Genomic DNA, 144179 nt, shown 5'->3' with positions numbered 1-144179 from the left:
GGAGGCTGGCGTTGAACGCCAGTTTTGGGCCTTCAATTCTGAAAAAAGTATGGATTATTATATATTTATGGAAATCCCTAGATGTTAGCTTTCCATAGCCGTTGAGAACTCTCCATTTTCATTTCTGTAGCTCCAGAAAAGCTCTTTTGAGTGCAAGGAGGACAGATCCAGACAACATTTGCAGTGTTTTGTCTGCCTCTGAATCAGACTTTTGCTCCAACTCCTCAATTTTAGCCAGAAAATACCTGAAATTGCATAAAAACACACAAATTCAAAGTAGAATAAAAAAATGTGAATTTTACACTAAAATCAATGAAAACTCAATAAAACTTAAACAAAATATAACAAAAACTATATGAAAATGATGGCAAAAAGCGTATAAAATATCCGCTCATCACAACACCAAACTTAAACTGTTGCTTGTCCCCATGCAACTAAAAACAAAGTAGGATAAAAAGAAGAGTAAGATACAATAAATCTTAGAGTTTTCAATGATGCTCAGTTTTCCATTAGATGAGCGGGACTTAGTAGCTTTTTGCTTCTAAATAGTTTTTGCATCTCACTATGCATTGAAGTTCAGAAATGTTGGCATCTTCAGGAACTTAGATACCACAGACACTTAACTGGGTGAACCCTTTCGGATTGTGATTCAGCTTTGCTAGAATCCCCAGATAGAGGTGTCCAAAGTTATTAAGCACACTCTTTATGCTTTGGATCACGACTTTAACTGCTCAGTCTCAAACTTTTCACTTGACACCTTCACACCACAAGCATATAGTTAGGGACAGCTTATTTGAGCCGCTTAGGCCAAGATTTTGTTTCTTGTAGGCCCTCCTAACCAGTGATGCTCAAAGCCTTGGATCCTTTTTCCCTTGCCTTTTGGTTTAAAGGGTTATTGGCTTTTTGCTCTTGCCTTTTGGTTTAAAGAGCTATTGGCTTTTTTTGCTTTTTATTTATTTATTTTTTTTCTCGCATGCATATATTTTTTTTCTTTTATTGCAACATGCTTTTTCTTTTTCTTTTTGCCGATTTTTCTTGCTTCAAGAATCAATTTTTGGATTTTTCAGATTACTAATAATACTTCTCCTTTTTCATCATTCTTTCAAGAGCCAACATTCAGAAATTTCAACTTCAAATATGCACTGTTTGTTCATGTATTCAGAAAACAAAAGCAACGCCACCACATCAAAATAGTTGAACTATTCTTATTATATAACTCAAAGTTTATGTATTGTTTTAAGTAAGGTGAGAGATATATGGAACATTTCATAACTTTAAGACATAGATAAAAATGATCATGCAATAAGAATAAGAGAACAGATAATAAAACATAACAAAAAATAGAAAAATAACATAAGAAAAGGGAATTAAGAGAACGAATCCACCTTAGTGATGGCGGCTACTACTCCTCCTTGAGGATCCAATGTAGTGCTTGATCTCTTCAATGTCACGCCCTTGTCTCTGTTGTTCTTCCCTCACAACTCTTTGATCTTCTCTATTTCATGGAGGATGGTGGAGTGCTCTTGATATTCCTACCTCAGTTGATCTTCTCTATTTCATTTGATCCCAAAAATGTTTTTTGGGGAGGAAAATACATTCCTTGAGGCATCTCAGGGATTTCTATTGAGGTGGCTCTACATGCTTTTGCTGTGGTCCATGTGCCGGCTCTCTAATATGCTTCATCCTTCTTTTAGTGATGGGCTAGTCCTCTTCTATGACAATTCCAGCTAAATTGCATAGGTGACAAATGAGGTGAGGGAAGTGGAGGCAAGCGCCTTTCACTTCCTCTTCCTTTAGGTTTCACCAGTCTTTCGTGCTATACTTAGGAGTGGTAGAAGCAAAGTTTTTGCAACACCAAACTTAAGAGTTTGCTCGTCCTCGAGCAAATATGAACAATGGAAAAGAATATAGTAAATGAGGGTGGGGTAGGTGGAGCTTCTGTGGGACCTACTGGTCTTGAGAGGCTAGGGCAATTGAATTCCCTACCCTCCTTACAGGCGTTGAACGCCCAAGAGGAAGAACGCCAGGTCTTCTGCCTTTTTAGGCATTAAATGCCCAGCCTGGCTCCCTGGCTGGCGTTCAACGCCAGCTTGTTGCTCCCCGGAGGGCGTTGAATACCCACTCTGGCTCCTTGTCTGACGTTCAACGCCAGCAAGGTTTCTGCTCCAGGGTGTTCTGTTTTCAGCTCTAACTGTTTCTGTTTCTGTTCTAACTACTGCACAGGATCACAAACATTAAAAAGCAAGGGAAAACTCTAAAAATAAACTAAAATAAACTTAAATGAAAATAAACAAAAGAAATAAAAATAGAAATACTCTACTCATGGTTGGGTTGCCTCCCAACAAGCGCTTTTTTAATGTCACTAGCTTGACGGACAGCTCTTTTCAAGGAGGAAGATAGTCATAGAGGAATAAATTCTTACTCCTTACTGGGAGTGTCCTTCCTGTGCTCTCATGGAATAGCGTAATACGCTCAAGAGGCAGGATCTTGTTCACTGCCTGAGGCAGGGTTGGGCTTGCAGCAATATGCTGGTGTCCCTTTTTGCCACTTCCCCCTTCCATGGTGAAAAGCCTTCAGTAGGGATATTTTTTTCAGCCCCTAGGCATCTTCCTTTTGGGGCCTTCCTCCTTTGTGGATAGTGTACATCTAACACCAAAATTACGTTTGGTCTTAGGAGAGATTGAATTGGTTTCATCCAAGGGAGGAGGCTTGGATACTGAATCCTTTATGCAAGTGCCTCCTTTGTCAGGGGGTAATAGAGGGTCAAGAACTTTGAACACCATCCAGTCCTTATGCAAGGTAATCCTTGTTTCTTGTGCCTCTTGGATTCATAGCTTCTTCATCAGAGGTGAAGGTATCAGATTTAAACTTAAGCTAAGATCATACAGGGCTTTGTCAAAAGTGAGCTTTCCAGTAGTCCATAAGATCTGAAAGCTCCCTGGATCTGGCATCTTCCTTGGCAGCTCATTCTGAATTAGTGTACTATACTTCTCAGTAAGTACCTCTATTTCATCTTTCATTAGGTCCTTCTTTTCAAATACCTCTATAAAAGAGATATTGACTTGCAGCTTCTTGAATGCTGATTGGAAATGAGCCAGTTGCTTATCTTCTGGTTCTGTTTACACACTTAGGAAAGGTAGCTCTTGAAGCTCTTTCACCTCTATAAGGGCGTGCTCTATGGGAGTCACAGGCTCTTCTTGCATGCCCAGAGAAGACTCAACTTGAGGTTCCTTCTCCTCAGTAGGGGCGTGTTCACTGGAATTCTCAGGATCCTCTTGGATCTTGATTGCCTTCAGTCCCTCAGTAGCAGGCTCCTGAGGTTCGGCCTCTTTGGTGAAGACGACTGTCTCACCTTCTTTTAAGGTCTCATTCCCAGAGAGCATCAGGATTTCTGTGAGGGCCCTATAGGGATGCACCTCCTCAAACAACTCAGTAAGAGGAATATTAACCTGCTCAAGTGTCCACCGGTCATGGGTGAAAGTGTCTCCTTGAGGGTAGTTACTACTCATATCACTAGGAGCATTATAAACCTTAGTAGGGGGTACAGCTACAGTCTCCATGTCTAGAACTTCTATCCTAACTGGAGTCTCCTCACAGGAGTATAAGTGCTGGTTATTGGCAGCTATCTCAATGAGCTCATCTACCTCTTCATGTGTCTCTATAAAGTACAGAGGGCCATTTGCAAAGTGATCTACTGTCTTCCTGGCTATCTCAGAGATTTCTTCATAGAAGATCATTGTCTTGCCCCATCCTGAGAACATATGGGGAGGGCAATTCCTGAACATCAGCTTGTACCTCTCCCAAGCATCATGGAGAGACTCGCTCTCCTTCTACCTGAAGGTTTGAACATCTGTCACCAGCTTGGTTAATCTCTGTGAGGGAGAGAACTTGTTCAGGAATTTGTTAATAACCTTATCCTAGGTATTCACAATTCCTCTAAGTTTCATATGCCACCATTAATTTGCTTGATCACTCAGAGCAAATGGAAATAGTTTTAGCCTGGGGACTTTAGGGTTCACTCCATTTGCCTCTACAATGTCACAGAACTGCAGGAAGTCAGAGATGAACTTACTAGGGTCTTCCTGTGGGTGTCCATGAATCTAGCATTTTTGCCGTAATAGCAGGGCCTGTTCTAGGTTGACCTTAAAGTCATCTGAGTCAATAAGAGTGTCAAATGTGTAGGAACCAAGAGGTCTCCCAATTTGTGCATTCCTCTTTGGATCCATAGTGACTCCGATGTCTCTGCATACATAAATAAAAGACAAAGAAAAATGAGAGTTTCTATGTCAGAGTATAGAGAACTCCCTGTGAGATATGAAGAAGAAAGAAGAATGAGGGTAGAGAAGAAGAATTCGAATAGAAGAGAGGAAGAATTCAAAAATTAGAAGCAAATTAGAAACTAGAATTGAAATATTTTTATTTTTATTTTATTTATTAATCAAATAAAGGTTAATGAACTAAAAAGATTTGAAAATTTATTGATGATTTTCGAAAAAGAAGAGGGAAAAATAAAGAAGATATTTTTGAAAATAGAAGAGAGAGGAGTTCGTTAGGAAGTTTTGAAAGAGAAGAAAGAGAAAACAACTAACTAATTAAGAAAGATTTGAAAATAAGATAAGATAGAAGATTAGAAAATATTTGATTTTGAAAATATTTGAAAAAGTCAACAAGATAAGATAATAATTGAAAAGATTTGAAAAGATTTTAAAATTAAAATTTAAAAGAAGATAAGATAGAAAAGGTTTTGAATTGAAAAGAAGATAAGTTAGGTAAGAAAGATAAGATAAGGAAGTTAAGAAAAGATAAGTTTTAAATAAAAAAGATTTGAAATCAAAATAAAAAAGTTAAAAATATTTGAAATTTAAATTTTAAAAGAAAGATAAGATAAGAAAGAATCAAATTTTAAAAGAAAAGATTTGAAAAGAGGTTGAAGAAGATAAGATTTGAAATTTGATTTTTGAAAAATATTTTATTTTGAAATTTTAAATTTTAAATTTTAAATTTTGAAATTGAATTTTAAAATTTGAATTTGAAATAAGATAAGATAAGATTTTAAAAATTGAATTTTAAATTTTTGAATTTTGAATTTGAAACAAGATAAGATAAAGATTTGAATTTTGAATTTTGAATTTTTAAATTTTGAAATTGAGATTTTTAAATTTTGAATTTGAAATAAGATAAGATAAGATTTTTTTGAATTTTAAAGAAAGATAAAAAGATAAGATAGTGATTTGAAAAAGATATGATTTTTGAAAAAATTTTAAATTAAGATAAGATAAGATAGTGATTTTGAAATTAAAATTTGAAAATATTTTTGTAATTTTCAAAAATATTTTTAAAATAAAGATAGAAAAGATATTTTTTTATTTTTTGAATTAATGAAGAAAGAGAAAAACAACCAAAAGACACCAAACTTAAAATTTTTAGATCAAAGAAGTACAAATTTTTGAAAATCAAGAGAACAAATACCAAAAGACACCAAACTTAAAACTTTTAAGATCAAAACAAGAAGAAAAACAAGAACACTTTGAAGATCAAGAAGAACACCAAAAACAAAACTCAAAGGATTCAAAGAAAACAAGAACATACAGAGGACACCAAACTTAAAAATTTTGAAAACCAAAGACACAATTTTCAAAATTTTTAAAAGAAAAGATTCAAGAAAACACCAAACTTAAGGATTGACACAAGACTCAAACAAAAGACACTTTTTTTGAAAATTTTTGGAAAAAGACACCAAGAAATTTGAAACTTTTACCAAGAACAAGAACTAAAGACTCAAACAAAAGATAAAGATTAATAAAGAAAAGAAAAGATTTTTGAAGAAATTTTGAAAAAGAAAAAAAGAAATAGGTAAGACTAAGAGTAAGAAAATCAGAAGAAAATACATAGCCAAAAACAGAAAAGGTTTTGAAAATTTTTTGAAAAGAAAACAAAAGACACAAACAAAAGAGAAAATAAAACATAAAGAATACCTAATCTAAGCAACAAGATAATCCGTTAGTTGTCCAAACTCGGGTCGCCAAAATTTGGTGCACGAATTCCCACACCACGTACAACTGAACCAGCAAGTGCACTGGGTCGTCCAAGTAATACCTGAGCGAGTCAGGGTCGATCCCACGAGGATTGTGGTTTGAAGCAAGCTATGGTTATCTTATAGATCTTAGTTAGGTGAATAAAAGAAGTAGGTTTTTTGTTTAAAACGTATAGAATTGGAATAAGATGGAACTACAATGTTTGATTATAACTAGTGATAAGAAGATGGTTAAGGCTTGGAGATGCTTTGTTCTTCTGGATAACTCTGGTTTTACTGTCTTCTTCAACTGTGAATGATTTCTTCTATGGCAAGCTGTATGTGCTCAACGCCGGTTGAGAGGTGGTAGCATGAATCCCCACACCTTCATACTATTGTACCAGCAAGTGCACTGGGGCGTCCAAGTAATACCTGAGCAAGTCAGGGTCGATCCCACGAGGATTGTGGCTTGAAGCAAGCTATGGCTGTCTTGCAGGTCTTAGTCAGGCAATCAAAAGGTTGATAGATGAATATTTAAGGGATTATTATAATAGGGTGCTAATACTTTAAGGATAGGGTTGATATGAAAGGGGTAAAACCAATTGGATTAAATCAGTGAGAGGAATAGAGTTGAAGAATTGGAGTTGCTTTGCCTTTCTGAAATAACTCTGGTATTAGTGTCTTCTTTGCTTGTGAATGATCTTCTTCTATGGCAGGCTGTATGTGATCAAAGCCATTGCCCGTGGTCATTGAACTCCTCTGCTACAGATCAAACTTGTGGTCATTCAATCTGACGGAGGGTGAAGCTCTAGCAGTTCATTCTCTTGGCGATCCTACTCAAAACTCCATAGACAAGGTCGAATCTTCCGGATGAGAGAATGCTGCTTCTATGGATTCTAGCATATACCATGGAGACCCTAATCTCCCCGGAAATCGGCTGAACTGGTGTCTCGAGAAGTCCCCAACGAAGTGGTGGATTAACCGTCTAAGAGATGTATAAACATAGATGTTGGCTCGTGCTTTCCGGCCACGTATTCACACGAACCCAAGTAGATGCGGGTGTTTGTCAGGCACTGATGAGCGGATAATTTATACGCTTTTTGACATTGTTTTTAGTATGTTTTTAGTAGGATCTAGTTACTTTTAGGGATGTTTTCATTAGTTTTTATGTTAAATTCACATTTCTGGACTTTACTATGAGTTTGTGTGTTTTTCTGTGATTTCAGGTATTTTCTGGCTGAAATTGAGGGACTTGAGCAAAAATCAGATTCAGAGGTTGAAGAAGGACTGCTGATGCTGTTGGATTCTGACCTCCCTGCACTCAAAGTGGATTTTCTGGAGCTACAGAACTCGAAATGGTGCGCTTCCAATTGCGTTGGAAAGTAGACATCCAGGGATTTCCAGAAATATATAATAGTCCATACTTTGGCCAAGAATAGACGACGTAAACTGGCATTCAACGCCAGCTTTCTGCCCAAATCTGGCGTCCAGCGCTAGAAAAGGAGCCAAAACCAGAGTTGAACGCCCAAACTGGCACAAAAGTTGGCGTTCAACTCCAAGAAGGACCTCTACACGTGAAACACTCAAGCCCAGCCCAAGCACATACCAAGTGGGCCCCGGAAGTGGATTCATGCATCAATTACTTACTCATGTAAACCCTAGTGACTAGTTTATTATAAATAGGACCTTTTACTATTGTATTAGACATCTTTGATCAGTTGTGTACAATCTTTGGACGCCTGGTTCTTAGATCAGAGGGGCTGGCCATCTCGGCCATGCCTGGACCTTTCACTTATGTAATTTTAACGGTAGAGTTTCTACACTCCATAGATTAAGGTGTGGAGCTCTGCTGTTCCTCAAAGATTAATGCAAAGTACTACTGTTTTCTATTCAATTCATCTTATTTCACTTCTAAGATATTCATTCGCACTTCAACCTGAATGTGATGAACGTGACAATCATCATCATCCCCTATGAACGCGTGCCTGACAACCACTTCCGTTCTACATTAGATTGAATGAGTATCTCTTAGATCTCCTAACCAGAATCTTCGTAGTGTAAGCTAGAATGATGGTGGCATTCAAGAGAATCCGGAAAGTCTAAACCTTGTCTGTGGTATTCCGAGTAGGATTCAATGATTGAATGACTGTGACGAGCTTCAAACTCGCGAGTGCTGGGCATTAGTGACAAACGCAAAAGGAGGGTGAATCCTATTCCAGCATGATCGAGAACCGACAGATGATTAGCCGTGCTGTGACAGAGCATGTGAGCATATTTTTCACTGAGAGGAGGGGATGTAGCCACTGACAACGGTGATGCCCTTGCATAAAGCCAGCCATGGAAAGGAGTAAGACTGATTGGGTGAAGATAGCAGGAAAACAGAGATTCAGAGGAACGAAAGCATCTCCATTCGCTTATCTGAAATTCTCACCAATGATTTACATAAGTACCTCTATCCCTATTCTATTATTCATTATTCGAAAACATCATTATCAATTTATATCTGCCTGACTGAGATTTGCAAGGTGACCATAGCTTGCTTCATACCGACAATCTCCGTGGGATTCGACCCTTACTCACGTAAGGTATTACTTGGACGACCCAGTGCACTTGCTGGTTAGTTGTATCGAAGTTGTGAACCATGGTATTGGCACCATGTTCTTGGCGCCATTGCCAGGAAAAGAAAGAGCCATGAATTTTACATAATTAAAGTGTAATCACGATTACGCGTACCAAGTTACTCACGTTGCCAGGGATTGTTCGAGCCTGGACATCACAATTTCGTGCACCAAGTTTTTGGCGCCGTTGCCGGGGATTGTTTGAGTTTGGACAACTGACGGTTCATCTTGTTGCTCAGATTAGGTAATTTTCTTTTTTTTTTCTCTTCAAAAAAAAATTTTTCAAAAATCTTTCAAAAAAAAAAATGTTTTCAAAAAAATATTTTTCTTCAGAATTTTTAAGAATGAATTCTAGTGTTTCATGAAGCATGTGAAGCCTGGCTGGCTGTAAAGCCATGTCTAATTCCTTTGGGAATGAGTATGTTGGGCGTGTCATGTCTGAATTACATGCTGAAGCTTGGCTGGCCATTGGCCATGTCTAGTGTTTTGGACCGGAGCTTTCATTGAAAGCTTGGCTGGCTAGTGAGCCATGTCTAATTCCTGGACTGAAGCTTTAGACTAAGAATGCAAGATTCTTGGAATTCATATTAAAAATTTTGGAATCGTTATTTTTTTCTTTTACATATAATTTTCGAAAAAATCCAAAAAAATTAGAAATAAAAATCAAAAATATTTTTCTGTTTCTTGTTTGAGTCTTGAGTCATGTTATAAGTTTGGTGTCAATTGCATGTGCATCTTGCATTTTTCGAAAATTTCATGCATTCATAGTGTTCTTCATGATCTTCAAGTTGTTCTTGGTAAGTCTTCTTGTTTGATCTTGATGATTTTTTTTGTTTTGTGTTGTATGGTGTTTTTCATATGCATTCTTGAATTCTTAGTGTCTAAGCATTAAAGAATTCTAAGTTTGGTGTCTTGCATGTTTTCTTTGCATTAAAAATTTTTCAAAAATGTGTTCTTGATATTCATCATGACATTCAAAGTGTTCTTGGTGTTCATCTTGACATTCATAGTATTCTTGCATACATCACATGTTTTGATCTAAAATTCTCATGCATTGCATCATTTTTCTTGTTTTTCTCTCTCTTCATTAAAAATTCAAAAATAAAAAAAATATCTTTCCCTTTTTCTCTCTCATCAAATTCGAAAATTTGAGTTGACTTTTTCAAAATTTTTTAAAAATCAAGTTGTTTCTTATGAGTCAAATCAAATTTTCAATTTGAAAATCTTATCTTTTTCAAAAATCTTTTTCTTGTTTTTATATCAAATTTTCGAAAATAACATAATCAATTAATGTTTTGATTCAAAAATTTGAAGTTTGTTACTTACTTGTTAAGAAAGATTCAAACTTTAAGTTCTAGAATCATATCTTGTGATTTCTTGTGAATCAAGTCATTAATTGTGATTTTAAAAATCAAATCTTTTTTAAAACTAATTCCTATCATATCTTTCTAAAATATCTTCTTATCTTTTTCAAAAATTTGATTTCAAAATATCTTCTCTAACTTCCTAACTTCTTATCTTTTCAAAATTGATTTTCAAATTTGTTTCAACTAACTAACTAACTTTTTGTTTGTTTCTTAACTTTTTCAAAACTACCTAACTAACTCTCTCTCTCTCATTTTCGAAAATATCTTCCCCCTTTTTCAAAATTTATTTTTAATTTATTAATTATTTTAATTTTTAAATCTTAATTTTCGAAAATTACTAACATTTTTCAAAAACTATTTTCAAAAATCACTAACTCTTTTTCAAAAAAATTATTTTCGAAAATTCCTTCTCTCTCATCTTATTCTATTTATTTATTCATCTACTAACATCTCATCTCACATCTCAACCCTCCTCACAGTTGTGTTTCTTCCATTATATTACATTCTTTGTCTCCCCCTCTTCTCCTACTCACAAAGGGATCCCTATACTGTGGTATAAAGGATCTCTATTATTATTATTTTTCTGTGCCTTCTTCTTTGTCATATGAGCAGGAGCAAGGACAAGAATATTCTTGTTGAAGCAGATCCAGAACCTGAAAGAACTCTGAAGAGAAAATTAAGAGAAGCTAAATTACAACAATCCAGAGATAACCTTTCAGAAATTTTCGAACAGGAAGAGGAGATGGCAGCCGAAAATAATAATAATGTAAGGAAGATGCTTGGTGACTTTACTGCACCTAATTCCAATTTACATGGAAGAAGCATCTCCATTCCTGCCATTGGAGCAAACAACTTTGAGCTGAAACCTCAATTAGTTTCTCTGATGCAGCAGAACTGCAAGTTTCATGGACTTCCATCTGAAGATCCTTTTCAGTTCTTAACTGAATTCTTGCAGATATGTGATACTGTTAAGACTAATGGAGTAGATCCTGAAGTCTACAGGCTCATGCTTTTCCCTTTTGCTGTAAGAGACAGAGCTAGATTATGGTTGGATTCTCAACCCAAAGACAGCCTGAACTCTTGGGATAAGCTGGTCACGGCTTTCTTAGCCAAGTACTTTCCTCCTCAAAAGCTGAGTAAGCTTAGAGCTGATGTTCAAACCTTCAGACAGAAAGAAGGTGAATCCCTCTATGAAGCTTGGGAAAGATACAAACAGTTGACCAAAAAGTGTCCTTCTGACATGCTTTCAGAATGGACCATCCTGGATATATTCTATGATGGTTTATCTGAGCTATCAAAGATGTCACTGGACACTTCTGCAGGTGGATCCATTCACCTAAAGAAAACGCCTGCAGAAGCTCAAGAACTCATTGACATGGTTGCTAATAACCAGTTCATGTACACTTCTGAAAGGAATCCTGTGAGTAATGGGACGCCTATGAAGAAGGGAGTTCTTGAAGTTGATACTCTGAATGCCATATTGGCTCAGAATAAAATATTGACTCAGCAAGTCAATATGATCTCTCAGAGTCTGCATGGAATGCAAGCTGCATCCAACAGTACTCAAGAGGCTTCTCCTGAAGAAGAAGCTTATGATCCTGAGAACCCTGCAATAGCAGAGGTAAATTACTTAGGTGAACCTTATGGAAACACCTATAACTCAACATGGAGAAATCATCCAAATTTCTCATGGAAGGATCAAAAGCCCCAACAAGGCTTTAATAATGGTGGAAGAAACAGGTTTAGCATTAGCAAGCCTTTTCCATCATCAACTCAGCAACAGACAGAGAACTCTGAATAAAATGCTTCTAATTTAGCAAATCTAGTCTCTGATCTATCTAAGGCCACTGTAAGTTTCATGAATGAAACAAGGTCTTCCATTAGAAATCTGGAAGCACAAGTGGGCCAGCTGAGTAAAAGGATCACTGAAATCCCTCCTAGTACTCTCCCAAGCAATACAGAAGAGAACCCAAAAGGAAAGTGCAAGGCCATTGACATAAGCGCCATGGCCGAACCTGTGAGGAGAGGAGAGGAAGTGAATCCCAAGGAGGAAGACCTCCTGGGACGTCCAGTGATCAATAAGGAGCTTCCCTCTGAGGAACCAAAGGACTCTGAGGCTCATCTAGAGACCATAGAGATTCCATTGAAACTTCTTATGCCCTTCATGAGCTCTGATGAGTATTCCTCTTCTGAAGAGAATGAGGATGTTACTGAAGAGCAAACTGCCAAGTTTCTTGGTGCAATCATGAAGCTGAATGCCAAATTATTTGGCATTGATACTTGGGAAGTTGAACCTCCCTTGTTCATCAATGAACTAAGTGATCTGGATCAACTGACATTGCCTCAGAAGAGACAGGATCCTGGAAAGTTCATAATACCTTGTACCATAGGCACCATGATCTTTAAGGCTCTGTGTGACCTTGGTTCAGGGATAAACCTCATGCCCCTCTCTGTAATAGAGAAACTGGGAATCTATGGGGTGCAAGCTGCTAAAATCTCATTAGAGATGGCAGACAATTCAAGAAAACAGGCATATGGACAAGTAGAGGACGTGTTAGTAAAGGTTGAAGGCCTTTACATCCCTGCTGATTTCATAGTCCTGGATACTGGAAAGGAAGAGGATGAATCCATCATCCTAGGAAGACCTTTCCTGGCCACAGCAAGAGCTGTGATTAATGTTGACAGAGGTGAAATAGTCCTTCAATGGAATGAGAAATCCCTTGTGTTTAAAACTCAAGGATCCCCCTCTGCAACCATGGAGAGGAAGCAGAAAAAGCTTCTCTCAAAGCAGAGTCAACCAGAGCCCCCACAATCAAACTCTAAGTTTGGTGTTGGAGAGTTGATGAGCGGATAATTTATACGCTTTTTGACATTGTTTTTAGTATGTTTTTAGTAGGATCTAGTTACTTTTAGGGATGTTTTTAATAGATTTTGTGTTAAATTCACATTTCTGGACTTTACTATGAGTTTGTGTGTTTTTCTGTGATTTCAGGTATTTTCTGGCTGAAATTGAGGGACTTGAGTAGAAATCAGATTCAGAGGTTGAAAAAGGACTGCTGATGCTGTTGGATTCTGACCTCCCTGCACTCAAAGTGGATTTTCTGGAGCTACAAAACTCGAAATGGCGCGCTTCCAATTGCGTTGGAAAGTAGACATCCAGGGATTTCCAGCAATATATAATAGTCCATACTTTGGCCAAGAATTGACGACTTAAACTTGCATTCAACGCCAGCTTTCTACCCAAATCTGGCGTCCAGCGCCAGAAAAGGATCCAAAACCAGAGTTGAACGCCTAAACTGGCACAAAAACTGGCGTTCAACTCCACAAATGGCCTCTGCACGTGCAACACTTAAGCTCAGCCCAAACACACACCAAGTGGGCCCCGGAAGTGGATTTATACATCAAATACTTACTCATGTAAACCCTAGTAGCTAGTTTATTATAAATAGGACCTCTTACTATTGTATTAGGCATCTTTGGATTACCTTATGATCCTTTGATCACGTTTTAGGGGGCTGGCCATCTCGGCCATGCCTGGACCTTCACTTATGTAATTTCATACGGTAGAGTTTCTACACTCCATAGATTAAGGTGTGGAGCTCTGCTGTTCCTCAAAGATTAATGCAAAGTACTTCTGTTTTCTATTCAATTCATCTTATTTCGCTTCTAAGATATCCATTCGCACCCAAGAACGTGATGAAGGTGATGATTATGTGTGACACTCATCATCCTTCTCCCTTATGAACGCGTGCCCGACAAACACTTCTGTTCTACATGAATTAAGCTAGAATGAATATCTCTTAGATCTCCTAACCAGAATCTTTGTGGCGTAAGCTAGAATGATGGCGGCATTCAAGAGAATCTGGAAAGTCTAAACCTTGTCTGTGGTATTCCGAGTAGGATTCAATGATTGAATGACTGTGACGAGCTTCAAACTCGCGATTGTTGGGCGTTAGTGACAGACGCAAAAGGAGGGTGAATCCTATTCCAGCATGATCGAGAACCGACAGATGAATAGCCGTGCCGTGACAGGGTGCGTGAGCATATTATTCACTGAGAGGAGGGGATGTAGCCACTGACAACGGTGATGCCCTTGCACAAAGCCAGCCATGGAAAGGAGTAAGACTGATTGGATGAAGATAGCAGGAAAGCAGAGGTTCAGAGGAATGAACGCATCTCCATACGCTTATCTGAAATTCCTACCAATGAATTACATAAGTATTTCTATCCCTATTTTATTATATTAAATTCGAAAACACCATTATCACTTTGTATCTGCCTGACTGAGATTTACAAGGTGACCATAGCTTGCTTCATACCAACAATCTCCGTGGGATTCGACCCTTACTCACGTAAGGTATTACTTGGACGACCCAGTGCACTTGCTGGTTAGTTGTATCGAAGTTGTGACAATTATGAATTAAGATCAAAGCACCAAGCTTTGGAGCCATTACAAGGATTTGTTCGAGCCTGGAGATCACAATTTCGTGCACCAAGTTTTTGGCGCCGTTGCCGGGGATTGTTCGAGTTTGGACAACTGACGGTTCATCTTGTTGCTCAGATTAGGTAATTTTCTTTTTGTTTTGTTTTCAAAAATTTTTCAAAAATCTTTCAAAATTTTTCTTTTGTTTTCGAAAAAAAAAAATTTTAAAATAAAAATGTTTTCAAAAATATATTTTCCTTCAGAATTTTTAAGAATGAATTCTAGTGTTTCATGAAGCATGTTAAAGCCTGGCTGGCTGTAAAGCCATGTCTCAATTCTTATACTCAAGAGAAGGGCTTCTTTATCTTTCTTAGCCAATTGGCTGTTGAATGTAAGGAATGTCAGGCGTGTCATGTCTGAGTTACATACTAAAGCTTGGCTGGCTATCAAGCCGTGCCTGACCCTTTGATTGGAGCTTTAGAGCATAAGATTCCTGGAATTCATATTAAAAATTTTGAATCCTTATTTTTCTTTTTCAAAATAATTTTTCGAAAAATATAAAATAAAAATTAAAAAAAAAATTTAGAAAATCACAAAAATAAAAAATATTTCATGTTTTCTTGTTTGAGTCTTGAGTCATGTTATAAGTTTGGTGTCAATTGCATGTGCATCTTGCATTTTTCGAAAATTTCATGCATTCATAGTGTTCTTCATGATCTTCAAGTTGTTCTTTGTCAGTCTTCTTGTTTGATCTTGATGTTTTTCTTGTTTTGTGTCTTTTCTTGTTTTACATGTACATTTTTTATTTATTAGAGTCTAAACATGAAAGATTTCTAAGTTTGGTGTCTTGCATGTTTTCTTTGCATATAAAATTTTTCAAAAATATGTTCTTGATGTTCATCATGATATTCACAGTGTTCTTGGTGTTCATCTTGACATTCATAGCATTCTTGCACACATTCATAATTTTGATCTAAAATTGCCATGCATTGCATCATTTTTCTTGTTTTTCTCTCTCATCATAAAAATTCAAAAATAAAAAAAAATATCTTTCCCTTTTTCTCTCATCAAATTCAAAAATTTGAGTTGACTTTTTCAAAAATTTTTAAAATCAAATTGTTTCTCATGAGTCAAATCAAATTTTCAATTTGAAAATCTTATCTTTTTCAAAATCTTTTTCAAAAATCAAATCTTTTTCAAAATTCTTGGTTATTTTTGAAAATTCCAAAAATAATTTTCAAAAATCTTTTTCTCATTTTTATATCAAATTTTCGAAAATACCATAATCAATTAATGTTTTGATTCAAAAATTTTAAGTTTGTTACTTGCTTGTTAAGAAAGATTCAAACTTTAAGTTCTAGAATCATATCTTGTGATTTCTTATGAATCAAGTCATTAATTGTGATTTTAAAAATCAAATCTTTTTCAAAAACTAATTTCTATCATATCTTTTCAAAAAAATATCTTCTTATCTTATCTTTTTCAAAATTTGATTTCAAAATATCTTCTCTAACTTCCCAACTTCTTATCTTTTCAAATTTGTTTCAACTAACTAACTAACTTTTTGTTTGTTTCTTAACTTTTTCAAAACTACCTAACTAACTCTCTCTCTCTAATTTTCGAAAATATCTTCCCTCTTTTTCAAAAATTTCTTTTTTATTAACTAATTATTTTTATATTTTATAAAAAAAATTTCGAAAAAAATACTAACCTTTTTCAAAAACTATTTTCAAAAATCACTAACTCTTTTTCAAAAATTGTTTTCGAAAATTCACTTCCCCCTCTCATCTTCTTCTATTTGTTTATTGATATACTAACATCTTTCCTTCAACTCTCCAAAAATCCGAACCCCCTCTCTCTCTGAGTTCAGATTTTCTTCCATTCTTTTCTTCTACTAACACAAGGATCCCTATACTGTGGTATAAAGGATCCATATTATTATTACTATTTTTTCTGTGCCATCTTCTTTGTTATATGAGCAGGAGCAAGGACAAGAACATTCTTGTTAAAGCAGATCCAGAACCTGAAAGGACTCTGAAGAAAAAAGTTAAGAGAAGCTAAAATACAACAATCCAGAGATAACCTTTCAAAAATTTTCGAACAGAAAAAGGAGATGGCAGCCGAAAATAATAATAATATAAGGAAGATGCTTGGTGACTTCACTGCACCTAATTCCAATTTACATGGAAGAAGCATCTCCATTCCTGCCATTGGAGCAAACAACTTTGAGCTGAAACCTCAATTAGTTTCTCTGATGCAGCAAAACTGCAAGTTTCATGGACTTCCATCTGAAGATCCCTTTCAGTTCTTAACTGAATTCTTGCAGATATGTGATACTGTTAAGACTAATGGAGTAGATCCTGAAGTCTACAGGCTCATGCTTTTCCCTTTTGCTGTAAGAGACAGAGCTAGATTATGGTTGGATTCTCAACCCAAAGACAGCCTGAACTCTTGGGATAAGCTGGTCACGGCTTTCTTAGCCAAGTACTTTCCTCCTCAAAAGCTGAGCAAGCTTAGAGCTGATGTTCAAACCTTCAGACAGAAAGAAGGTGAATCCCTCTATGAAGCTTGGGAAAGATACAAACAGTTGACCAAAAAGTGTCCTTTTGACATGCTTTCAGAATGGACCATCCTGGATATATTCTATGATGGTTTATCTGAGCTATCAAAGATGTCACTGGACACTTCTGCAGGTGGATCCATTCACCTAAAGAAAACGCCTGCAGAAGCTCAAGAACTCATTGACATGGTTGCTAATAACCAGTTCATGTACACTTCTGAAAGGAATCCTGTGAGTAATGGGACGCCTATGAAGAAGGGAGTTCTTGAAGTTGATACTCTGAATGCCATATTGGCTCAGAATAAAATATTGACTCAGCAAGTCAATATGATCTCTCAGAGTCTGCATGGAATGCAAGCTGCATCCAACAGTACTCAAGAGGCTTCTCCTGAAGAAGAAGCTTATGATCCTGAGAACCCTGCAATAGCAGAGGTAAATTACTTAGGTGAACCTTATGGAAACACCTATAACTCAACATGGAGAAATCATCCAAATTTCTCATGGAAGGATCAAAAGCCCCAACAAGGCTTTAATAATGGTGGAAGAAACAGGTTTAGCATTAGCAAGCCTTTTCCATCATCAACTCAGCAACAGACAGAGAACTCTGAATAAAATGCTTCTAATTTAGCAAATCTAGTCTCTGATCTATCTAAGGCCACTGTAAGTTTCATGAATGAAACAAGGTCTTCCATTAGAAATCTGGAAGCACAAGTGGGCCAGCTGAGTAAAAGGATCACTGAAATCCCTCCTAGTACTCTCCCAAGCAATACAGAAGAGAACCCAAAAGGAAAGTGCAAGGCCATTGACATAAGCGCCATGGCCGAACCTGTGAGGAGAGGAGAGGAAGTGAATCCCAAGGAGGAAGACCTCCTGGGACGTCCAGTGATCAATAAGGAGCTTCCCTCTGAGGAACCAAAGGACTCTGAGGCTCATCTAGAGACCATAGAGATTCCATTGAAACTTCTTATGCCCTTCATGAGCTCTGATGAGTATTCCTCTTCTGAAGAGAATGAGGATGTTACTGAAGAGCAAACTGCCAAGTTTCTTGGTGCAATCATGAAGCTGAATGCCAAATTATTTGGCATTGATACTTGGGAAGTTGAACCTCCCTTGTTCATCAATGAACTAAGTGATCTGGATCAACTGACATTGCCTCAGAAGAGACAGGATCCTGGAAAGTTCATAATACCTTGTACCATAGGCACCATGATCTTTAAGGCTCTGTGTGACCTTGGTTCAGGGATAAACCTCATGCCCCTCTCTGTAATAGAGAAACTGGGAATCTATGGGGTGCAAGCTGCTAAAATCTCATTAGAGATGGCAGACAATTCAAGAAAACAGGCATATGGACAAGTAGAGGACGTGTTAGTAAAGGTTGAAGGCCTTTACATCCCTGCTGATTTCATAGTCCTGGATACTGGAAAGGAAGAGGATGAATCCATCATCCTAGGAAGACCTTTCCTGGCCACAGCAAGAGCTGTGATTAATGTTGACAGAGGTGAAATAGTCCTTCAATGGAATGAGAAATCCCTTGTGTTTAAAACTCAAGGATCCCCCTCTGCAACCATGGAGAGGAAGCAGAAAAAGCTTCTCTCAAAGCAGAGTCAACCAGAGCCCCCACAATCAAACTCTAAGTTTGGTGTTGGAGAGTTGATGAGCGGATAATTTATACGCTTTTTGACATTGTTTTTAGTATGTTTTTAGTAGGATCTAGTTACTTTTAGGGATGTTTTTAATAGATTTTGTGTTAAATTCACATTTCTGGACTTTACTATGAGTTTGTGTGTTTTTCTGTGATTTCAGGTATTTTCTGGCTGAAATTGAGGGACTTGAGTAGAAATCAGATTCAGAGGTTGAAAAAGGACTGCTGATGCTGTTGGATTCTGACCTCCCTGCACTCAAAGTGGATTTTCTGGAGCTACAAAACTCGAAATGGCGCGCTTCCAATTGCGTTGGAAAGTAGACATCCAGGGATTTCCAGCAATATATAATAGTCCATACTTTGGCCAAGAATTGACGACTTAAACTTGCATTCAACGCCAGCTTTCTACCCAAATCTGGCGTCCAGCGCCAGAAAAGGATCCAAAACCAGAGTTGAACGCCTAAACTGGCACAAAAACTGGCGTTCAACTCCACAAATGGCCTCTGCACGTGCAACACTTAAGCTCAGCCCAAACACACACCAAGTGGGCCCCGGAAGTGGATTTATACATCAAATACTTACTCATGTAAACCCTAGTAGCTAGTTTATTATAAATAGGACCTCTTACTATTGTATTAGGCATCTTTGGATTACCTTATGATCCTTTGATCACGTTTTAGGGGGCTGGCCATCTCGGCCATGCCTGGACCTTCACTTATGTAATTTCATACGGTAGAGTTTCTACACTCCATAGATTAAGGTGTGGAGCTCTGCTGTTCCTCAAAGATTAATGCAAAGTACTTCTGTTTTCTATTCAATTCATCTTATTTCGCTTCTAAGATATCCATTCGCACCCAAGAACGTGATGAAGGTGATGATTATGTGTGACACTCATCATCCTTCTCCCTTATGAACGCGTGCCCGACAAACACTTCTGTTCTACATGAATTAAGCTAGAATGAATATCTCTTAGATCTCCTAACCAGAATCTTCGTGGCGTAAGCTAGAATGATGGCGGCATTCAAGAGAATCCGGAAAGTCTAAACCTTGTCTGTGGTATTCCGAGTAGGATTCAATGATTGAATGACTGTGACGAGCTTCAAACTCGCGATTGTTGGGCGTTAGTGACAGACGCAAAAGGAGGGTGAATCCTATTCCAGCATGATCGAGAACCGACAGATGAATAGCCGTGCCGTGACAGGGTGCGTGAGCATATTATTCACTGAGAGGAGGGGATGTAGCCACTGACAACGGTGATGCCCTTGCACAAAGCCAGCCATGGAAAGGAGTAAGACTGATTGGATGAAGATAGCAGGAAAGCAGAGGTTCAGAGGAATGAACGCATCTCCATACGCTTATCTGAAATTCCTACCAATGAATTACATAAGTATTTCTATCCCTATTTTATTATATTAAATTCGAAAACACCATTATCACTTTGTATCTGCCTGACTGAGATTTACAAGGTGACCATAGCTTGCTTCATACCAACAATCTCCGTGGGATTCGACCCTTACTCACGTAAGGTATTACTTGGACGACCCAGTGCACTTGCTGGTTAGTTGTATCGAAGTTGTGACAATTATGAATTAAGATCAAAGCACCAAGCTTTGGAGCCATTACAAGGATTTGTTCGAGCCTGGAGATCACAATTTCGTGCACCAAGAGTCTCAACAAAGCTCTGCACATCTGTGAGGCTCCTTGAGAGCCCACTGTCAAGCTATTGACATTAAAGAAGTGCTTGTTGGGAGGCAACCCAATTTTTATTTATCTAACTATATTTTTCTTAGTTATATGTCTTTATAGGTTCATGATCATGTGGAGTCACAAAATAAACAAAAAATTGAAAACGGAATCAAAAACAGTGGTCAATAAGGAGCTTCCCTCTGAGGAACCAAAGGAATCTGAGACTCATCTAGAGACCATAGAGATTCCATTGAACCTCCTTATGCCCTTCATGAGCTCTGATGAGTATTCCTCTTCTGAAGAGAATGAGGATGTTACTGAAGAGCAAACTGCCAAGTTTCTTGGTGCAATCATGAAGCTGAATGCCAAATTATTTGGCATTGATACTTGGGAAGTTGAACCTCCCTAGTTCATCAATGAACTAAGTGATCTGGATCAACTGACATTGCCTCAGAAGAGACAGGATCCTGGAAAGTTCATAATACCCTGTACCATAGGCACCATGATCTTTAAGGCTCTGTGTGACCTTGGTTCAGGAATAAACCTCATGCCCCTCTCTGTAATAGAGAAACTGGGAATCTATGGGGTGCAAGCTGCTAAAATCTCACTAGAGATGGCAGACAGCTCAAGAAAACAGGCTTATGGACAAGTAGAAGATGTATTAGTAAAGGTTGAGGGCCTTTACATACCTACTGATTTCATAGTCCTGGATACTGGAAAGGAAGAGGATGAATCCATCATCCTGGGAAGACCTTTCCTGGCCACAGCAAGAGCTGTGATTGATGTTGACAGAGGTGAAATATTCCTTCAATGGAATGAGAACTCCCTTGTGTTTAAAACTCAAGGATCTCCCTCTGCAACCATGGAGAGAAAGCAGAAAAAGCTTCTCTCCAAGCAGAGTCAACCTGAGCCCCCACAGTCAAACTCTAAGTTTGGTGTTGGGAGGCCACAACCAAACTCTAAGTTTGGTGTTGAACTCCCATATCCAAACTCTAAGTTTGGTGTTGGAGAGTCTCAACAAAGCTCTGCACATCTGTGAGGCTCCATGAGAGCCCACTGTCAAGCTATTGACATTAAAGAAGCGCTTGTTGGGAGGCAACCCAATGTTTATTTATCTAACTATATTTTTCTTAGTTATGTGTCTTTATAGGTTCATGATCATGAGGAGTCACAAAATAAATATAAAAATTGAAAACGGAATAAAAAACAGCAGAAGAAAAATCACACCCTGGAGGAGCATCTGTCTGGCGTTCAAACGCCAGAACAGAGCATAGTTCTGGCGCTGAACGCCCAGAATGGGAGCATCCTGGCGCTGAACGCCCAGAACAAGCATGGTTCTGGCGTTCAACGCCAGAAATGGCAGCAAAGGGGCGTTGAACGCCCAAAATGGGCACCAACCTGGCGCTAAACGCCCAGAGTTGTGTGCAAGGGCATTTTACATGCCTAAATTGGTGTAGGGATGTAAATGCCTTGACACCTTAGGATCTGTGGACCCCACAGGATCATCTCAGGATCTGTGGACCCCACAGGATCCCCACCTACCTCATCATCTCTCTTTCCATTCATGATCATCCCTTCTTTTTTTTTTTCCATTTACCACTCACATCCATACACCCACTACCTTCAAAAATTCAACATCTCTCTCCCACCCAATCCCACCCATATGGCCGAATACACACTCCCACCCATCTCCTCCATATCTTCTTCTTATTCTTCTATTCTTTCTTCTTTTGCTCGAGGGCGAGCAACATTCTAAGTTTGGTGTGGTAAAAGCATAGCTTTTTTGTTTTTTTCATAACCATTGATGGCACCTAAGGCCAGAGAAACCTCTAGAAAGAGGAAAGGGAAGACAAAAGCTTCCATCAAGGGTCTATAGCTCAGTGGTAGAACATTTGACTGCAAATCAAGAGATTCCTGAGATACCTCAAGGGATACATTTTCTTCCACACAATTATTGGAAGCAACTAAGGGTGGAACATCAAGAGCACTCCATCATCCTTCATGAAATCAGAGAAGATCTAAAAGCACTGAAGGAGGAGCAACAAAGGCAAGGAAGAGACATAGAAGAGCTCAAGGACATCATTGATTCATCAAGAAGGAAATGCCACCATCACTAAGGTGGATTCATTCCTTGTTCTTAATTCTTCTGCTTTTCGTTTTCTATGTTATGTGCTTATCTATGTTTGTGTCTTCATTACATGATCATTAGTAGTTAGTAACTTTGTCTTAAAGTTATAAATGTCCTATGAATCCATCACCTCTCTTAAATGAAAAATGTTTTAATTCAAAAGAACAAGAAGTACATGAGTTTCGAATTTATCCTTGAACTTAGTTTAATTATATTGATGTGGTGACAATGCTTCTTGTTTTCTGAATGTATGCTTGAACAGTGCATATGTCTTTTGAAGTTGTTGTTTAAGAATGTTAAATATGTTGGCTCTTGAAAGAATGATGACTAGGAGACATGTTATTTGATAATCTGAAAAATCATAAAAATGATTCTTGAAGCAAGAAAAACCAGCAAAGAACAAAGCTTGCAGAAAAAAAAATAGGCGAAAAAAAAATAGAAAGAAAAAGAAAAAGCAAGCAGAAAAAGCCAATAACCCTTAAAACCAAAAGGCAAGGGAAATTAAAAAGGATCCCAAGGCTTTGAGCATCAGTGGATAGGAGGGCCTAAAGGAATAAAATCCTGGTCTAAGCGGCTAAACCAAGCTGTCCCTAACCATGTGCTTGTGGCGTGTAGGTGTCAAGTGAAAACTTGAGACTGAGCGGTTAAAGTCAAGGTCCAAAGCAAAAAAAAAAAAAAAAAAGAGTGTGCTTAAGAACCCTGGACACCTCTAATTGGGGACTTTAGCAAAGCTGAGTCACAATCTGAAAAAGTTCACCCAATTATGCGTCTGTGGCATTTATGTATCCGGTGGTAATACTGGAAAACAAAATGCTTAGGGCCACGACCAAGACTCATAAAGAAGCTGTGTTCAAGAATCATCATACTGAACTAAGAGAGTCAATAACACTATTCGAAATCTGAAGTTCCTATAGATGCCAATCATTCTGAACCTCAATGGATAAAGTGAGATGCCAAAACTATTCAAGAGGCAAAAAGCTATAAGTCCCGCTCATATGATTGAAGCTCTGTTTCATTGATAGTTTGGAATTTATAGTATATTCTATTCTTTTTATCCTATTTTGATTTTCAGTTGCTTGGGGACAAGCAACAATTTAAGTTTGGTGTTGTGATGAGCGGATAATTTATACGCTTTTTGACATTGTTTTTAGTATGTTTTTAGTAGGATCTAGTTACTTTTAGGGATGTTTTTAATAGATTTTGTGTTAAATTCACATTTCTGGACTTTACTATGAGTTTGTGTATTTTTCTATGATTTCAGGTATTTTCTGGCTGAAATTGAGGGACTTGAGCAGAAATCAGATTCAGAGGTTGAAAAAGGACTGCTGATGCTGTTGGATTCTGACCTCCCTGCACTCAAAGTGGATTTTCTGGAGCTACAGAACTCGAAATGGCGCGCTTCCAATTGCGTTGAAAAGTAGACATCCAGGGATTTCCAGCAATATATAATAGTCCATACTTTGGCCAAGAATTGATGACGTAAACTTGCGTTCAACGCCAGCTTTCTACCCAAATCTGGCGTCCAGCGCCAGAAAAGGATCCAAAACCAGAGTTGAACGCCCAAACTGGCACAAAAACTGGCGTTCAACTCCACAAATGGCCTCTGCACGTGCAACACTTAAGCTCAGTCCAAACACACACCAAGTGGGCCCCGGAAGTGGATTTATACATCAAATACTTACTCATGTAAACCCTAGTAGCTAGTTTATTATAAATAGGACCTCTTACTATTGTATTAGGCATCTTTGGATTACCTTATGATCCTTTGATCACGTTTTAGGGGGCTGGCCATCTCGGCCATGCCTGGACCTTCACTTATGTAATTTCATACGGTAGAGTTTCTACACTCCATAGATTAAGGTGTGGAGCTCTGCTGTTCCTCAAAGATTAATGCAAAGTACTTCTGTTTTCTATTCAATTCATCTTATTTCGCTTCTAAGATATCCATTCGCACCCAAGAACATGATGAAGGTGATGATTATGTGTGACGCTCATCATCCTTCTCCCTTATGAACGCGTGCCCGACAAACACTTCTGTTCTACATGAATTAAGCTAGAATGAATATCTCTTAGATCTCCTAACCAGAATCTTCGTGGCGTAAGCTAGAATGATGGCGGCATTCAAGAGAATCCGGAAAGTCTAAACCTTGTCTGTGGTATTCCGAGTAGGATTCAATGATTGAATGACTGTGACGAGCTTCAAACTCGCGATTGTTGGGCGTTAGTGACAGACGCAAAAGGAGGGTGAATCCTATTCCAGCATGATCGAGAACCGACAGATGAATAGCCGTGCCGTGACAGGGTGCGTGAGCATATTATTCACTGAGAGGAGGGGATGTAGCCACTGACAACGGTGATGCCCTTGCACAAAGCCAGCCATGGAAAGGAGTAAGACTGATTGGATGAAGATAGCAGGAAAGCAGAGGTTCAGAGGAACGAACGCATCTCCATACGCTTATCTGAAATTCCTACCAATGAATTACATAAGTATTTCTATCCCTATTTTATTATATTAAATTTGAAAACACCATTATCACTTTATATCTGCCTGACTGAGATTTACAAGGTGACCATAGCTTGCTTCATACCAACAATCTCCGTGGGATTCGACCCTTACTCACGTAAGGTATTACTTGGACGACCCAGTGCACTTGCTGGTTAGTTGTATCGAAGTTGTGACAATTATGAATTAAGATCAAAGCACCAAGCTTTGGAGCCATTACCAGGATTTGTTCGAGCCTGGAGATCACAATTTCGTGCACCAAGAGTCTCAACAAAGCTCTGCACATCTGTGAGGCTCCTTGAGAGCCCACTGTCAAGCTATTGACATTAAAGAAGTGCTTGTTGGGAGGCAACCCAATTTTTATTTATCTAACTATATTTTTCTTAGTTATATGTCTTTATAGGTTCATGATCATGTGGAGTCACAAAATAAACAAAAAATTGAAAACGGAATCAAAAACAGCAGAAGAAAAATCACACCCTGGAGGAAGCACCTGCCTGGCGTTCAACGCCAGAACAGAGCATGGTTCTAGCGCTGAATGCCCAAAATGGGCAACATCCTGGCGCTGAACGCCCAGAACAAGCATGGTTCTGGCGTTCAACGCCAGAAATGGCAGCAAATGGGCGTTGAACGCCCAAAATGGCCACCAACCTGGCGCTGAACGCCCAGAGTTGTGTATAAAGGCATTTTTACATGCCTAATGGGTGCAGGGATGTAAATCCTTGAACACCTCAGGATCTGTGGACCCCACAGGATCCACTCAGGATCTGTGGACCCCACAGGATCCCCACCTACCTCCACTCATTTCTTCTCACCACTTTCTTTCACACAACCCCATAAACACTCTTCCCCAAAAACCCTTCACCAATCACCTCAAACTCTCTTCCCCATCACCTCTTCACCACTCACATCCATCCACTCTTCCCCATAAACCTACCTCATAAACTCCACCTACCTTCAAAAATTCAAAACCAATTTCCCACCCAAACCCACCCATATGGCCGAAACCTTTCCCCCCTCCCTTCCCTATATAAAGCCCTCCATTCTTCATCAAATTCACACAACACACCCCTCTACACTCCTCTTGGCCGAAACCACATCTCCCTCTCCCTCTCCATATTTCTTCTTCTTCTTCTTCTATTCTTTTGTTTATTGCTCGAGGACGAGCAATATTCTAAGTTTGGTGTGGTAAAAGCATAAGCTTTTTGTTTTTCCATTACCATTAATGGCACCTAAGACCGGAGAATCCTCTAGAAAGGGGAAAGGAAAGACAAGAGCTTCCACATCTGAGTCATAGGAGATGGAAAGGTTCATCTCCAAAGCCCATCAAGACCACTTCTATGATGTTGTGGCCAAGAAGAAGGTGATCCCTGAGGTCCCTTTCAAACTCAAAAGAAATAAGTATCCGGAGATCTGACATGAATTCAAAGAAGAGGTTGGGAAGTTCTAACAAATCCCATCCAACAAGTCGGCATCCTAATGGTTCAAGAGTTCTATGCTAATGCATGGATCACCAAGAACCATGATCAAAGTAAGAACCCGGATCCAAAGAACTATGTTACAATGGTTCGGGGGAAATACTTAGATTTTAGTCCGGAGAATGTGAGGTTGGCGTTCAACTTGCCAAACATGGAAGAGAACGCACGCCCCTACACAAGGAGAGTCAACTTTAATCAAAGGTTGGACCAAGTCCTTATGGACATATGTGTAAAAGGAGCTCAATGGAAGATTGACTCCAAAGGCAAGCCGGTTCAACTAAGAAGATTGGACCTCAAGCCTGTAGCTAGAGGATGGTTGGAGTTCATTCAATGCTCAATCATTCCCACTAGCAACCGGTCTGAAGTTACTATAGACCGGGCCATCATAATCCATAGCATCATGATTGGAGAAGAGGTGGAAGTTCATGAGATTATACCTCAAAAACTCTACAAGGTGGCTGACAAGTCCTCCACTATGGCAAGGTTAGCCTTTCCTCACCTCATTTGCCACCTATGCAATTTAGCTGGGATTGACATAGAAGGAGATATCCTCATTAAAGAGGACAAGCCCATCACTAAGAAAAAGATGGAGCAAGCAAGAGAGCCCAGTCATGGAGCTCAAGAGGCGCAAGAAACTCATTTCCATGAGATTCCGGAGATGCCTCAAATGCACTTTCCTCCACAAAACTATTGGGAGCAAATCAACACCTCCCTAGGAGATTTGAGTTCCAATATGGGACAACTAAGGGTGGAACATCAGGAGCACTCCATCATGCTTCATGAAATAAGAGAAGATCAAAAAGCAATGAGGGAGGAGCAACAAAGACAAGGAAGAGACATAGAAGAGCTCAAGGACATCATTGGTTCCTCAAGAAGGAAACGCCACCATCACTAAGGTGGATTCATTCCTTGTTCTTATTTCTTCTGTTTTTCGTTTTCTATGTTATGTGCTTATCTATGTTTGTGTCTTCATTACATGATCATTAGTAGTTAGTAACTTTGTCTTAAAGTTATGAATGTCCTATGAATCCATCACCTCTCTTAAAATAAAATTGTTTTAATTCAAAAGAACAAGAAGTACATGAGTTTCGAATTTATCCTTGAACTTAGCTTAATTATATTGATGTGGTGACAATGCTTCTTGTTTTCTGAATGTATGCTTGAACAGTGCATATGTCTTTTGAAGTTGTTGTTTAAGAATGTTAAATATGTTGGCTCTTGAAAGAATGATGACTAGGAGACATGTTATTTGATAATCTGAAAAATCATAAAAATGATTCTTGAAGCAAGAAAAAGCAGCAAAGAACAAAGCTTGCAGAAAAAAAAATAATAGAAAGAAAAAGAAAAAGCAAGCAGAAAAAGCCAATAGCCCTTAAAACCAAAAGGCAAGGGCAAATAAAAAGGATCCCAAGGCTTTGAGCATCAGTGGATAGGAGGATCTAAAGGAATAAAATCCTGGTCTAAGCGGCTAAACCAAGCTGTCCCTAACCATGTGCTTGTGGCGTGTAGGTGTCAAGTGAAAACTTGAGACTGAGCGGTTAAAGTCAAGGTCCAAAGCAAAAAAAAAAAGAGTGTGCTTAAGAACCATGGACACCTCTAATTGGGGACTTTAGCAAAGCTGAGTCACAATCTGAAATGGTTCACCCAATTATGTGTTTGTAGCATTTATGTATCCGGTGGTAATACTGGAAAACAAAGTGCTTAAGGCCATGGCCAAGACTCATAAAGAAGTTGTGTTCAAGAATCATCATACTGAACTAGGAGAATCAATAACACTATCTGAACTCTGAGTTCCTATAGATGCCAATCATTCTGAACCTCAATGGATGAAGTGAGATGCCAAAACTATTCAAGAGGCAAAAAGCTATATGTCCCGCTCATATGATTGCAGCTATGTTTCATTGATAGTTTGGAATTTATAGTATATTCTCTTCTTTTTATCCTATTTGATTTTCAGTTGCTTGGGGACAAGCAACAATTTAAGTTTGGTGTTGTGATGAGCGGATAATTTATACGCTTTTTGACATTGTTTTTAGTATGTTTTTAGTAGGATCTAGTTACTTTTAGGGATGTTTTCATTAGTTTTTATGTTAAATTCACATTTCTGGACTTTACTATGAGTTTGTGTATTTTTCTGTGATTTCAGGTATTTTCTGGCTGAAATTGAGGGACTTGAGCAAAAATCAGATTCAGAGGTTGAAGAAGGACTGCTGATGCTGTTGGATTCTGACCTCCCTGCACTCAAAGTGGATTTTCTGGAGCTACAGAACTCGAAATGGCGTGCTTCCAATTGCGTTGGAAAGTAGACATCCAGGGATTTCCAGCAATATATAATAGTCCATACTTTGGCCAAGAATAGATGACGTAAACTGGCATTCAACGCCAGCTTTCTGCCCAAATCTGGCGTCCAGCGCTAGAAAAGGAGCCAAAACCAGAGTTGAACACCCAAACTGGCACAAAAGCTGGCGTTCAACTCCAAGAATGACCTCTACACGTGAAACACTCAAGTCCAGCCCAAGCACACACCAAGTGGGCCCCGGAAGTGGATTTATGCATCAATTACTTACTCATGTAAACCCTAGTGACTAGTTTATTATAAATAGGACCTTTTACTATTGTATTAGACATCTTTGATCAGTTGTGTACAATCTTTGGACGCCTGGTTCTTAGATCAGAGGGGCTGGCCATCTCGGCCATGCCTGGACCTTTCACTTATGTAATTTTAACGGTAGAGTTTCTACACTCCATAGATTAAGGTGTGGAGCTCTGCTGTTCCTCAAAGATTAATGCAAAGTACTACTGTTTTCTATTCAATTCATCTTATTTCGCTTCTAAGATATTCATTCGCACTTCAACCTGAATGTGATGAACGTGACAATCATCATCATTCCCTATGAACGCGTGCCTAACAACCACTTCCGTTCTACATTAGATTGAATGAGTATCTCTTAGATCTCCTAACCAGAATCTTCGTGGCGTAAGCTAGAATGATGGCGGCATTCAAGAGAATCCGGAAAGTCTAAACCTTGTCTGTGGTATTCCGAGTAGGATTCAATGATTGAATGATTGTGACGAGCTTCAAACTCGCGAGTGCTGGGCGTTAGTGACAAACGCAAAAGGAGGGTGAATCCTATTCCAGCATGATCGAGAACCGATAGATGATTAGCCGTGCTGTGACAGAGCATGTGAGCATATTTTTCACTGAGAGGAGGGGATGTAGCCACTGACAACGGTGATTCCCTTGCATAAAGCCAGCCATGGAAAGGAGTAAGACTGATTGGGTGAAGATAGCAGGAAAACAGAGATTCAGAGGAACGAAAGCATCTCCATTCGCTTATCTGAAATTCTCACCAATGATTTACATAAGTACCTCTATCCCTATTCTATTATTCATTATTCGAAAACATCATTATCAATTTATATCTGCCTGACTGAGATTTGCAAGGTGACCATAGCTTGCTTCATACCGACAATCTCCGTGGGATTCGACCCTTACTCACGTAAGGTATTACTTGGACGACCCAGTGCACTTGCAGGTTAGTTGTATCGAAGTTGTGAACCATGGTATTGGTACCATGTTCTTGGCGCCATTGCCAGGAAAAGAAAGAGCCATGAATTTTACATAATTAAAGTGTAATCACGATTACGTGTACCAAGTTGCTCACGTTGCCAGGGATTGTTCGAGCCTGGACATCACAATTTCGTGCACCAGGCACATTCGTCTTAACGTGATGAATAGAGCTAATTTGTCAGATCATCATATTCACCACGATGAAGATCGGATATACATCTTAGAAACAAATCAAACACGGATCGGAGAAGAACAGTAATACTTTTATTAATTCATAGGACTCAGCAGGGCTCCTCCCCTCAACCTAGGAGGTTTAGAAACTCATACTGAAGTAAAATTCAATGTAAAACGTGTATATGGCTGAATATGATGATTAAAATCTAAATTACATAAATATAATCCCTTAAATACTAAATAGATGACTAGTAAGGGTAAAACAATCTATTTAGTGCTAAATTCTACTTCTGGGGCCCACTTGGTGAGTGTTTGGGCTGAGCTTTGATGAGATCCACATGATATGAGGTCTCTTGGGTGTGGAACGCCAGCTAGGGGGTCCTCTTTGGGTGTTTGTACATTGGTCTCTGCTCTTTGGGCGCTGGACGCCTGGAAGGGGACAGGAAACTGGCGTTAGACACCAGTTTTGGGTCTTCTAATCCGAAGCAAAGTATGAACTATTATGTATTTCTGTAAAGCTCTAGAAGTTATCTTTCCATAGCCGTTGAGATCGCTCCATTTGGACTTTTGTAACTCCAGAAAAGCTCTTCTGAGTGTAGGTAGGTTAGATTTGGACAGTATTTGCAGTGCTTTCTCTGTCTCTGAATCAGACTTCTACTCCAACTCCTCAATTTCAGACAAAAAATACCTAAAATTGTAAAAAAAAGCACAAAAACTCATAGTAGAATCCAAAAATGTGATTTTAACACTAAAACCTATAAAAACTTAATAAAAACTAAATAAAACTACTAAAAACTATATAAAAATGATGTCAAAAAGCGTATAAAATATCTGCTCATCACAACATCAAACTTAAACCATTGCTTGTCCCCAAGCAACTAAAAAAATAGTAGGATAGAAAAGAAAATTAAGATACAATAAATCTCTAAGTTTCAAATGAAGCTTAATTAAAATCAGATGAGCGGGACTTAGTAGCTTTTTGCTTCTGAATAGTTTTGGCATCTTACTATCCATTGAAACTTAGAATAGTTGGCATCTTTAGGAACTTAGAATCCAGATGATATTATTGACTCTCCTAGTTAAGCTTATTTTGATTCTTGAACACAACTTTCTGAGTCTTGGCCGTGACCCTAAGCACTCTGTTTTCCAGTATTACCACCGGATTCATTCATGCCACAGACACTTTAACTGGGTGAACCTTTTCAGATTGTGACTCAGCTTTGCTAGAGTCCCCAGATAGAGATATCCAGAGTTCTTAAGCACACTCTTTTTGCTTTGGACCACGACTTTAACCGCTCAGTGTCAAGCTTTTCACTTGACACCTTCACGCCACAAGCACATGGTTAGGGACAGCTTGGTTTAGCTGGTTAGGCTAGGATTTTATTCCTTTGGGCCCTCCTAACCACTGATGCTCAAAGCCTTGGGTCCTTTTACCCTTGCCTTTTGGTTTAAAGGGTTATTGGCTTTTTCAATCTGCCCTCCTTTTCCTGCATTTTTGGGCAATAATGGATTTTTCTGCTTTTTATTTTTTTTCGCCATTTTTTCTTTCTTGCATATATATATATATATATATATATATATATATATATATATATATATATATATATATTGCAACATGCTTTTCTTCTTCTTTTTGATGCTTTTTCTTGCTTCAATAATCTATTTTTAGATTTTTCAGATTATCAATAATATTTTTTCTTTTTCTTTATTCTTTCAAGAGCCAACATTCTAGAATTTCAACTTCAAATATGCACTGTTTATTTCATATATTTAGAAAACAAAAGCATATGACACCACATCAAACTAATTAAACTAATCTTATTTTAAACTTGAAATTCATGCATCTCTCAGTTCTTTTCAAATAAAATTTTTTTATTTAAGCAAGGTGAGAGATATATGGAACATTTTACAACTTAAAGACATCAATGCAAATGATCATGCAACTAGAACAAGAGAATAGACAGAAAATAGAAAAATAACAGAGAAGGAGATAAAGAGAACGAATCCACCTTGATGATGATGGATACTACTCCTCCTTGAGGATCCAATGTGATGCTTGATCTCTTCAATGTCACTCCTTTGTCTTTGTTGAGGCGGCTGCACAGGTTCATGTGCATGCTCTTTAGTTTGCTCCATCCTCTTCTTCTATACTTAAGAGTGGTAGAAGTCACAAAGCAAAGCTTTTGCAACACCAAACTTAAGAGTTTTGCTCGTCCTCGAGCAAATATTATCAATGGGGAAGAAGAAGGTGGGGGTAGGTGGAGCTTCCGTGGGACCTACTGGTTCTGAGAGGCTAGAGAATTTAAATTCCCTGCTTCTCTGCATTGGCATTTGAATGCCCAGGGGTTGCTCCCTGGCTGGCGTTCAACGCCAGCAATGCTCCCCTCTTGGGGCGTTGAACGCCCAGCAGGGATACTCTGGCTGGCGTTCAACTTTGACACTCTTTTCGGAGTGTTCTATTTTCACTGCTGTGAATTCTGTCTCTTGACTGATGCACATGATCATGACTCTAAGAACTGAAAGAAAAAAATAAAATAAATATAGTTGAGTAAAGTTGGGTTGCCTCCCAACAAGCGCTCTTTTATCGTTACTAGCTTGACGTCACTGCACTTAACTTAGTAGCAGTGTTGAGCCTCCTGGCTCTATATCTCCTTCAAGGTAATACTTAACCCTTTGTCTATTGACAGTGAACCTGGTTTCTTTAACTTGAAGTTCTATGTGTTCGTAAGGTGATACCTTGGTAATCACAAACGGTCCCATCCAACAGAATTTAAGTTTCCTAGGAAATAGTTTGAGTCCTGAATTGAAGAGCAGGACTTTTTGTCCTGGTTCAAAGACTCTGGAAGCTAACTTTCTGTCATGCCACCTCTTTGCATTTTCCTTATAGAGTTTTGCATTTTCAAATGCTTCTAAACGGAATTTATCCAACTCATTTAGTTGGAGCAGCCGTTTCTCCCCTACTGCTTTAGCATAAAGGTTGAGGAATCTAGTAGCCCAATAGGCTTTGTGTTCTAGTTCCACTGGAAAATGACAGGACTTTCCATATATTAACTGATATGGTGAAGTTTCAATGGGGGTTTTGAAAGCTGTTCTGTATGCCCATAGAGCATCATCAAGCTTTCTAGCCCAATCCTTTCTTGATGCACTTACTGTCCTCTCAAGGATTCATTTTAGTTCTCTATTTGAGACTTTAGCTTGCCCATTCATTTGGGGATGATACGGTGTTGCTACTTTATGGTGAATTCCGTATCAGCTTAAGACTGAATCCAGCTGTCTGTTGCGGAAATGAGTTCCTCCATCACAAATTAGTGTCCTAGGGACACCAAATCTGCTGAAGATGTTCTTCTGGAGGAACTTCATTACTACTCTTGTGTCATTAGTGGGTGTTGCTATTGCTTCAACCTATTTAGACACATAATCTACTGCCACAAGGATGTAGGTGTTTGAGTATGAAGGCGGGAATGGTTCCATGAAATCTATGCCCCACACGTCAAACAACTCAATCTCTAATATTCTTTGTTGAGACATGCTGTGACCATGAGGGAGATTGCCAGCCCTCTGGCAACTATCACAGTTACGGACGAACTCTCTAGAATCCTTAAAGAGAGTAGGCCAGTAAAAGCCACTTTGGAGTACCTTAGCGGCTGTCCGCTCACCTCCAAAGTGTCCTCCATAGTCTAAACCATGGCAATGCCATAGAATTCTCTGTGCCTCTTCTTCAGACATACAACGTCAAATTATTCCATTCGAATATCTCTTAAAGAGATATGGTTCATCCCATAGGTAGTATTTTACATCATGCATGAGTTTCCGGGCTTGCTGCCTAGTAAACTTCTTAGGAATGAACCATATAGCCTTGTAGTTTGCAATGTCTGCAAACCAGGGTACTGTTCGGATTGCATAGAGTTGCTCATTTGGAAAGGATTCAGATATGTCAGTAGAGGGAGAAGAAATCCCTGCTACTGGCTCAATCCGGGATAAGTGGTCAGCCACCTAATTTTCTATCCCTTTTCTATCCCTAATTTCTATATCAAACTCTTGCAGGAGTAATACCCATATTATAAGTCTAGGTTTAAAATCCTGCTTAGTGAGTAGATACTTTAGAGCAGCATGGTCAGTATAAATAATGACCTTAGATCCTCCTAAGTAGGATCTAAACTTGTCAATGGCATAGACCACTGTAAGTAGCTCCTTTTCTGTAGTAGTGTAGTTTTTTTGCGCATCATTTAATACACGACTAGCATAATAAATAACATGCAGAAGCTTGTCATATCTTTGACCTAGGACTGCGCCAATTGCATGATCATTTGCATCACACATTAGCTCAAATAGCAAGTCCCAATTGGGTGCAGTGATGATAGGAGTAGTGACAAGCTTGGCTTTCATATTTTCAAAGGCATGTAGGCATTCTTGGTCAAAGACGAATGGAACATCAGTGGCCAAGAGATTACACAGGAGCTTGGTGATTTTGGAGAAATCTTTTATGAACCGCCTGTAGAATCCTGCATGTCTTAGGAAGCTTCTGATTGCCTTTACACTAGTAGGTGGAGGCAAGTGTTTGATCACTTCCACTTTAGCTTGATCCACTTCTATCCCCTTATTTGAGATCCGATGCCCAAGAATAATGCCTTCAGTTACCATGAAGTGGCATTTCTCCCAGTTTAGAACTAGGTTTGTTTCTTGGCATCTTTTCAGGACCAACATCAGATGATCAAGACAGGAGTCAAATGAGTCTCCATAAATAGAGAAGTTATCCATGAATACTTTAACGAACTTCTCTACCATGTCAGAGAAGATGGATAACATGCATTTCTGAAAAGTGGCAGGTGCATTGCACAGGCCAAATGGCATTCGTCTATAAGCGAACATGCACGATGGACATGTGAATGCCGTCTTCTCTTGATCCTGTGGATCTACTGCTATTTGATTGTACCCAGAATAACCATCCAGGAAACAATAAAATGCATGACCTGCCAGTCTTTCTAGCATTTGGTCAATGAAGGGTAAAGGAAAGTGATCTTTCCTGGTGGCGCCATTGAGTCTTCTGTAGTCAATGCACATACGCCACCCTGTGACTGTCCTTTTTGGGATCAGCTCATTCTTTTTATTGTGAACCACTGTCATTCCTCCCTTCTTAGAAACAACCTGGACAGGGCTCACCCATGGGCTGTCAGAAATGGGATAAATAATCACAGCTTCATAGAGCTTAGTGACTTCCTTCTACACTACTTCCTTCATAGCCGGATTCAATTACCTCTGTGGTTGTACCACTGGTTTAGCATTATCCTTCAGCAGGATGTTATGCATGCATCGAGCTGGGCTAATGCCCTTAAGGTCACTTATAGTCTACCCAAGGGTGGTCCTATGTGTTTTGAGCACTTGGATTAGTGCTTCTTCTTCCCGTGGCTCTAGTGTAGAGCTTATGATCACAGGATAGGTATCTCTCTCCCAGAAATCCATATTTCAGGGAGGAAGGTAATGGCTTAAGCTCAAGCTTAGGAGTCTTCTCTTTTTCCTCAAAGGTTTCCATAAGTTCCTCTGAATCAGGCTGAGTATCATCAAAGATACCATCTAGCCCTTCCTTGAAGCTTTCGGCCATGTTGACCTCTTTCACCAGGGAATCAATGAGGTCAATGCTCATGCATTTCTCAGGAATGTCTGGATGCTGCATAGCTTTGACAGCATTCAGTATGAACTTTTTCTCATTGACTCTTAGGGTTACTTCCCCTTTTTTAACATCAATGAGGATCCGTCTTGTAACTAGGAAAGGTCTTCCTAGGATAAGGGATGCACTCTTGTGCCCTTCCATGTCCAATACCACAAAGTCAGTGGGAAAAGAAAAGGGTGTACTGACAATTATGTCTTCAACTACTCCTGATGGTATCTTGATAGAACCATCAGCAAGTTGAAGGCACATGTGGGTTGGTTTGACTTCATCAGTCAAACTAAGCTTCTTTATTAGTGAAGCAGGTATTAGGTTGATGCTTGCTCCAAGGTAACATAGAGCTGTCCTTGTACAAGCATCACCTAGAGTGCATGGTATCATAAAGCTTCCAGGGTCTTTAAGCTTCTCTGGTAAGCTATTTCGAATGATTGCACTGCATTCCTCAGTGAAGAGGACTGTTTGTATCTCTCTCCAATCCTTCTTATGACTTAGAATGTCCTGCATGAACTTTGCACAAGAAGGTATCTGTTCAAGAGCTTCTGCAAAAGGGATCTTTATCTCTAATGTTTTGAGATACTCCGCAAAGCGGGCAAACTATTTATCCCTTTCCTCTTGATAGAGTTTCTGAGGAAATGACATCTTAGCCTTGTACTCATCAACCTTGGTCGATGAAGGCCGAACGCCATGTGGTTTGGAAGGGGGGTTACTAGCTTGCTTAGGAGGATTGTTATCAATGAATGACTGACCTTCCTTGCATGGGCGTTCAGCGCCTATGTCGTTGCCCCCTTGGGCGTTTGAACGCCCAGTCTCTGCCCTTTCCTGGCGTTCAACGCCAAGAGGGATACCTTTCTGGGCGTTTGAACGCTCAGTCTTTGTCCTTTCCTAGCGTTGAACGCCCAGTCTCTGCCCTTTTCTGGTGTTCAACGCCAAGAGGGATGTCTCTCTGGGCGTTTAAACGGCCAGTGTCATTTTGTGCAGAGACCTGGGTATCATCAATGGGCTTTTCGCTTTTATTGTATTGAGGTTGGGTGCTTAAGGTTTTTCCACTCCTCAGTTGGATAGCCTGACATTCATCTGTTATCTGCTTAGATAACTGCTGCCTTGTTTGACTCAACTGGGCTTCTACATTTCTGTTAGAAGCTTGAGTTTCTCGCAGAGCCTCTTGCAGTTCTAGCATTTGTTGGGCAAGGGCTTGCAGTTGTTGAGTCAATGGGCCATCATGCTCTGGAGGGTTAGGTTCAGCAACTACTACCTTAGCCTCTCCTTTTATAGAGGTCTCAGAAGATGAGTACAGATGCTGATTAGTGGCAACTGTCTCAATAAGCTCTCGAACCTCTCCAATGGTCTTTCTCATGTGCATGGAAACACCAGCAGAGTGATCCAAGGATATTCTAGCCATGTCTGAAAGCCCATAGTAGAAGACGTCTAACTGTACCCATTCTAAAAATATTTCAATGGGACATTTTCTAAAAATCCTCCTATACCTCTCCCAGGCATCCTAAAGAGATTCACCATCTCCTTGTTTGAAGCCTTGGATGTCCAGTCTCAGCTGGTTCATCTTTTCTGGGGGAAAGTATTGGTTTAAAAATCTGTCCACTAACTGTTTCCAAGTTTTTAAACTAGCTTTAGGCTGGTTATCCAACCACTTTTTTGCTTGGTCCTTTACTGCAAAAGAAAAAAGCAATAATCTGTAGATATCTTGGTCTACTCCCTCACTGTATACTATGTCAGCAATCTTTAAGAAATTTGCCAGAAATTCTGTAGGACCTTCCTGAGGAAGCGCAGAATTCTAGCAGTTTTGCTGCACTAGAGTAATAAGCTGAGGGTTGAGTTCAAAGCTACTAGCTCTGATGTGAGGTATGTTGATACTTCTTTCATAGAAGTCAGCAGTGGGATTTGTATAAGATTCCAGAGTTCTCCTGAACTCCTCATTCCCACTTGGATTCATGATTAAGAAAGGTAGAAGATGAAGAAGGAAGAAGATAGAAGGGGTAGAAGAAGAGATAGAAGTAGAGAAAATAAACAATAATTAAAATATATTTTTGTTTTTATTTTATTTATTTACTTAAAACCGAAATTAAAAATTAATTAATTAGAAAGAATTAAATTCGAAAAAGAAAAGAGACGAGTTAGTTATGAAGTTTTGAAAGAGGAGAGAGAGAAAATAAGTAACTAATTAAAAAGATATTTGAATTTAAGATTTGAAATTTGAAAATTAAAATTAAAATTTTGAAATTTGAAATTAAAAATTTGAGTTTTGCAATTTGAAATTTTGAATTTAAATTTTTTGAATCTTGAAACTTGAAATTTTAAATTTTAAATTTTAAATAAGATAAGATAAGATTTGAAAAATATTTAAAAAAGATAAGATTTTGAAATTTGATTTTGAAAAAGATTTAATTTTAAAAAAGATAAGATAAAAATTTTTAATTTTGAAAAAGATATGATAAGATTTTTTTGAAAAAGATATGATTTTTTTTTTTGAAAATTTTAATTTTTGAAAACTTGATAACTAAGATATGATAAGATAAAATTTTGAAATTGAAATCTGAATTTTTATTGTTATTTTCGAAAATTATGGTTAAGATTAGTTTGGAAAGATATTTTTTATTTTTGAATTTTATGACGAAAGAGAAAAACACAAAAAAGACACAAAACTTAAAATTTTTAGATCTAGCACCCCTTTGTTTTCGAAAATTTTTTGAGGGAAACACCAAGGGACACCAAACTTAAAAAATTTAAGATCAAACACAAGGAAGACTCAAGAAAACTTTGAAGACTCACAAGAACACGAAGAACAAGACTCAAAGACTCAAATAACACAAGAACATATAAAAGAATACCAAACTTAAAATTTTTAGAAAACCAAAACAAAATTTTCGAAAAAATATAAAGAAAAATAAAAAAGAAAACACCAAACTTAAAAATTGAAACAAGATTTAACCAAAGAAAAATATTTTTGAAAATTTTTAGGAAGAATGACTCAAAGAAACAATAATTACCAAGAACATAAGCACAACGCTCTAACCAATTGAACACAACAAATAAAAATATTTTTGAAAAACCTTTTTAAAGCTTTCAAAAAAAATAGAGAAGGAATAAAAAATAAAAGACTCAATAATAACACAAACAAAGACTTTAACTAATAACACAGATTAAATAAAGAGAATAAAAATATTTTTTAAAGGAGTTTTAAATGTTTTTAAAAAAATTTTTGAAAAATAAGAGAAAAAGAAAATAAAAATAAAGGACTCAAATAAAAAAAGAAAGTTATACTCTTGCAAAAATCAGAGACTCAAAGAACACAAGACTCAAACACCAAACTCAAAGATTAAAACAAGCTTCAAACAAAAAGAGATACTAATTTTGAAACGTTTTTGGAAAAAGGACTCAAAAACTTAGAAAATTACCTGTGACACAAGCAGCAGAACTCAGATTAGTAACAAAAATTGAACAAAGAAAGTAAAAATAAATTTTTTTGAAAGAAAAGGTTCTAGATTTTTCGAAAACAAAGAAGAGAAAAATAAAAATAAAAGACTCAATTAAAAATGATCAAGAAATAAAGTACTTGATCTAGGAAAAGACAATCCTTCAGTTTGTCCAAACTCAAACAATCTCCGGTAACGGCGCCAAAAACTTGGTAGCACAAATCCCCACACCTTCGTACTGTTGTACCATCAAGTGCACTGGGTCGTCCAAGTAATACCTGAGCGAGCGAGTCAGGGCCGATCCCACGAGGATTGTGGCTTGAAGCAAGCTATGGTTATCTTGCAGGTCTTAGTCAGGCAGATCAGAAGGTTGATAGATAAATATTTATGGGATTATTATAATAGGGTGCTAATACTTTAAGGATAGGGTTGATATGAAAGGGGTAAAACCAATTGGATTAAATCAGTGAGAGGAATAGAGTTAAGAATTGGAGTTGCTTTGCCTTTCTGAAATAACTCTGGTATTACTGTCTTCTTTGCTTGTGAATGATCTTCTTCTATGGCAGGCTGTATATAATCAAAGCCATTGCCCGTGGTCATTGATCTTCTCTGCTACAGAACCAACGCATTGCCCGTGGTCATTCAATCTGACGGAGGGTGAAGCTCTAGCAGTTCATTCTCTTGGCGATCCTACTCAAAATGCCACAGACAAGGTCGAATCTTCCGGATCAGAGAATGCTGCTTCTATTGATTCTAGCCTATACCATGGAGACCCTAATCTCTCTAAAAATCGACTGAACTGGTGTCTCGAGAAGTCCCAACAAAGTCGTGGATTAACCATCTGAGAGATGTATAAACATAGCTGTTGGCTCGTACTTTTCGGCCACGTATTCACACGAACCCAAGTAGACGCGGGTGTTCGTCAGGCACATTCATCTTAATGTGATGAACAGAACTAATTTGTTAGATCATCCTATTTACCACGATGAAGATCAGATATACATCTTAGAAACAGATCAAACACGGATCGGAGAAGAAACAATAATACTTTTATTAATTCATAAGACTCAGCAGGGCTCTTCCCCTCAACCTAGGAGGTTTAGAAACTCATACTGAAGTAAAACTCAATGTAAAATGTGTATATGGCTGAATATGATGATTAAAACCTGAATTACATAAATATAATCCCTTAAATACTAAATAGATGACTAGTAAGGGTAAAACAGTCTATGTAGTGCTAAAATCCACTTCTGGGGTCCACTTGGTGAGTGTTTGGGCTGAGCTTTGATGAGATCCATGTGCTATGAGGTTTCTTAGGCATGGAACGCCAGCTAGGGGTTCCTCTTTGGGCATCTGTACATTGGTCTCTGCTCTTTGGGCGCTGGACGCCTGGAAGGGGGCAAAAAGCTGGTGTTGGACGCCAGTTCTGGGCCTTTTAATCCGAAGCAAAGTATGGACTATTATATATTGTTGGAAAGCTATAGAAGCCTTCTTTCTATATTCATTGAGAACGCTCCATTTGGACTTCTATAGCTCCAGAAAAGCTCTTCCGAGTGCAGGTAGGTCAGATTTGGACAGCATCTGCAGTGCTTTCTATCTCTGAATCAGACTTCTGCTCCAACTCCTCAATTTCAGCTAGAAAATACCTGAAATTATTCAAAAAATACAAAAACTCATAGTAGAATCCAAAAATGTGATTTTAACACTAAAACCTATAAAAACTTAATAAAAACTAAATAAAACTACTAAAAACTATATGAAAATGATGTCAAAAAGCGTATAAAATATTCGCTCATCAAGAGGTCGCCAATGCTCCTCCAAATCTGAACCCCAGGGTTAATGTGGATCCATTCTTATTGAGGGTGAAGCTCCTGTAGTCCATTCTCCTTAATGATCCTACTCAAAATGCCACAGACAATGTTGAATCTTCCGGATCAGAGAATGTTGCGCCTTTGGGTTCTAGTCTCTACCACAAAGACTCTAATCTCCCCATGCCTCGGCTGAACTGATGTTTTGAGAAGTCCCCAACAAAGTCGTGGATTAGCCGTCTAAGAGATGTATAACCAAGCTAGTGGTTCATCATTGTCCGATGTAAGACACACTCTAAACCCATGTAGAATGAGATAACCTCGTTCCAGTTCAACGCATTCATAATGATGAAGAACGAAGATACATCTTAGAATCGAGAATCAAACACGGATTGAAAAGAAACAGTAATCCTTTTATTGATCCATAAAACTCAGTGGAGCTCCTCTCCTCAACCTAGGAGGTTTAGAAGCTCATACTGATAGAAAATACAATGTAAAATTCGAAATATGCTGGAAGAGATCGAGAGCTATGTGATCTTCTCCCTTAAATATTAAACTAATGACTAAGGATTACATAAAAAGTATAAAACAGTCTTTTAGTACTAAAATCCAGTTTTGGGGCCCACTTGGTGAGTATTTGGGCTGAGCTTGATTGAGATCCACGTGCTAGGAGGCCTCTAGGGCATTGAACGCTGGCTAGGGGGTCCTTCTTGGGCGTTGGAATGCTGGCTACTCCCTTGTGGGCGTTGGACGCCTGAACAAGGCAGGAGGCTAGCATTGAACGCCAGTTTTGGGCGTTCAATTCTGAAGCAAAGTATAGACTATTATATATTTCTGGAAATCCCTAGATGTTAGCTTTCTATAGCTGTTGAGAACGCTTCATTTGGACTTTTGTAACTCCAGAAAAGCTCTTTCGAGTGCAAGGAGGTCAGATTTGGACAGCATCTGCATTGCTTTCTCTGCCTCTGAATCAGACTTTTGCTCCAATTCCTCAATTTAAGCCAGAAAATATCTAAAATTGCATATAAATATACAAACTCAAAGTAGAATCCAAAAATATAAATTTTATACTAAAATCTATGAAAACTCAATAAAACTTAAACAAAATATAACAAAAACTATATGAAAATGATGCCAAAAAGCGTATAAAATATCCGCTCATCACAACACCAAACTTAAACTATTGCTTGTCCCCAAGCAACTAAAAACAAAGTAGGATAAAAAGAAGAGTAAGATACAACAAATCTCAGAGTTTTCAATGAAGCTCAGTTTCAATTAGATGAGCGGGACTTAGTAGCTTTTTGTTTCTGAATAGTTTTGGCATCTCTCTATCTATTAAAGTTCAGAAATTTTGGCATCTTCAGGAACTTAGAATCTAGATGATATTATTGACTCTCCTAGTTTTGTTCTTTTTTATTCTTGAACATAGCTTTTTAGAGTCTTGGTTGTGACCATAAGTACTTTGTTTCCTAGTATTACCACCGGATACATAAAATCGGTAGGCGGTACACCACCACGATCCTCGCAAGATTTTCAATAGAAAAACACATACATGTGGGCTGTAAATAACCACGATCCCCACAAACATTTTTATTTAAAAACTCGTGGGCGGTAAATAACCACGCTCCCTAGGCACATCACAACACTGGACAAGCGGTACACCACCACGATCCTTGCCAGGTCAAAGCTCACATTCAAATCCACAATCTTTTAAAAATCTTGACCCGAAGCAAGTGGGACTAAGCCACAATCCCTTGCATACTGCCCACGTAATTCAAATCTCAAATATTTTTTTTATTTAAAACCAAAACCACCTCTTTGTAACATTCTCCAAAACCTTCAAAACAATTTCATTTAAAACTAATTCTTCTTTCAAAAGACAAAAGAAAATTATTTATTAGTTAAACTCCTCGACAAGACCTCTAGACTTTAAAGGAGCGACAACAAATCTCATTTTCTTAAGTTCATTAAAAATCTTTAAAATCATAGCTTCTCAATTTGAATCAATCAAAATAAAATTTAAACTAAAACTAAATCATTTAAACTAAAACCAAAATATTTAAACCAAAACCAAATTATGTAAATCAAAAGTTCTAAACCAATTTCAAAACCAAATCATTTAAACCAAAACCAATTTCATTTTCATTAAGAATGTAAAACATTCCCTAGGGATCGAAGATCATCCAGTTTTGCTAAATCAAGACTCGAATTCTTCAACTTTTTCAAAACGTCGCAAAACGGAATTATTCATTTAAAAACCAATTACTTTCAAAATTCACTAAAATTCCTCCAAATGTAATTCCTTAATTAAACTCAAAATATAAGTCTTTTCTCAATAATTTAAACTCAAACATAATTCATTCTTTTCTTAAATAAATCAACATCAAATAAAACAATTTTTCAATCCAAATTAACTAAAATAAAACTTTCCAAAATTCTCATAAAAATTTTGACAGCACCTTTCCCTAAAACTCGGACTTTGCCACCCTTTTCGGGTTCTTCTCTGACTTCAGTAAGTCACTCTTATCCCGGAACCCTTTTCGACAGCACCCCCTCTCTCACTCGCAAGCTCTCTCTCCTCTTCGCGACATCGCCGGCGACGTTGGTTGCGTGTAGATCGGCGACGACTCCTCCCTCCAGCAGTGGCGACAGGACATGAATGGCTTCCCTCTCGACGGCACAGTGGCGGCAACACTGGCGAGGCGGGCTAGACGGCGGCAGCAGCGTGGCTCCTCAAGCACGGCAGTTCGACGGCATCTCCACGGGACAGCGGCAGCTTCACGGCTGGGCAACGGCAGCAGCGCGGTCCCCTCCCTTCTCTTCTTCCTCCTTCCCCTCTACTTTCTCCGTTCTCTCTTCTCTCTTTCTTTTTTTTTTTTCGTTTTTGTGTGTATGTTTGCAAGGGAAGAGTGACGGTTGTGAGGGTTTGTGAGGGGTGGAGAGTGTATGTTAGGGTTAGTGTTAGGTTAGGGTAAAATGAGAGTTAGGGTTGTTAAATAATTTTAATAAAATTAGGATTAATAGAGTAATTGAAAACCAAATTTAATCAAACAATAACTATACATAAAAATATCATTTATTTGTCAACTTGTAATTTATTTTCAAATAGTATTCTATTTTAATAATTAGAGATAATCAAATTAATTTTTTTAAATTATAAAAAAAATTAAAAATCTAATTATTTAAATTAAAGCATATAAATTTCTCATTATTTTTAAATCACTAAAGCTTTAAATCAATAATAAAAAATACTCAATTAATATAAAAATCTTTAAAAATATATTCTCGAATAAATAAAATAAATAATAAATAATCTATTATTTAGTTTCTAAAAATTTAGGATCTTACATAATATAAGTTAATTAAATTAATAAAGAATAATTAGGATTTAAGTTTTATCAAGTTTGATATAGGTTAATATATTAATTTTATTAAATTAGATTAATTTTGGATAGGACTTACAGTTTAAATTAGTTTAAAGTAATTAGGTTTAACTATGGTTGATTTAAAATTTATTGTGGAAATAATTTTGTAATTTTTTATTTTAATGAGACATCTTCAGTTTTTATTAATTTTTAATTTAAATGTTAATTATCATAATTTGGATGCTAATAAAGCAGCTTTTAATTATGATAATTATACTAGTAAAAAATATTAATAAATAGTTAAATATTTTATTAAATAATATTACCTTTGAATTTTGTACGAGATAAATATGATGGTAATATATATATATATATATTAAGAATATTTTTTAAATAACATTGCTGTCAGAATTTTCGTAAAAAAAAAATTTAACAATAATTTAGGTGCCAAAAAAAAAAACGCTAACATTACTGTCAAATTTTTTTCGATAATAAACTCAAAACGAAATGCTCATTGCATAAGATATTATTGGCAAAAATTTTCGACGGTCATTAGCGTCAGATTATAGATAATTGATTGTAAAAAATTACTAGAGACGTTTATAGCGTTAAATATTTTTGTAGAATAAATCGGTAAATCCAATGCTTTTAAATGAACTTTTTGAAGTGTAAAAACAGAAAAAAATAAAGAAGCGGCGAGCTATGTCTGCAGACAGAGGCAAGCTAAGGCATACGCAAACCAGAGGCAAATGGTGGTGGCAACAACGAACTTGAGGTGAGTGGAGACAGACGTGAACAAGGCGAACCATCAACATAAACTCGAGGAGGAGGAAGCGACGGTTATGGTGATGGTGATGGTGACAAAGACAAAGAAAAGAAGAGGAGACATCGATGATGATAAGAGGAAAAGGAAAAAGTGTCGCGACAGAGGAAGAGCAAGACGGCGTAGAAAGGGTGCGAGGATGGAGGAAAAAGAGAGGTAACACTACAAATCTGGTGACACGACAACTAGATCTAGAGGGAGGAGCAAAGTTATAGGTTCAGGCAAAGAGAAAAAAAAAAGATGTAGAGACAGAGAAGAAAGAGAAAAGAGGAAAAAGAAGGAGGAATAGTGGAAGAAGATGAATATCAGATGAAAAAGTCCTAGTTTAAAAAAAAGGGTAGAATAAGAATTTAAAAAATTGAATGAGGGTATTTTTAGAAGGCAATGTTATAAAAATTTCAGTTCTCGTTTCTAAAAATTTTAATTTTGTGTCACCACTTCCTAAAAATACTAAAAAACACTAAAATTTTATGTCTCAAAATTAAAATTTTAATTCTAATTTCTTACCATTAAATACAATACTCAGTCTCATTTATCCAGTCTCTAAAAACAAATGCATCCTTGAAGCTAGCCATAGAATAGTTATTCGGTTAAGGATTTGGTAACCTTTTGAAAAGAAGTATTTTTGATAATCTTACTAAAACTAACGAGTCTAACTAGAAAATCAACTTTTTATATGTAATGTACATCAATCAATTTTTTAATTTGAATTCTAATTCTTAAATTTTAAAATTTAAATTTTAATCTTAAATTCTTCAAAAATAAAAATGGAACAAATAATTTTACAACAAAAAATTTAGCTAATATTAACTATTCAAAAATTGTTCTATATACTTTTTCAAAAATAATTATAATTTGGGCTAAAAAAGTTTTATATGCAATTACAAATATTTTCTATATAAGAAATCAATTTTTATTAGCTAACATTAGCTAAATTTTTTATTATAAAATTATGATTTAAATTTTAAAATTTAGAATTTAAATTTAAAATTTAAAATTTATAATTGAAAAATTGTTTATATTGATAAAAAATTAATTCACTAGTTGAACTGTCTCTTAAATTATGATTATTTTTTGTTCAATTACGTAGTTAACTTCCATTTTGCCTTTGCTTACTGACTTCAAGACTTGATGTTACTTTCTTTTCTTTCTCTCTTTTAGTCCAGATGGCTGGCAGTTTGACTATCCTTGTGAGGCTGAATGCTGCTATGATCTGGGATGCCGAGAGCGAAGGTGGAGGAGCTTTGCCGTCAACGCTTCAGTCCCAGCCTTAGTCGGATTCCCAGACTGTTTTCCAGGAGATGGTTTTGATTGGAGTAGCCGATGTTGTTTCTACTGGGGTAGCCGGTGTTAAGGTTGAGAAGGAGGTTGTGGTGGTCCCAGCTCTTGATGCTAGTAAGAAGCGGAAGAGGGTGATGGAGGGGAGTAACGGGGAAAACGCGGAAGAGGAGGGGCTGATGGCATTCGTGATTGACCAAAGTTTTGATGCTCCGGCATTCATCGACCAGCATCTTTTCCTGGGCACGGAGGAAGTATTCCACCACTGTGATGTTGCTGGTCAGGCAAAGTCCGTGTATCGGGCCCTTTTTTATTTTGCTGTTATTGTCCGTAAGGCAGAGCCGGTGCTAGCTCAGGTCGGGCTCCTGGATGGCATGCTCCGCCAGTCTCAGGCGGAAGCTAGGAAGCTAAAGGAGAAGTTGGAGGCGGCTGAGACGACTCATTTGAAATCCGTGAAGGATGTGAAGGATGCTGGCGCCAAGATTTTCCACCTTTCCAAGTTAGAGACTTCGCATCCCTCCCAGATTTCTGGTGAATGCAAGCAGTCATCTGACGCCGAGTCTAAGGCTGCTTCTCTGCTGGTCGAGGCAAAGACTTTGAGGGCTGAAGTTGCCAAGCTAAAGAAAGAGAAGGAAGGGTTGCTGAATGATGCCAAGGACGCTATCTCGGCTACTGAGGAGACCATGAAGGCCTAGGTCCCTATGTTGGCTCCTGAGGTGGATATGTGAGTTATGGGGGCCTTCTGAACTATTAAGGATGGTAAGATAGTGGATTTGGATTGATCTTTTTTATAAGTTTGTAAGCTGGTTTGGCATAGCATTTTTCTTTTGGTTTGTAAGCTGGTTCGGCAAGTATATTTTGTGAAAATTTTTCTTTTTGAAACTGGCCGTGTTCTCGGCTTTTTTAATGTTTTTATGGTCTCTTGGTGGGCCGTTTTTGTGTATGAATAGTAGGACTCTTGGTGGGTCATCATAAATACTTGTTTAATTTTATGGATATCCGTTTATCTTGGCCTTGGGGGTGATGGGCCTCGGAGGTTGCCGTGTTTTATTCTATTGGTGCCGTTAGTTTGGTAAGCACGCGAGAAAAATATTTTTGAAAGGAACATGTAGAAATAAGTTTTATTAAAGGCTGGGCCTTTTTAAAACCTCCCATTGTGTGTAAGAAAGTGTGCCCGAGGAAACGACAAGGTAAACAATAAATTACAAAAATAAAATAAAAAACAAAGAAAAACTACCAAAAGTACCCATGAAGTTTATGAACGCTGACAAAAGTACCCATAAATTAAAGAAATTAACATTGTACCCATGAAAGATGGGTTCCGTATGACAAAAGTATCCAAATCTTAATTTTTTGTTGATTTTTTAATAAAATTTCTAAACTACCCTACACTCAACCTCAACTCACTTTTTTCAATCTTTCATAACTCAATTTGCACCAACTCTTGCCATGGAATCCAAAACTACTCCTACAACAAACCAGACCAAAATTAATGGTAGTGGTGGTGGTGGTAGAAGATCGGATCTCAACCGATTCACTCATAAGTTTATAATCCATACCCAAACCAAATTAATCAAACACCAAAAAATACTCAAAACATAAAATTTTTTAAATCTATTCATCCGATTTCAATTCACTTTAGCAAAACTAGAAATAGAAAAAGCCATCAACCATAAAAAATCAACGAATACATTCATCCAATTTGAAATTTATTTCAGCAAAAATCAGAAGTAGAAGTAGCCATCAACTGAATCTTCTGTAAATCAATCTCAGCCTTCATAAAAAATAGAAGCAGATTTAAAAAAAAATAGAACAGTATCATTTTAGTAGTAACTAAATCAATTTCTGAAAAGAAGAAAAATAAAATAAAAAAGTTTTAAAAAAAAGAAATACCTTTTTCTTCGCCGGCCAACTGTAACATCGTCAATAGCAGAACCTCCATCTACAATGCCGCCTCCCTTTCTTCTCTGATTTCTCTTTACCGAACCCGCTTTCTGCATGCAAGAGTACCACGACCCCTCTCTCTTCTTAGGTGTGCGACGACGGTGTTCTCCTCGGTTGGTTCAGACGCGCCACGACGACGTTCTCCTCGGCTGCAACAGGCACGCCACGACAGCATTCTCCTCAGGTTGGATCACAGGTGTGCGATGAAGGTGTTGTAGTCACCTTAATAGTGAGAGGGAGAAGTAGTGAGAGGGGAAGAGATTGGCGGTAATGGAGTAGGTGGGTGGCGGACGGCAATGAGGAAGTAGGAGGAGAGCTTCTGTGACTCTGTGAGGGTTTTTGAGGGATAAGTGAGGAGAGAGGAAGAAGAGAAGAGAAGGAGTGACGGTAGAATAGGGTTAGGGTGGGGTAGTTTAGGAATTTTATTAAAAAATCAACAAAAAATTAGGATTTGGATACTTTTGTCATACGGAACGCATCTTTCATGGGTACAATATTAATTTCCTTAGTTTATAGGTACTTTTGTCAGCGTTCGTAAACTTCATGGGTACTTTTGGTAGTTTTTCCTTTAAAGGAAAATAACAAAGCAGAAAAAATGACCTCAATCTTGCTTTAAAGGTACAGATCGGTGGGACGTTCTTATGTGTACTAGCGCCGCAAGTTTGTGGTGTCTCACGATCTCGGTAATTTGGTTCCGTTAAATCATTCAAGCTTATATTCTCCTTTTTCGATTACAGACTTGATCCGGTAGGGACCCTCCTAGTTAGGTGTGAGCTTTCCTTCTCTGCGGATTGGGGACCAATGTCATTGCAACGTAAGACGAGGTCTCTAGGTTTGAACTCTCGTTTCACCATACTGCGGTTGTACCTTAGGCTTATCCTTTATTTTAGGGCTAGCTCCCATAGGTGTGCTATGCTCCTGAGTTCATCCACGAGATCCCGCTCTGCATCCTCGTCGTTTCCTCCCACAATTTTCTGTGGGCCAAGATCCCCTACCTCCACCAAAATGACGGCCTCTAGGCTATATGTCAACTGAAAGGGGGTCTCTCCGGTTGAGGTTTGAGAGAATTTTTGATACAACCAGAGGACGAATCTAAGCTCATCGACCCATAAGCCCTTGGCTTCATCTAGTCATTTCTTGAGGCCTTTCACGATTATTTTGTTATCCACTTCTACTTGTCCATTCGTTTGTGGATGTTCCACCAAGCTGAACAGTTGGGAGATGCTGAGTCCTTCTAGAAATTCTTTAAACCGTTTGACCGCGAATTAATTCCCATTATCTGAGATTACGATCTCGGAGATTCCAAATCGAGTTATAACTTGCCTCCAGAAGAATTTTTATCATTGAGTTCCCGTGATGGTGGCCAGTTCCTCGACTTCAATTCGCTTGGTGTAATTGTTTATGGTGACTATAAGGTATCGAAGTTGCCCAGGAGCTGTGGGGAAGGGTCCTACGAGGTCAATTCCCTAGGTTCCAAAAGGTCAATCTGTCATTGTTATGTTGAGCTGGTGGGGGACGGCTTGTTGAAGGTCGGCATGGATTTGGGATTTTTTGTAGCTTTTGACCAACTTGAAGGAATCTCTGATGATGGAGGGCTAGAAGTACCCAGCTCGAATGACTTTCTGGGCTAGGATTTTGCCTCCGATGTGGTGGCCACAGCAACCTTTGTGAATCTCACGAAGTATGTAATCCGTGTCGATGGGTTTTATACATTTGAGGAGGAGCTGGGATAATCCTCGTTTGTATAGTGTCCCTACTATTGTTGTGTATTTTACGACTTCAGGCTTTATATGCTTTGCCTCCTTTCGGTCCTCAAGTAGGCTTTCGTCGGTAAGGTACCAAAGGATTGGGAAGGTCCAAGAGTGCTGATTCGATATGGCGAGGTTTTCCATGGCGTCTTGATGACTTCCTGGATTACTGATCGGTTCGTTAGGACCGACTTGTTCCTTGCGAGTTTAGAGAGTAGGTATGCCCTCGCATTCTATTCTCTGGGAATATGCTGGATGGTTACTTCGTCAAACTCAGACATCAACTCCTTGACTTTGGATAAATATTATTGTAATAGGGGGTCCTGTGTTTTTTAGTTCCCGTTTATTTGGGAGCTAATTACTTGAGATTCGCTGCAGACTTCGAGTGTTTTTGCGCCAACTTGTTTAGCTAGCATCAATCCGACTTTGTGGGCTTCGTACTCAGCTTGATTGTTGGAGATCGGAAACTTGTATCAAATGGATTGTTCGTTGGCGATCCCTTTCTCGTTTTCCAATATTATTCTTGCTCCTCCTAAGTTGGTGTTTGACGAACCGTCGACGTACAGTTTCCATAATTATATGGGTTCACTTCCCAGGGTCATTTCGGCTATGAAGTGTATCATAGCTGGGACTTTATTGTATTTCGGGGCTCAAATCTGATCTCATATTGTAATAGCTCGACCAACCAAGAGAGCATCTGTCCTGCAAAATTCGGCTTATGTAGCACTTGCCTAACAACCTGGTCCATCCGGACCGTAACGGGATGGCCCTAGAAGTACTGCCGAAGGCGTCGGGATGTCGTGGGCAATCCAAATGAAAATTTCTCAAGTCTAGAGTAGTGCATCTCGATGTTTTGGACGACTTTACTTATGAAGTATACAGGGCTTTGTATTTTTTGCTCGTCTTCTCAGATGAGCGTTGCTACTAGTGCTTCCTCTATTATGGATAGGTAGAGGTAAAGTGTCTCCCTCGTTCTTGATTTTGAGAGTACAGGGGGATTCGCTAGCACCTTTTTGAAGTGTTGGCAGGATTCTTCACATTCGGGTTCTCATTTAAAGCATATACCCTTTTTCATGAGTTTGAAGAAAGGGATGGCTTTTTGGGCCGATACTCCGAGGAACTGTGAGAGGAAGGTGAGTCGCCCAATCAGTCTTTAGACGTCTTTGAGATTTGCAGGGTTGCTCATCTCGAGGATGACCTTACACTTTTTTGGGTTTGCTTCTACTCCCCCGTTGCGTGATAATGAAGCCTAGGAATTTTTCGGCTTCCATCCCGAAGGCGCAGTTCGTCGGGTTAAGGCACATTCGATGCTTCCTCACGGTGTCTAGTATGAGTTTGAAGTCGTCAATGAGCTCCTCGCCTATCTATGTCTTGGCTAGTATGTCATCAATATAAACCTCTAGTTTGGTCCTAGAGAGGTCCTTAAAATTTTTGGTGATGAGCCTTTCGTAGGTGGCCCCAGCGTTCTTTAACCTGAAGGGCATCTGTAGTAATACATTCCGTCGGGGGTTACAAGCGCGGTTTTCTCCTCATCTGGTCGGTGCATGGGTATCTGGTTGTACCCAGAGTAGGCGTCCATGAAGCTGAGGTACTGTTGTCCCGAGGTAACGTCTACCAATTGATGCGTGAGCATCTTTCCTATCTTTTCCTAGTAAATTTGTATTTGAATTATTAAATTTAATCAAGATTTAAATACTTTTTAGCCACTATAAATGCTACTTTGAGTTATGTGTAATTTTGTTTATTTCAGGTAGCATTCAGATGGAATTGACGGAGTTCTATAAAAAAAGAGAAGAAAGTGAATGATGCTGGCAACTCTGACCTCCTTTCACTCTAATGGAAATAACATGAGCTACAGAGGTTTAATTGATATGATTTTAGTGGCATTAGAAAGCTAACTTCTAGAGCTTTCTAATGATGTAGTAGTATACACTTCTTCTCCAGCATACTCGGCTATACTGGCACCTAACTTGGCTATTCCCAAGTTAGGCGCCAGAAGAAGGACTTGCGCGTGAATTGTGTGCTGCTAGGGAAGCACCTAACTTCAGAATCCTGAAGTTAGGCACCAGGATCAAAGACCTCTCCATACACTCGCTGCATCAGCCAAGTCTAACTTCACATTTGTGAAGTTAGGCGCCAGCCAATCATCAAGGCAAGGTCCCCACGTCCTTCAGAAGCTGTGCAACGAGATTTTTTAGATTTTGATGAAAACTTTTATTTTAATTATAAATAGGAAAAGATATTATTTAGTTTTACAAAATATATTTTACATTAATTAGAATTAGATATAAAAGGAAAACGATTTAGCCCTTCGGGCTTCTCTCTTCTCTCACCTCATTCCGCAATTTACAATTTTTCAGAATCATTGTTTTCTTTTTGAGCCATGAGCAACTAAACCTCCACTGTTAAGGTTAGGAGCTCTATTTATTGTATGGCTTGATACTATTACTCTTCTATTTTAATTACTGTTTTGATTTCAATTTCAAGAATTTGTTTTCATTTTTCATCTTATGAATCTGGCTGGAACAGAAGTATGACCCTTATTCTAATTGAGTTCTTGTAAACCTTGGAAAAGCAATTTACCTGAACAACAGCTTGAAAACAAATTCTCCTAAATTTCTAATTATTTGGACTTAATAGGATACGTGACATATAATCCTCTTATATTTGGATAATTAAGATTTCTGCGGCACATAAACTAGTTTTGAACTTAACCCTCTAATCGGAATCAAGTGACCAAGGAATTGGCGGTTGATGAAGGTTAAAGGAAACTAAAAAGATCTAAGAAATTGGGGTTTAGTCACTTATATTTTGTCATGAATTGAATCTTGCATGATTAAAATAGTTGATAAGAAATAGAAATCCGGAAGATAAACAACTATGAAACCTTAACTATTTTCTCATATATTCTTCACATCAATTTACTGTTTGCTTTTATTTCTTTGAATTACTATTTTATGCTTTACAACATTAAAACACTATTTTCTGCTTGTCTAACTAAGTAAATCACTCAACTTTTGTTGCTTAGCCCATCAATTCTCGTGGGATCGACCCTCACGCACCTGAGGTATTACTTGGTATGACCCGGTGCACTTACCGGTTAGTTTGTGGACTTTAAATTCTGCACCACCAGTCCATTGATATTTGGTAGGGAAAAGGCGTCCTTTGGACAAGTTTTGTTTAAATCCGTATAATCAAGGCACATTCGCCACTTACCATTTGCTTTTTTGACTAGCACGACGTTAGCCAACCAAGTTATGTAGGGGAGTTCCCAGATGAAGCTTGCTTCAAGTAGGCTTTTGACTTGCTTTTTAACTTTAGCTGCTTGGTTGGCAAACATTTTCATTCTCCTTTGCACTACCAGCTTAGCTTTGGGATCTATGACCAAACGATGAGACATTAGGTTAGGTTCTATGCTCGGCATGTCGGCCGGAGTGAATGCAAACAAGTCCCTATCTATAGCCTTTCCATGTCCCCTCTGGTTTTGGTCTGGGCTTATTGTCCTATCATGCATCCAAATCGACGAGGAAGATCCCTGCCGCATCTTTGGACCTTTTCTGGAGTGCCAGGCTGGTGTTGTTGTATTCAACCGCAAATTTTTTGTCCCCGTGTATTGTTCCTATGGTGCCCTTTTCAACTTGGAACTTCATTGTTAGGAACTTGGTGAATATAACGACAGATAGTCGTTAATCGTTTTCCTTTCCAGAATGATGTTATAGGCCGTGGATTCTTTTAGAACCACGAACTCGGAGAGTACAATTTTTCTCTGGTGCCTGGCCCCAATGGTGACCGGTAGCATGATCGAGTCGTCCAGTTTGAGGAAGTTATCTCCGAGTCCGGTTACTTCATTGCAGTGACTTTGCAGATTCTCATTTTGGAGACCTAGCTTATCGAAGGCACCCCTGAAAAAGATGTTAGAGTCGGCCCCGATGTCTATTAGTATCCGTTTTACCAGTCCCATTCCGACTCTTACCGAGATGACGAAAGGGGCGTGCTTTGCCGAGGTGCCGTGTTGCCATGTTGCCATTCATCGAGGGAGAACGTGATTATCGCCAGGAGGAAAGAGATTGGTGTTTCGATTTTCACGGCTAGTACCTTGAGGTCCTTTTCAGTGCTGATTTGGATTTTTCTGGCGTGTCTTTTCCTATGATCACATTTACTATTATGGTCGGGTCGGTTTCTAGGATTTCCTAGTGTGCTTGACTTACTATCCTAGGATTATGGCCTTCCCATTCTGCCGTTCTTTCTCTTTTGGCTTTTCTGGGTTCTTGGATAATTTTGGCAAACTCGAGGAGCTTGCCATCTTGGATGGCTTGTTCAAAGGCGTCTTTCAAATCAAAGCAGTCCTGGGTCTTGTCTCCATATCCTTTATGATAGTTGCAGTATAAACTTTTGTTATTGTCTGTCCATTTTTTCAATTGTTGTACCATCAAGAGAATGCCCCGCTCTGCTATTTGGTGATCAATCTTTGTGATAGGGGCCAGTAGCGCACGTAGTTCGTGACTTTTCCACCCTAGGCTGCCAGCTAGGGGTGGTGGATTTGAAGTGCTCTTTGGGGGTGTCCTTGGACGGTCGTTTTCTCCAAGGTGCCGCACCGCCGTGCTGTCATTTATTGGTGGCCACGACCTGACTTACCTCTTCGTCGTTTATGTATTCTCTTGTGACGTTTTGGATTTTGTGCATGGTCTAGACTGATTTTGTGGTGAGGTATTTTTGGAAATCTTCATTCATAAGGCCCATTGGTCATGCAAAGGCTGACCACGGAATCCGTGAATCTGTCGGTCATTAGGCACTCGCCATTAAATCTGTCGAGGTACTTCCTCGTGGGTTCGTCTTGTTATGGCGTGATTCCGAGTAGACTGATCGGGTGCTTTACTTTGGAGATTTTGACGATAAACTTTGCCATAAACTTCCTAGAGGCATCATCGAAATTGGCGATTGAGCCGTTGGAGAGGGCGTTTAACCACTTGATTGTGGGGCCGACGAGGGTTACTAGAAAAGCCCTGTATTGAACCATGTCGGCGGCTCCTTCTAGGTTCATCCTGACCTCAAAGGGCATGAGATGTTCTTGTGGTTCCTTTGTCCCATCGTACTTCATGTTAGTCATCTTATCGAAACTATTGGGTAACTTAGCCTTCAGGATTCTATCGGTGAACGGGGTGGCTCCCATTATCACGTTCGTTCCTTGTTCATTTGGAATGTCATCATTGTCTTCTGTTATTGCCATCGCGTCATCGCTCTGGCTCTCGAAAAACATTGTGGTCTTGTCATTTTCCATGTCATCGGTCGGGCAACCGTTCGTTCTTGGTTTCTCGCCATGATCGGCTCCTGGAGGTCGCTTGACTTGCGTGTTCTGGCTGGTATCTCTCTTTGGATGTGACCCAGCCTTCAAAGGTTTGTACTCTTTGGTAGAGTTCTTAGATTATCTGGATTGCTTTTTCTCCTAAGCTGTCAGGTGCTCAGGTCTTATCAAACTGTCGATCATCTTGTTTCGGTCGCTGTCTATCAGGGGTTGGCTGGCCGTGCACGGCGTTGGTTATCCTCTCGTGGTTTAGGCATTGGGTTTCGTGGTTTTGATTCATGGCGACGGCTCGAGGATATCTCCACGAGATCCTTTGTCATGCTGTCGATACCTAGCGAGTCTCCACAGACGGCGTCAATGTACAAGAAATTGCTGGTACGGATTGTGAGATGGATCAGGGACTCGCTGGCTTTAGGTAGTGACGGGATCGGATCTTCTCGAAGCGACGGAATTGGTACCTGCAAAGATACTCCAACGCTCAGGTCAGAATAGATCTGAGAGGTGTATGTGAGGATTAGGAGTGTGTAACATACCTGGGGGAGTCCTTGACTCCCTTTATATAGTTTGTGGTCATTATCTTATATTATCTTGTTAGCTAAGAAAAGATAAGATAAGATAAGAGGAGTATTCGAATTTTGAATGTTACTGGTAGTTCGTTGGCTATCGGGCTTATCTGGGGAGTTGAGGTGGCCCAGGCCCAAATAACAGGGTTTGGTGGTTGCTCCGAAGAAGGACCTGGAAATCGAAACCAGAACAATTATTATTCTGTACAAGTAGTGTTGAATTATTACATGAATAAATATTTTAGAGTAGATAGTAATACATAGAAATAAATATTTATAATAAAGTAGTTTATGATTTAAATTTGAATTTAAATTGTATTTAGAGCAGTATATTATAATTTAAATTGTAGCATTACATGAATATTTTTTTATTATTAATTTAATATGATAATAAATCATAAATTAAGTATAGAAATAAATTATAAATTATAGCATATTAGATTAGAATATATAAAAAATATTATAAATTAAGTAGCATTAGATGGATATTCTTTATTATTAGTTTAATATGATTTAATTTTCATGTGAATTTTAGCTTAGATTTAATATGCCTTGATTTTTTTTAAGTTTTATGTAGAATGTACGAATGGAGTAGAATTTGCTGAGAGGGTACGAGCATAATTTGAAAAGATTGACAAATGATATAAAATTTAAATTATGCATTCAATGTGTATGAAATTTATATTTTTTGAAGTTTGAATTTTATTTGATTTTTTTTTTCTTAGCAGGATTTTACGCACTGGACGGAATATACTAACACGACTTAGCAAGATTGCAAGGACATTCCTCATATGAATTGGCTTTGAACATGTGGTCTACATATTTGAATGGGACCATAATTATTCGTTGGTATCTATTTTAGTTGAGAGGTGGCATCCGAAGTCACACATGTTTTACTTGTCTTGTGAAAATATGACAATTACCTTATAAGATGTGGTTTATTAGTTGAGACTTCGGACTGAAAAAAATTCTATTAGTGACTGCAAGATAGGTTGGGAGCCAGGCACAAATTGACATAGACAAATTAAAATTTTATTTTTTTTTTAATTATACTTATATATAATATGCTCCGACTCCAAATTTTAAATGATCCAACCACAAATAAATTAATCCCAATTGCTTAAAGTCTCAAACCTACTTTTTTATCTCTTCAGCATTTGACTATTAGTAACCTATTTAAATTTAGTCTTCTCCCATTGTCAAGACTCGGCCATCACTCTCTTATTCCCCTAAACCCTCTTAATTTCTTTTCAAATTTTTGTTAATAATGAAGTGAAGAGAAAACAAAATAGTAAGACATCAAACTTCTCATTATTTATTGGTTTCATATTTTCAACCTTCTTTTTTTATTCTTTATCTAGTAGTCATCTTCTCTTCATCAAAAGATAAATTATAAATTCTCTATTTTTTATATACCTCTCCATAATTTTATGTATCTTTCAATTTCATTATTCCTCTTTTTGATATTTTTAATTGCAAATTTTAATTCAATAATCAATTATAGTTTAGGTATTAATCTAATTTTTTATTCTCTTCATGACTTTATATATTTTATTTTATTTTCAATTTATGATTCTTATTATTTGTTATTTTAATCTTTCGTTATATTATATGTAATTATGCTGCTTACAAATTTTTAAACTGAATTGATCAATTTATTAATCTATAATATTTTTATTTTTAAAAATAATAATGAAAAAATATTTTAAAAGAAAGCTACCACTAGAATCTAAAATCACTCCATTAGATTCCTAGTAAAAATAAGTTCTTAGGAATTCAATATGAAAAACCTATAATTGATTTTTGACAACGATAAAAAAATTTTAAATTATAATCCAAATGACAGAAATGAAGTCACACAAGCTTATTTACAAAAAAGTCCTTATCAACCAAGAGAACATGATTATATAGTTATATACTACAAGAGACACGCTGAATAGCGGCGGTTTTTTTAAGGATTTAAAAACCGCCGCGAAATGAAATTCCAGCGGTTCCACAAGCGTTGCCTGTTAAGGGGTGGAGATTTGATTTTGCGGCGGTTTTGGAAAACCGCTGGCACAACCGCTGCAAATCAGATAATTGATTTTGCAGCGGTTGCAAAACCGCCGCTATTTTGGTAAGTGGATTAAAAAAAATCTGCGGCAGTTTTAAAACCGCCGCAGATTTGGGTTGGTTTTTAAAAAAATGCGACAGTTTTGAACCGCCGCAATTATCATACATGAGCTTAAAAAAACTGAGTTTTAAACTAGAATATGATTTTACAAATTCTAGCTTTCATAACCTTAAAAGGAGACTACTCTATAATAATTACATAACTTTCATAAAAATAGTACATTCCAAACAAATGTCCTAAAACTTGAATACACATTCAAAGAGAAAATATGAACTTTGGGACAAAGTCACATAAAGCTTGATGTTTGAAGATTCATACAGTGGTTATTCACCTTGAACTAATGCAAGCCGGTAGCTCCAAATGTGCATTATTAGCATATAGAACTTCATACTTGTGCTTTAGTTAGCAAAAACATTCAACCTTATTCTCGCTGTAACTTCCGGATAAAGCTTTAACTCTGTGATATATTCTTCGGTTTCATGTATCTCTAGAAGTTCGACAATTCTCTTGTCCACCTCCCTATGAAAATCACAAAAGATCACATGACAATTATTCATAAACACACTTATTCTTTAATATTTTAGTGCTTCAAAGGAAGAAAAAAAGAATAATCATTCACATTTAAAGTAGAATAAAATGTTACCTAAGACTAGTTAGTACTCCCAATTCTCAAAGAGAAAGACTTGTGTACATCAGACAGATAGTACCTTTGAAGCTGCGCCTTGATAATGTCAACAAGATCTTGAGCTATAACACTGAATAACAAGCAAATTTAGAAGCATAATCCATATATAGCATAAATCAATAGCTCAAAATTGCACAGAACAAGCCTCACCTTCCAAAAATTAGTTTTTCTTTACCACATTTCCGCTTCACCTTGAAAGACCTAACTGTTTCAAAAATTTGAGCAAGTTGTTGTGCCTCTTCTTTTACCTGCAGAACTAGAAACTCAGATACTGAAGAATGCATACAATAATCATATAGGAGGGTGAAAACTATACTGATAATGAAGAAGTATCAAAGTAGCTGTAAACTAATTTTGCCTCCATTAATGAACCACCCACTCTATCACTAATAAGTAATAACATCAACATCCCTGGGCCCTGGTTATTTAGTGTTACAACAATATGTACCAAATAGAAGAGCAAGTACAAAAACTTGTCAACATCTACTAAGAGTTAAACAAGCACCTTCTAATGGATACAGCTAACTCACTAACCCTCCCCCGGTGAAGGATGGCTACACATACTGCAAGACAAACAGCAACCGAAACAATCACAAACATTGCTGGTCGAGAGCTCAAGAATCCCCTACCGACATATCGCCGGCTGGATCGTTTAGGCAACTCTTCCATATTCATTATAATCTCCCTCTTCAAAAGTGGTATCCTATCAATTTTGTCATTAAATGTTGGGATTCTCATTATTCCACACTTTGAATCCGTTCTGGATAGAACATCCTGCAAAACAAGGAACCTAAGGTCAGTTGCAATTTCATTAGATCCTTCAGACTATGCAGGCATCAGATGGAAGCTGTCCCCTATTAGTTACTTAATGAAACCATTTGAAAGAAAAGGCCAATATTAGAAAACCATGCTCCTAATTAAACCCAAATCAAGGTCATGCAGTAATTGTGCAAGAAGAACTGCTTGATACACACAAATTCAAGCACATCACTTTTGATTAACCATATATCAAACTAATTTACTCAACAATCTACCAATAATTCATCAAGGGGATCGTAGCAGGAGTTGTGATTAAGTATTAAAGAAATTATACACTTAATCTTTGCAGTAGAACCGCAAAACAGTGAGTATCCACTAAATAAATCAAGTCTACTGCTAATCCCAACAGGAAACTCCTCAATTGTATTTCATTTCTCTTATATAGAGTACACGAAAATGACCAAAGAAAGATATAAAGCATTTTAATGTAAAAGACACATTATATATTTCAAAATCAGAGAAAAAGGAAGCAAGGGGGAGAAAGAAAGGTCATCCTAACCTGACTTTTTATTCTCGAAACTGATGGCAAGCTGTCTTGGGTGCAGGTTTTTTCAATCCGAAAGCCTTCTGTTTCAGAATGCACAATTATGCCTCTGCCTTTCTGATGATTCTGATTAATAACATCTCTAGCAAGTTGCATGCAATTCAGTAGTTGTGTCACATCAACATCACTCGTCCGACTAATCACAATATTTGATTTCAAGCCTTTTGTAAAGATCACCAACTTTGGTAATATTTTTTCCAAAATGAGTATTGAATCATGGCATATAAGAAAGTCCAACAAGTAACAGTATCTTTGAATTTATGAAGCCGTCATCATTCTCTCAAAATTTTCTGAGGTAGGGTTCTTAAGCAACCATGCTATATCTACAAACAAGTCTGATGATGTGTGCCTATGTGCAAAATCTTCACACAAGCTGCAGATAGAACCACTAGATGTAGACTGGAATTATTTAGAATGAAGAGACTCATCTAACCTTTGCTGTAATGTCCTCATCTCACTGCAAATTTCTTTGTCCTCAATGAGAATAGGAATGAAGTTTGATAAACCAGACTTATTCTCCACCTAAAATAAGGAGAAAGAAATATGATATAACACAAGGCGAAAAATATAAGAGCATTATTTTCAAGAAAGTGCCTCTGTATTGTATATTGATGTAAACCGTAGGAAAAACCATAGGAAAAATATACCATTGCAAGCTCTAACCCCCCCCCCCCACCCAGGGCAAGACCATCAATGGCAGCAACTGTAGGTTTCTTTGCCGCTGAGAGGTGAAGTGAATAGATCGAAAGTAATTCAAATAAGAAACTGATTAGCCAAAGAAAAAAAGGAATTAAAATGAAATTTAAATATTAGTTACCTTCCACAGTGTCAGTGATGATTTCAACTGATAGCAAACTTGGGTTTGAAATCTCTATGTACGGAGATAAACAAAAACATAATTACTAAAATAGAAATAACCACACAAGCACACACTCACAAAATGCCCCAGATCATTACAGAACAATGAAAAGTAGTACCTTTGAACGTGTGAAACATGATATCAACAAAAATATTGTTTTGTTTATGCCCCTCCCAATTTCACCCTTTTCTCTTCTCTTCTTTTCCATCCAAACACAGAACAGAACTAAACTAAAACTAAAAGCTTTGCATATAATTCAGGACATAGAATTCCCAGTCAAGAAAATTTAAGAAATAAAAAACTATCAATCTGGCTTCATTTTTCAAACAACAAACATTTTCACCTACAAATGCAGACATGAGTTTAAGTCTTTATACATGTAAGAGTTCATTAGACCTAAGACATTCGTCGTCCTAGTGGGTTAACCAGTGTCGAATAAAAATAAAAAAAATCACACATAATTTAAAATCAATAAAAACAAAACAACTCAATTTCAGCATCACCAGAAAGGGCATCATCGTCATCATCATCAAAATCAAAATCAAAATCGCCTCCTTCTTCTTTGTTTGTTGCCTCAGAACCTCGAAGCCTAGCAACTTCTTCATTAAGAAGAGCTTCCCAATTAACATTCTCAATCTCTCTAGCACTAAAAGAACTCATAAAATCATCATTCAACAATGGAAAATCCAATAGAAGCATTTCAAGACTGTACTGTCCATAATGCCACCTTCACCAAAACTAACACCATCACCACCACTCTCCAAGCTCTCTCTTTCTCTGTGAACCAGCATCACTCACTCTCTCTTTTGTGTTCTAATCTTACTATCAAATTGAGAGAGGATGACAAAACAGACCCTTCTAGAGGAACTATTTATCATGCAAAAAAAATATAAAAAAATAAAAAGAATTAAATGATCTTATGTAAGCAAATCCTCTATATGGTAAGAGTTTACACATAGAAAGCTTCATATGGAAGCAGCTGTAATTTTTTTTAAATCATATAATAATGTGAAACACCCAAAATACAGAGAACCAAGAACTAAATTCACCCAATAAATTCAAGACAAAGAAATTATGGTTATCCTTAAAAAAAAGTCAACCTGCAATTTTCTTTTATTTCTTCTTCATCATGATCCATGAAAATGTGGAGACTCTAAGAACAAGTAACGGTTAACAGCAAATTCAGGTCCAATTGATATTTTTTGAAAAAATACACAAAACAAGCATTAAAACAATGATTATCCTCGGAACTTAATGCAACAATAAGGTCTACGAAATTATTTTAAAAAAATGAGTGATGGGTGTTCATAGAATCCAACAAAGATTGAAACTTTGTGCTATACAATGCAAACCCAAATGGTTTCACTTTGTGGGGGGTTTCAGTTCATGAACAATAAGAGACATTCAAATTAATAAAAAGAGAGAATAAAATATGAATGTATGTACCAGAGTGAAGATGTCTAGAAGGTTGGAAATGGTGAGAGGAAGAATGATGAATGGTGGAAGAAGCTCTGAAGTGAAGTAAGTTCATGGTGGTAACAGTGAAAGTAAGGAGAGGATCTGCCAAGGGAACTAAGGAGAGTACAGACCAAGGGAACTAAGGAGAGGATCTGCCACCTCCGGTTACCCTGGCCGCCGCTTGTCGCTCACGGAGCCACAGCCGATTTCTTCAGCTGGGCACGCGCCCTTTATCCGTCGCCGCGGTCACTCCCTTCCCTATTTGCTATTTCTCTTCACTAAAAACCTAAAAGTGGTATTTGGGGTAAGAGAACAAGCATTTGGAGAGGAAGAGAGTGTGTGTGCTGCGATTTTGGTTGATACTTGATTGTGTTCTGTCAATGAAGCCCTAATTAATTTTTTAGACTAACACGAAGGATGGAGGGGGAGAGAAGGAAAGGGAAAGGGGTTGGGGGTTGTGCTCTGCTATTTTCACCTTTCACTTTTCAGTTTGTGTGTTTTGGAGTTGTCCGATAGAAATGGAAACTGCCCCAGGGTTATTTGATGCGGTGAATGCCCGAAACTGCCTCAGGTCAGAACAATTAGAGCGGGCGCACCAGGAACCGCATCAATTCAATGAAGCTGCAGCGGTTTGGGACAACAGCCGACAATCCTTGGCTGCTAAGTCCCGCGTCTCTTGTAATGTATATATAGAAAGAGAGACATTCATTCAAGTTGATAATGAAGCAATTATTTAACATTTTTAAAATATGAAAATAAGAAAAGAAATACCTTCAAGATTTGAAGAGAAAAAAGTTAGTAGCTAATGTATGTCTCTCTTTGTGATTTGTAGCCATCAAATAGCCATCAATGGCTCATTTTTCTTTGCTGGTTATATGCTGGCCAGAATTTAACAAAGTTGCTGGTCCCCTAAACTTTTCCTTTTTTTATTCGAATAACTAATATGTACTTTTTTTTATTTTAGGTTAATATATCTTTTGATAGTAATTTTATTATTTTTACACCTAACATAAATTATCTGAGTCTATTATTGCTAGGAGTTATTCTATGATGTACGAAGTATAGAGGAGTTATGTTTGCAGTTGTTAGGAGCTATATCGAAACCCACTAATAAACATGATCAGAGTAAGTAGGTGGTAAATCTATCATGGTTCCGGAAGAGAGTATTTCAGGATCTTTAGAATTTTAGAAAAATGATTGTGCAAGCTTCTGATTAGTTTTAACTAGCTAATACCTGTGCCAAACAAAACAGAATAACGCTATCAAGCAGTCCATAGAACAAAATTGCTAAATAATTCTTACTTAATAAAATAATATATTTTCTAATAAAAATTATTATGTACTTCTTTCGGATATTTGTCATAATTTTTTTTACTTATTTTGTGTGTTGCTAATGAATGATATGTAGAACAAAATTATTCAACGTTATTAGACATCTTATTTCAAGTAACATATCATTAAATATCAATTGAACAGAATTAAATATAATAGATTTATTATGATTTAATAATATTTTTTTATTATAATGAATTGATAACAACCACGTTCAAGATATTTAAAAATAAAGAAAGAAAATTGAAAAAAAAAAGATGAAGAAAATGAAAAAGATAAGAATTGATGCGAATAAATTCATCTGACATTCGTTATATTTATAAAGTTTAGACGTGATGTTGTTTACCGCATTACCGCATTACTATACGAAGGGAAGGATTTAGTTAGTTACTCAGTTCATTCAATCACGAGGTGAATTGAATAAAAAATGATGCAGTTTGTTTAGATATTAAGCGCATAGTTATCAGAATCGAACCGATAATCGAATCAGTTAAATTTGATACTTAACGCGTTAGCTACGGCATTGCACGGGACGATACACGCAGCGCCTAGTATCCATCGTTTACGGCTAGGACTACTGGGGTATCTAATCACATTCGCTCTCCTAGCTTTCGTCTCTCAGTGTCAGTGTTGGTCCAGCAGAGTGCTTTCGCCGTTGGTGTTCTTTCCGATCTCTATGCATTTCACCACTCCACTTGAAATTCTCTCTGCCCCTACCGTACTCCAGCTTGGTAGTTTCCACCGCCTGTCCAGGGTTGAGCCCTGAGATTTGACGGCGAACTTAAAAAGCCACCTACAGACGCTTTACGCCCAATCATTCCGGATGATTTATTGGTTCAACTGATGAGTTATTGGTCCAATCGATAAAATCGATCTCATGTAAATAAAAAATATAAAATAATAAAAAACTTAACATTAAAATTTAAAATATATATTTTTACTAATATTTTAAGAATAATTAAGTCTCAAATTCTATAAATAACTAATAGAAAGATAGACATAAAATTAATCCATACTATTATAATAGTATCTTAATTAGACACAATAAGAATAACAATCTATGAACTATATCCAAAGAGTAATTTTAAAGTCTAAATATCTTTATATAATTAAATAATTATATATAAATTTATTTTTGTTCTTAGAATAAGTAATTTTTATTTTATTTTTATATTAATTATTATTTTTTATTTTAACATTAATTAATTTGTACTTCAATTAAAAAATAATTAATTTAAAAAATATTGAATATAAAAAATATTGAATTAAGTATTTTTGTTTATATATATATACTATAAAAAGCATGAATGATACCAAAAGAACAAATTAGTGCAGTGGTAGTTAGCTTTGTCTTCACATGAGAAGAGCCAAGTTTGACAACCACTTGCACTCCATATTTAAAAGATTTCCCAACCCCGCACGCTGACATCAGCATGATATCATCAACGCGCGGAGTTGGCTGTTGACTGCGATTGTTGATCGGATCGTTTCGGTTCAAGTTCGTACCGGTTTGATCGGTTTTGATCAGTTTATTTTTTTAAATGGTCATTACACTAAATCGGACCGATACATGATCTGGTTCACTGGTTCTCCAGTCGAACCAGCCAATTCTATCCAATTATAACAACTATGATTTTTTTTGTGACTGAAATAAACTAAACAAAGAAAAACAAAACAAAGGATCTGCTTAAATAGAGGGATAGTCCTTTTTAAGACTACTCTTAAACTCCTCCCAAGGTGAAGGAAGCTCCACATGAGAAAGTTGTAACTTCATCACTATCTTTGCCATAGTATCTGCCACCGTGTTTGCATCTCTCATAATCAAATGAAAGTCAACACGCCAATTCCAATGCATGATATCTCTTATTTTGAGCACCAATGGATCAATAAACCCAAAACCATCTTGGTGGTTAGTAACAAGATTAAATGCTTCCACACAATCCGTCTCACAAATAACATCTCGTTGACCCACATCCCAGGCTAAGAGATATCCTCTCCAAATAGCAAACAATTCCCCTTGAAGAATACTATTACTCTCAATAATTCCCAAACACCCCCTTTGCCAACCCCCATTACAATATCTAATAACATAAGCAAAACCAACAATATCACCCGAACCAAGATAACTAGCATCACAATTAATCTTGAAAGTACCAATGGATGGGGGATTCCAAAAACCATTTAGAGTAGAGGGAAGGGACATACGCTGTAATTCAAAAATATTCCTAAACTCCTTTTCTGAAGTCAATGCTAGACAAATCACTTTTTCCGGAGGCCAAGTTTCATGAGGATTAAAAATTTTATTATTCCTTACTCGCCATATCCACCAAAGTCCCGAAAAGAACTTGAACGGATGCTCTCTGCTATGATACAAGAACCATTTCTTCAAATCCAAAGGATGACAAGAAATATCCAACCTATGTCATACAAGTTGAGCTTTTGGGCAATCATGAATACAATGTAAAACCGATTCCTGGTTAGAAAGACATCTTGGGCACCCATGATGACATCCCTCTTCTAAAGCGAAAACTTGCAGTAGGAAGAGCCTCCTTAAGACACAACTAAGCCAAAAACTTGTGCTTTTCCGGAACAAGCTGACGCCAAAGCCAAAGCCAATTCTCCCGCTCCTCCCAACCAAAAAGCTTCTTACACAACCACAAGTAACCATTGCGTGAGTCATAGACTTTTGCAGCAGACCCAAACCAATACCAACCCACTTCCGGACCTGCTTGCACATCTAGATTGTAAGAGAGAATATTACCTTTCAGATTTTGAGATAAAGGGGAATAAAGAGTATCCAAATGCCACCTACCAACCGACCAAATATCCTGTATCCGGAGATTCGAATCAGAAATGTGAACATAATCCATCTCGTTAGATAACTGTCCTTCTCTCCTCCAGCTAGAAAACCAAAAATTCTGGTTCAAATCCCCAATACACTAAGCAAACCCATCCTTCAACACTTCCCAAGCCTTGCAAAGACTCCTCCAAATGGAAGAGCCCTTGTTCTTAGGACAACTAAAACAGTTATATAGAGATGATCGGTATTTGGCATCCAACAATTGGACCCATAACTTGTTTGGCTACTAGAAAAAAGTCCAAATTAGCTCCCCAAGAAGAGCAATATTCACACAATAAGGATCTCTAATCCCCAAACTTCCATATTTTTTTGGAGTAACCAGTACCTTTCAACTAACAAGATTCAATCCTCTTCTATCAACTTGTCCTTTCCAAAGAAAATTCCTCATCATAGACTCCAATTTACTAATGATTCCTTTGGAAAAAATAGAGATCTGCATCTGGTACGTGAAAATAGCGGCTGCAACAGAACTAACCAAGCAGAGTCTACCAGCTCGATTGAGTAAACTCTATTTCCATCTTGCTAGTCTACTTCGAATCTTATCCAGGACACCATTCAAAGCTGAACGAGTCACCCTAAAATGGCTAAGGGTTACAACTATGATTAAGCGAACTGAATACAAGCCAAAACTAAAACTAAATCATAGTAAACAATTTTTTTAAAATAAAATATTTTTTATTGTATAATAAAAAAAAAGAAAAAGCATATGGAACCAAAAGGGGACCAGCCAAAAAATAAAGGCTTTTTTATTTAAATAAATTAAGAAAAGAACCAAATTACTCGATTCCCCTAAATGGATTTTAAAAACGTGATTTCCCTAAATCATATAATATATAAATCGTCCTAAACTTTTGTGTCTTAAATAATATATGAATCATGTTACCCTGGGACGATTTATGCGTGAAATGCAATGCTCAAAAACACATAAATCGTCCCAGGCCTTTGTGTTTTACAAAATGTATATAAATCGTCCTAGGCCACCATGAGTTACATTTTTTTTATCCTAAAACTCATTGTCCTAGCACGATTTATGTGTAACTAGTCACCCCTCAAGACCCAAGCACGATTTATGTATTACTATGGTAAGACACATTAGGTTGGAACGATTTACATTTAAAAACACAAAGCTCATGACTATGGAATAATTTATGTGCTAAAAGAGGTTATAAATAAAGAAGAACCATGAATATCGATCCATAGTTAAGTTGAGAGTTTTAAGAAGATGGCTAAAAATGTGTTTTTGTAGTTCATTACCAGAAAAAAATTGATGAAAAAGTAAGGGTGTAACGTTCAGTAGTAAAAAGTAGGTCAGAGTGTTCGTAAATCCTTCAACGAGTTTAGAGGATTTACGAAATAGTATATTATAGAAGTAAATAAAATTATGATAAAAAGTAAATAAAATTCATATGAATAAAACCAAATAAAAAAATAAATAATTTTATATACAACATAAACATAAATATAGTACAATAAAAGATAAAAAAAGAATTTATATAAATAAAAAAATAAAATATCATAAAAATAAGAATTCATATAACAATATTTGTCATATGAATAAAAAATACAATAAAAATAAATAAAAATCATATGAATAAAATCAAATAAAAATAAAATTCATAAAAAATATACATATAAAAAATAGTTTAGTAAATGATAAAAGAAGTAATACATACTCTAAAATATAAGATCAGCACAATAAAAAATAATATAAAAAATATTTATCATATACATAAAAATACAATATGATCTTATATTTTTTATATTATTTTTTAATATTCTGATCTTATATTTTTAGAGTACATACTATTTTTTTAATTATTTATTATACTATTTTTTATATGTATATTTTTTATGAAATTTTTTTTATTTTATTTGATTTTTTCATATAATTTTTATTTATTTTTATTGTATTTTTTATTTATATGAAAAATATTGTTATATAAATTCTTATTTTTATTAATTTTTATGATATATTTTTTTGTGTATATTTTATTGTACCATATTTATGTTATATTTATGTTGTGTATAAAATTTTTTATTTTTTATTTAATTTTATTCATATGAATTTTATTTACTTTTTATTGTAATTTTATTTACTTTTATAACATACTATTTCGTAAATCCTCTAAATTCGTTGAAGAATTTACGAACACTCTGACCTACTTTTTACTACTGAACATCACACCCTTACTTTTTCATCAATTTTTCTCTGATAATGAATTACAAAAACACATTCTCATCCATCTTCCTAAAACTCTCAACTTCACTATGGATCGATATTCATGATTCTCCTTTATTTATAACCTCTTTTAGCACATAAATTATTCCATAGTCATGAGCTTTGTGTTTTTGAATGTAAATCGTCCCAACTTAATGTGCCTTGCCATAGTAATACATAAATCGTGCTAGGGTCTTGAGAGGTGACTAGTTACACATAAATCGTGCTAGGGCAATGAGCTTTAGGATAAAAAAATGTAACTCATGGTAGCCTAGGACGATTTATATACATTTTGTAAAACACAAAGGCCTGGGACAATTTATGTGTTTTTGAGCATTGCATTTCATGCATAAATCGTCCCAGGGTAACAGGATTCATATATTATTTAAAACACAAAAGCCTAGGACGATTTATATATTATATGATTTAGGAGAATCATGTTTTTAAAATCCATTTAGGGGAATCGAGTAATTTGGTTCTTCTGTTAATTTATTTAAATAAAAAAGCCAAAAATAAACAAAACCACATTAATCTTAATTAATTTAATTTCAACTAATTTTCAATATTTGTTATTAATTGCCGTGCTAAATGAAATCACCCCTTGACTAATATGCTTCAAAAATCCAAAAATCACTCCTGGAATCACGGAGCACAAAATCAAGCCTGATTCAAACTTCCTCTTCCCTTTGGTGGCGCAATACATGGTTCTCTCTAGATATCATTGACGGCGCAGACCTCCTCCATCGAACCATCCAAGCGCCGCTCCATTCCCAAGTGAAGTATACGCTCCCGATTATTCATCCTATTGCGGCGGCTACGGTGCATGGTTTGGTATTGGTTACATCAGCAGCGCCAACCTCATCCAGTCAAACAATCAAAGACAAGGCTACGTTGCAACACTTCCGGAAGAGAGCATCTTCCATGGCGTTTTCACCCCCTGAAGGAGGATCGATTAGTACATTGATCAATCCAACACAAGGCGATGAACAATTCAGTGTAGGTGAATTAGACATTCAAGAGTAAGAAGGGTGGAAGGTATGTTGCATAAGCTTCTCCTTGGTTGTTAGAAATTTTGTAACAATGTGGTATTTGAAGCATTGTTATTTATGCTAATTAGATGTTTTTTAACTTCAAAAAGTATATTTATTTGGAAAATTCTGGCACAGTTATATATTGAGCTGAGCAAAGTATGCTTGAAAATTGCTACTAAATACTTACCCATCATGTGTGAATCATTAGAATTGCCATCATTAAAATATGCTTGACTCCCAGATTTGTGATGCAATTTTTTTGATGGTTTTTATTGGACTCATTCATTATATAATAAGGAATGTTCTTAACTTGAAAATGCTTTTTTCCGGTTTCTTTAATTGAAGGTCGACAAAATTACCAATGTCGTTGTGACTAGAAAGAATGAGTTGGACGACGGACACGAGGTTTGAATGTGCTATCTCGATGTTTCTAGTTCATGCTAATTAGATGTTTTTTAAGCGACATTAGACTTTTCACTATGTTAATTTTGTATTATTGATTAAGAAAGAACATGTGCTCTTTTTGGTAGTATTTATGCCTTGGCATGATTTTTATGAGAATATGCTTTGATTTTACTCTTCATTTACTTCCTTAGGGTAGGATACATCAATTCGGCACATGCTTTCAATATAGTATAACTCTATTAGTGAGTGCTTTATGAATCCTCAAATGGTATTAGACCATATAATGACATAGAAGGAAAAAAGTAGAGTGATGATTGTACACTTCTCTAAAGTTCAAATATCATTTCTAGATTTATCATCATAGGATTTTACTGGAATTCTTCCCAGGTTACTATATAAAGGTGTTTTGTGATTTGTAAACCTATCAAATGTATTGGTTCCTTATGTGATCAACTCGTTAACCATACAAATTCAAACAAATCCAACATTCAACATATTAGGTTGGGCTAAAGGCTTGGTTAGTATTTATAGGGAAATAAATCTGTATAATGTAGATGTTTTCTAAAATTCAAAAAGCTCATTCATTTGAGATATTATTAAAGTATGCTAAGAATTTGTATTAAATACTTACTATGTTAGGGCTAGTTTAATTCGTATCTAATTTTGTGTATTGACGTTACAGTTGTCGGATCATAGTGGCGTAGGCGAAGAGGAAATTCCAGTCGTAGGAATGAGTTTTGGTTCATTGCCTCTCGCACAGAAATTTTATGCAAACTATGCAAAAAAAGTTGGGTTCGTTACTAAAATCAGGAACACGAATTTCGACAAGACACGGAAGGAATAAAAGATACCGGTTAATCAATCTATTTACTGCACCCGAGAAGGTTATCGAGAGTCTAGGGTGAACGCAGTAACTCGAGCAAACAGAATTACAGCCGCGAGATGCAGAGCAAGGATGTGTGTCGTGCTGGACAAGGAGAATGAATGTTGAGTTGTGTCTAGATTAGAACTGAGGCATTCTCACCCCTGTTCGGCTAAGAAAGTTGTACATTATCATGAGTACCGGGAGCTGACCATGCATGCTAAGTGCGTCATTACGGATAACAACGAGGCTGGAATAAGACCCAACAAGACGTATCTAGCACTGGCAAATGAGGTTGGTAGGTCCGCAAACCTGGGTTTTTTAGAAAAGGATATTAGAAATTACATCACACGCAATCTCCAATGCTCCGATGACAATGAGTACTTCCAGGGGATGATGAATTATTTCGTTCGAATGAAGGAGATCAATCCCAACTTCTTTTATGCCATAGATATTGACGATGCTAATAAATTTAGGAGCGCACTCTGGGTAGATGCAAGGTGCAGGGTTTCGTATGAATATTACGGAGATGTGGTGTCGTTTGACACCACATACAGAAGAAACAGGTCTGTATATGTATTGGTGAATTGCAAGAGCAGTTATTTCTTAAATTTGTCTTATTGCCTCATAGTTGTTTTTGCTCTTTTCACAGGCATGGTCTGCCGTTTGCATCCTTTGTAGGTGTAAACCACCATGGGAAGTCTACTCTTCTTGGTTGTGCTTTACTTGGGAGCGAGGAGATCCCTAGTTTTGAATGGGTGTTCACGCAGTGGGTGAGATGTGTCGGGACTGCACCAAGGGGGATTATCACTGACCAGTGCAAGGCGATGACTGGTGCTATTAGGAAGGTCCTACCTGACACTGTCCACCGATGGTGCATCTGGCACATAATGAAGAAATCACAATTCAAGCTCGGTGGATATGCTAGGTACGGAGAACTGAATGCAATAATGAATCACATTGTGTGGAATTCTCCTTTGACTGAATCATTCGAGGCTGATTGGGCTGGTTTCATCAAACAGTTTAAGTTAGGCCAGAACAGATGGTTAGCAGGTAGGTTATTGTTAAATTAAATCCCGTCTGTTGGTTTCTAGTTGCCTATTTATTCACTTCATGTTATTTTTGCCGCCTTGATTCCGTTCTTATGTTTTTGCTAAGATATGTAGCTGAGTTTTCTACCTTTATAGACAGTGGATGTTCTTTTCAGTATATAAATAGATGTTTTTTTCGTAGTGTGTCTGGATGTTTTTTTAATTTATTTTATCAATAAGTTAGAAGTGAGGTCATCATGTTGTTTATAAGCGGCACTCTTATGCATTTGTTTTTTTTTTTTTGGCAGACCTTTACGCGAATCGACAGAAAGTAGGTTCCAATATTCTTCAAGAGTGAATTTTGGGCAGGCATGAGGAGTACACAACGTAGTGAAAGTATGCACGCATTTTATGGTGGATACCTGCATTGCAAGAGTGGGTTGGTTCAGTTCGTCCATGAATACGATAATGTTCTTGGAACCAAGGAGCAAAAGGAGATGGAAGATGATGCTGCGGACTCGAAAGGAGTCATCTCATGTATAGGGAGCACGAGCATTGAGAGACAGTTTCAGCAGGAATACACTAGTAGTATGTTCAGGACTCTTCAACTGGAGTAAGAAAAAAAAACCAATTGCGTGGTTCGATCAATTGAACAAAAGGGAGATACAATTTCTATTACAGTGGACGAGCAGAAGGAATTCTGGGGGAAGCCTGTCTACCATACTTTCAGGGTCGACTTTGACCCTTTGAGTCGAAAGGGTCAGCGCGAGTACAACAAGTTTGAATCCGCTGGTATATTGTGTTGCCACACCCTTACGGTCTGGTCATACTACAGAGTTGACACAATACCGAGCTGCTATGTTCTTCCTCGATGTAGTAAGAATGTCATCCGCAAACACACTTACATCAAGGGTAGCCATGACGTGGCTCGGAGTGATGAAAGCAACAACTTGTTCAGGCATCTGTGTTCAGAGTTCTATAACGTTGCGCAGGAGTTTGTTGCTTGTGATGAGGAAGCAGCCATCTTGCGAGCTGCCCTTTGGGATGCAAAGTCCAAGCTGACTGATTACCGTGCTAGCATGCGTTCTAATACTATTGCTGCGTCTCAGAATACCGTGCCCGCACAGTGCACAGGCGGTGCGATTGTACATGACATACAGGGACCCTCAAGAGTCAAAACCAAAGGACGGCCTAAGGGTAAGAGACTTAGAGCAGAGTTGGACAAGTCAATTAAGAAATCAATGCAAAAAAGGAAGAGGAAATCACATCTGGTATGTGTTAGAAGCGACATATATTTTAAATTTTTATCACGAAATGGTGTTCTTGATTAATGTATGTTGTTCTGTTTGTGTTGTGCATCTTGTAGGATGAGGTTGACCTTCCGTCAGATAATGATCATCATGGGTCCCTTAATAAAAGATTTGAGGATTCTACTATGTGGAATTCATCGGATGGTGGCGGATTCATGCACCTGTTGAATTCTTTTAGGCATATATAGATAGGTTTCTTGGTGTGTCATTCTTTACATACAACTTAATAAACTATTCCCTTTTCTGTTTTGTCACCTGTAGTTATCCTGTTTTGTTGTTATCTTTTCCCCATTTCTCGTTTATTAAGGTTTTAAATAAACGAATTGTCACATAGTTGTTTGCAAAAATTAAACGGTTTAAATCCGCCGTGAAAACGGACCAAGAGAATTTAAAAAAAAAAAGGAACAAAACGCATTGATATCTCAATGAAGTGAACGCAGTCGCTAATGCGTAACACATGAAACAAAGAAATCATATACAAAAACATCCATTTTACAATCAGAAGAAACATCCGGATCCCTACCCAAGACACCATCCTCTTAAAATCTCTCCTACTGTAGCCTGATCACGACCGAAGTCGGTGCAATGCGTTAATTTTCAGTAACTTCACAATTCTAGCATTAGAAAACAATGATAAAAAAAATAAAGAACACCTCCATTTAGTTAACACCACGCGAGTTAATGGACATAAGTGCCACTTAAGCATAGACATGACTAAAAGGGTTATATACACCGATCAGAGTTCACTCAATAGTATCAATATGCAATGAATTGCCTAATGAACTACTGACATCACTAACTTGGAAAAAATTGCTTGAGAATCCTGAAATAATTAATATATGAAATCTGCTGACGAGTATCTAACAAAACATGAGCCACTCACTCATCAACGAAGTACTAACAAGTTCAAATGCTTTAAACATGACAAAACATAAAACAAATCCAGAACCATCCAATTTACAAAGTAAAAGAAACATCCTAATTCCCAGCTCAAGCACCATCCACTCAGAGGTTTACGATTGATTGTCACCATCAACTTGAGAAAATCAGCAACATGAAATGATAACCTGCAGCGAAACAGGATTTATCAGGCTCACACGAAACTAGTTTAAGCCGGAAAATGCCATATTAAGCTACATAACTCTACCACAAGGAAAACATAGTAGTAACGCAGGTGTCTATATTGATGTTTTCCTACCTAGTCAAAAACTCTACTTCCGTTGTCTTCCCCCCTTTCTTGGCTTTCTAGTGGGTAACCCCGCACGCTGCAGCATGCTCTTCGTGCTCGGTGCTGTGAAAGATGATCTCACAGCCTTAGACTTTTTCCTAGGCTGGTTTCGGCGCACATGATTGATGTCCAATGCCTACAGCGCCTTGCCAATTTCTGAATTATGAGGACCGATCACTATGTCTAGTATGATCTCCTTCCTAAACTCCTGTATGACGTCCTGCATGGCAATTACGTGTTGGAGGGTAATTTTAAAAACGAGAAAGAAATTGACTACAAAGGGGTTCAACTTAATTGTTATAACATATTTAAATTCACATGGTCTCAATGCTACAATGGTTTATCTAAACCCCAATACTGCATGAATTTGATGATGAATACACCACAATCACAGCTATATGTACAAACACAGAATATTATTTCCAACCATGATATCATTATCAAGTGAAGTGCTATTAAGAATATTGTTAGGTGTATTTTTAACTGACCCGTTATCCTGTTGTGGGACGCTAGCATAGAAACGAGGTAGGCCGTTCTCCGTGTGCTCATATAAGGGCATAGAGACTTTCGCCATGTCTTCGATGAGTCTCCCCTGAAAATCAGCAACACGTTAGGAATCATACCGTTTCAATTACTAAGTCTAACGGCGCACTAATTGGTTGTCGTACACCTACCGCATAAGCATGTATTTTTAATCTTTCATTGTTAGGCTCTCAAGTATTCATACTATCTAGCACCCACAGCCTTTTCTGAGCAATCTCAAAGGCATACGCCACCAATGATGATCGATACAGATTGGGGCAAACCACTACGATGGAAACAGAAATATAAATTTATATAAAGAAACATATTCATTATATCAATGTGTTAGTATGTTATACTTACGTTGCTGGTGACCCAGTGCCGGGGCAGTAGTGAGCAGATGTCCTCTCGGACCAATAATAGATGCTGCCTTCCTTCATAGGACGCCAAAACTTGACTTTGCTCCAACAATCCATTGGCCGCCCATCGTCGCAATCGCTCCTCATCATCCTCGTCCATCTTTCACCCTTTTAGAAGTGGATGCACCTTTATAGGAGTACATTGGGTATACTTCTGTTCCGTCCCAGTATTGCCCAGTGAGATTTTCTTGCTTGGTGGGCTAGGAGTCATGCAAGACAGATTGGCTGGCATCACGGTCTGCAGTGGCCTCGTGTTCTGTAGTTGCTCAAAGTATTGTCATATTCGTTCACTCTCGGGGTCTCAGTTCGACAGGAAATTGGGATTACTGCAAGCAACTCAACCGATGTTAGAGAAATGACAGTTGTATATGGATACAATCCCTAATTCACTAACAAGCAAAATAGACCACAAAATGAAAAAGTTTTGATTAGGAGACTTGCCCGTCGAACTCCCATTCTTCATGTTGCACTAGCGCAACGGAGAGTGTTCCTGCATTGGGAACTACAGAGACAGGTGTTTCATGGGTTCCCTTATCCTGATTGAGGTTGCCTTCTGTTGGTTCGTCACTTGGTTTTTTTTTTTTGTCAACTCCCTGGTTATAGAGTCGGCACATCCGCTTGGCAAGAGGCTCATTCTCCTCATCATCATCTGTGCTAATTGGGAGATTCTTTTCCTCACATTTTTTTGGGGTAGACCTATGTGATCGGTCCTTTTTAGCCCCCCCTTTTTCCGCAGCTCCCCTGCTAGGCTGTTTTACGTACAATGAATAACTTGTGTAAAGAAACATCCAAGTACATTCAAATGAACCTAGTAAACTTAATCAAAGCTAGTCGATGATTTAAACCGTAGACAACAGTAATCGTATACTCACCCTCGGGCTAGTTTTTTATCGTTCGGCGCGCCGTAAACTTCTCGTTGTTGGATATGGGGATGTTGTGCGTCCCCTTGGTCGTTTTTCCTTTGATACCTGCTTACTCTCTCCACCGACTGACCTCCCCTATTTGAAGCAATAGCATGAACCAAATTAACAATGGCGAAGTAAGCTTGTTAACATGCTAAAGCCTTAAAACGTGCTTACCCTTGGTGGCACCGATTCCTTTCGCCCACGCTTCTGTGGTTCTTTTTTTCCGGGTTTCCTCCTCACAGCTTGTGGTGACCGGCCCTTTATGTCGTCACCTCCCCCATGTCTAGTCAAAAGTGCCCCTAAATTAAGAAACTGAGAGAATCAATGATCTTAATCAAACCCCAAAGCACCACCAAACCACAAACCAGAAATAGCAAAATAAAAAAAAATAAAAAATAAAATCTCAAACACACGGGATCAGGGACATCTGCCTAGCACAACTGACAACAAAAAAGCAAACATAAAAAACATCTTGATTGGTCTGATAGGCAGCTCCGACTTACATAACGGCATAAATTAACCGATTATGAGATAGAAATGAGTACCTCGGATAGAATATATTGCACCTTCTTTTCAAGTCTCTCTGAGGTCCACGCATCGAGCCATGGCTCATGCTCAAGACAGTTGTCAAGCACACCGTATTGTAACCATTGAAAATAGAGTATCTACACAGAGGATGGGCCCAATTAAAGTTACACATGATGGAAAACCACGTTGAATATACTCTTAAGTTGAACAGTTAGCATCAAATATGGTGCAAGATTGTATAAGGCTCGCAATCATTATGATCTTCATAAAAAAAAGGCAAACAAAATTTATTAATGGTCATTGTGTCCTACCAGCATGACAAACATGCAGCCTTCACACGTTTTGTTCCCTTTTAGCTTATACTTTTCGACTGCCTGGTCGAACCACTTCAGAATTTCCAAAGGCCAGTTGAATCTCTGTGGATCAGAAACATCTAACACGGGGTAGATGTGCCATGGAGAAAGTACCTGTTGAGTGGTGGGGCACAGGAACATCTTCATCACCACCAGTATGAAATATCTTCTGAACTCCATCCTATCTGATTCTGTGGCCATTGGACAACTGTAAACTAATTCCCGAAGCTCGGTTGTTCTCCGTTTATGGAACCGATTTTTTATGGCGACGTGAGACGGATTACTCTCATCCAATGCTGGAAATGGATCCCCTACAACATGTTCATGTGTTATTCCATGTTAATATGTATGCATAAGCAGAGATATTTACACCAGCACGCCTATGCAAGACTAGGTAAACAAGATAACAGAAGTTACCTCGGGACGGAATGCCGAAAACCTTCCCGATTAACTCAGCATTGAGGCGGATGTTGCCAATGTCGAGTATAAAATTTCTCGGCTTAACTTGATATGACTCAGCTAGGTGAACCATGATGGCTTGCTTTACCGACCAATTTGGAACAAGTCTCAAGAATCCAAAACCAATCAGATCAATCTCCACAAGATTCTCAACGGAGTTGTTTTTTGACAGCGTGCTCATCATGTCATGAATGTAGCTGGGCGAGCACCGGAACTTTAACAATTTCTGGTAATTGTTACACTAGTTGTAAGTCACACATAAGATAATGCCTGAATGGTAAAAAGTGAATGGTAGACATCATTTTACCTTTTTCCCCATGTTGGATGGGTTTCACTTCAAATCAATCATGCTGGGGTCTCGCAAGAAACAGCCCCTCAAAACTGCAAATAGAAAAACAGCAACAATTTCACCATCCAAATTACAGTCATTTCAAAAAATAAATGAAGAAAAAACAGCTACTTGAACAATGATTAATTCTTAATTGAAGTTGATGTGCTTAGAATTATGGATATTCTCTAGTAATTAACAAAGCCTTCAAAGGCTGAAAAAGTAAGCAAAATGAAACCAATGATACATAAACAAGTAAATCAGTAAACAAGAAAAAAAATGAGGAAGAAGAAGAAAACAGTAGTGACAATTTCAAAACCAAACCCATCTGCAACCCCCCAATCAAAGCATAAACATACAGAGATGCTGAGAAAGGAACTCTTTTTTTCATCCATTTGATAATCGAAACATGATGCAACATAACATCACCATATTATGACAAATCAGAAGAAAACATAATAAAATTTCCATACTTTCAAGAACTTGTCAAAATCTAAATTAAAGAAAAAACACTCTATCTATAATAAGATTGATCTCATCTCATTAATTATCTCTAATATAAAATCAAATTTAAGATCATTTTATTCTATTTCAATAACCAACCCCACATTTAATTTCACACTATATTTTCAGCATGCAAACCTTTTAAATTAATGTTCCAATTGCGGCAAGGAAGTCGCATTGTAGTGACTTATTTCTGTTCACGCGTAGAGATGGATGGCATATACATAATGAACCCGCTGGAAGCTTCTTTTTATTTTTCCCCCAAAGAAAACTCAAGTCAATTTGTGACCCCGTAAAAGGATGAGAACCAGGAAATTACATTGCATAGATAGTTTTTGAGAAGTCAAAAAGATCAAATTAATGTTATTTCTTCCCTTTTTTTTCTCTCTTCCAAAGAAGCAGTGTATTCTTTTAGTAACAAATTATTCACACAAATATCTAAAATTATACACTCAAATAAATATTAACAAATCATACAATCAAATATCCAAAATTATTCAATAAAAACATCCCCTAATTTATCAATATCAAAGAACATCTCATATGAACACCAATCCTAGTCTATAAACCATAGAGCAGAACAGAAACATCTAGCCTCTAACGACTACAATTACAATATCTAATCCAGATAAAAGCAACATCCAATCTGTACCAATTGCAACATCCGATCAAAGCATCAACAACATTTGATTTCTAATTGAAGTAATGATATACTTTCATTATTCTTTTTCGAATGTTGGGCACCGTGTCACTTCAGAAATGGCATGTTATAAGAAGATATATAGACCATTTTTATTTCAACACTAGTAAGCCATTACTTCATCATACCATGACCCTTGCCCCTTTACTTTTGTATTTTCCTATCTTCCCTTTTTGAGAGATTAATTAGAATCCACCCAAATTCAATTAGGAATCAATAACATACTTACTTGTGATCAAGATTTTGCAATACTCCAAAAACATGAAAAACATGCAGCTGCTATGTTTGCCAAGGACCAGTGATGCCCCAAAATTGTGTTACCTGAGCTGTACAACCTGGAAAAGAACATCCATCGAATTAGAACTCACACGAACCACTACAACAAAACACTGTCCAATTCCCTTTTCAAAACATGCATAGGAAGTCAAAGGGAACATCTACCATACTTACCAATTAGTGAGACGAACGGGGGGTTTCCAAGATGGAGAAGTGGAGGTCCACCGGCGGATGGCGCAGCTGCACCACGTAGCTTCGACGGCGCCGGGAAAACCCACATGCAACAGCAGAGCGGCGTCGCTCTTGTTCCGATTTTGGATGCGCGATGGTCGGGGAGACTAGGCACGGCGTCGAAGCGTCTGGAGAAGTGAGGGAAGAGGGTTGCGCTCAGGTAGCTTCAGTGGAGTCGCGATGGCCAGAACCGCTAGGAACGCTGTCACGGTGTCCAGAGAAGAGAGGGAAGAGAGTTCCGCGATGGTTCCGGAGGCGTGCCGCGGGTGTAGCTGATTTTCAAATTCTGTGTGGTAAAACGGTGAAAGGAGGTAGGGTTTTTGGAGAGGGTGTATATGGTTTATCCTGGATCATTTTTGGATGGGGCTGATGTGCATTGGACTATTGGGTCCCAATCCAGACATATTTGGCTGGATTTTGACTGATATGCTTTTGATTTCCTAGCAATACTCTAAAAAAAATCCTAGTGTTTCTTGTTATCCGCCGTGTGGAACAGAGACAGGAACAAGAGCCAAACTATAGAAATTAAAGTCTCTTAACTACATGAGGACAAAAGACCAATATTCAAGACTTGTATTATATTATAAGTATTACATTTTTATATATTAAAAATAACACACTTTTTATATTAAAAAAATTACTATCAGAAAAGTAAAATTTAATATATATATATATATTTTGTTGACTATAACACAATAATTGTTACTCCACTTTGAAAAAAAAAAAATTGTTACTCCTTTCGCATGTATGTCACGACGCATGCATTATTTCCCCTTGACTTGAGCAATTGAATTCCTTGCAAATAATTGTTACTCGCGATGCATGCATCATTCCCCCTTACTTGAGCAATTGAATTCCTTGTTGCAATGAGTTAACGCAAATCAAGAAGACATACACTGGGGGGGACCAAATTATTTCCATAACCATTGGAAAATTTCTTTCAAAAGCTGTGTATCTTGTGTGTATCTTTTATTTTGTCAAGTTATTTATGGTTAGAAATGGATTGTGACTTGGTCTTTTTTTATTATTATTATTATTTTTTTTTTTATTTGTTTGAGAGTGTCACGTTTGTGGGGCGAGATTTTTATTCTAATTTCAAATATTTGATTTTCTATGAGAAGTTTGATCCTATAGTTAATTCTAATTCTGACTATGGTTTTATTCTAACTACGCTATTTGAGTAAACATCTTGTGTTTCTTGTGGTGTTCTTGATTTTGCTAATATAATTTTCTTTAGAATGAAATACTTTTTATTTAGTTGGATCCTCATGTAGCAGCATGCTATTCGATAATGGAAATTTATGTATTTTCTTGTCTTACATAAGTTTTTTTTTTTTTTTTTTACATTTTACATTTTTCACTTTTCAGTTGCAATCATTGAAGTTTTGCTTTTTAGAATTTAGCCACAATATATTTTTAGCTAGCTGGCTATCTTTTTCTCATTTTATTACTGAACGAAAATCTTTGTTTCAATATTGTAGCTTTGAGAATAACCCTCAGTTGGAAGGTCCGGAGTTGTTGGGACTGGTGAGCTATGACACAAACTGCTCGTGAACTTGATGGTTCGGGTGGGATCTAAATCTGGGTTGGTTGGAGTTATAAATATGTATTATTATTCTGAAAATTGAAGTGTATTACCTCTGTGTAATGGGCAATGGTAAATGTAGTCCTTGGTATCTGTAAAAAGAAAATCCCTTTACATACGGGAGAAGAGCATTGGCATTTGTAACAACGGTATTATCTCGGTGAATGATCTGTCTCTCAAATTTAGGACTAATTTATTGGATGACATTTAATGAACTTCTCTAAAAAATTTTGAGAATTCAATAAAAAAACTAAACAAAAGTTAAATTTCTTGATCACGCTCTTTGAGATGGAGCTTTAATTCCTCTATTTGACCTGCTTGAGAGACCAAGTTAGTCGTAGCTTCCTTCATTTCCTCTTCTAACTTGAGAAAATTTGGGTCTTAATAAAAAAAAGTCTAAAAGTCTCGAAAAGTAACATTGAAGTTCTAAACAGAAGACACATCAATTAAAAACACATTCAAACAAATTTTAAACAGAAGACACATTTATTAAAGACACATCTAAACAAGTTTTAATCAGAAGATACATCTATTAATAAAGACACATCCAAGTAAGTTAAAACAGAAGATACATCCATTAAAGACACATCGAAGCATTAACTGGTTAAAACAAAACAAGTGTTTAACAAAAGCAACAAGACACATCAATATTCTAATAGATCAGAGAACGTACAACTTTTAAAAAAAAACATCCATCTATAAAAAAGAAACGGCCAATAATTCAATAAAATCAAAGAACAACTCATATGAACCACAAATTCTAGTATCTGAACCCTACAACAAATCAAAAACATCCTCTATTAAATAAAACCGTAACCATCAACGAACTAACATGTTAGAGCAGCAACGTGCAACGGAAGAGGAGAAGATGGGTCGGCGTATCGTGGAGCCTGGGCGGACTTGACTCGGCCCATTGGAAGGATATAGGTTACAACGCGATGTTACAAGTTTACCAACATGGCCAGACCACGGCGGTGACGTTGACTTGCATATGAACCAGCGAAAGAAGTGATGAGGCGCGCTGCTGAAGACGAACATCACATACTAACCCTTATACATAGATTCTGAATCATGGAAAAGAGCATAAACATCCATTTTAACTTAAAACAAAAAATATACCTAATTCAAACAATCGAACCAATTTTGAATGACTAAATTATAAACCAATGTCAATTCAACTAAAAATAAACTAAAATGGCCACATTCAAACCAATTTTATGAAAAAAAAAAAAAAAAACCAATTTCATTTCAAAAAACTGAACTTCCTTATTACTAACTTTTCCCCAAAACTCCCAATCCACATAAATTCAGCAAAGCATACAGAACCTGTCACTCACAAAATAAACATCATTCTAATAAAAAAAATGTTGATATAATATCAAATTTAAAAATGAAAAAACATCCGTAACCATAAGAAAGACACATTTGCAAGTCTATACAAAGGGACATTAAGCAAAGCAGTCAGAAACCAGTAACATGAAAAATATGAACCACTAATCAACAAAAATCAAAGTCCAACACTAGAAAAATCTAAAATCATTCAAAAACAACATTCATTAATCAAATAGAAATCATGGAACATCTATTACTTGAACAAACTCAATGAAAATTACATACTAATTCTTTTACATAGATTTTGAATCATAGAAAAGAAAAAGAAACATTCATTTTAACTTAAAACCTATCAGAAAACTTGCTTTCATCAAATAACATTTATATGAACCACTAATTCTACTAAAATAAAAAAAAACACATAAAAAAATTACTAATCACTTGGTTGAATCAAGAGCAGCTACTCGCGACGAAAGACAATGAGAATTAGGAGGAGTTGACTGGAATTCTTCTTAATTATCTAATGGGATTGTTTTGTCAATGAAAAAGGGAATATTCCTTTTGTTCTTATAGAAAATTTGTTCACTTACTTTATTTGAGTAAAATAGCGAATGAAAAATGAATCTCTCCCATGTAACACGTTTAATTTGTTTAATCATTTCAAATGGGCTTGTGCTTATATATAGTAATAAAGGGAATAATAATATGGATTTAGCTTGTACCTAGTTTTAGGATTGGAAATGAGCTGAGCTGAGTCGAGTTAGATTAAGTTCAAGGTCGACTCACAAAAATTAAGCTTAGCTCACGACTCGACTCATTAACAATTGAACTTATTATTTAAGCTCAAATTCGACTCACTGAAAGCTCACAAGCTGACTCGAGCTCACGAATTGACTCAAATAATAGAAATATAATCTATAATTCTATATCAATAAATTATAATTTATATCCTACATCAAAATTATATATAAAAAATAAATATAAAATTTTAAATAATTAAGATCATATATATATTAACACACATTCGAGCCAGTTCATGAGCTAATGAGTTGAACTTATCCAAGTTCAAACTCGGTTCATTTAATTTATAGGCTCAATTCTAGGCTCAAGCTTGGCTCACCAGCTCAGGAGTTTAGTTTATCGAACTATTAACGAGTCGAGTTTGAGCAAGCTCATGAGCTGACTTGACTCGCTTCCAAGTTTTAACTCTACCTAAGTCTGCTCTAATTGTCTTGATTCTGTTCAAACAATCATGGTTATCGATAGTGATAATATTAGGAAAAAAATTTATTATTTAATATTTATTAATTGTTATTAAAATTAATAAATATTAAATAAGATAAATTTTGACTATTTTTTATTAGAGTAAACTACCATTTCTACTCACGAAAGTTGAAAATCCTGACATATCTACCCATAGAAAAAAGAAATTACCATTTGTACCCATGAAATATGAGTTCCATATAACAAAATTATCCAAACACTAAAAAATTACATAAAATTCCCAAAGTACCCTTATCATCCACCCCTCCTTCTCTCTTTCCCTGTCTCGCCCTCGCCTGAGCCAAACTCTAAGTTCAAAGGCACCACCATCTCATTTTCTTTATCACTACCATCACCACCACTGCCACTATACCTCCATCATCATCTTCTTCACATAAAGAAACAATAACAACAACAACAACAACAACAACAACAACAATAGAAAAAGCAAAGAGAAAAAACAGTTCTTCCTCCCTCACTGAACAACGTCAACGACGATGGTGGCAGTGACACCCACCGGCGCCGTCGCCCTCTCCTCCTTCTCCGATCTCTTGTGCGCTCTCTTCCTTCCAGACCAGCGACAACGACATCAACGGACTCAATCAATGGCGGCGACAGCTCCTCTTCCTTGGTTCTGACTCACATCTCCTCTTCGAACTCCCTCAACAATGGCGACGATGATGCGATAGCGGCAGCGAGTCCCCACGTTGCCAGTGCGGTCTCCCTCCCCCTCCTCTTCTCTTCTTCTTCCTCGGGTGGGGGTGTGTGTGTAATGTCTCCGTGTGTGAGTTTTGGAGGAAAAGGGGGTGGTGGCTGGGTGAAGAGGGTTAGGTTTAGAAAGGTAGTTGGGTGAAGGGGATGGTGGTGGAATTTGAGATTAGAAAGGGAAAAAGGGGTGGTGGCTGGGTGAAGAGGGTTAGGGATAGAAAGGTGGTTGGGTGAATGGGGTGGTGGTGGGATTTGAAATTAGAAAGGAAAAGGGGGTGGTGGCTGGGTAAAGAAGGTTAAGGTTAGAAAGATAACGGGGTGAAGGGGGTGGTTTGGTGGTGAAGATAAGGGTAATTTAGAAATTTTAGGTAATTTTTTTAGTGTTTGGATAATTTGTTATGCGAAATCCATATTTCATGGGTACAAATGGTAATTTTCTTTTTTTATAGGTAGATATGTCAGCGTTTTCAACTTTCATGGGTAGAAATGGTAGTTTACTCTTTTTATTAATATTTTTTGTTATCAAATATTTTAATATATTTTTTTTACCAAAGATAGGAACACTCGAACCCACAATCTCTTAGGTAAATATAAAAAAAACTATGACATTTGAGTTATAGCTCGTCATAAAATATTTTTATATTGATAATACATGACTTTTAAAAGAATATATATATAATTGTCAATGATGCTTTCCTTTTTCTTTGACAATTATGAACTTCAAGATTTTGTTGAGATTATTATTTGGGAAAAGCTCTACATTCATGTAAAAATTACATGAATGGTATTCAAGCAACTTTCACTCCACTCCCCACTTCCCTGTTTGTTTTACACGCGCCTCTTATAACATATATAATGAATCCTTATTTTGCGTTATTAATGTTTCTCAACGTAAATCTTTTCACACAACGTAAACTTCTTTCGCGTTTTTTTTTTCTTCTTCTTCTCCTTCTTCTTCTTCAACCTAATTAAATTCGTTGTTCTCTTTTTTCGCGTTTTTCTTCTCTGCATTATAGATCTGGATTGATTCAACGCAATTAGCTTCATCGTTCATCTTCTTCTTCGTTTTATTCTTCGATCAGCACTTTTGAATTGAAACAATGAATGAATCAACTTCAAATTAGTTGAATGAGTGCGATTTTGATGATTCTTCTGAAACGCATCAATTTGATGAGGTTTGGATTATTGAGTTCTGAATCGAATTTAATGAAATGAAATTGCTAATTTTATTTGAAGTGAATTGAATGGACTGAGGTGATCTACATCTGAATTGAATTGAATTGATAATATGTAACTGTGAGTAACTGTGAGTGTCAGTAACTGTGAGTAACTCTCAATATATGTGAGTAACTTTTCAGTTCGGTAAGTACTAAAGAGGTGGTTCATCACGTTCATGTTTTCGGTTTGGTCCGTAGAAAGGAGTCTAACAAAAATTAGACCAACATGTTCTGTTTTCTTCCTTAAGCACTATATAATTGTTTCACCGTAATTAAAATTTCGGTTCACCATAATAAGATTTTGGTTCACCATAAAATTCTTCCATATATGCCGATCCTCGTACAGCTCTGCATACCAAACCGAACTTATAAGATGTGGTGAACCGAAAACAATAACTACCAATGAGAAATCACATTCCAATATCAACTATCACGCACGAACTGTGATCGATTCAGCAGAGAATGAAAGCGGTTAGAGATGATGGATGGTGAGTAGCTCTGACTTGAATGGTGTTGTGTATAAATATTATTAATATATAGGTTTGTAGATAATTTATGTGCCAAATATTAAATTGAGAAACTTTTATTTCAAATAAAAAAATTTATTTTATATGTTATTTTACCTACACCATATCTTATCAGGTCCAATCACATACTAACGCCATATATAAATTATTAGAGACACTTTTTTTAATATTTATCAAAAATAAATATTTTTTTTCGGTATATAAGAATAAAGTGATTATTATGGTATTTATAAGATAACAATTAATTTATTAAAATAAATTAAAAATTAATATTTAATTTAAAAAATATAAAATAAATAATTTTTAAATATTTAAGATTTATTATAAAAATAAATTAGATTAAATTTAAATAGCAAGTAATAAGCATGTAAATTTTATCTAAGAATAAATAGTATTATGTATATTCGGTTCACCATAATTAAAATTTCGGTTCACCGTAATTAAGATTTCGGTTCACCATGAGTACTATGTTCGGTTCACCATGAGGGTTTAGCATTCAGGGTTCAGAATTCAGTGTTCAAGGTTCGGGTTTAGGGTTTAGGGTTTAGGGTTTAGGTTTTAGGGTGTAGGGTTTATGTTTTAGGGATTTAGGGATTTAGGGTTTATGGGTTCAGGGTTCCGTGTTCAGGGTTCTGGTTTTAGTGTTTAGGGTTTAGGGGTTCAGTATGTTTCTACCTTTCGGTTCGCCCAGTGTATTAATTTCGGTTCACTATGTTCTTTTGGAGTTCGAATGTATTGGTAAATACAGTGATTGCAATCACTGAGAACCTGGAATAAAACAGCAGCCAGACAGTTCCAACATATATATAAATTAATATCTTAGATGAGTAATCCATCTTGAATCAAATATAAATATTAACAATTTATACATACGTTGATATTAAGAATAGATATATACATTAACATTGACATATATACATTTGAAAGAAGCATTGTTTGGTTCACCATGAGTACTATACAATTGTATTTGAAAGAAGCATTGTTTGGTTCACCATCTTGATTTTATATAATGGATTATGTTTCGTTCACTCATTACTATACAATTGTATTGTGTTTGGTTCACCATGAGTACTATGTTCGGTTCACCATGAGTACTGTGTTCGGTTCATTCTGCAGAAAGCTGTTTGAATTTTATTTTATATAATGGATTATGTTTCGTTCACTCAGTACTACATAATTGTATTGTGTTCGGTTCACCATGAGTACTGTGTTCGGTTCACCACGAGTACTGTGTTCAGTTCATTCTGCACTATTCAAAACTCTTCTTCCTCACCTTCTACTGCTTCTTCACCAGAGAGATGGAGGAAAAGATAAAAAAAAAAAATACAGCAGCAGCAACAGCAAAAGAATAATGATAAAGAGAAAACACGTGAAAAAGAAGGAACACGAAAAAGGAGGAAAAGGAAGAGAAGGAGGAACGTGAAGAAGAATACACTCCGTACGTAAACGAGCGTGAGAAAAAGCATGATGGAGAAGAGAAGAAGAAGAGAAGAAGTGTTTTATGTGCGTTGAACGCGTGTATTTCATATTTCATTTAATAGTGTTGGATTATTTTTATGTTGGGCCAACTTAGTTACATGAATGTGTAGCATCCTGTTATTATTTTTCATATTAATTAACTAATAAAATAAGTGCTTCCTTCATTATAATAATTAATTAATACATTCGATACGATAAAATTTAGACAGAAAAAATACCACAAAAATTATATTATTTATTTTTAATTTTTTTAAAAAATTATTATATCACTATTTGTACTAAAATATTTTTATAAATAATTATAAAAAAATAAATATATCCTTTTGAATATTTTTTAAAAATATAAATAATATTTTTTATTATTATAACAAAAGTATTCTTATGCCATTAAAAAATTAAAATCAAATACCCTTAACGTAAAAGTTTCAAAAAGGAAAAAGAAGAAAAATCAAAATCAGAAATCCTATTGTTCATTGTTCATCTTCATCTTCTTTTCCCATCTAATATAAGCGGGCGGCTGGACCACAGCAGTGATCTTTTTTCCAATAAAACCACAAGCTCTTGTTCAAAAAAAAATTTTCTATTTTGGAAAACGACCTTTATGTTTTTTTAATTGTACGTATAAGGATATTTTTATTATAACAATAAAAGAAATTATTTAATCTTTTAATAAAAATATTTAAAAAGATATATATATTTATCTTTTTATAAGTATTTGCAAGGATATTTTAGTACATACCGTGATATAATAATTTTTTAAAAAAATAAAAAAAATACTGACGAAAATAATATAATCTTAGTGGTATTTTTTAATTTGTCTAAATTTTTATCGTATCGATACGTATTAATTAATTAAAATACCCAAATAAATACTAATAAAATATATTTATTATCATAAAATTTTTTATTTCCAAAATTTAAAATAATAAAAAATATATAAATAATTATATATATAATATGTTTTATATAATTATTAAATATTAAACTCTAAATTTTTTTAATAATCATAAAATTTTTAATATTATGTCATAAAATAATTTATTCTAAATACTTAAGTTGATAGAAATAAATCAATAAATATTATTATTTTACACTAACATTTGACTAGTAATAATTTACATCTATATATATATATATATAATATAATTTATATTTATATTTACTAAAATTTAACTATAACATAAGCCAATATAATTTGAAAATATATTTATTAAAATTTATATATATAAATTAATTAATTTATTTATTAAAAATATTTAATATTTATATGGACTAATTGTGAGTCAAAATTACTAAAATGCGATGTTCCCCAAAATTTTCTGCGAGAAAAGCGACAATGCTACATGAATAGTTAATTAGTTATATATATATGATACATATTATAAATTATAATCACTAGGGAGTCAATAGGTAAACATTACACACTATCATTTGGGCCAATTCCACACACACCACGTACATTGATGGACAAAGTAAGCCCGATTCTTGACCCTAACTAATATTTTAAAATATTTATTGCATTTATAATATTTTTCTTTATTTTAAGAAAAATTTACTTCTAATAACGATATTTTTTAGAAAAATGTATTATAACTAGTGCATTAGCTGAAAGTTATCTCTTTTATTATGAGATTAATAATTTATATAGATTCACATAATTTTTTATTATAGTATTACCAACCTTTTTATTGGCACTTTACTCGTGCGCGTTTTTTTTTTTTTTTATTTCTTTCTTTCTTCTTGTAATGGGTCAAAAGTCAAATAATAAAGGTCCTTCGTTACAACTTACAAGTAACAAGTATCTTTGTCACATTTATTAAAAATATTACAAATAAACTGTTTTGATGAATAATATAAATTACATGTTAGATATTTTAAATTGGAATTTAACTAACATGTACCTTGAAAATATATTTTTAGTTAATTAATTAAAAAAGTTTGTATATATAAAAAAGGATAAAATATATATTTTTTTAAAATTTGTCAAAAATTTTAAAAGTATTTTTAAATTTTATTTTGTTTCGATTTTGTTTCTAAAATTTTCGATTTGTATCAAATATATTCTGAGAGCTAAATTTTCAAAAACTTTAAAATCAATCTAGCAATAATCCAAGCTTGTGTGTGCACGTAACATTTTAATCCTGATATGATGAGTTTTCTCCAACTAGGACAGCGCAACTTCCGGGCAAAGAGGGATTTCATCATATTATTTATTATTCAAACTACAGTATTACAGTATACTACTGTTCCATGCATGAATATCATGTTTTAAAATGAAACGTGATTTTTGTGAGGTTGGAACTTGGAAGTAGTAGTCAACTACCATGAGTGCCTGATTTGAACTTAAGAAGCCAAACGGAAAACAAAGACTGCACAGTAGCTAGTAAGTAGTCTATGGCTCTATGCTTAGCTTGTAATATGACCATTATTATTCTCACAATTTAATACCGTTACTTTGACAATTCATCATAAGTTGTCTATAAGAAACACCTTACTAAAAATAGAGAGAGAACAACAACGGTTTGTCTTTTTATATGATGTATGTATGTTAATTATAACGCCGCCAATGTTAAAAGAAGCGAGTGGTGTTAAGTCTTAAACAAACCGTATAAAAGCTTAATCAAATCTTCATTATATGATGTTAATTACAAACGATTGGATATTAATTAATTTGTAGGATTCAGATTCCAATTTAGTTTTATCTAATAATACTATTGAATACGGTGTAAATACACGTTTAATACAATACAATAGTCAATAGATATCAACCTAACATAACGGCCTCCGATATAAACACAAAAAAAATAAAAAGCACATGCATTTTATTTTGCATACAAAATATTCAAGAGACCAGACAATTTTTTTTTAGTCCCAAAAAACAACCTAATATGGATAAGTTTTAGACCGGATAATCACTTTTAAAAGAATTAAATCATATGTATTTAGTTTAACTATATGATATGTGCTTTAAATGTTTGTAATACAAAAAGTTGAAGGGTGTGTGTAGTTGGAAGAATTATAAATAATTCCTAAGAATTTTAAGATGGAAATATCATATTTCCATGTTTGGTTCAAAGTTTAAAAAAGTTATTTCTAAGTAAGTTTGATTCTATGAAATCAAAATACCATCATTTCAATTTCCACATTCTCCTTGAGTATCTTTAATTCCCATGGAAATGGAATCTTTGTAACAAAATAATACTTGAACCACACACACTCTAAGTGTTATTTAGAATATACTAGTTTACATTTTTAAAATGTTTTAATTTAATTTGATATATTTTATTTTTATTTATTTAATTACTAGATTGGACTTTATATTTATGAATTTTAAGATTTTTTTTTGTTTTAACCTAATAAGAGGTTATAAATACCTCCTTAGCTATTGTAGTCATAATACAAAATCATTTAGAGGTTTAAAAACCCATTTTTTTAGTTTCGTGATAAAACCAATAATTGAGGTTGAGGAGTTCTTCTCTTATTGTATTGGGAAATTGGATAAAAAGTTGATGAGTCATTCGATTCAATTTTCAAACTATGGCGTTAACAAGTTAGGTTGAGGAGTATCTTTCTTGTTACATTAAAAAATTAAATAGAAAGTAGAGTGATTCTTTTTGTACTTAATTTTAATTTATTTTTTTGTTTTTATTTCAAATTCAATATATCTTTTTTATTCAGTTTGAATTTTTATCTTTTTATTTATCTTTTATTTTTTTATCACTATACGTTAAGTTGAAAGATTTTTTTTATTTGAATAGAGGGGGAAATTGGAAAAAATTAGATGGATGGCGGATTAGTACAACATTATTAGAATTGTAGACTGCTGCATGGTTGGATGCAACATATTAAAATTCATGAGGTTTGATTTCTAGTAAATTGCGACTATTTAAAACAAAAAAAAAGAACGTAACACATTCCATTTCACTACGCGTTGCTATAGATTCCAAACTAATAAGTAGCAAAAGAATAAGTGACATATCGTTCAGTTTGTGCCGCCGAACATATTGAACAATGAGTATTCAAACGTCAAAACTAACAAACAGAAACAGGTTTAAATTTCGGTATTATTCCTTGGAGTTCCCCATCCTAATTATTCATATTTAATAGACATATGGAGGAGCTAATTTTAGACAAAAATTATGACCTGAATACTAAATTAATTATTAAATTAATTATCAGATATTTGTATATATTTATATGTATTAATTTATATATTTTTTAACTAAATAATCAGTTATAAAAATAATGGATCTAGATTCTTTAAATTTTAAATTTAATTTTAAAGGGTAAAATATGATCTATCACTATTTATTTTATAAGTGGGATTAAGAGAATACATAAGAAAAAAATATTCAATAGTGAAAAATCTCACTTTATTCTCTAAAGTGAGTCTAAAATTTAGAGGATCCAAATTCAAAAATAATAATCCGATATATAGTAGAATAATCAAACTTATAATAGGCCAATAATTAAACTTGTTTAATTTAGAGCAGTATAATAAATAAAAATTATAAGATGGCAAATACTTATTTATAGCAATGACTAATTAATGGATTTATTTTATCGGGCCTGCTACATACAAGTTTACAAGCATCCAAGTTGGCCCAGCCCAAATCGAAGACACGCGCATAAAGAAACATAACATGGCGCGTCAAAATCACGCGCTCAACACTACAACCGTTACGTATGGCAGACTTTTCCACTTCTTCCACTTCTCAAAATGCTTTGGAAACAAGGAAACGCTCCCATTTTCGAGCAAAAATCAAAGTTCAAAATATACAAATCGTTGTTCGAAACCTCCATCAAAACAACATCAAACTCTCCGTGAAGAATCTGAAGAGAAAACAAAGCAACAACACTCAACGTAAGTTCATTAAGATTACTGTATATTTTACTTTTCTTCTACGTCGTTCTTCTAGGGTTTACTATTATTGTTGCTTCTTTGTTACACTGTTCTAAGTTCTACGTCGTTCTTCCAAGTTCTACGTTGTTCTTCTAAGTTCTACGTCGTTCTATGTTCTTGTAATAAGTTCTCCTGCTATTGTTGTTGATTTTTGGGGGTTTATTCCGTAGATTGGGGGTGAATACTACTTGAACTTGTAATGTGGCTTGATATTGAAGCATGTTTGACTGATATCTGACTGATATATATGGATGTATCTGAATAATATCAATGGGTGTATCTCACTGTTATCAATGGGTGTATCTGATTCTTACATATAGGTGTATCTTACTGTTATCAATGGGTGTATCTGACTCATATATGCATGTATCTTACTAATATCTCAATTAATTTGATATTGAAGCATGTTTGAGTGATACCTGACTGATATATATGGATTTATCTGAATCATATCTATGGGTGTATCTCACTGTTATCAATGAGTGTATCTGAATCATATCTATGGGTGTATCTTACTGTTATTAATGGGTGTATCTGACTCATATATATGGGTGTATATTACTGATGTCTTTGGGTGTATTTTTCGTTTCAGACAAAATGGCAGCAAGAAACCAAACAAAGGACCTTAAGTGTGCCACACATCTCCTGAGTGATAAGTTCAGAAACATGACTGAGGAGAAGAAGGCAATTGTCAGGGATCTCGGATTTGGAGGGTTGATGCACATCCCACCACTAAGGGTGGATCACCAACTCTTAAGGGAACTGGCAAACAACTTCAAACTTGGGGAGAACAAACTGAAGACAGGATATGGTTCTTTCCAAATAACACCAAAGACAATAGGTGATGCGCTTGGCATCAATGCAACAGGTAACTAGCTCAAAATTATAGGTGTATATTAAGTTCATGCTTGGGTGTATTTGAGGTTGATGCTTGGGTGTGTTTGAACCGATTTTGATACTTTGTTGTTTTCCTTTTTGTAGGAAATCTGTTTCCTGAGAAAGTTGAGTATAAGCAACTTTCTGACGATGACAAAATAATTTATAGAAGATTCCAGGGTAAGACCCTCAAAAGTCTTACCGATGAAATGATGGAAATCGGCGTTGGCAGCGAAGAGGAACGCCTGATGTTCAAGAGGATATTCATCCTCTACATACAGATGGCGTTCCTTTTGCCAACGACGATAAACAAAATATCACCCGTGTACCTGGCCCCAATTTTTAAGATGGACGGCATATCGAAGAGAAACTGGGGGGGACATGTTTTGACCTTCATAATCAAGGGCATCACAGACTACCAGGAGAAGAAGAAGAAGGCAATTGATGGCTGCCTCTTTGCCCTGATGATAATATACTTTCATCTTTCAGAAAACAAAGGCAAGAAGAGGGCTGAAAGACCACCAAAGCCTTGGATTGCGAACTGGACTAAGGAGCAGTTGGTGGAAAGAATGACTGCAGAAAGAGAGGAAATTTTGGTAAGTAAACATAATATGTTGGTTGTATTTTATTTACCTGAATGCTGCTAGCTAAAATATCTCATGTTTCAGGGGATTGTGAAGATGGCGGAGACAAGAGCAAGAGAAAAAATGAAAAAAAAAGAAAAAAAGAAAAAAAACAAGAAATCAAAAAAACAAAAAAAGGAAGGCGAGTCCAACATCGTCTTCGGAGACAGAAACAGCTACTGACAGTGACACTTCTACCTCTGAGTCTGAGACTCAACAAGACTCAGAGGATTCAGCAAGAAAACACCCCAGTAAAAAGGAGAAAAAGTAAGTACCATACTTGGGTGTAATTTCTTTTTCGAGTTGGGTGTATTTTGTTGATCACGTTGGGTGTATTTTTAGTATGTTCTAAATAATCATTGTTTGTCTTCCAGAATGGACTCCAGAAAAAGAAAGCAGAGGCAAGAGGAGTCAGATTCTGATTCAGAATCTGAATCTGAACCAAGTGATGAGTAATGTCCTGAAATTATTACTCCTTTCTTTTGGCTTCATTATAAAGATTTCGTGTATTAACTGAAGTGTCTATTATTAACTTATAGGAGCGAAGAATCATCACCTGCAGAGAAGGAGAAGAAAAAGAAAAAAACAAAAACAACACCAAAAAAGTAAGCACTTCTTTGCATAATATTTTGTGATAAATTTAATTTTTTATTTCTGATTGGTACTCTTTTTTTTTCACCCAGAACACAACCAAAAAAGAAAAAAGTTGTCGTGGAGGATTCACCTCCTAAAGAAGACCAATACTTTGACGGGTACAGTACCTCGTAAGCTATATTACCGTCTATCATCGTAATTATTTTTGTTAACATCTTCTTTTATGAATGTAGTGAGACATATGAAATATCAAGTGACGAACTGGATGAATGGCTAAGGGAAAACGTTGATAAATCTGCTGCAGAAGGGTATGTCTTGCTGGGGTGTCTATTTCAGATTTTGGTGTGTGTTGTTTGCTAATAATTGTTTCTTGTTTCGCAGTGAGAACCAACCTGACCTGCGATCGACAGAAGGTCGCTATGTGTCGTCTGAAACGTAAGAAGCTTTATTATTTAATAAAATCTTGTTATCATGATTTGGGTGTATTTTGTGGAACCATTTGGGTGTATTTTGTGGATCAAGTTGGGTGTATGTTGTTTAATAAGTTGGGATATTAAGTTTGTTGTGTTGGGTGTATATTGTCCATTCGGTTGGTTGTATCTTGTGCATTCATTTGGGTGTATTTTATACCTGTATCTTATTTTGTCTGAATAACATCAAATCTGTTTTAGAATACCGGCTGTGAACTTGGGAAGTGATGCTCCTTCCTCTCAAGGACGCACAGAACAGAGTAGTGTAAACCAGCCGTCACAGAGCATGTAATTTCTCTTTCAAATAACCGTTACTTTTGTTCTTCTATTACCCTTCTACTTCTAATTCTGTATATATTTTTTTTTAGAAAAAAAAGCCCTTTATTATTTTATTCAAGAAAAAAAAGGCAGGAAAAAAAAGCAAAAACTGCAAGTATGTAAGTTCTCAAAAAAATAAAGCCTGTCTTTTTTTTGAATTGTTCGGGTGTATTTCTTGAATTTCTTTGGGTGTATTTTAGGTTGAGTCCATCTGATTCGAATATGATGGTTGTGAGGGAACAGACACCGTCGGAAGCGCTTGCAATGTGAGTTTTCCAATAATATTTCAACCTTATAACCTTATTATTTTCAAAGGCGTTGTTAACCTTTCATTTTTCTTCTTGTTTAGAGTCCCGATTCAGGTTTTTGTGCCGGCATCCGAAACAACCACTGAGACAGATTTTGAACCAACCCCTATGCTACAGATTGAAGGGACTACAGAAACGTAAGAAATAGTATTGAGTGTATATTTGTTTAGAGTTTGGGTGTATATTAGCTAACAGTTTGGGTGTATATTGTTCCTGATTAGTTTTTTTTACGCCGTGATTAATTTTTTGTAACTGTGCAGCACTCCTGAAACCCCCAAACAACTTCAAGAGACCACACCCACGGTTCCCCCAGCTCCAACTAAAATGTAAGTTCATCAGACTAAAATCAATTTTTGCTTATCATCCGTATATTCTTATTCTTATTCTTATTCTTATACATGATGACGCAGTCATCCAGACGCAGAAGACGCTGCTGCCCTGTTGATGATGGCACGGACAGCATCCTATGTTCCTAAAACAGATCCAGGGGTGCCATCATTCAGCCTTGGATTGACTGATTCAAGCCAGGAGGGGGCGTCAACGCAGGAGACAGAAAGGGAAAAATCTCCAGAAGCTGCGAATTTGATAGAACAATTGGATAGTTTGGTCCAAAGAATAGCAAGCAGCGCGGCGAAGGGAAAAAACACAAGTCCACAAATTCAGAGGGAGACTGGGGGAGAAAGTTCTGCAAAGTTTGAAACTCCTAGGGAAATGAATCAAATTCCAGATGATATGAAACAAAAGTGCTACATCTGGGGGACGAGACTGAAGGAAGATGCAGATGGCAATACTAACGAGTATGAGGAAATGTGCACTCTGATTGGCCAAGGAGAATACATTTTGATGAGAATGCACCTTGCCTCCCTCCAGGGAAAAAGTGATATAGAATCTCAGGTAATATTAGAATAACATTAATCTTTTTACACCAAAGTCAATTACATTGCTTATTAATGTAAAATTGATTTTGGCATATATTTCTAGATTGTATCTGCCATCTGCCTCATCCTCAACAACAAAAATAAAAAGAGGTTTAAAGAACAAATATACTGTCTCCCCCCCCCCCCCAATATTGTGGTAAGTGTTACTTCTCCGAACTTTGGGTGTATTTTTTGTATTGATTTGGGTGTATTTTTTATGTTCCATTGGGTGTAAGTTTAGTATTTCATTTCTTGTTTCGCAATTCTTGCAGTGCATGGCACTTTCGGATCACCCAAACGGGGAATTCGTATCACTGAAAACGAAAAAGGAATTCAGGGTGGAAGCCTACCCGAGTTTCATTCCCTTCATAGATAGAAAAAAATTGACTTCGCACCCATATGTAAGTTTTCGTTTGCTAAATTTGTTAGTACGCTTATTTACTTATTTGCAAAATAAAATAACACACTATTCACGTGTGGCAATCCTTCAGATTTTTGCCCCTGTCTGCTACTCGGGGCATTGATGGTTATGGCTGATAAATACAAGAAAGCAGAAATGTCAAATACTTGACCCGCTACACAAAAAAGCTCCCACCGATGAGAGAAAGGCCATTAATAAATTCACTGTAAGTTGCCTCTGTCTTCTTTACTTTAATAGATAGGTCTATTTCTTTAGTTCTGATGGGTGTATATTGTCCATTCAGTTAGGTGTATCTTGTCCATTCATTCGGGTGTATTACTGATTTGTTTTCGTATTTAAGGGATACGTATTTTCAAGATTGATAACATATACCGGCGGGGAACCTCTGCAGAAAGGGGAGAGGGAGAAGGAAATTAAATCACCATATGTTAAAATATCAGGCCAAAAAATAAGGTATAAATTTGTGACTCTGAACATTAAACTTTTGTAAATGAGATTTGAAATTTATTTTCTTCGTTTTCAGCTATGACTGCGCTGTGTACGTTATGAAGTGGATGGAGTTAATTGAGCCGGAAAACATCAAAAAGGGGAAGTATCAATGGGATAATTGGCCACAGGTAACTGTCTTTAGAACCATATAACTCTGTATTACTTTACTGAATTAATATTGCTGTTTAAACAGAATATACTTTTTAATTGTAGGAGGAGGTGGACCACTATAGAGTGGAGTACGCTTCCCGGATACTATTCAGTGAGATGAATACACAGAGAGATCGGGCAATTAGAGAGAGTAGTGCTATAAGGCTGTCGAAGCCATCCTCTGTATTATTAAGTCCGTTTTGTTAGATTAATTCTGCTGATATAGAAACTGGGTAATCCAACTGCTTGGTAGTTTGTAAATTGAACAAATGATGTAAATATTTGCCATTTATCAACAACTTCTATTCCATGTATATTTTTTCCCATAGTTAAACTATCTGTGCTGGTAAACTGTCTGTGATGTATTCAAAAGCTGTATTACAGGTGGTAAAATATGAAGGAAAAAATCAAGGCATATATAAACGCAAATTATAAACTGTTACACCCAACGCAAGTCTAATAATACACCCAAGATTGCATAAAATATACACCCAAACTGTCTGTGCTGTATTCAAAATGTATGAATTACATGTACTAAAATATGAAGAAAAACATCAAATCAAATATAAACCCATAACCTGAGAATTTTTACAGCTTTTGTTCTATATGTATCTATATATGTGTCTATATGTAAATTGTGAATTAACGAAAATACACCCAAAATAACGGTGCTTTTACACCCATATTCTGTAAAACTATACACCCAACGAGTTATCCCCTGCTGCTGGTACCCTGAACTGATAACTCATAACGTGTCCTTGATATTGGCTGCAATTTGAATGCGCCGCTGATGCAGCATCAAACAGGTTTATCTGAAATATAACACACACACATTACCTAAACTATTAACGAGAAAAATAAACTCAATCGCCACAAATTTAAAGAACAGTACTTTTACCTCGCTTAAAACTTTCGTCTTCTTCTTCTTTGTGGCATTTGCGATCTGTTTCTCCAGCTTTGAACCTAGCCTGTTTTTTGGACGTCCTCTTGTTCGAATCCTTGGCGGGCTTTGAAGCTCGTTAACGGATTCCAAGTTGGCGTCTTCGTGGGATAAAGAAGATGTCCCCTTCCTTTTGGCTTTTAATGATTCCATCTCGGCCATGACGTTATCGTACGCACGGTGCAGAATTCCAGTCAGCTCCTCCGATTGGAGGCAAATTCGCAGATATTTTGCGAACGAAAAACCAATTGGTCGAACCTCTTGCTTCTTGGCTCCATTAGTGGCTCGTCATGGCTGCTCTTGATGTGTGTGTGTCGCCTCTTTACCTTCTTGCTCCATCGTTCCAGTATGTATCTCGGTGACACTTGGCTTGCTTGTTCGAAGCTTAACACGCTTAGTGCGTGACGGCACAGTATCCCTCTCGACTCGAATAATAAGCATTGGCATTTTACCTCGGCTGCCACTGAGTCGTAAGTAACCACGAACTTGTTGAATATTGAGCTGGAAACTTGTTCTCCGACGTCGTATACTGAATAGCCTAGAGCGGAATTCTTTAATCTGGTGATGCAATTCGCCTTTCCTCTGAATTGCGCTTGGACTTCCCTAAACTTTGCGTGAGTGTACGCATCTTGAAACTGAGCTTCAATGCAGGATTTGGTTGCACACGGTATGAGCGTATGAAAATCTGCAGCATCTGATTCTCTCTCTGCTTGCTCCCTGCTTCCGAGGCAATTATCGTATTGTTTGACGAACTGAATAAGCAAGCTGTTCCGGGTGATATACTTGTTAAAAAATGAATGCATGCTCTCGCTCCTTTGTGTGCTTCTCATCCCTGCCCAGAAGTGGTGATCCAGATAGATAGGAACCCATATGTGATGGTCTTCGTACAGATCTGCATAATACACCCAAACACAGGCTGTAAATACACCCGAGGGGACATACAATTTACACCTCTGCTGCAGATTTTAAAAAGACATTACCTGAAAGCCACTTGTTGTCCTCAAGACCAAAATTCAGCAGAAAATCGTTCCAATTCCTATCGAATGAGTCTTTGCTATGATAGTTCCAAACAACTTGGCTCATTTCTTGTTCGATATCGGCATGTCCCTTGTACCCGTTTAATTTGCTTGGAATCTTCTTCATGATGTGCCAAATACACCAGCGGTGAACTGTTGTTGGCATACAGGCCTCTAAAGCCCTTTTCATGGATGCGCACTGATCGGTGAGAAACCCTTTCGGAGCGTTTCCTCCCATGCAACGAAGCCAGCTTTGAAATAACCATTTGAATGATTCAATTTCTTCGTTCTTCATCAAAGAGTATCCGAGAAGTGTTGACTGACCGTGGTGATTCACCCCGACAAAAGAACCACAAACCAAATTATACCTGAAACAAATTACCATGGTCCAGAATGCAAAATCATTAGTTAGCATATACCCAATGAAACAGCCAATATACACCTCTTGATGAGTTTGGAAAACTCTAAACTAAATTGATGATGATCAAACATTATTAACAGCAAAATTATTAAGCTAATTTTGGTTAATGTGTTAATTAAAATAATTTTGTTGTGCAGGATTAATATTGGGCCGAAAACAAAGTTATTAGCCCAATTTACACTCAGCCTTGGTTTTAATAACAAAAAAATGAATGTGGCTGATTTAATGTTACTTGGGCCAAATAATTTTGATTGCTCCAAGCCCAAGTGTGTTACTTGCTTTCCATTTGTTTCATGCATGCTCCATGTTTTATCAGGAAAGCAAATGTTATTAATGGGCCAAGATCAAATATTGTTGCAATCAAGCCCATATGTTATAAGAATTCCTCATGCATGATCCGAAACCAAAGAAGGAAGAAAGCAAAATTGCTTTCAACGGATCCAAAGATTCAAACATTAGATGGATTCCAAAATTCATTTAATTGCAATGTATTGCATGGGAACTATGAGAGAGAACATGAGTGACTTTGATTTGATGGACATTATTGAAGCTACACGTTACTCAGTAAAGGGAAGTAAACATTTACTTTGCTTTATCAAACCACTTTAGTTAATATCCATATTCTCTTTCTTCTCTCTCACAACTCTTTCTCTCTTCGGTCATTACTCAGGAAATATTGGCAGCCATGGAAGCAAAAGTAAGCTACCGAGATGAAGAGAAAGCAAGCCTAAAGACCATCACAATGATGGCAAGAAAACATACTAAAATAAAAATGAGCTGTGGCTAAGATATTCACCAAATGTGGTTAGATTTGGTGAGGTTATCTTGAGTCTTTCATGCTCAAAATGGAAGAAGAAGATTCGGCCAGCTGGAGGAGATTCTTGAAGCATGGCTTGTCTTCGATTCTGCTCAACCACCACAGGAAGTAGCTAGAGTGGCGAAGTGATGGTTGAAGGCAGAGATTGAAGCAGATGAAGTCATCATCATCATGAAGCATCAAGGGCCAGAATTTCATCTTGGAGAGCAAGCCAAGGATGGAGAGCTCGGATTGATGAAGGGTGATGATCAAGAAAGGACTAGAGGTAATTGCATGTTGGTTATTGCATGGTTATCTCTTCTCTCTCTATGTGGCCGAACCAGTTTTGTTGAAGGAGAAAGAAGTTGGTTCGGTTTTGGCTTCAATAAGTGGAGGCTCCCCTCTTCTATATTAAGGGTGGACAGCCATTGTTTGAAGCAAGGAGAAAATTTGAGAGTGCAAGGCACAGAGTTCTCAGAGCTACCTGAGCTAACAGTTTTCTCTTCTCCTTCAATGTATTCAGTTTTGTATTTTTCTGTTTAATTTTGTCATGTCTTGAGTCTCATGGTAAAAGGCAAACAGTGAGGTTTGTAATGAAAAAGCCATAGAGCGGAAAAAGGCAGAGAGTGCAAAATTAAAAGAAAAAGCCATAGATGTCTTAGAGTTCCTTTGTTCATCTATGTTGTGTTTCATGATTCTGTGGGAATCCCCTTGTAAGTTGGGTTAGCACTTTACAAGTTGTAATCTGTTTGATTATAGTGAAATTCCATCATTATTGTGATGGAGACTGGATGTAGGCTGCACTGCACTTAGCAGCCGAACCAGGATATATCTTGGTGTAATTTTCTTCCTCTCCTACTTCATTTCTGTTTTCTACTGCACAAGAGCAAAAACCAAAAATGTCTCGTGCTAAGTGACGAGACAAAATGAAAATGTCTCGTGGCTAGGGACGAGCTAAAAACATAAAAGTCTCCTCCGAATCCAGCAAGTGTTAGGAAGCAAAAAAGGGGCTAAGATTCAACCCCCCTTCTCTTAGCCACTGAAACCATCAATTGGTATCAGAGCTTGGTCTCAAAGAGATCAAGCTTTGCAGCTTGGAGTAAAGATCCTCATGGCAGAAAACAGTGGCGCAAATGTGGTGTCTTATAATCTAACTGAAGGACAATCAAGCAACAGACCCCCTCTTTTCAATGGGAAAAATTATACCTATTGGAAGGAGAGGATGAAAATATTCATACAAGCAGTGGACTACAGACTTTGGAAGATTATACTCGAAGGGCCTAAATATCCAACTACCACAAGTGCAGAAGGAGTTGTTTCTCTCAAACCAGAAGCAAGATGGACCGAGGAAGATAGGAAGAAGGTGGAGTTAAATGCCAAGGCAATAAATCTATTCAATTGTGCTATCAGCTTTGAGGAGTACCGACGGGTATCAAGATGCACAACGGCAAAGGAAATCTGGGACAAATTGCAAATCACCCATGAAGGAACCACCATTGTCAAGAAGACTCGGGCAGATATGCTAAACAGAGAATACGAAACGTTTGCAATGAAGGAAGGAGAGTCCATTGATGAACTCTTTGAACGTTTCAATGCTATCATTGTTGGCTTAGATGCTCTGGGAATTACACATTCTGATTCTGTGCTAGTGAGAAGAGTGTTGAGATATCTCACAAAAGAGTGGGAGACTAAAGCTTTAATTATTTCTGAAAGTAGTAGCCTAGACTCCATAACACTTGATGATTTGAGAGGAAATCTTCTTGCTTTTGAAAATACCTATTTGAAAAAAGATACAAAAAAGAAAGGAATTGCATTTTCTTCTGTGACTAACCCCCTGGATGATGAATCCAGTGATAACTCTTCTGAAAATGAGTTTGTTTTATTTGCAAAAAATTTCAGGAAAATGGCTAAGCTCAGAGGCAAAGGCAGCAGCACAAGGAAAGTGAAGAAAGACCTCAGCAAGGTAACTTGCTACAATTGCAAGGAAATGGGGCATTTCAAATCTGATTGTCCCAAGCTGAAGAAGGAGGAAAAGCCAAAAAGAGGAAAGAAGAAAGGACTGATAGCCACATGGGAAGACTTGGAGAATGATTCTGATGATGATGATGAAGAAACCGAGACCAAGTCACAAACATGTCTCATGGCAGACCACATAGATCAGGTAGTTTTTCATAACCCTAACACTGAAGATCTCCATCTTATGATAGACCACCTTTCTGAAAAAATAAGATGTTTTCTGCTGGAAAATCAAGAACTTGAACAGCAAATTACCATTCTTAAGGCCGAAAACAGTTTTCTAAATGAAAAAGTGAGAGAGGCCGAAACTGCTTGTGATCTTGTTGAAGAAAATAAGCAGTTAAGAGCCCAAGTTAGGAGCTGTGAAAGTAACCATTGTGTTCTTGCATATGTGGACTGTTTTAAACAAAATGAAGAGTTGCTTAAAAAGGTTAAAAGACTTGGCCAAATTTACACAAAGTTCTGAAAGTTTAAATCACATCTTGGCTAGTCAAAAACCTCTTTATGATAAGGCTGGGTTGGGGTTTCATAAATCTAAAATTTCACATTTTGAAAATATTGCTTCATCTTCTAATGACACAAGATTTCAAGATCCCACCTACTTTAACAAAAAGGCAACTCCAAGGTTTTGTAGACTATGCAAACGGAATGGACACTTTCCCATTCAATGCTTTTTCGGTGAAAGAATGGTTGGTGACAAAGTTTATAAAATTGTTTTTGATTACAATGGCTTAGGACATAGAAGATGGTTTAACGTAAAAGGATCCAAAAAGATTTGGATACCTAAGGTTACTTAAGCATTGTTTCGTAGGTGTGCCTAGCATCCAAAAGGAAGGAAAATGTGTGGTATATGGATAGCGGATGCTCTAGGCATATGACCGGAAAGGCAACCTTCTTCATAAAGCTTGATGACTATGATGGAGGACTTGTCACTTTCGGTGATGATGCAAAAGGAAAAATTGTGGCTGATGGGAAAGTTGGTAAAAACTTTTCTTCTTGTATAAATGATGTTCTCCTTGTACATGGCTTGAAACATAATTTGCTTAGTGTTAGTCAACTTTGTGATTTGGGTTTTGAAGTTATTTTTAAGAAATATGTTTGTTTAGTTGTGTGTGAAAAAACTGGGAATGTTCTTCTTGAAGCTAAAAGATGCAACAATGTGTATGGATTAACTCTTGAGGATTTAAAGGAACAAAATGTAACATGCTTCACATCTTTTGAATCTGAAAAATGGCTTTGGCATAGAAAGTTGGGACATGCTAGCATGTATCAAATTTCTAAGCTAGTTAAAAGAAATTTGGTTAGAGGGATCCCAAACATCAAGTTTGATAAGGATCTTACTTGTGACGCTTGTCAATTAGGCAAACAAGTAAAATCCTCTTTTAAATCAAAAGATGGAATCTCAACCAAACGGCCATTGGAAATGTTACATATTGATCTTTTTGGTCCTACTAGAACTCAAAGTTTAGGAGGTAAACATTATGGTCTTGTGGTGGTAGATGATTACTCTAGATTTGGTTGGGTACTTTTCCTTGCTCATAAGAATGATGCCTTTCATGCTTTTTCCACCCTTTGTAAGAAAATTCAAAATGAAAAGGATTTGAAAATTGCCCATTTAAGAAGTGATCATGGAAGAGAATTTGAAAATCAAGATTTTGAAAAATTCTGTGATGACTTAGGGATCTCTCATAATTTTTCATGCCCTAGAACCCCCCAACAAAATGGGGTGGTTGAAAGAAGGAATAGAAGCCTTCAAGAAATGACTAGGGCTATGTTATGTGAGAGTGAAATTCCTAAATTCTTATGGGCTGAAGCTGTGAACACAGCATGTTATATTTTGAATAGAACAATCATTAGAAAAGGGTTAAAGAAAACACCTTATGAGCTATGGAAAGGAACCCCTCCAAATCTTAAGTATTTTCATGTTTTTGGATGCAAATGTTTTGTGCTTAATAATAAAGAAAACCTTGGAAAGTTTGATCCAAAATCCTATGAAGGAATGTTTGTTGGATATTCCACCACAAGCAAGGCCTATAGAGTTTATCTCAAGGAGCATAGGACAATAGAGGAATCCATACATGTTACTTTTTGTGATTCTAACTTAATTCCCAGTATTGTGAAGGATATTGATTCAGATTGTGAAGAGGCTGGAACAAGTAAAGAAAATCCCAAATCTGTTCAAATTGAAGAATCTGTCAGCCCGGTTTTGTCTCGTCAGATTGGAGGAGACATTTCCATTTTGTCTCCTGAACAGGCACGAGCAACTGAAACAGTAAGACCACCAGAAGTTCATCAAAGCTCTACACCTGTCCGAAAGCCTAGAGAATGGAAGTCTATGAGAGGTTACCCTCATGATTTCATCATTGGTGATCCTTCTCATGGCGTAACTACAAGATCCTCCACCAAAAGGCAAACCGAACCTAGCAATCTTGCTCTCTTGTCACAAATAGAGCCCAACAATGTCAAACAAGCTCTTGAGGATCCATCATGGGTTAAAGCAATGCAAGAAGAGCTTGCTCAATTTGACAAGAATGAGGTTTGGACACTAGTACCTCATCCGGATGGTAAGAAAGTTACCGGTACTAAGTGGGTGTTTAAAAATAAACTTGGTGAGGATGGACAAGTTGTTCGTAACAAGGCTAGATTAGTGGCCCAAGGTTACGATCAAGAAGAAGGTATAGATTTTGATGAGTCTTTTGCTCCGGTAGCTAGAATAGAAGCAATTAGATTGCTTCTTGCCTATGCCGCCCATAAAGGTTTCAAAATGTTTCAAATGGATGTTAAGTGTGCTTTCCTTAATGGCTTTATTGATAGAGAAGTGTATGTGGCACAACCCCCCGGTTTTGAACAAAAGGAGTTTCCAAATCATGTTTTCAAATTAACTAAGGCTCTTTATGGTCTTAGACAAGCTCCAAGAGCTTGGTATGAAAGGCTTAGTGCCTTCTTGTTGGAAAATCAATTTCAAAGGGGTACCACCGACACTACTTTATTTATCAAAGCATCTAATGATGACATACTTCTTGTTCAAGTTTATGTTGATGACATTGTATTTGGATCGGCCAACATTTCCTTGTGTGAAGAGTTTGGAAAACTCATGACTAGTGAGTTTGAAATGAGCTTAATGGGAGAGCTTACTTTCTTTCTTGGCCTCCAAATTAAACAAACTCCTAGTGGTACTTTTATTTACCAAGGAAAGTATGCAAAAGAACTTATCAAAAAGTTTGGCCTAGAAAATTCCAAAGCAATGGGTACACCAATGCATCCCAACACAAAACTTGAAAAGGATGATGATAGTCAAGATGTGGATGAAACAAGGTATAGAGGAATGATAGGTTCACTCATGTACCTTACCTCCTCTAGACCGGATATTGTTCAAAGTGTGGGTGTATGTTCAAGATTTCAATCTCACCCAAAAGAATCCTATCTTACGGCTGTTAAACGCATCATTAGATACATTAAGGGAACTTGTGATTATGGCTTGTGGTATCCTAAATCTGATGAATTTTGTGCAGTAGGGTTTTGTGATGCAGATTATGCGGGAGATAGAGTGGATAGAAGAAGCACGTCCGGCATGTGTTGCTTCCTTGGAAGCTCACTCAATATGTGGTCAAGCAAGAAACAAGCCACAGTGGCTTTATCCACAGCTGAAGCAGAATACATTTCCGCATCTGCATGTTGCACTCAACTAATTTGGTTAAAAACACAATTAGAAGATTACAAATTAAAAATCAATAGTATACCCTTATTTTGTGACAATATGAGTGCTATAAACATCTCAAAAAATCCTGTTCTGCACTCTAGAACAAAGCACATTGAAATTAAATATCATTTCATTAGAGAACATGTGCAAAAGGGAACTATTGATATTCAATTTGTAAAATCTGAAGACCAAATTGCTGATATTTTTACAAAACCACTCTGTGAAGACAGATTCTGTACCTTGAGAAAAAGTTTGGGAATGTTTGATTTAAGTTTCATTGAAAATTTGTGAATTTTTTTAACTCTGTTCAGTTTTGTCTCGTAGGTTTGGACGAGATAAAAACGCAAGCTTGATGGAGGAACTCTGTTCAGGGGGAGGCAACACAGATTTAAATTCTCCTGGGCCCCACCTAATAAATTCTGACCCCACCATGGCAGTTTAGTTAGTTATGCCTTCCTTGAAAAATAAAATCACAAAATCTCTTAGATTGTCTTTTCAAATCTAGTTGGAAGATACATGTTGTCAAATCATATCTTTTCCTTCCAACTAAATCCCTTGATTCAAGGAAAAACTCCCTCTTTATCACTTTTTGAAACTCCCATTTGGATAATAACCGCGCCATTATGGTCATTAACCTCCCATCATCTCTCTCCAACCCTCATTTATTGCACCTCTAACCTCCTTCCATCCTCCTCTCATTCGGCTCTCACCCCTTCATATTCAACCCATCATTCATCCACCATGAAAAAGAAAACCGCTGTTAGGCGAAGTAGCCGAACCCCCATTCCAAAAAACCCACCTTTCTCATCACCTCCAACCCATACACATATCCATCTCCATTCTACCTCATCCTCTACTCAGTCACCTCCCTCCAAGAAAACCGAAACCATGCGCCGAAAGGTTATTGCTCAGAAAACCTCAGGGAGAGGCAAGACAGGGAAGAACAAGCAACCAAATGTTGAAGAAGATGAAGAAGAATCACAGACTACTCCACCTCCATCACCACCAAAAAGATCTACCCCTCATGCAAAAAGCTCTCACAAGAAACAGAAAACCTTTACTCTGCATGACACAAGCGAACCCCCCAATCTGGAATCTCTAGAGTTCAAAAACAAATTCCACAAAACTCATTCACATTTTGATCCTTCTCGCTTCCACTCATGTGCCTTCTATGAATTTCACAAAGACGTTCTTCTGCAGCGCAATCTCTGCCCCTCTTACTTGGTGAACCTTCTAAATCTTGCCACCAAAGGAATGAACTTTTCGTCTCTGTTTGATGCTCTGAAATGGACTCCTCTGACTCACATTCAGAAATTGGTATACCCGGGGCTGGTCCGGGAATTTTATGCAAACATGCGTTTGATTGGTGGGTCAATCCACTCTTATGTCAAGCGTGTTTACATAACTCTCACCCCTCAAACCATTGGTGCTGCTCTTGGGTATGCAGATGAGGGACCAAAGGTTTATATGGTTGATAAATGGGATGATCAAGTGGGAGTTACTCAACAAACTGTCATGCAACATATCTGTGCCAACCTGTCCGGGCTTGATGGATTAATCCCAACTCACAAATCCCTCGGCCCAGAGAACTCTCTGTTACACCGTATCATCACTCATATCATCACTCCTCAAAGTGGTTCTCATCATAGAGTAACAGTTTCTGACTCTATCATCCTCTTTGCTCTTATTACTTCCACTCCAATTTCATTTGCTTATATTATGACACGTCATATGTGGGAAGCAGTAAGAAGCACAAAAAAGGCTAATCTTCCTTATGGCATGTTTCTTACATGTATATTTGAATATTTTAAGGTTGATTTGTCTAATGAATCTGTTGAGAACAAAGTGTCACAGATTAAAGGAGGAGGAGTTTCGAACAAGAAAAGCAAGCAGTCTGTTGCCTCCGAACCCTCTCTAAGCGATTTGGAAAGCCACCCTGAACCCTCAAAGGTCACGGCATCCATCAGGGAAGCTCTCAGTGAATTCCGCAATATGTCCAAACTGATGCTTAAGTCAAGCAAGGCTGCCCGGAAACTGGCATATGCAAATGAGAAAGCCTGGAAGAAGTGCTATGAAAGGGTCGGTTTCATGATTCAAACTTTTGATGATGAAATGGGAACAGGAGATTCTGAAGATGATTCTGGTTCTGAGTTCAATGTTTCTGATGATTAGTGACTATTCCTCTACTTTTATTTGATATTGGCAACAATAGGCTCAATCCTTCTTTTGTTTTTTGTAAAGGCATGACTTGATACTCCCTGCCGTATGATACTCTGAACAATTCCTGCTTTGTTATAAATATTATGTATTGCTCATGTCTCTTGTCGCAGGTGTTTTATGCCCCTTGATGCCAAAAGGGGGAGGAAATTTAGATTCCAAAATTGAAATTGGAATAAAACAGGGGCTGGGCTGGAAAAACAGGGGACAAGGGTTGAAATTTTCAAATTGAAAATTCATGATTATCCTTGTTCAAAGAAGGCATTTGGCTTATTATAATGTTTGATATATTGTGATGCCTGGCTGATTTTTGTTCTATTATGATCCTTGCTGTATGAACTGCATTTGGCATTTGGTTATTATGATGTTTGATATTGTTGTGATAACTGGCTGATTGGTTCATTTTTGATAAACCTGCTGAATTGAAAATTTATTTTTGGCAATTCTTTTAAAACTGTGATATCTAAACATCTGCCATGTTTTGATGTGCTAATATATGTTTCAAAATATTTTCCTTATTTTGAATGACATTGCTCTGATATCTGGACTGGAAAATATTTGGAAATTTTCTGAAACAACACTGTTTTGTGTTCTGTTGATATATGTAAGGTTGAGCAGATAATCAATTTATTGATAACAAATGAGTTTTGATTATCATCACACTCTGCTCATAAATCAAGCATTCAACATTTCAAAATAAAATATGTTGAATAACATTGTTACTTGAAGCTTGATTAAATTGTTACAGGTTAAGTACTTCCCTTTATAAAAATGGCACATATTAAGGGGGAGCCATGTGACAATTTGAAAGGGGAAGAAATTCAATCTTCAAAGGGAGTATTCTTTACTCTATCTTTAAATTTCTTTCCATTTCAATTTTAATAATGTTTGTCATCAAGGGGGAGATTGATGAGTTTGGAAAACTCTAAACTAAATTGATGATGATCAAACATTATTAACAGCAAAATTATTAAGCTAATTTTGGTTAATGTGTTAATTAAAATAATTTTGTTGTGCAGGATTAATATTGGGCCGAAAACAAAGTTATTAGCCCAATTTACACTCAGCCTTGGTTTTAATAACAAAAAAATGAATGTGGCTGATTTAATGTTACTTGGGCCAAATAATTTTGATTGCTCCAAGCCCAAGTGTGTTACTTGCTTTCCATTTGTTTCATGCATGCTCCATGTTTTATCAGGAAAGCAAATGTTATTAATGGGCCAAGATCAAATATTGTTGCAATCAAGCCCATATGTTATAAGAATTCCTCATGCATGATCCGAAACCAAAGAAGGAAGAAAGCAAAATTGCTTTCAACGGATCCAAAGATTCAAACATTAGATGGATTCTAAAATTCATTTAATTGCAATGTATTGCATGGGAACTATGAGAGAGAACATGAGTGACTTTGATTTGATGGACATTATTGAAGCTACACGTTACTCAGTAAAGGGAAGTAAACATTTACTTTGCTTTATCAAACCACTTTAGTTAATATCCATATTCTCTTTCTTCTCTCTCACAACTCTTTCTCTCTTCGGTCATTACTCAGGAAATATTGGCAGCCATGGAAGCAAAAGTAAGCTACCGAGATGAAGAGAAAGCAAGCCTAAAGACCATCACAATGATGGCAAGAAAACATACTAAAATAAAAATGAGCTGTGGCTAAGATATTCACCAAATGTGGTTAGATTTGGTGAGGTTATCTTGAGTCTTTCATGCTCAAAATGGAAGAAGAAGATTCGGCCAGCTGGAGGAGATTCTTGAAGCATGGCTTGTCTTCGATTCTGCTCAACCACCACAGGAAGTAGCTAGAGTGGCGAAGTGATGGTTGAAGGCAGAGATTGAAGCAGATGAAGTCATCATCATCATGAAGCATCAAGGGCCAGAATTTCATCTTGGAGAGCAAGCCAAGGATGGAGAGCTCGGATTGATGAAGGGTGATGATCAAGAAAGGACTAGAGGTAATTGCATGTTGGTTATTGCATGGTTATCTCTTCTCTCTCTATGTGGCCGAACCGGTTTTGTTGAAGGAGAAAGAAGTTGGTTCGGTTTTGGCTTCAATAAGTGGAGGCTCCCCTCTTCTATATTAAGGGTGGACAGCCATTGTTTGAAGCAAGGAGAAAATTTGAGAGTGCAAGGCACAGAGTTCTCAGAGCTACCTGAGCTAACAGTTTTCTCTTCTCCTTCAATGTATTCAGTTTTGTATTTTTCTGTTTAATTTTGTCATGTCTTGAGTCTCATGGTAAAAGGCAAACAGTGAGGTTTGTAATGAAAAAGCCATAGAGCGGAAAAAGGCAGAGAGTGCAAAATTAAAAGAAAAAGCCATAGATGTCTTAGAGTTCCTTTGTTCATCTATGTTGTGTTTCATGATTCTGTGGGAATCCCCTTGTAAGTTGGGTTAGCACTTTACAAGTTGTAATCTGTTTGATTATAGTGAAATTCCATCATTATTGTGATGGAGACTGGATGTAGGCTGCACTGCACTTAGCAGCCGAACCAGGATATATCTTGGTGTAATTTTCTTCCTCTCCTACTTCATTTCTGTTTTCTACTGCACAGGAGCAAAAACCAAAAATGTCTCGTGCTAAGTGACGAGACAAAATGAAAATGTCTCGTGGCTAGGGACGAGCTAAAAACATAAAAGTCTCCTCCGAATCCAGCAAGTGTTAGGAAGCAAAAAAGGGGCTAAGATTCAACCCCCCCCCCTTCTCTTAGCCACTGAAACCATCACCTCTGATGCGAATTAGTAAAAATAAATTAATTTAGCATCATAAACAGGGGCAGTTTGTTACCTGTTTGTATTGTAGGTGGTGTCGAATGAAATGACGTCTCCGAAATACTCAAAGGCGGCTCTGCTTCTTGCATCGGCCCAAAAAGCCAGCTTAATCGATTGATCCTCTTCGAGTTGGAGCTCAAAAAAGAAATTCGGATTTTTCTCTTTCATTCTTAACAAATATTTCCCGAATTCCTTTGCATCTTCTTGTTCGGAAACATTCCGCACTTCCCTGGTAATGTAATTCCTCACGTCCTTTTCGATAAAATTTAACTCGCGGTGACCCCCGGCAGCAGCAACAAATGATTGGTAGGTTTTGCTTGGTCTGATACCGGCCTCCTCGTTGTTCTCTATCGTACGACGAATGGACATGCTTAGTTCCCTGTGCTGTTTGAGCATCTCTGCTTTGCTTGGACAGCAGGGGTGTGAATGATCCAGCACAACCTTTGAAATGATCCAAGCACTGACATCCTTCAATGTGTGTATATAAATTCTTGCAGGACAGTTTAGACCGGCTGTCGGATTGGTCTTCTCGGTCGGAGATATTTTAGATTTCCATTTTCCCTCTCTGCTACATGTAATCAGTTGGTTCTTAATCTCGTTTCCCTTCCTATTTGTGCACCGAACTCTTGTAGAGAAACCTACAGCCTTGGCGTAGTTCCTGTAAAATTTTCCAGCATCTTCAAGGGTGGTAAAGGTCATTCCGACCTTTGGAACAAGCTCGTCATCAACAACCGAGAGAGGCTGCAAAATACACTGTGTCAGAACTGTGAATACACCCATAGATATGATTCAAATACACCCAATCATGTCTAATACGATACACCCGAACCGCAACAACTCAACTACAGAATGACTTTTAAAGCCATAAACTATAAATACACAGGCTGCAGAATACACCATCTCAAAAACTAAAAACACACCCAATCATGTCTGATATAATACACCTGAACAACAACAAGTCAATTAAAATAACAAAAAACCAATAAAGTGTAGATACACCCACACTTCTAGCTAAAATACACCCAAACAAGAATTGATCTACACCCGAGCGTCTGCTACAAATTCCAGGTAATTAATCACAACTAATACATTGAATCGACAGATTCAGATAAACGTGTTACTTTCACAGTTAATGTTCAGCAATTTTTCAACTACACAATGCTATACAAATTACTGAAAGAAAATTCATACTAATCCTATGTAAATCAAACCTCAGGAACTTCGTTAGATTCTGACTCATAATCCACTTCGCCTGCATTCAGCTGAGAATCTGAGGTTGAATGATCCATTATCTTCAAAACGAGATCAAACTTTGATTTCAAAAAACAACAAATAAAAAATAGAAAACGAAGCTCGAGTTGCAGAGAGAGAAAAAGGTAACCTAAACGAAGAAGATGCTAGTGAGAAAAGGAGAGGAAAAGAACGATGGAGAAGAAGGAGGGAAGACGCGCGAGAAGAAGAACAACGAAATCTCAAAATAACGAAAACGAAAAAGGAAAGAAATATTTTAAATCTGGTAGTTAAATATACGCGTGATGTTATATAGCACGTGTAATCAACGTACCTGAAGCAGCGCATATTTTGATTTTATTGTTTAATGAACTTGTAAAGCATACAAGCCATTAGGGCTTGTATGCAGAGCTTTTCCGTTATTTTATTTACCCGTAGCATAATTTTAGACATGTTCGATTCATAACTAAATTATAATTAAATTTTACTAAATTAACAATTAAATTTTATATTTTTTAATTCAATTTTTATATTATTTTTAATTTTGTAATTAGGTCATTTTTATGTCAAAATTCTTAAAATTAACAGAATATTTCTCTTAAAGAATATGTGATCAAATATCTAATTAAGATCTTAATTGTAAATACTTTTGCAGAAAAATATTCAATTAACTTTAATATTTTTTATACTAGAAAAGATTTAATTATAAAATTAAAAATAGTATATATATATATATATATATATATATATAAACCTAATTATAAATTTGATAAAACTATAAAAATCAATAAAATAATTAAATCTTTAAGATAATAGAAATTTTCTTTTTTATAAACAATGAATCGATCAAGTTATCCATAATAATAATAATAATAATATTGTCTTTATTCTAACTCACCTCCAAAAACTAGTTTGAGAGATTAGAAATGCTTCACATAATTACACTCATAAATTTTTTTATAGATTTTATTTTAAAAAGGTGCGAGATTTGTAATATTATATTTTTATAATTTAGTTTTGATTCATAATTAGTATAAATTAATTTTATATATATATTTAATTACGTAATAATTAAGTTAGTAAATATAATTATTTTTTTATATTATCTGTTTAAATAATTATTTAAAAAAACTTATATTAAATAAATGTATACAATATTTTACAATATTAATGTCATAAAATTAAACATATATTATTATATAACATAAATTACAAAGTATAACACATTTAGTCTTCTATACGAGAATTTTACGGTCATTCCACTACTTAGAGTTTCTTACTTATTTTTTGAATAGCTGCGATTGGCTAGACACCACAGAGGATTTCGGAGATATTTCCGACATCTTGACCATTAGATAATGTGGTGCTATACATTATAAGATTACTAATCAAAATAGTTAAATAAAAATTAATTAATTTAAGAGTTTAATTTTGATACATTAACAACGTAAATCATTTTATACCGTCGTATAATCATATTTATTTTTTTTAGATAATTATTCATACAGTCAATGTAAAAGATAATTATTTTTATTGATTTAACGTTATGTAATTAGATATACGTATAAAATTATATCAAAATTAAATTTTTAATTTAATATATAAAATATACATGTATATAATATATTTATGAAAAAACAATACATTTAACAAAAAAAAAAAGAAAAACAAAACAAAACATGTGGTGACTTCGATGCCTAATTGCCTATAGCTTCAGCTTGCCTTGAGGACTTTAGGAGGCCAATGTTTCGGAAAAAATGAAGCAAAAGCACACACTGACGTCATCAGGCATTTGCTAAATTTAGAACTAGGGGTGGCAATGGATATGGTTTGGAGTCAACCCTAATCCTACCCGCTCTTAATCCGCAGGTATCCGATCCTACCTGCGAATTACATAAAAAAAAAAAATAATATTATTATATATTTTGATAATAATTTAAAATAGAACTGATTTTTATGTAAAAAAAAGTTTATTAAATTATCAATTAATGATCTTCTTTTAATGACTAAATTTTTTTTGCATTTAATGAGAGGTCTTTGGTTCAACATCCACTTAACATATTTTTATATAAGTATATAACATATGCATATATAGAATGCGGGTTGGTCGGGTAGGGTTGAGGCTCAACCCGCACCCTACCCGACTCGCACGAAAATCATACCCGCACCCTACCCTATCCGCTGCGAATCGAGTTGGCAACCCTACCCGACCGAGTGGAGTCGGATTGGGTACCCGCAAGTAGGGTACATGTTGCCACCCCTACTTAGAACTTAGAACCCATCGGTCTAGTTCAGAGCGGTTTTTCCTTAGTTTGACCAGCAAACCAGATTTGACCGGTTTGCATAAATGGTCCATAATCATAACAACATAGCAAGTTAGCAACGATCGAACCTTACCGAGTTTGATAACAGTAATATTTTAATTATTTTATTTATCTTAAATTTTAGATCTTATTAAATCATAAATTTTTAATTTTTAAATTATTAATTTAAAATTTAAAATTAATTTTTTATTTTTTTATATTGTATTTGACCTCACTTATTTTATTTTTTTATTTCAGGGCGTAATATTTGACCTCACTTTGTCGCTTTTATTTTTGTCTTGGTTTATATTGTTGGTTGGACTTCTATCTTGTAAGCTCTTTCCATCCATAATGAATGGCAAAAGGCCCAACTGCCCAAGACCCAAGTCATATCCCAAATAGAGGGAGCAAAAAGGGTAGTAAGTGGTACAATTCTTTTTTTAGAAAAACAAGCCTTCTGCTTTAGAAATTTTATTGACCCAAAAGCAATAGCCTTCCTTAACTAAACCAACCCAGAGTACAAAAAAATAATTTTAAAAATCTCTAGCATTTCCACAACTAAAACACCCTAAAACCGTATAATTTTTCATTAATTAAAAATGTAGGATTAGTTTGAACTTGATATGAATTAGTTGTAAAATGCGACTGTGGCTACAAATATGCCTCATGCCGATAAAAGAAATACTATCATTCCTCTGTTATATATGATCCACGTGTATATCTTTTGTAATTTGTTTATGGACTTATTTTAATTTATTTCTTAATATCAAGATTTATAAATAAAATATAATTATAAATATTTTATTATTTTATTTATAAAATACTAGCTCTAGAAACGACTGCGCTTTTTAGTTTATTTTATTTTATTCAATAATGACTAAGAGAGGGGGATTGAATCTTAGCCTTTTTTTTTCAGTGACTTTTTAACTTAACTTTATTGGCCCAAGAAAACTTGAGGAAATATTTTTGTTTTATCTCCTATCTAATTAAGAGACACTTTTTTTTTGTCTCCTAAATTATAAAAAAAGAAATAGAGTAGAGAATAGAGAATTGCACACAGATGTATCCTAATTTAGCTACTTAGTGCAATGTAGCCTATATCCAGCCTCTATCACAACTGTGACAGAATTTCACTATCGTTCAATGGATTACATTCACCAATTCTTCTTAGGATCTACCAATCTTATCTGAGACAAATCCAGATTCTAACCCAATTTGAATTTGACTAGAACTCAACCTAGCTTTCAACAGTCAAGTACTAACCCAACATGTAAGGTAATCCTCTCAGGATTATGATACAAAATAGAAATACATATAAAGAATTTCTAAGATAATTATATGACTTTTTCTCCAAGTTTAACTCACTACCTTTTTGGGTTTTTCTTACAAACCTCGCCATGTTTGTTTTTTTTCAATGAGACTTAGACAGACTAAACTGAGAAAAAGAAATACAACAAGAAAACCATGAAGGAGAAGAACTTAGAATAACTCAGGTAGCTATGAGAACCGAACTTAGTGTTCTGTTTTTTTCTCTTACCTTCAATCCTTGACCGTTCACCCTTATTATAGAAGAGTGAATATAAGCAATTTCAACCTCTTTGCTATCTTCTTCTCCAGTATCAAACTTTGCAGCGACGTCATTAGAACAGAGAGAGAAGGCCAAATCTTTGACATGCAACTTACTTTCTCTTTCATCCTTTTTCTTTAAGTTCCTTTGATCTTGACCGTGAATCTTTTCTTTCACTCCAAGTTTGATTTGTGGTCGTTGATGAGTTTTTGAACATGTTTGACTTTACTCTTTTCATGGTTGTTTGATTTGTACTTGAGGTTCAGCAAACTTCTTCACAGTCCCTTGATATAGCACGAATGAAAAAAAAAAATAGCTTTTGAGATGCTCTAACCGGATGCAATCCTCCTTTTTATTGTAGCTTTGAAACTTGCTTGAACTTGATAACACACTTTTTGTTCTTCACCAAAACTTAGCTTTAATTCTTTTCATTTTTTTTCTTTTTTGTTTCTAAGTTTTAATGTGAAAAGGTAGAAAAGGAAGAGAGAGAGGAGAGAGTGTGTTTGGTGAAATTGAAAAAGAATTCAAATGAATTGAATATTTTGTTTACTTTATTGGTAACTTAGTGACTTGTATGGATTTGATTTGAGATCACCGACTGAATTTGGATTCCTTATATTTTTATTTTTGGTGGAAATGTGTTTGAGATTTTTGTTTATGGATGTTCAATGTTTAAGTTATATTGTGTGCGAATGTGGGACAGATCAGTTTTGGGCTAAATTTTATGCTTTTTTGGTTATTAGCTTTGATCAAGTTATTTTTTTGCACACTTAATAAAACAAATCACACAAATAATAGTCTAATAATATTTGTTCATCATTTTGATTAAGATTTAGTTTTCCAAACTCAACCTATTTAAAAGAATTTGTTAAGTTTGATTTTTGGTTAGTAAGAAGGTTGGAAAGAAGAAATGGAAAATAGTGCATAGCAGTTTAATATAAATATATAGTTGATAATTTAATTTAATATCTAAAATAATTAAAAAAAATTATAGATATATAGAGTAAATGGTCAAATTCATCTCCAAAAATTTATTTATTTTTTAAATTGGTTCTCAAATAATTTTTTTAATCAAATTCATCCTTCAAAGATTTTAAGTTGATCACATTAATTCTTTCGTCACTTTCACTACTTATGGCATCAATATTTGTTGATATGTTATATTAAGTAACATGCACTACAACACACACTTAATAGTTTTAATTAGCTACTAACATGATAAGTTTATGAAATTAGATTAAATCAATATCAAATGGAAGGTTTCAGTGCCTCAAAGTCTCCCTCAATCTAAGGTCCTCTCCAATTGAGATTAATTTAATCTAATTACATAAACTTATCATGCATGTTAATCGCTAATTAGGACGACTAGGTATGTATTATGGTTAGTGTGGTGTCATTTAATATATCACATCAATAAATATTAATGCCATTAGCAATAAAAATAACGGAATAACTAATTTAACTAATTTAAAATTTTTAAAAGACGAATTTAATTAAAAAAAAATCGAAGACCAATTTAAAAACGAATAATCTTTTAAAAACAAATTCAACCATTTAATTGAAAACTATAGAACAACACGAGTGTAGGACTCTTATTACTAGCAATTGAGCGAGCAAATAGAAAGTACTCGAAAACAATAAAAGAATATTTGGGAGATAATAGAAATTTAATCTAAAGTAGTCAAAAGTTATTTTATTTTATATTAAATTTTTTTATTTTGTATTTTTTAATTGTTGCTGAAATAATTAAATAATTTTATATGTAATAAATCTATAATTATAAAGGTTACATGCATAAAATTTCAAATGTTAAATTAGATAAGTAATTCTAGACTATTATTTCTCTAGTATTACTGAAAAAAAAAAACATTGAGTTATGCTAATGATGAGTTACTTCTTTCACCATGTTAAGAATATATAGTTTAATTTTTGAGAGAGTTATGCTAATGCGAAATAACCTAAGCATTTTTTTAATTTTTTTAATTAAAAAATTAATGTATTTAAACAAAAAAAATGCAAAAGAAAAAAACATATTTTAAGAAGAAAGGAGTATAATAATTATGATTAAGAATTTAGAAATTTGTAGAACTTCATCATCAAGTATATATGAGTTGGACTTATTGATGATCTCCTTATCTTATATATATATATATCTTAATCCGCAGATTCAATTGCAAAATTAGGATCATCAAAAACTAATAATACACCACTTTAGCTTATTACTAATTAACTACCACAGCAAAATCTGACATAAGTCACATAATCAACGAAGTACACTATGATGATTTGAAAAATTAACTAAAGAAGCATGGCTATATATATATATATATATATATATATATAGTTTTCTCCTCACACAACTACCTCAACAGCAGCATAGTGCATGCTAGGAATATTTTCTAGTAAATCAAAGGTAAGCATTGAAGCCTTAGGTTTTTGATGCCGTAGTGTTGGTGTTATGGAACTATTAATAATATTGTTGCTCTTATTGCCAAGCCACTTAGCTTGCATGTATTTGTGTTTCCTCCAAGGCCCTAGATGCATTTTCTTCTCCTTCATGCATTTCTTAGCAGCAGAGCACATAATCTTAATTAACACCCCTAATCTCTCAGATTTTCCGATGAATACTTCTGGTAATCGGCTAATTAATCTGTTGTATTCTTCATTAGCTCTTGCCATTTCAAATTCCACTCGAAAATTCAATTCAATTACCACTTTTATTTCTGCTCCTTTAGAGTTTGATTTATCCGTTACTTCTAGATAAGTATGCTCACCTAAAATATTATGAAAAAAATAAATTAAGAAAACAATTACTTGAAATTTTTAAGTTTATTTTGCTAAGACTTAATGAAGTTATTTTCAGCTATAAGCGTCAGTTAATTAGTCTCTAGAAAATGAATCGTTCTTTAAATTTGTTTTTAAAAAATTTTATCAATTAAATTAATCTTTCAGAAATTATAAATAAATTAATCACAATTATCCTTCTATTACTTCATTAATAAATTTTGTTAACAATTGATGAGGTAAAACATTAACTAATAGCATATATAATATATACCTGATATGTTCAATTTAGTCCCTAAATTATTATATTTGTTATGTCCAAATAGACTTATTAAATATCAATATATCATACATGATCTCAATTGACATTTTAAATTATCATAATTATTGATGAAATTGTTAATAGAGTAATAAAAAGATAAATATGATTAATCTGTAATATTTAAAAAATTAATTAATTAATAAAATTTTTTAAAAATAATAAATTTAAAGAACGACTTATTATTTTTTATAGAATAATTTGACCATTAATATTTAATCCCTCGCATATATATAGTCACAAATCACATAAGCCATTGAAGTTTGCAAGTAACCATAGTCAAGTTCACTAAAAGATAGAAAAATAGTTCCCAAAAAGTTAATTACAAAAATTATATATATATTTAATTATATATTATTACATGAATAAAAGTGTCTAATTTAATTAATTGTTATTTTGAAAGTCAAATAAACACAAATATTTAATTAAATAGTATAAAATCATTTTTTATATTAGTTAAACACTATAAATACAAAAGCATAGATGTTCATGGATATGTATATACCGGATGGGATTTCTGATGAACTAGTCCATTTGGATTTGCAAATGGCACAATTGTAGCCAAGGTTCACCAGGCGGTTGCATATTTCTCTCCGCAAGCAATTCCGGCAGCTCTTCACCGGTTCAGCTAGCCGCCGGCAACGGCACTGTATATCCGACACATTCAACTCTCTTAGAGCCTCCTTCGTAGCTTGTCTTACTCTTGTCTCAATTGAGCTTGTCCTACGTATAGTTGCCTGTTTGTAGAAATATATTAAATTTTCGGTGATCCATTAATATCAAAATTTTAATTATAATAACCTAATGAGAAATGTTAATTAGAAGCATTAAAATTTATTATTTTTGGTCCAACTCAATTTTTTTAATTTAATTTTTTTAGTTTAATAATTTAACAACATATTTTATTTCGCATTTTTAAATATTGATGACTAATTAATGGTCAAAACCAATAAATTCTTATAATCTTCTAGTATTCTTCTAAGTTAATTAATTATATCACGTAATAATGGAAACAACCCTAAACAAATATCTGTTGAAATAATATATAAAAAAAAAGTTTATTTTCTATATTGATTGTTTACCTGAAGAAGCTTGTCTTGTTCTTCCCAATAAGCCTTATTCATTTCTACAGAACAAAAATTCTGGTATTCCTCTTTTTCCTCCTCTTCTTCATCATCGTAATCTTCTAGAAAGTTATTAAACTGATCTGAATTTTCTATTGGAACCTGAACATCCTCCCAAAACCCAAAAACCGGGTCGGCAAAAGTCACAGGCTTGTCACCGAATTCGTCAACTTTATCGGAGCTCCGGCCAGTGACCAGAAGCAGGTGGAATTCTCCGTCCAAGGTTGCCCCAATTCCCATTATATGAACATTTGTGTTTGGATAATAGAGAGGGTGTGTTTGTGTGTGATGGTGAAGTGAGAAACCTGGTACTTGAATTTATACAAGTACATTTGTGTGGGACCCAACATGTCCGAGGTGGACATACGACCCGCCGCGATTGAGCCTCTATCGTTTTAAGACTATCCTGAATAAATATTTTTTGCATATAGTAATTTGTTGATTAGTTATAAATTTTTGAATGAATTTAAATTTATAATAAATTAGTTTTTAATTTATTAAACTAAAAAATACTGTAAAAGTAAAAATAATAATAACTAGGTTCCATGTCAGCATGTGATATAGTTTATTACAATGAGGATATATATGCTCTATTTTAATTTTATTACATAATACGAATTGACACCTCCATCAATGAAATGTTTAGTAAGAGTGTAAGACCAAGCATTATTTTATTACCGTGTTAACCTACAGGAGAGGAGAGTGCACTTTTATTTATAATATATGTATAAAGTAATGAATAAAGTGAATACCAGAGTGGAGGTTTATCGCATAAATGCATAATTAGCTTTATTATTTTGAGTTGGTAGAGATAGGGACCATAGGATGTTGATTTCCGCTTATTGTATATATTCTTTTCTGTATCTTATTATTGACAGTTTCAAACTGAAATTTGAAAGAAAATTAAAATACAATAGATGATGATTATTAATGATCATAATTTGATCACGTAATATAAGAACATGAATTTTAATATACCGAAAAAAATAAATTCAATATAATACTCATTGATTTATCACATAAATTTTGACCTACTCTCAAATTAGTATAATGTTTAAAAATAATAATATTAATTCCTATTAAGAATATAAATTTGAATTCTGAGAATGAAAGAAAAATTGTTTAAATAAAAAATATATTCTCTTTGTAATTATTTCACAAGCTCACACCAAATTAAATTTGATTAATGTTATCATGTATATATAAAAAATCAATTATCAAATTAATCATTTATTTATAATGTATTTAAAATATAAAATATATATTAAAAATAAATTATATATATTTATACACAAATAAATAATAATTAAATACTTTAAAATCTAATAGTCGATCTCAATAATCAGTAATACTAATAGTAACAAACTATTACATACTGTTTAAGCAAAATAAAAAAAAATAAACAAAATCCAGGTGTACTTGACGATGATTCATAGATGGATTGGGGAGGGCTTATCCAAAATAATATCAAATGGGAGGGACACTTTTTAATCACTTTTGATTTAGAATTAGAAAAGTGAGGGACCGGCTCAACTAGTTTTGGTTGTTATACGCATATTCCATATCAATATGCTACTAGCTGTGCTTCTCCAATATATTTATGTATATGGCGAAAGTGCCCCTCAATAATTTTATTCCTCCTGTTGCTGAGATAACCTTATTAGTTATTAACATTTAAAAGGGTGGCACTAGTTTCGGCATCTCAGCCCGATGGTTTGCAAATTCCTGGTTTTGTGTTTTTCTTTTAAACGGATCATTATGTCATTATTTTATTTTTTTAGGTAGTTGAAGGATTCGGAAAAGCTAATACATCCCGAGTTTGAAACTGCAGTTTAATTAAGTTATCCAATCTATTAATGAATTAAGAAGACCAAGTCATCTGTTAAATATATTATTACTTTCTTTTTACCATTATATTCACAAGAATTTGTATCATCAAAGGCCTTAACCTGATTTTTGTGATGGGCTGATTAATCGAATATATTAAAAAAAACAGACGATAGAGTTAGAGAGAATACCATCAATTGAAGAAATAAAAGAGACAGTGTCAGATCACTACAAAAAAATTTGGTAATTACGGCAGCTTTTTAGGGTTATTATGGTGGTTTGAACCGTCATTATTACTTTAAATGGCGGCTAAGAAAAACCGCCAAAATTCTAAGCGCTATTTGGTTATTACGGCGGTCCACAATTCTCATAGTTAAAACGGCGGTTTTTTAATAGGTTAAAATGGCGGTTCAAATCGCCGGCCGTTATTTCCAAATAAAACGGCGTTTTTTTGGTTCGTTAAAACGGCGGTTCAAACCGCCGTTATTTCTGAAAAAATGGCGTTTTCAAACCACCATTATTTCCGGATAACACGGCATTTTTTTTTGGTTGGCTAAAACAGCGGTTTAAACCGCCGTTATTTCCGGAAAAAATGGCATTTTTTGTTGATTAAAACGGCGCTTCAAACCGTCATTATTTCCAGATAAAACGGTGTTTTTTAATTGGTTAAAACAACGTTTGAAACTGACATTTTTATCGAGTTAAAATGGCATTTCATGTTTAAAACGACATTCATAAACTGCTGTTTTTACTGAATAAAAATGACATTTTTTATCGTTTAAAAAGGAATATTTAACTATTATTTTTACCACGTGAAACAAACAATTTTTTGTTTAAAATTTTATAATAACAAAAAATCATAACCCATAAACAAAATATTACCTAACTCAAATAAAATATCAAACATAATATATAATTTTTTTATTAGTATTAGAAATCAAAAGTAATAATTTCTATACAAATAATTAAGCAAATTATATCCACTAACTATTACTTTGAGAAGTATTAGCATAGGCATGCAAAAAAAAAAAAGGAGCTCGAAGGACATGATATTAAATTAGGAATTTAAAAACCCTAAATTTCAGGAAAAAAAAGTGAAAAAAAAGAAAGGAAGACCTAATGTGGCGCTGGCGGATCAGGACCTTGGCATGGTGGATTGACTTGGCCATGCCGGCCTTGAATATGAGAGTCTGGAGGTGGTGCTCGAGGAAGTTCTCGACGGTGAGAGCAAGGACGTAATCACAAAAGTGAAGAGAAGGTGGAATCAAAATGTAGAAGCTCGCTAACGAGGTGATGAACGAAGCAGCAAGGGAGATGAGAGGCGATGGCTAACCTTTAGATCGAAGTCAGAACAAGATCGTAGAAGCTCATTGGAGGCAGCGGTGAGGAGATGAACGATGGCGGTGAACGGCGAGGAGATTCTAGTCAGAGAACGCCGCTGAGGAGATCCTTGCTGCAGATCGCACGCGGAGTAGATCCCAGTGGTAACGTCGTTACCTTACAAAGACACAGTGAGTTAGTTTCGCAATTAGGGTTGGAATCAGATAGAATGCGTGACTGCGTGGGTTTCTTTAAATAATGGATCCAAATAATGGCGGTTTTAAACCGCCAAAATCATCAAAAACCGCCATTTTACGCACACTAATTACGGCAATAACATAATACGCCATAGTATCTGAATATTATGGCGGATATATAAGAATGTCATATTATTAATGCCTTTTAAACTCCTTTTTTTGTAGTGGATTGTAAGTTGTTTAAGATGTCAAGTAATGATGGATATAATATAAATTTATTCAAAAATATTGGAAAAAAAATTATTCGAAATTTATTGCAGTAGTGATGAATTTTTTTTGGACAGCAAAAACTGCTAAGAGATTTTAACGTTACATAAGTGGCTTTGGCTTCAAAATTTATTAGGTTTAAAAATATTAAAGACCTTCGTCCGATCAGCATGGTTGGATGTATGTGTAATGTAACACTCAAATTTTTAGCACTTCATGATCGTACTGAAAGTCCGAACGCTACTCACCTCTACACCTTTTAATTTTATACTATATTTATTTAATATTGAACCTTTGCAAATACGATCCAAAACCTTTAATTAAGAAAATGCAGATTCTTTATTTTAAATCACTTAATCACAAAATTTATATATTCACATAACTTTATATACATAAATTTAGTCAAAGAACCTCAATTACAAATCCTACCCCTATAAAAACTAAAAACAATAAACGATTAGGGGAAAATAAATTCCAACAACTCAACTCGTGAATATAACACTGCAAAAAAAGGCCTATGGTCACGGTAAAAAACCGTGACCATAGCTAGTAAAAAGGGTGACCATAGATCTATGGTTACGGTTTTGGACCTATGGTCACGGTTTTTTACCGTGGCCTATTCTCTCGTGGCCATAGGTCTATGGTCACGGTTTTTTTACCTATGGTCATGGTTTCTATGGTCACGGTTACAATTTTCAAATTCTGACACTTTAGGCCACTTTTTTTCACCGTGACCATAGGTTAATCTATGGTCACGCGTAAAAACTGTGACCATAGCCTTATCTATGGTCACGGTTTTTACCGTGACAATAGCCTCTATGGTCACCCCTCCTGAAAACCGTGACCATAGCCTTATCTATGGTCATGGTTTTTACCGTGGGCATAGCTCTATGGTCACGATTTTCACCGTGACCATAGCCTCTATGGTCACCCCTCCTTAAAACCGTGACCATAGCCTCTATGGTCACCCCTCTTTAAAACCGTGACCATAGCCTTATCTATGGTCATGATTTTCACTGTGACCATAGCCTCTATGATCACCCCTCCTTAAAACCGTGACCATAGCCTTATCTATGGTCACCCCTCTTTAAAACCGTGACCATAGCCTTATCTTTGATCACGGTAAAAAACCGTGACCATAGCCTCTATGATCACCTTACCTTAAAATCGTGACCATAGCTTTATCTTTGGTCACGATTTTGCCTATTTTGTTTTATGAGATTTAATTTTTTTTAAAACATAATCACATCCCAAAATGATGATAATTACAAAATAAATCTAAAAATAAAAAATGATAATCAACAATTAAGATAAGTTGTGATTAAAGTAACCGACTAACATATTAATATAGTTGAGTGAATACAGTTGTCTCAATCTCAGTTTTATACAGTGATATACACACTAACACTAAGTAGAAACTATTAACAGAATTGTTCCACAGACGTGAGAGCAATACAATTCAGACTCTGCCAGGATAGATTGTTTCTGGTATTGCTATTCTTCCTTCTCAACGCTCGGGAACTTTTGTTTCCACTACTTTACCATATGAAAGCTCAGCACCTGCTTCATTAACATGCAAAGCAAAGTCACATTAGACATAAACACTTACATTTATTTTCTTCAACTTAGGAAAAAAAAAACATATCATCAAAACATATATACATTACACATATACTAAAAATTAAAAACTTTTGAAAGTTTAGACAAGTATTTAAAAATTAAAAAATTTTTCTTGTAAAATTTTATAATTCTTTTGAAAGTTTAGATATCCTTTAAGCTAATAATTACTCTAAATTAGTATTTGAAAAAATAAAAACTCAAAACACAAAATTCGTTATTAAAACGTAAACTCAACTACAGTTTTCTTTTCTTTCATGGTCATAATATATAATCTGCTATACTCCTGTAGCTCCGCACTAAACTTTCACATCTGTAGATAAAAGGGGTATAAATAGGGGGTAAGAATTGGGGAGTTCTTCGTAGGGTCGGGATTAGAAGTTAAGTTCGTTTTATTATGTTCTCAGTCAATAACAACAGTCAACAAAGTATAATCCAACTCAATAATTACAGAACATAGAATCTAATCACAAGCACACACAATCATAGAAAACACAATCACAAACAAATATGTGCAAACAAGTATAATACATGTCTAGTCCTATACAGGCCATGAGCTCATGTGTCGATTTGTTGCCCGATTCCCGACACTGGTCCTGAGATAAGCATTTCGTACTGCCGTCCTTATCTCAGCCAACATCCCCTCCATGAGCGTTACACATCACCGTCCTCATGGGGGAACCTTCCTTTCAGTCTCCAGTGAGCGTTACGCATCGTCGTCCTCATTGAGCCGTCCTTATAGTATCAAGTGAGCGTTACGCATCGCCATCCTCACTAGACACTTGGCACTAAGGCCCAAACAACACTCAATTTCTTTTCAATCTTTGATCTCTACTCTACTACGGCGGAGATTCCTTTAATTAATACCTTCTTTTCTATCGTATTATATGCTCTCATGTGGCAGAGGTTCTTTAGTTTCTTTTATTCTTTTAATCTCTATTATTTATTGAATTATATTTCCACTTAACTCAACAACCTTTGTCTGAGTTTGGCTTCCAATGCCATAACCTTTGTAAGCAACCTCTGTCTTACAGGCGCGACTCTCTTGAGCCGATGTATGCAAATATAACCTCTGTAAGCAACTTCGGTCTTACAGGTGAGGCTCTCTCTAGCCAATGTATGTATTGATAACCTCTATAAACAACCTCTGTCTTACAGGTGCGACCATCCCCTGAAGTGGCCAATGTATCTCTGGAAAGCAAATCTCGGTGGACTCACCACCATATCTATGCTTATCTCATTTTTTTTGTTCTTTCTTTATTTTTTTCTGTGCTCTGCCCTCCATTGGTAGGGATTCTTTTAGTTCTTTTAGTCTTTGCTCTCTGCTCTCCTGTTAGGGATGGCAACGGGTCCCCTTGGGGGCGGGGACATGCCCCCCTCCCCCCGCTCCCCGCCTCCATTACCTGTCCCCGTCCCCGCCCCATCTCCGTCACGGGTAACGGGGACTCCGCCTCCGCCGGGGATTTGGGTATCCGCGAATATCCGCGGATTTTTAAAATAAAATAAAAAATTGAAAAAAATAAAAAAACTTTAATTATTATTACAAACATAATTTTCAGTCTTCAAAAGACTTAAATAAATTACAGAAATCACAGAAAATCCCCATTCAAACAACTAAACATTCATAACATAACTAAACATATCCAAATACTAAACATATTTATAAGATTTTAAGAGAAGTCTTTCATCATGCATGGTAGATTCCAATTTTTTTACCTCCTACATCAAAAAGAAGAGAAAAGTTAAAATCATATAATAAATCAACAATAATATCCCAAGAATCACATAAAATTCCAAGAATCACAGAAATAAAATTCCAGCAATCACAGAAAATCTCAGGAATCATGAAATAAATTCCCAGAAATCAAAATTACAAATCACATAAAATCACATAAATCAGAAAATCACAGAAAATATAGAAATCACAAAAATCGCATTAGTTAAATAGAATCTCAGAAATCACAGAAAAATTCAAGAATCACATAAATAAATTAGCAGAAATCACAGAAAATCCCAAGAATGACAAAAATTAGAAATCACATAAATAGAATAATAGAAATAAAAAAATCACAAGAATCACATAACTCAGAGAAATAAAATCTCAAAAATCACATAAAATTCCAAAAATCACATAAATAAAAGAAGTGTAAATCACAAAAAGTCCACGGAATCAATAAATCAGAGGCTGATTTACCGGTGAAGAGGTTCTGACACGGCGGAGATGGCGACGCTTCTGCCTCGGCTGGATCTGGCGACGGCGACGACTTCTCTTCGGTTGGGTGGGGGCAGCGACGACGACTTCTCTTTGGCTAGGTGAGGCGGCAACGATGACGCTGCCTTTGGTTGAGTGTCAGGCAGCGAGGACGACGCTCTCTTCGACTGAGAAGAGGCGTGCTGAGCGGTGAGGAGAGGAGGTTGCGGAAGGCGGTGGTGAAGAGATAGAAGGTTGCGACGGCGGTGGTGACTGGTTAGAGGAGAGGGTTTGAATTTCAGAGAGGGGAGAAGAGAGAACAGTGAGAGAGAACGGCGGAAGTGAGGGATTAGGTCATTAGGGTTTTGAAATTCTGAAACTCACACATATATATATATATATATATATCATAGGGGTATTTAAGTAATTTCATATATATGGGATTAAACGGGTCTCCACGGGGCGGGAACCTCTATCCCTGCCTCCGCCCCGTATAATAAACGGGTCCCCGTCCCCCGTCCCCGTGGGTACAAAACTGTCCCCATATCTGCTCCCCAGCGGGTAAATCCCCGCGGATACCCGCTCCACTGGGGATTTTTGCCATCCCTATCTCCTGTGGCAGAGGTTTCTTTAATATTATTCTTTCCTTTTCTTTTCTTTCTTCTTCTTTTCTTTCCTATCCTTCCATAAATAATTTATCTTCGCATTATTCCCTCACCTTTCCCTAAGTGTCTTATGGAAAAGAATTATAAAGTTCTTTAATTAAGTCTGCATTTTCTAAAATTTTTAAGATCACTCTGTTTGCTATTCTCTGACTTATAATAATATTAATAATATCTCCACTAATTAGTATTCGCAATAAAATATTAATAATAATATAAATAGAATAATTTAAATATATATATCTTTTCTTAAAACTTAGTTTATAAAACCTTATTTTTAAATTTTATTAATTACTTTTTAAATCACGAATTTTTTAATATTATATTTTTAATCTTAATATTTTATAAAATTATATTTGAAACCCTCACTTATTTTAATATTTATAAAAATAACCCTAAACTTTTATAAAATATCTATTTTTACTCTCGTACTTTATTTATTACCCAAAATACTCAAAAACTTATATAATTACAAATTGTACCTCAATTTTTATATACAAATACAATGTTACCTTTCAAAAATAAAGTTTAGATATTAATCTTCCTTTTATTCCAAAACAAAAACCCTTAGTCTTTTCCTCTTAAAATATTACTTGTGCTTTAATCCGACCTCGAGTTTTTCGATTACCGATTCTTCGTAACTTTTAATCTTTTCTTTTGGCCATCAAACCTCACCAAATTTATCTCAAAATACTATACCACAACAGCCCCAAATTCACCAAAACATCCCAGGTGACTGTTCATACATAGCCGACCCAAAATCTCAAGCAAACAACAATAATTCAACATAAACTCATTCAAACTCAAACGATAACCAATCAATACAATATTCACTTATCAAATTCACGTTTAATTATTATAAAGTTACCAAACCCTACCTCCGTACAAAATCAAAATACTCGAAGCTCCGGAGAAGTTTTATGACTAAGCTGCCGAAAAAGAAAACGTCAGAAATCGTCTGTGACTCCCAAAACTCCAATTGGCCAAACTCAAAGGGAAGGGAAGCTACGTCACCGTCAACTTTTATCGAACAAAAATAACATCAACTTTTATATATAAGGTTATATCGAATGTACTAGTTCAAAAAATGGGGAGCGTACGTAATGCTATGATTAGTAGAAAAAATTTAGAGTGTGTGGGTGAAAAAGAAGAAGATACATGATGGAGCATCGATTGCTTGTGAGACTATGCAATGGGTGAAAGCGAGGAAGAAGAGTTCGGCGATAATTAAGTTGAATTTTCAAAAAGTGTAAGATAGAGTCAAGTGGAGATTTATGGATATTGTCCTTCAGAAGATGGTTTTGGTCACAGATGGAGAGGATGAGTTAAGGAATGTGTTTGCACGACGTCTATATCGATTATGATAAATGGTTCGCCATCTAAATCCTATAAGATGGAATGAGGATTAAGGCAAGGTGATCCTTTTTTCTCATTTTTCTTTGTTCTGGTTGTTGATGTGCTCCATAAGATGGAAGGTGAGACAGTGAGGAATAGAAGGATTTTTACATTATTGGTTGGAAGGGACAATATTAAATTATCTCACTTACAGTTTACAGATAATACCATTTTTTATGTCTGCAGGATGAGAAAACTATCAAAAACTATAAGAGACTCTTGCGGTATTTTAAGGTGATTCTGAAGTGAGTATTAATTTTGATAAATCTAATTTGATTCCAATTAATTGGGAGCTGGAGTGGACGCGAAGGATGTGTAGCTTGCTGGGGTGTAGGAAAGTTTTTTTTCCAGTTAAATATCTTAAAATTTTATTGGGAGCGAATTTGAGGCTTATCAAGACATGAAAGTCGATAATAGAGAAAGTGAAAGAGAAGCTCAACTTGTGAAAAGTGAAAATACTCAATAAAGCTGGTAAGTTGGTCCTTATCAAATCTCCGCTTAATATATAGTTTGCTAGTATATTATCTTAACTTGTACAAAATGTCAAAAGCAGTGGCAGAGAGGTTAATTTCATTGGAAAGGAGATTCATGTGGAGTAACAAGGATGGCAAGTATGGGATCCCCTTAGTGACGTGAAAAATAGTGCAAGCTCCAAAAAGGTTAAGAGGGTTGGGAATGGGAGATGCAGTACTTTGGAATACTTCCTTCTTATTTAAGTGGTGATGGTGGTTCTCAAAGGAAGATTTTCCATTATGGAAGAAGATTGTGTATTTTTGCAATAATTTAAATCCTAATGTGTTGCTTTCTTATTAGTCTATATTTACAAGAGGGAGTTCATGGAAAGATATATGTCACTTACATATAAAGGAACAGGCAGTAAAAGATAAGATGATCTGATGACTGTCTTTGGAGGTAAGAAATGACAGAAGTATCTAATTATGGGAGGATAATTGGTTATCAGGTGGTGTATTGAAAGACACTTTTTCAAGACTTTTTTCGATCTCAAAACAAAATGATCTGTTATAGGAGATTGTGGATTTTGGGATGAGTTAGAGTGGATATGGAATTTTCAATGGAGGAGAGAATTATTCCAATAGAAGTTGAAACTAGTTAACTAACTTCATGAGGTTCTACAGTCAGTTAAATTAACAATTGAGAGAGAGGATCGACTTGTATGGAAATTTGATAAATCAGGAGATTATTCTACTAACTCTTTTTGTGCAGGTTTTACAGGCGGAAACACTCCTCGAGGATATTACAAGCTATAGCTTTACTAGTTCTATTTGAAGGGGTCTAGTACAACCACAAATTGAGTTATTCACTTAGTTTGTATTAGTAGGTAGAGTTAATACTAAGAAGAGATTATGTAGGTTAGGCGTTATAGATCAGAATGATAATATACATATTATGTAAAAAGGATGTTGACCAGTGACGGATCCAGAAAATTTTGATAGTGGGGGCAAAATTTATATAACATGATAATAATTTTTATAATAAAAATAATATGTGTATATAAAAAATTAAATATTAAATTATCTATTAACCACTATATATCTATGTATAAATATATGTATTGTTTAATTTATTTTCAAGGTGTATTTTATATTTTAATATATATTTTATACAGATAATTATTTTTTATGTACATAAAGCATGATTATTATTATGATTATATTTTGTTATTGTAAAATATGATTAGCCTTCAAAATATCTAATATACAAATTAAAACACTAAAATAGTAATTTAAATAATAATATATAATTTAAATTTCTATTCTTTTATGTTTTATATTTTTTAAAAATTAAGTAATTTTTCTCTTAACACTACCATCAAAATTTTTCTCTTTCCATATATATTACTAAATAATTATTTAAAAATTCACTTCCCAATACAATTAGAAGCCGACTCTTATTGATATTCATAGTTAAAAAGTTCTTTCAATTAATATAGTTGCTACGCAAAAATGAAAGCTAATTTGAAAAGAATATAAATATTATTCTTTTGAGTTGATTTTTAAAAAAAAATACTAATTTCGTTTAAAATTGAGAATTGATCATTCTAACAAATATCTAATATAAAATTTTTAAATTGACGATTAAGTACCAAAAGTTGAGTAAAAAATTATTGTGGGGTCAAATTTAATAATCTAATGGGGGCAAATAAATATTATTATCATATACTACTCAAAAAAAATCTACATTGTAGTGGGGGCGCTTGCCCCCGTACTACTGCACTTAGATCCGTCTCTGATGTTGAGCATCTTCACCACTTGTTTATTGGTTGCCTTATGAGTTTATTCGACAAGTGTGGTGTGTGTGATTGCTTACCTATATTAGATTATGGGTTATTCCAAAGATAATTAAACAACATTTTGAGAGTTGACAAGAGTGTCTCTAAAAAAAGAACGTAAAAGGTGGTTATTAATTGGATTTTTTTATCATCTAAAATACATAGATAGAAAGAAATAATAAAATATTTAAGAGTAAAAAAACAGGAATAACGAATATTATTGATAAGTCACTTATGAATTACAAAGAATAGACGTACATACCAATTTCAATAATTGTTGATAATAATATCAGAGATGATTATAGATTGATCAGAATTTTTATTCTTAGATGTTTAGCACTTTCATTTATACTTTATATTTTGTTTTATCTTGTTATATGTTGAGTTCTTTAATTTATTTAAAAACTAAATAAATAAACGAATGAGTTGATATTATCACTACAAAAAAAAACGGTTAAAATGGCATTGATATTAAGGCGGTTTTAAAGAAACGCCATAATATCGAAACATTATGGCAATTTTTACTGCTGCCATAATTGGTTTTATATATTTTGGCGGTTCTGGTGATTATGGCGGTTTTTAACCGCCATTTTCACACGCATATAAAAAGAAAGAAATTGTAATCCCTAGGCTCATTCAACGCCGTTCTTCCTTTTAGCTAGGGCTTCTCCTCTCTGAACATACGACGCTCTCATCTCTTCCGTGTTAAGAAGCTCTCTGACCATGCCGTTCTTCCTTCTAGGGCTTCTCTTCTCTCCGGCGGTTACGATCTCTCCAGGTACCTCTCCCTCTCAAGTTAAACTGAAACCGAAACTGAAACTGAAACTGAAATGCTGTTTTATTTTGTTTTTTCTTTTGTGCTATGGAGACGAAGATTCCGGCAAGAGGCAAGGCTCTAGTGGCTACTGACCTCAGCATTTCGATTCCAGAAGGCACCGATTTCTTTGTTTTTGTTTGGGTTAGGGTTTCAAAATTGCTTTTGGTGCTGATTTTTGGGAGTTTTTGTTTCTCTGCAGCTCTATTAGGGATTTTTGGGTCTTCCGTTGAAGCATTGGATTAACGTTGGTGCGGGGGTGATTGACGACGATCTCAGGTCTTCTTTCGTAACTTTACCCCCTCCTCTCTCTCTCTCTCTCTCTCTCTCTCTCTGAACTCAGATCTTCTATTGCTTACTTCTATTAAGGTGTTTCTCTGATCTCTGATCTCAGATCTTAGATCTCAGAAAAAACTGCTCCAATCTCAATTTCTCTATTTGCCTCTTTGGTTCTTTTTTGGTTCTTTTAAGCAAAGCTATAAATGAGTAATCTCTGTAGTTATTTAGCTCTGCTGCCCTTGCTCTGTTCAATGTTTTTTGCATTAACTGAACCCTTGAATAAACCATGCTATATATGCTATATATGCTTTATTGAATAAACTTCCAGTGGTTTTTGTTTCGAATGGGACCGAAAGAAAGTGAAGAGGTTTCAAAGAGTGTTGCGGTCCAATCACCTTGAATGTAGAAAATTAGTTGACTCAGCTCAAAACAGATTAGTTAGAACGAAATTGATTATGGATGGTTGTGGTTTATATGTAAAAGAAGATTTTTTCTTTGAGAAAAAATTCACCACTTTTTTGTTATTTTGATGTGTGTATTGGACACTGGTTGAGCTGTTTTTTTTATTTTGGACTTGCTTCTTAGGAACCATTTTGTTTTGCAAATTGGAAACTAGTTTATGAGGCAATAACTGAACTATGTTTGCTCTGTTTTGCTTACTTCTATTTGGTTCTCTTTATTTCTCAATCAAAAGGAAGCAATTCAAGTAGTGTAAAGGTGTTATTCAAATTGTGTGTGTTTTTTCTTCTGAAGTTGATATGTTTTGCTACTCAATTTTGTCATAAGTTATTGAAATATGAGTGATTATGTTGCAGTTTGTGTAGTATGTTCTGATGGTGAGTTGGTCATGATAGGTCTTGGCATGCCTTCGCTCGCTTATCCGAAAATGCACTTATCAAAACTTTGCCAGCAATGAGCTTGTGAAATTGTTTCCTCCTGATCTTCCACTAGACTTACAGCAAGGTTTGCAGGTTTGCAGTTCATCACTTTTTTTCTCTTTGGTTCAACATCTGCATTTTGTTATCGTCAATTTATATCTTAATGGTGTTTTGTACCGTCCTACAGCAATGTTTTGATCATGTCAATTTTTTTTGTTGTTCTCCTATTACTGAGTTGTTATGGAAAACAATCCTAATATCCAGGTATTGATCTTATTAATCCACCGAAAAATAGAATATCAATTTTGTTCCTTTGTTCTTGTCAGGTTTGAAATTCATCACTTTTTTACTCTTTGGTTCAACCTCTGCATTTTGTTCCTTTGTTCTTCTTAATTTGATTCCTCAATGCCTCTGTTCTGTTATGGAGCTATGACCTGTTACTTTCCTAAGAACTTCAATCACTCTTCCTAATCTTTTTTTGTGTCTTAGATTTTCTGTTCTGTGTAGCTGATAATGAACTTCATTTTATGATCTCTTTCAGATTGATCAATCCTGTAGTTGTATCCCCCATTATTGCTGCTGTTGGACTTTCATTTTTCAGGTATGGTTTTCCAATAGTTGGTACATGTCTTGAGATTGGTGCAATACAGATATTGGTAGTGGTTGTTTTTCCTCTTGTAAGTTGTTGAGTTCATCTTGAATTTTTATATCATTATTTTATTTCATTATTTCTGCTGCTGTTCTCATTCACTAAGAGAGGAAGAGGGTTTAGGACTGTGGAGTGTGTCACTGCTCATTCTGGCTCTCCTGAAAGAAAGACTTGAAATGATTAAACACTGAATATTTGTAAAGGAATTCAGAAATCGTTATTGTTGTCCTTTGATATTATTTTTGAGGTCATTTTTTCAATAATTCAAATACAGAGAGAGAAAATACTTATTAATAAATGAACATTATTAAGACTAAGAGACTTGTCTTTATCCTAATAATATAAAGGAGAATTAGAGTCCTAGACAAAACTACCGTCAAAAAACTAAAAAGAAAACTAAAGGTGAAGGATAATATAATGGAAATTTGGTGCACTAATACTTGGCACTTATTTTTTTCTTTTTATTGTTTATTAGTAGTATTATTTTTCGGCCTTTAGAACATGGTGGAAGATATTGTATAATCCTAAATAAACACGACAATGCAAGAAATTAGAAAGTAGAGAGATTCGTTAATTTTTATTGCTAGTTGCTCTCATCATGATATGCTTTTCATGAGATTAACATTTATAATTTGTTAATTTTTTCCTTTTGTGTCCACTAGTATTAGCTTTTCCTAATAATCAAGTTATCAATTTTATTTGTTCACTGCTATTAATCATCACTGTATCTATGAGTTCCTAATTAAATTAGATATTTCACTAGCCGACACTATTTATGAATAATAATTTATCAAACTCAAAGGGAATAAGTTGAGGTTAGTAGGCATTCACTTCACTAGTTATCTACAAAAATAATGAGAAGATTAACTAGCAGTCTTAGTAAGGATATTATTTCTAATATTATTTGTTATCTGCCTCTGCGCTGAAATCTTAACCACTTGTTCCATAAAATTGATCATCTTATGTTACTTTTTGCAGGGATCTTGATAACTCTAATCTATCTGAAAATTTGGTATCTAAACTTGAATGATAATGTTCTGTTATAACTAAATTTTGGGTTTTATTTTGTCCTTCTCTGTGAGGTAATGTAGGCCATAATTGCTTCTTCTTTTAACTATCTTTCTCTTTTCTAAAATTTAAATGCCACAAGTAGTACAGAGGCAACAATAAATATATATTGCTGCTGTCTATAAGATGCAAACTAAGCAATTAGAGTTAGTAAACCATATTCAATTCTTAAAAACATTTAGTAATATTATATAGGATAAACAATTCTTAGAAATTTTATTATAGTAGATTGTAATAGCAGTTTTAGGATTGTACAATGAAGTTGTAACACAGCTTGATTCTTATTTCTTTTTGCTTTTGATGTTGCAGTCCATGAAAGGATACTTAGGACATATGATGACTTTGTCTGGCCTGTTGATACTTCATTCATTGGTTGCTTCATTATTGATGTTGAATTTCTTGACTTGAAGATATGCCCTCTGAATGTGAGTTCCTATCCCTGAATAGTTTAACAATATTTGATATTAAAGTAGTTAAACAATATTTGATATTGGAGTTCCTGTCCCTGTAGTCAAGTGTTGGAGTCAAGTGTTGCTTAGCCTTGATCTATTTCTGGTACCTTTTTAGGGCAACTGGAGATGATACTCGCAGTTTGTCCACCACAGTTTGCAAATGGACATATCTTGGTCACGCTCACATGCAGCATATCAATGATAAAGACTCCTGGGATATGGCTATACTTTTTGGATCATGTATGAATTAAAAATTTTGAATCTTAAATTCTAATTAGAAATTCTAAATTATAAACTTTAATCTAAATAATTGATATAAAATATAATCTGATAAGATGATCATTGAAGAAGTTCAGAGGCTGAGAGCTGAGGTAACTTTTGTTTCAATGTTCTACATGCTGCATTTGTGACAAAGAAACAGTTAATAAAAGCTGGTTTGTAGCAAAGGAGGAAGCTGCTAAATCCAAAGCAGCAAGAGGTCATAAAAGCTTTGGCTGTAAGGGTAAGTTTTCTTATATTGTTTTTGTTTTGTTCATTTACACAAAGGCTTCCGTACAAGAAACATATGTTGTAGTAGTCCTTATGATATGGCCTTAACATTATATTAATTATCACCACTGCAGCTTCATACAATATCAGTAAGGTATTTGAATTGTTTTGAATATAAAGGATAAAATCATTCTGATTCCAGGTTTATACTCATTACTATTTTCTCAAAGAGGAAATCATGGTCCACACTACAATTGGGTTTTTGAGACAATGGCTGAAAGCAATGCCATATATATTCAGAATAACAGAAACTTCATCTGAATTGCTTTTCACTTTTAGCTTCAAACCAAACATAACCAGATGCTATGTTACTAAATATTACAAGTTTCTCTTTTGTTAATTTCCATTCCTATGCATTGAAATTCTAGATGCATTGCTAGAAGGGAACCTGGAATCAGTATAAGAATGACCATATAGTTTCTTTTATTAGTATTTTTTATATTTTATATTAGATCCTGAGATTTAAGCATAGATTTCTTTTTTTACATCATTATATATATATATATATATATATTTTCTCTCCCTTGAAGTGTTGAATTTCTAATCCGTGAGTTAAATTTTCGATGTTCAGAGCCTCAAAAATTGTTACAATGGGAAGAATCTCTTAACAGCTGAAAAGTAGTGGCTCAACAGTAGCACTACTAATTTCTTCAAAGTTTTGATGGGTCATCTTTCTTCAATGTTCAATGGTTTGGGAAAATCACTGACAATTAAGAAAGGGAGGAATTCAGAAAGATGCAGCGGAAGAGAAGCGGCGGAAGCAATGGCGAAGGAAGCAAAAAAGAATGAGTTCTTGTTATGTAGCTCAGGTACTAATTATTAGTATTTATCTCTCTCTAGATAGCTAGTTAGTTGTATTTGATTTATTAATACTGTTAGTGGAGTAGATAGTAATTGAGTGCGTGCCTTGCAGAATGAGTTCCTGAACTTTAAGAAAGCTAAGAGAAGGATAGAAATAAGATGAAGCCAAAGAGGTTAAAAAGATAGCTACTCCTAATTAATAATGAATTCTTATCAAATAGCATATTTCTTGTGAGACTGCTGGTTTAGTTTTCTCTTCTTCAAAATACTGGTAGTTTGCTATTTATTTGAGCAACTATTTATTTCTAATGAATTAGGGCTGCAGCAGTGATGTTTCTGCGCTAGTGAACATAAAGCTGGTCCACAGGGAGGGAAATGCTGTCATTAGGCGGCACTTGGAGTCTCTTCCATTGGAGACTTTTGATTTTGTAAGTTTAAATATTCTATTCATATTTTATAGCATGTCAAGCTTGTATATATGAATCAGTGTGCCTTCATGAAGGAATCTTCTAGCATTGATATGCCGTGTGAGTTTTCCAGGGCTCATGTTACCAGTAACCAAATTATGTAATGCAATAGATGACCAAATTTCATGCTAATTGAGTTGATAAGAATTCTGGATAACCAATGGCAGCTTCTGTCTCATTTGCAATTATTATTTATTTATTGACACTTAAAATGAAAAAGAAAATAAAAATCTCGTTAGGATGATAGCCTGTTATATGACTTAAAATACTTTTGTTTTCAAAATAAAATTATAAGGAAGTAAGTTCTGAAGTAGGAACTTTACTAACACTAGATATCTCTAGATTAGAAACAGTTAAACACACTAAATGAAGATTGACACTAAATATCCCTAGACTAGAAACAGTTAAACACACTAAATGAAGATTTTCTTCAACTGTACACTAAGTTACTAACTCTTAGAGAACAGATTCTTATTCTTGCAGATGAATCAGTGGAGGACTCTGTTGCCCATTCTTATTCTTATTCTTCAACTGTACACCAAGTTACTAACTTGTATCACCTTGTTTTGTGAACTGAATTCTAATAAAAATAAAATCGCCTCTTTTGTTTTTGTAGTCAAGACGACTTTCATGCAGAGACTCAACATCGTCTTTAAGGTTATCGGGATTCTCTCACAGCTCTTGGATCCGCGAAATGCAGCAAGCTTCAGATAAATCAATTATAATCAGTGAAATCTTGGATTCTAGGACTAGAAATCTGGTGTCTGTGTCCAGAATCAGTGACTATGTGTTATCAAATGAGTTTAAATACATATTCATATTTCGTTTAAATACATTATTAGATATTAACATAGTTTAGGGAACTGGACGGTAGATTTGACTGATTAGTGTTTATTGCAATGCTTGTATTTTGGTAAGTTTAGTAAGACAAGATTTTGCATAGGAGTTATTACTTTTGATTTTCAATAATAAAAAATTATATATTATATTAATCTTTTGTTTATGAGTTATATAATATTTCATTTATGGATTATGATTTTTTGCTATTGTGAAATTTTAATCACATTTATTTAACGCGATAAAAATGACGGTAAAAATTATTTTTTTAAATGATAAAAAATGTCAGGGTAAAATGGCGGTTTAAAAATGTCATTTTAACCAATCAAAATGCTACTGTCAGGATAAAAATGGCGGTTCAAAAATGCCATTTTAACCAATCAAAACGCCACTCTGTCAGGGTAATAATGGCGGTTCAAACTGCCATTTTAACCTCGCAATTTTAACTCTGGAAATAACGGCGGTTTGAACCGCCGTTTTAACCAACCAAAACGTCAATCTGTCAGGGTAATAATGGCGGTTCAAACCGCCGTTTTAACCTATCAAAGAACCGCCATTTTAACCCTGGAAATAACGGCGGTTTGAACTGCCGTTTTAACCTATTCAAAAACCGCCGTTTTAACCCAGGGAATTGTGGCGGTTTTCAGAAAACCACCGTAATAACCAGAATGGCGCCCAGAATTCCAGCGTTTCTTGGGGGCGCCATTTTCGGTAATAATGGCGGTTATAACCGCCGTAATTACTTTAAAAAACTGCCATTTTAACCCTTTTTTTTGTAGTGTATTCGGTTAATCTAGGTTGGTTATATTAAATATATTATTACTAAAAACAATATATACATTTTAGATGTTATTATATATACACACAATAATTAACTAGTAAAATTATAATAATTATAGTAGTGTAATGTAACTATCGCTTTGTTTTATAGACGTGTATCTATTTCAAAAGAATTTAAATGCAGTACGTAAGATTGAGTGTGACAGAAACATATATATTCTTATGCTGTAATTTGTATCTGATAAATAAAGAGACTTGTGCTATTATTTGGCACTAATAATTAACTAAATTAGTAGAAGAGATAATGATATCTTATTAACTTTATTCGCGAGTATTATAATTAAGGACGAGCTAATAATAATTCGAGTTTTGTTAAGTAGATAATAACTTTTATAAATAATATAAACAGTGAATTTTAGAATTGACCTAATAAAATAAAAAAATATGTCATTTCGGATTATCTCTTAAATTTTAACATACATTAGAATAACCATATGCATACTTAGTGAATTAAACATTCAATGATTATTAATTGTGCATGAATAAATCGAATCAAAAGAATAACTATTCAATTAAAAAATAATCAATATAATCATCTGTATACCTATTGAATTGAACATCTGATATATCCATTATTCATATTATTTAGTATTCTCATTATTTACCTAGACTTTTCCGACGTGAAACAACATTATTGTTGGTTTAATTAACGTTGTTAACAACATTATTATTGTTGATTTAATTAACGTTGTTACCGTTATTATTATTTTTTTCGGTAATATTAAAAAATGAAAAATTTTGACTGTTTTTTAACTAATTTATTTTAATTAATAATTATTATTGAATTTTAAAAAAAAATTCCCACGTCAAAGAGAAACCACGATGGAGAGATCAATACATAATACAACTGTGACATATCTTTAGTTTCTTTTAAATAATAACAATCTTGAATTTTAAAATTTTTTATCATAAAAATTTTAAAATTATATCATCAAATTATTTATTTTAAAAATTTAAATTATTAAAATCAGATATATAAATAATTATATATAATCTAACAAAATTGATAGTTTAACATATATATGTATTATTTGATTATATATAATTATTCATATATTTGTTTTAATAATTTAAATTTTTAAAATAAATAATTTTATAATAGATAAAATATATTTTTTATCCTTAAAATTTGTCAAAAATTTTAAAAATACCTCTAAATTTTATTTTATTTTAATTTTGTCTAAAAAATTTTCGATTTATTACATCGTCAAATATATTCTTAATAACTAAATTTTAAAAAAATTTAGAACTAATCCAACAATAATGCATAATAAATATGTTTGATTTGTTTGTGTAAAAGTTGTTATTGTGAAGTTATTCCTGAATTGGTCATAAGTTTTTTCAAAAAATTAGTCGTTAGAAGTAAATTTGATGCAAATAAAAAATTTTTAGGATAAAATTGAAACAAAATAAAATTTAAATTTTTTTTTAAAATTTTAAAAAAATTTTAAAGACAAAATATATTTTACCCTTTTATAATATCATATCAAATTTTTATGATTAAAAAAGATTTTAATTTTGATGTATTTAGTGTTAATTACCTGCCGATTGGTGTGATTCTTAATCATTCCCGGACTTTCAGGCATCCTTCTATAAGGTGATTGAGAATGTCAGAGGCAAACTTGCAAGTAAAAAGACAGACTTTTTAATAGAGTAAAAAAATTGTGCTTAATTAACTTTGTAGCTACTTCTTTTTCTGTTTATCACATGCAAATTTTCTTCTTTTCTAGATGAATTTGTGATAAATTATCTTTAATGATGCGTCAATTTTTTTGGAAGGGACATCCTGATGGTAAGAGCCTCAACTTGGTTAACTGGCAGAAAATGATTACCCCTAAAAAATTTGGCGGGCTGAATTTTCAGGATCTATTTGTGCTAACTTATTTTTACTTGAAAAACTCATATGGCAACTTTTTCATTATCCGAATAAATTTTGGGTGACTCTTATGAAATTCAAGTATCTAAAGAAAGAAGATAATTTTAATAGTTGTCCTCTCAAAAATGCTTCTCATATTTGAAAAAGTATTTACAAAGTTTTTGCTGTTCAAAGAAAATTTTTTTGGTATACTCAATCAACTAATTAGTCTTTCTTGTTTGATAAGTGGAGATTTGAGGGTTCAATTACAAATAAGCTCTTATGTTCACATTTCGGACTCTCTTTTGACCGTTCAAGATGTTTGGCATAATAGAATATAAGTTCTTAATGAAATTTACACTCTTATTTCAAAAGAGGTTAATTAGACAATGCTTAAAATATTATATAATCCTGATCTGCAAGTTAGGGAGCACCCCGGTTGAATTTGACATGCCTTGGCCTCGAACTCTTATTATGCGAATAGTGGGTATAGTTAGTTGTTAAAAGGAAAGATCATCTGGGCAGAAGAGGAGAATTAGTTGTAGATTTGGAGGTTTTATGTCCCGAAAAAATACAAACTCTTGATATGACTTTGTCTTCACAATGTTATTCCTTCGGTGGATTTCAGATATAGTCATTGTTTAGCTATATCTAATATATGTCATAGATGTAATGCTGCTCCTAAAACTATTTTACATTATCTCATAAATTGTCCCAAGGCTAACATGATTTGGACTGCTTTAAGCTTCACTACAGCAAACATTAACCTATCTTTTTTTTAAAGACATCTTTAAGTATAGTAATTTCTTTATCTTCTTCTCAGCTTTTTAACTCTGACGATCCTTGGAATATGGGTAGTGTGATTACTTTGATTAGAGGGTCAGTTAGGGAGTTACATACTATTTTTACCATGCATCATTCCTTAAGTTCTCACTATTTTGGGTGTCTCCCACTACTAATGTTAAAATTAATTATAATACTAGTCTTTGTTTAGTATTTATTCTTCCTATCAGAACAAACCAAATAAATAACTCCACTCGTGGTGGCATCAAACCTTTCCAGATAGTTCTGGTGAAGCTGTAGCTGGTGATATCCTCCGGGAGAGTATTTGACTGTACCACCTGCACAAAAGAGTTAGTTGAAAAAATCTATTCCTTATCAAACTTCCAAACGATTATGTCTTGCTTATCACAAGCTAGCTTAACAGGCCTTAAAGACTCATGCAAAATATCCACTAATTCCAACTCCCACTGATATAAGACTCACCTCCACTAGAAGTTCCAAATCCACTCTAACCCATCCCAAAACCCACAATCCCCTATGACAGATCCTTTCTGGTTTGAAACAGAGAAAAGTCTCAGAAACCTCATCCTGAGCGAACCACCTTGTATCCAGACATCTTTCCAGAATCGAGTCCTTCTACCATCGCCCACCTCCATAGACAGCCCAACAATCATCTTGTCTC

At 35.6% G+C, this 144179-nt stretch overlaps 5 protein-coding genes and 2 non-coding genes across 7 annotated transcripts; 3 read left to right on the top strand and 4 right to left on the bottom strand.

Annotated features, from left to right (window-relative positions):
• Window positions 1-11136: 11136 nt before the first annotated feature.
• LOC148547220 (small nucleolar RNA R71) lies at window positions 11137-11244 on the bottom strand. The gene has a single exon (XR_015897388.1). It is a non-coding gene; the product is annotated as a small nucleolar RNA R71 (small nucleolar RNA).
• A 5686-nt stretch (window positions 11245-16930) lies between these two features.
• LOC148547219 (small nucleolar RNA R71) lies at window positions 16931-17038 on the bottom strand. Its single transcript, XR_015897220.1, has one exon. It is a non-coding gene; the product is annotated as a small nucleolar RNA R71 (small nucleolar RNA).
• A 41560-nt stretch (window positions 17039-58598) lies between these two features.
• On the bottom strand, window positions 58599-59485 carry LOC148547218 (large ribosomal subunit protein bL9c-like). Its single transcript, XM_088495340.1, has 4 exons — window positions 59391-59485; window positions 59036-59200; window positions 58908-58955; window positions 58599-58719 (listed from the first exon to the last, which is right to left on the bottom strand). The coding sequence occupies exons 1-4, from the start codon at window positions 59483-59485 to the stop codon at window positions 58599-58601; spliced, it is 429 nt and encodes a 142-aa protein (XP_088351466.1).
• A 12001-nt stretch (window positions 59486-71486) lies between these two features.
• On the top strand, window positions 71487-73802 carry LOC107610491 (protein FAR1-RELATED SEQUENCE 5-like). The gene is made up of 5 exons (XM_088495339.1): window positions 71487-71839; window positions 71926-72326; window positions 72674-72892; window positions 72923-73575; window positions 73671-73802. The coding sequence occupies exons 1-5, from the start codon at window positions 71487-71489 to the stop codon at window positions 73800-73802; spliced, it is 1758 nt and encodes a 585-aa protein (XP_088351465.1).
• A 19062-nt stretch (window positions 73803-92864) lies between these two features.
• On the top strand, window positions 92865-94763 carry LOC110271919 (uncharacterized). Its single transcript, XM_088496048.1, has 4 exons — window positions 92865-93042; window positions 93668-93949; window positions 94063-94553; window positions 94626-94763. Exons 1-4 carry the CDS (start codon window positions 92865-92867, stop codon window positions 94761-94763), a joined length of 1089 nt encoding a protein of 362 aa, XP_088352174.1.
• A 192-nt stretch (window positions 94764-94955) lies between these two features.
• On the top strand, window positions 94956-96232 carry LOC148547217 (uncharacterized). The gene is made up of 7 exons (XM_088495338.1): window positions 94956-95032; window positions 95120-95185; window positions 95264-95332; window positions 95408-95482; window positions 95556-95609; window positions 95846-95932; window positions 96163-96232. Exons 1-7 carry the CDS (start codon window positions 94956-94958, stop codon window positions 96230-96232), a joined length of 498 nt encoding a protein of 165 aa, XP_088351464.1.
• A 23244-nt stretch (window positions 96233-119476) lies between these two features.
• On the bottom strand, window positions 119477-121746 carry LOC107610489 (uncharacterized). Its single transcript, XM_021108107.2, has 3 exons — window positions 121418-121746; window positions 120841-121072; window positions 119477-120006 (listed from the first exon to the last, which is right to left on the bottom strand). The coding sequence occupies exons 1-3, from the start codon at window positions 121697-121699 to the stop codon at window positions 119585-119587; spliced, it is 936 nt and encodes a 311-aa protein (XP_020963766.2). The 5' UTR covers window positions 121700-121746; the 3' UTR covers window positions 119477-119584.
• Window positions 121747-144179: the final 22433 nt, after the last annotated feature.

The sequence above is a fragment of the Arachis ipaensis genome, chromosome B8 (assembly GCF_059453495.1).
Source record: "Arachis ipaensis isolate K30076 ecotype BB chromosome B8, ASM5945349v1, whole genome shotgun sequence".
NCBI lineage: Eukaryota > Viridiplantae > Streptophyta > Magnoliopsida > Fabales > Fabaceae > Arachis > Arachis ipaensis.
Note: the sequence above shows the minus strand (reverse complement) of the source record. Positions and strands in the feature narration are given on the sequence as shown.

What these genes read in the sequence shown, in the direction of transcription:
- LOC107610491 (XM_088495339.1), top strand. Translation starts at nt 71,487, where the DNA reads ATGCATGCTAAGTGCGTCATTACGGATAACAACGAGGCTGGAATAAGA. An exon ending in CCAGAACAGATGGTTAGCAG is followed by an intron (nt 72,327 to 72,673) that starts GTAGGTTATTGT and finishes AATTTTGGGCAG; the next exon opens with GCATGAGGAGTACACAACGT. An exon ending in GGAAGAGGAAATCACATCTG is followed by an intron (nt 73,576 to 73,670) that starts GTATGTGTTAGA and finishes TGCATCTTGTAG; the next exon opens with GATGAGGTTGACCTTCCGTC.
- LOC110271919 (XM_088496048.1), top strand. Translation starts at nt 92,865, where the DNA reads ATGGCAGACTTTTCCACTTCTTCCACTTCTCAAAATGCTTTGGAAACA. An exon ending in ACAAAGCAACAACACTCAAC is followed by an intron (nt 93,043 to 93,667) that starts GTAAGTTCATTA and finishes GTGTATTTTTCG; the next exon opens with TTTCAGACAAAATGGCAGCA. An exon ending in CAGAAAGAGAGGAAATTTTG is followed by an intron (nt 94,554 to 94,625) that starts GTAAGTAAACAT and finishes CTCATGTTTCAG; the next exon opens with GGGATTGTGAAGATGGCGGA.
- LOC107610489 (XM_021108107.2), bottom strand. Translation starts at nt 121,699, where the DNA reads ATGGGAATTGGGGCAACCTTGGACGGAGAATTCCACCTGCTTCTGGTC. An exon ending in AACAAGACAAGCTTCTTCAG is followed by an intron (nt 121,073 to 121,417) that starts GTAAACAATCAA and finishes TTCTACAAACAG; the next exon opens with GCAACTATACGTAGGACAAG. An exon ending in TTCATCAGAAATCCCATCCG is followed by an intron (nt 120,007 to 120,840) that starts GTATATACATAT and finishes ATAATATTTTAG; the next exon opens with GTGAGCATACTTATCTAGAA.
- LOC148547217 (XM_088495338.1), top strand. Translation starts at nt 94,956, where the DNA reads ATGGACTCCAGAAAAAGAAAGCAGAGGCAAGAGGAGTCAGATTCTGAT. An exon ending in GAATCTGAACCAAGTGATGA is followed by an intron (nt 95,033 to 95,119) that starts GTAATGTCCTGA and finishes ATTAACTTATAG; the next exon opens with GAGCGAAGAATCATCACCTG. An exon ending in CGCTATGTGTCGTCTGAAAC is followed by an intron (nt 95,610 to 95,845) that starts GTAAGAAGCTTT and finishes AATCTGTTTTAG; the next exon opens with AATACCGGCTGTGAACTTGG.
- LOC148547218 (XM_088495340.1), bottom strand. Translation starts at nt 59,485, where the DNA reads ATGTTTGTGATTGTTTCGGTTGCTGTTTGTCTTGCAGTATGTGTAGCC. An exon ending in TTAGCTGTATCCATTAGAAG is followed by an intron (nt 59,201 to 59,390) that starts GTGCTTGTTTAA and finishes CTTCATTATCAG; the next exon opens with TATAGTTTTCACCCTCCTAT. An exon ending in ATCAAGGCGCAGCTTCAAAG is followed by an intron (nt 58,720 to 58,907) that starts GTACTATCTGTC and finishes TGATTTTCATAG; the next exon opens with GGAGGTGGACAAGAGAATTG.